General features: G+C 44.0%; 3 protein-coding genes and 1 pseudogene across 4 annotated transcripts; all 4 read left to right on the top strand.

Annotated features, from left to right (window-relative positions):
- The first annotated feature begins 1,491 nt into the window (after positions 1-1,491).
- Positions 1,492-9,359, top strand: LOC311113826 (tripartite motif-containing protein 16-like). Its single transcript, XM_084189122.1, has 6 exons — positions 1,492-2,121; positions 2,546-2,641; positions 7,547-7,780; positions 7,899-8,058; positions 8,184-8,243; positions 8,480-9,359. The coding sequence occupies exons 1-6, from the start codon at positions 1,525-1,527 to the stop codon at positions 8,992-8,994; spliced, it is 1,662 nt and encodes a 553-aa protein (XP_084045248.1). The 5' UTR covers positions 1,492-1,524; the 3' UTR covers positions 8,995-9,359.
- Positions 9,360-17,133: 7,774 nt separating this feature from the next.
- LOC311113835 lies at positions 17,134-48,110 on the top strand (annotated as a pseudogene). Its single transcript, XR_014615160.1, has 12 exons — positions 17,134-17,715; positions 18,126-18,223; positions 30,442-30,675; positions 30,760-30,919; positions 31,045-31,104; positions 31,341-31,852; positions 38,856-39,452; positions 39,875-39,970; positions 46,596-46,823; positions 46,971-47,103; positions 47,229-47,288; positions 47,520-48,110. The product of XR_014615160.1 is annotated as an uncharacterized misc_RNA (transcript).
- Positions 48,111-59,047: 10,937 nt separating this feature from the next.
- LOC311113834 (tripartite motif-containing protein 16-like) lies at positions 59,048-74,422 on the top strand (the record flags this gene model as incomplete). Its single annotated transcript, XM_084189129.1, has 6 exons — positions 59,048-59,629; positions 60,054-60,149; positions 72,944-73,177; positions 73,318-73,477; positions 73,603-73,662; positions 73,899-74,422. The coding sequence occupies 6 exons, from the start codon at positions 59,048-59,050 to the stop codon at positions 74,420-74,422; spliced, it is 1,656 nt and encodes a 551-aa protein (XP_084045255.1).
- Positions 74,423-91,816: 17,394 nt separating this feature from the next.
- Positions 91,817-100,931, top strand: LOC311113831 (tripartite motif-containing protein 16-like). Its single transcript, XM_084189126.1, has 6 exons — positions 91,817-92,459; positions 92,884-92,979; positions 99,305-99,538; positions 99,651-99,810; positions 99,936-99,995; positions 100,232-100,931. Exons 1-6 carry the CDS (start codon positions 91,863-91,865, stop codon positions 100,744-100,746), a joined length of 1,662 nt encoding a protein of 553 aa, XP_084045252.1. The 5' UTR covers positions 91,817-91,862; the 3' UTR covers positions 100,747-100,931.
- Positions 100,932-117,465: the final 16,534 nt, after the last annotated feature.

Genomic DNA, 117,465 nt, shown 5'->3' with positions numbered 1-117,465 from the left:
TCTAGAAGACATAGACATATCATTACATACAGTACAGAACACCATATAGAAGACATAGACATATCATTACATACAGTACAGAACACCATATAGAAGACATAGACATATCATTACATACAGTATAGAACACCATCTAGAAGACATAGACATATCATTACATACAGTATAGAACACCATATAGAAGACATATACATATCATTACATACAGTATAGAACACCATCTAGAAGACATAGACATATCATTACATACAGTATAGAACACCATCTAGAAGACATAGACATATCATTACATACAGTATAGAACACCATATAGAAGACATAGACATATCATTACATAGAGTATAGAACACCATCTAGAAGACATAGACATATCATTACATACAGTATAGAACACCATCTAGAAGACATAGACATATCATTACATACAGTATAGAACACCATCTAGAAGACATAGACATATCATTACATACAGTATAGAACACCATATAGAAGACATAGACATATCATTACATACAGTATAGAACACCATCTAGAAGACATAGACATATCATTACATACAGTATAGAACACCATCTAGAAGACATAGACATATCATTACATACAGTATATAACACCATATAGAAGACATAGACATATCATTACATAGAGTATATCATAGATGACATGTATAAATCCTTCCTTTATATTTCCTGTAACACTTTCCATTACAGTAGCCTTATTACTGGCTAGGGTTACTGCTGCTAGTACAGTGTGAGAATGAGGCATCACAGTACTTTTACACCACTGTACTAACAGAATAATTACACACCAATAAACACACTGTAATGTAAAGTGTTACATCATTCTCAATGATCAGTCAATACATACGGTATTCATTTCAGCTACTGTACATTGTATCCATTTCAAGTCCCCCTCCCCCATTGTAGCTAATTATCTATAACACATTGTACAGTTTTACAACCACGTATTAGTTATTATGGATGGTTATAGTTAGTGTCATAGCACATAAGTTTAAGGCATTACACAATTCATTAAAAGCATTATACATATGTACTTCATAGAAACTGTTACCCTTTATATATTCTAACCACTCTATTTAATTTATTCCATATTAAGGGCCCTAACCTAGGAACACAAATCTTTGTCTCTATTAACATTGTGGAAAGTTCTCTCTCTCTCTCTCTCTCTCTGTCTCTCTCTCTCTCTCTCTCTCTCTCTCTCTCTCTCTCTCTCTCTCTCTCTCTCTCTCTCTCTCTCTGTCTCTCTCTCTCTCTCTCCTCTCTCTCTCTGTCTCTCTCTCTCTCTGTCTGTCTCTCTCTCTCTCTCTCTCTCTCTCTCTCTCTCTCTCTCTCTCTCTCTCTCTCTCTCTCTCTCTCTCTCTCTCTCTCTCTCCCTCTCCCTCCCTCTAACCCCACCCCTCTGGCAGAACCAGAAGTCCCTCCCCTCACAAACTCTCTTCTGTGGAGACGAAACTTATCTAATTCTCTGTGTCGTCTGTCTGTGTGAGAGTGAACAACCGTCCAAATGGCTCAGCAGGGAGTTCTGCTGGACCAGGACCAGTTCTGTTGTTCTGTCTGTCTGGATCTACTGAAGGAACCAGTCACCATCCCCTGTGGACACAGTTACTGTAGAAGCTGTATTGAGGACTGCTGGGATCAGGATGTTCTGAAAGGGGTCTATAGCTGTCCTCAGTGCAGACAGACCTTCACTCCAAGGCCTATTCTGAGGAAAAATAACATGTTGGCTGAAGTGGTGGAGAAATTGAAGAAGACAGGACTCCAGGCTGCTCCCCCTCCTGCTCTGTGCTATGCTGGACCTGGAGATGTGGCGTGTGATGTCTGCACTGGGACCAGAAAGCAGAAAGCCCTCATGTCCTGTCTGGTGTGTCTGGCCTCTTACTGTGAGACTCACCTCCAATCTCACTATGAATTTCCTGCTTTCAAGAAGCACAAGCTGGTCAAAGCCACCACACAACTACAGGAGAAGATCTGCTCTGATCATGACAAACTGCTGGAGGTTTACTGTCGTACCGATCAGCAGTGTATCTGTTATCTGTGTACAATGGATGAACATAAAGGCCATGATACAGTGTCAGCTGCAGCAGAGAGGACTGAGAAACAGGTAAGACCAGAACTACTTGTTGGTGACTTTCTGATAAACAAAGAATTAAATATACAGTAGGAACTAAGGCTGTTTGAATATGAGATCATACAAATTAAATTCAATCCACGGCAGAACAAATATGAACACAAAACTTGAGTATATTGGGTTTGCTCCAAATGTTTCACAATTTTCTAAAGTCATACAACATTATCATTCCGAATGCCCTTTTATGAGTCCAAAGTTCAGCCTCAACCCCTTGATACATGCACACCTACCATAAAAACTATAATCATTCACATAACAACATAATAATATAATTTCACACAGACACTTCCTCAACATATGAATCCCTATATTCTATGGGTCCTATGTCCCATTACTATACTATTGATCTACTGGACAAATAAAGCTTGATAGCTCATTGAAGAGTGATTCTCCACAGAGGCAGCTGGGGATGAGTCAGCAGAAGGTCCAGCAGAGATTCCAGGAGAGAGAGAAGGAGCTGAAGGAGCTCCAACAGGCTGTGGAGTCTCTCAAGGTGAGTATTGTTGACCAGAGGAGACACACCATTTCACTTCTCTCCTCCTGTCAGAGAGAGGGAGAGAGACAGGCCTCTATCTAATCCCACTGACTCCCCTGTTGGAAACAGGACCCCTTTCAGAGAACACACGGCTTAATGTAACTGACGGGATATGAACCCGGGTCTACTGCGGGAGAAACCAACATCTTGGGGGTTCGATCCCCGGGACCACCCATACGTAAAAATGTGTTCCTACATGACTGTAAGTGCTTTGGATAAAAGCGTCTGCTAAATGGCATATTATATATTATTATGTTACACCAAGAGGATATTCCTTACTGGGCCGACACTGATTTTAAAGTCACAAGTGGGGCTACCTCATCACATAACCATGAGTAACCATGAGTGACTCATGTCCGCTATACATTAACAGAGCTCGCTCTCTCTCACTCTCTCTCAATTAAATTAAATGGGCTTTATTGACATGGGAAACATGTTACATTACCAAAGCAGGTTAAATAAATAATAAACAAAAGTGAAATCAATGATCAGAAATTAATAGTAAATGTTACACTCACAAAAGTTTCGAAGTAATAGAGACATTTCAAATGTTATAATTCAAGTGAAAACAGAGTGAGCCATTCGCCAGACTTGTCAGGGTTGAGTGTAGAGGTAACGTGGAATCACACGCAGGACACACAGAGGTTCGAAACCTTTAGTGAAGTCCAAGGAAACAAGCCAACCACGGCAACAGGCCACAGGCGAACAATAACGCACACTGGTAAGTACCAAAAATAAAAGCGCACAAAGTGCAGGACTCTCTCTAACAAAACGAATAAAGAGAGAACAGAACAGCGAACTAATACAACACGTGACATCGAACAATTACACACAACACCTGACCAAACACAAGATAACTAAATAGGACGCATAATGAACACTAACAAGGAACAGGTGTAACAAACAGACAAAACCAATCAAACATAGAAACATAGAACGGTGGCAGCTAGTACTCCGGAGACGACGACCGCCGAAGCCTGCCCGAACAAGGAGAAGGAGCAGCCTCGGCCGAAACCGTGACAAGACTGAGTTCTGGAGGTGAAATGGAAATGAATGAGGGAGAGTTAAGTGATGTAGAAGGTGTGGTGATGAGCTCAGAACCAGAGCCTGGTATCAATGGACATGATAAAGAAGAATCTGGTGCAGTAGGAGTTACATTGTAGGAGAACGTGGATCCATTCCTTTTGGCAGATCCATTTGTGGTTTCAGGATGGGTGGGAAAGGAGTTGCGTGCAGTTGAATCAGTGAAGGTAACCTGTAGTGGACTTGTGATATTTGTTTGTGTTTCTTCTGACCAGAGGGAGTGGGCGCTCCGTGTCACGCAACTTGGGTCAAGATCTGTTTCTTGCTTTGCTCTTAGGAACAGGGCACCATTGAAAGGAGTGATTTCTGGGGTAGCGTTAAGTGTGGAGGTGGAGTAATTAAGGTTGAAGAAGTGTTTGTGATTCCCGCCGTTTGGTGCAACACAGACCCGGTGGTGAGCGTGGTGAAACAGAGGAGTCACTGTCAGTATTTTTGTGTTTTGAGTCTTTACCCGATAAAGTCATGGTCGGATATCAGTTATCCTGTTAGAGCTTTTGTGCCGAATCCACTGCACTGATTCAGGTGCAACGTTTATGATCATGTTGCAGCAGTTTGTAGGAGGGATATTCCAAGATGTGGGAAGTGTGCAGGAGGGCATGGGATAGAGGATTGTGTAGTTTTGGTGGATAAAGTTGTGTGTCAACTGATGGGATGCCCATGTTGCTGGGGATCGAAAGTGTCCGGTGCGAGAGAGGTAGGTTGAGGTGGCTAGAGTCAGAGTAGTACAGAAGGTGTCGTTTGCTGAGGCAGTGAAGAAAGTAGAGGAGGATGGGTCAAGGGTGAGAGATCCTGAGAGGATCCCTGTGAGTAGTAGATCTGTGCCAGCACAGAGGGATAGGCCAACGAGTGATATACAGTGGGGGAAGAAAGTATTTAGTCAGCCACCAATTGTGCAAGTTCTCCCACCTAAAAAGATGAGAGAGGCCTGTAATTTTCATCATAGGTACACATCAACTATGACAGACATCTTGCTTGTTTGTAGGTGACCAAATACTTATTTTCCACCATAATTTGCAAATAAATTCATTACAAATCCTACAATGTGATTTTTTGGCAAAAAAAATCTCATTTTGTCAGTCATAGTTGACGTGTACCTATGATGAAAATTACAGGCCTCTCTCATCTTTTTAAGCGGGAGAACTTGCACAATTGGTGGCTGACTAAATACTTTTTCCCCCCACTGTATGCTTTAGTAAAGTTAGCTTCTTAGCGTTCATAGCAATGGTTATCAACTGTACCGCAGAAATGGAACGTAAATCACAGAAAATGGATGTTGTGGTGGCAGCTGCAGAGAAGTATTTGGGCATACAAGATTAGACTTCAGAAGAGTTACAGGGTGTATTGAGTGGTGGTGTCCCGTCCTCCCAGACCGTTGGCATGGTACAGGATCAGATAGGGTCAAATTAGTGGAATGGGGTACTGGGTATTTAATGTGTAGGGTTAGTTGGAAGGGTGTTTTTTTTAAAAATTATTATAGTTTCCCCTTTTCCCATGTTGTATCACCAAGTAAAATGGATTTATATTATAGTCCAGTAGGGGCGGTAATGCAACATATTGGATACCAACCGCCGTTAAACTCCAAAGAAGAAGACATTTTATATTACGCTATGTACAGTGTTGTAACGATGACTCTGTCTCTCTCATTCCATCACTTTTGCAGTAGTTGGTTGTGTGGGTCTCTGGTTATGAATGGGGTGCTGACAGACAATCATTGATGGATATTTATAGAGCTCTGATCAGGACAACAATTGATTATGAGTGTATATTTTATGGAACAGCGGCAAAGACATAATCCAGTATATAGCTTTAAGAATATGTATTGGTGCATTTATATCAACATCTGTATGTGCCTTACTGGTGGAGGCAGGTGAGATGCCTTTGGATATACAGCGTAAAAAATGGTCATCATCTTATTGGGTTAGGTTGAGAGGCTGTGAGGTTGAGCATCCCACTGCTACTGTTCTATAAACTACTGTTCTTTACAGATCTGACACAGTTGCCACCTCAGATAATGAGCCTAGCAAGTGTCGTGAATGAGGTATGTAGTACCCACAGAAGGCCACAGGGAGGAGCAAGAGAGCTATAATCCTATTCATTTTTTTTGCTTTAAATACCCTAAACCTAACAATCAATCAATCAATCAAATGTGTTTATAAAGTCCTTTTTACATCAGCAGATGTCACAAAGTGCTATACAGAAACTCTAACCCTACTTATAACCTATTTTAGCTTTAACTCTTTTCACTTTGCTTTATATTAGTCATTTTATTATAGGTATTATTGCAAGGCAGAACACTTGATAAACAACACATTTGTTTTATTTTTTAAATGTGGTTTGAACTGGGTGTGACCTAGTAACCTCTATGTGAAAGTCCAGCAATTGGCATTTCATAGGTGGGGCAGGTTTGAGACTGATCTACAGAATTAATACGAAAAATACACTTTATTTCTCAGCTGCCTCACCAATGTCTTTACGTGAATTAATAACTTTTAATTGCTAAATGTTTCAAATAGATGGCTGCATAAGACCACAAACATCAGTTATAGGCTACAAGCATAACATAGCATGTAACCAAAGACCATCTCCTATGATTTTCTAAAAAGGTCACTCATTACTTTACAGTTAGCTATATATCTCGTATTAGGCCTGTGTTGCTTTTGGGAGAGCAACAAAATATTAACTCTAGCAGGTATTGAACCCCGGCCAAATAATCACTAGTCAGATGCACTAACCTCAACCCTAGTAAACATGCATTATGACATCATCTTAATATCTCATATATTCCAGCCCACCAATAAATCATGCAACCATCGCGGTTAGAAAATCTACCTCAACATGCCCCTCGCTTGTGCTAGAAGGCAGAGTGCTCGCTGCCGCTGACGGCACAAGCTTTTTGCGGGGCTTGTTGAGTTGGCTACTTGTTCGAGAAGGCAGAGTGGCTCTGTGCTGGTTGATGAATTTGACAATTAATTTACTAGAAAAATACATTTTTGTCGACCAGAGGTGACTGAATTGCTGCTGGAGAGAGTCATGGGGGAGGTCCAGGAGGCTCTGCCTGACCCAGTGAGGAGGGGGCTGGAGCAGCCTGAGGAGGGGCCACCACCGTTTCCACCACTGCAAGTGACAGCAGAGACTGGGGACTGGCAGGAGAGTCTGGAGGACTTACTGACTTTTAACACTCTGAGCCTGGGGGAGTTTGAGGAGGTGGGGGGTAAGGTGCTGTACACCCTCAGTGTCAAGGTTAGACACATCAGGAGCTTAGCGGGAGTGAAGGGGCATCAGTGGCAGGGGGTTGTGGGGGCTGAGAGCATGGCAGGGTATAGGTGGAGGGTGCTCTATAAGCTCCCAGTGCTGGAAAGGTCAGGGGTCCTCCAGTGGAGGGTATTACATGGAGCCCTGGACACCAATAGCTGGTTGGCTCGGGTTGACCTGGGAGTTGGGGAGGGGTGTCCGTTTTCTGCAATGACAGACTGTTCATCATGTTTTTTCTGTGTTGCCAGGGTAATGCCATTACTGTTGACGCCTTAGGTTTGAGTTTGAGTTGTACAAAATGATCAACAGTTTGGAGATGATTCAGGAGGTATGGGGGCTCAGGGGGGCTGGATGGACGGTTGGAATGTGGTGCTGGATGGTGTATTGTACTGTGGTGTTGGGTACTGGATAATGTGATTGTGTAGAGGTTGTGGTGTCACGCAATGTGCTTTTAGGGGTGGGGGTGTTAGTGTAATGAGGATGGCTCATTAAAGTAAGACAAGTCTCTCTCTCTCTCTCTCTTAACAGAGCTCTGCACAGGCAGCAGTGGTGGACAGTGATAAGATATTTACTGAGCTGATCCGCTCCATTGAGAGAAGGCGCTCTGAGGTGAAGGAGCTGATCAGAGCCCAAGAGAAGGCTCAAGTGAGTCAAGCTGAAGGACTCCTGGAGCAACTGGAGCAGGAGATAGCTGAGCTGAGGAAGAGAAGCACTGAGCTGGAGCAGCTCTCACACACAGAGGATCACATACATTTCCTCCAGGTAACTAAACTGCCTTGATACATGTGATATGAAATTAAAACTCTCAATCATTTGGTTCTGCTCCCTCTCACTCTCTCTCTCTCTCTCTCTCTCTCCCTCTCTCTCTCTCTCTCTCCAGAGTTATCAGTCTCTCTCCAGTACCAGTGTATCTTCAGACTTACCCAGCATCGTTGTCCGTCCTCTTCAGTACTTTGGAGATGTGAGTAAGACTGTGTCTGAACTGAGAGAGAAACTAGAAGATGTCCTTCAAGGAGAATGGACCAAGATCTCCACTACAGGTGTGTTGAAAATAATAAGAACATCAACTTTAGACCATTGAAAGTTCCCTACTAGTCATATACATGTGGAATATGGTGTGATGATAACATTCCCTCTCTCTGTGAATGTGTTTGTGTGTCTGTAGTGAATATAGTGGATGTTGTACTGCCTCCAGAGCCCAAGACCAGAGAACAGTTCTTACAATGTGAGTCTCTTTATTCTGAAGTAACTAACAGTCTCTTTTTACTGACACTCCTAACAATCCCTCTAGAAATATATAGCAATAGTAGATCTAATCAAAGACTGGGTATCTATCTGACTCCTCATATTTCTCTGATTTGATCTCTGCTGTGCTCTAATCAAAGACAGGGTAGATACAGTATCTGACTTCACTTATTGTTCTAACTCCCCTCATTGGTCTCTGCTCTGCTCTTCTCCCAGATTCCTGTCAGCTCACACTGGACCCAAACACAGCAGGCACACACCTCTTTCTGTCTGAAGGGAACAGAAAGGTGACACGTACAGGCCAAGACCAACACTATCCTGTTCATCCAGACAGATTCACAAACTACAGTATGGTTCTGTGTAGAGAGGGTCTGTCTGGACGCTGTTACTGGGAGGTGGAGTGGAGTGGGCTGTTTGTTTATACAGCAGTCTCATATAAAGACATCAGCAGAGCAGGGACAGATTGTGGATTTGGAGAGAATGACAAGTCCTGGAGTTTACACTACTATAGTGGTGGTTATTTGTTCAGACACAATAATGTTGAGACTAAAGGATCAGGCCCTCAGTCCTCCAGAGTAGGAGTGGACCTGGATCACAAGGCAGGTACTCTGTCCTTCTACAGTGTCTCTGACACAATGACCCTCCTCCACAGAGTCCAGACCACATTCACTCAGCCCCTCTATCCTGGGTTTTGGCTCAATAATGGTACTGCTGAGCTGGTTAAACTGTAGTAGGGTCCACATAGATACTAGTCACACTGGTGTAGTCTATAGCTGAGCTGGTTAAACTGTAGTAGGGTCCACATAGATACTAGTCATGCTGGTGTAGTCTATAGCTGAGCTGGTTAAACTGTAGTAGGGTCCACATAGATACTAGTCATGCTGGTGTAGTCTATAGCTGAGCTGGTTAAACTGTAGTAGGGTCAACATAGATACTAGTCATGCTGGTGTAGTCTATAGCTGAGCTGGTTAAACTGTAGTAGGGTCCACATAGATACTAGTCATGCTGGTGTAGTCTATAGCTGAGCTGGTTAAACTGTAGTAGGGTCCACATAGATACTAGTCATGCTGGTGGTGATGGTCCCCAGATATAATACTCTGTTTTTCTGTACAATAATTTTTGTCTGACTGATTTAATCTTCAGAGTTTAATTAAAACTTAATGTATTTTTATCAAATGCAATGTTTTAATTGGCTACATTTACATGAATCATGATGTTTGCTGTTAATGTATGTTGGTTGGCATTCAGAACCATTGAAATGTTTTCTCAATTGGTTCTCTGTCTCAATCTAATTTTCCTCAGTTGCATGGAACAGGTAGTATTACTTACTTGCTAATTGAACTATATGGGCCGGTTTCCCGGACACAGATTAAGCCTAGTCCTAGACTAAAAAGCATGTTCAATGGAGAAGTCCGGGAAACCGACCCTAAGTTTGGCATCTTTTATTCTCCCATACTGCTCAGTCAAGGAACATTAAACCTGTCCAACAGGTGGTGCTATTAACCAAACAATAAAAACAGCAGATATCTTGACTTGCCACTCAGTATATCAGTAATGTTCAGAATTGTACTTTAATATAATTGGAGATTGATGGTCTTTTTAATCCACTATCTAGAGTCAGGAACAGATGAAGTTAGGTCTGCTACTGTTCAGTTATTAAATATGATTCATGGTGATGGGAAATAAAAAATACATCTAGTAGTAGTTTTCCTTTGCTATTTATTCCAAGGTGTGTCTTTAACTTGTAAATGGATTATGTTGAAGCTGGCATGTGGTGTGGATGATAGAATAGAGTGAATAGAGGAGAGAAGAGAGGAGGAGAGGAGAACATAATATAGAAGACAGATAAGATAGAGAGAGAATTCATACCCAGGGGAGTTACTGACTCTGGCCCAAATGACACCCTGTTCCCTACGTAGTGCACTAGGCTACTTCTGACCAGATCTAAAGTAGTGCACTACATAGGGAATAGGGTGGAGATTGGAGATTTGCTCACTGGCATTAGAATATTAGACTATCATACTGCAATGTTAGTGGTTGCCTCATTAGAATATTAGAATATTATACTGTAATGTTAGTGGTTGCCTCGTTAGAATATTAGAACATCATACTGTAATGTTAGTGGTTGCCTCATTAGAATATCATACTGTAATGTTAGTGGTTGCCTCGTTAGAATATTAGAACATCATACTGTAATGTTAGTGGTTGCCTCATTAGAATATTAGAATATCATACCGTAATGTTAGTGGTTGCCTCATTAGAATATTAGAACATCATACTGTAATGTTAGTGGTTGCCTCATTAGAATATTAGAATATCATACTGTAATGTTAGTGGTTGCCTCATTAGAATATTAGAACATCATACTGTAATGTTAGTGGTTGCCTCATTAGAATATTAGAATATCATACTGTAATGTTAGTGGTTGCCTCATTAGAATATTAGAATATCATACTGTAATGTTAGTGGTTGCCTCATTAGAATATTAGAATATCATACTGTAATGTTAGTGGTTGCCTCGTTAGAATATTAGAACATCATACTGTAATGTTAGTGGTTGCCTCATTAGAATATCATACTGTAATGTTAGTGGTTGCCTCATTAGAATATTAGTTTTTTACAATCACTTTGGCACTAATTTCAGAACCTTGACGTCATTTTTCAAAAATCTAGACACAAAACTCACAACCAATGATCAAAATGCACATTTTTCAAAACTCTAACACATTTGTCAATTGCTTGGATACAATACACATAAAACTAAGATCATTTGTTCATTTAACAAAAATCACCTGTTCAATATGACACAACGTAACATCAAAGTACTACTAATTCAAAAGGCAATTCACACATTACATTTCAGATGAGTGTCTATTCATTTCATTACAATTATCCAACTATCAATTGATACAACTGCTCAAAATGATAAGTAACTGTTGCATTACTCTTAATGCATAGTTGTATGGAAACAGACAAACAATATTCCATGTTTAGATCATGAAAGTTTCAAAGTAACGAGATTCATTGTCACCAATTAGCGTGGAGCATGAACCAATTAGACTACATTATCTATGGATGTAATATTTAATCATCATTCTTTATCAGACACCGTTTCTATGGTCCCATGTACCACCTTTTCAGACTATTTACAGTATTGACATTACTGCACTGTATTGATGCAGGCCCTTGTAATTGCTTATCCAATTCTGCCAACTCGTTACTGATGATTGAGTTCACTTTGTGGAACGAGTATATAAAGAATTGATTGGGATCCACTTGCAACAACATAGTGATACGTACTGTAACATGGAGCCGGCAGGTGATCCAGGTCACAATAAAGGTCAAGCAGTGGTGGGAGGAAGACGTGTTGGTCAAAGGAATGGCAGGGGACAAGCACCACTTCTGAGAGGTGGTCGTGGGCCTCGTTTGAGAGGTGTGGGGGAACGTCGTAGAGGACAAGGCCACGGACCAAGACAGCGTTAGCAACCGTAAAGAGTGCAATGAAATCCGAGCAATAGTTGTAGACCATGTCATAAATCATGGCATGACAATGACTGAGGCGGCTACAATGATACAACCAAACCTCAGAAGGTCAACCGTGGCCTCAATAATCAGTCCTTTCCGCAATGAGAACCGGTAAGTCGTCAGCATGCACTAAACATTATGCTACTCTCAATTGTCAAATGACTAGGGGTGTAACGATTTGTTTTAACAACGATTCGATTCGTATCACGATTCGTGGTTGTCGATACGATTCAAGGACGATATTGGTTCATTTAGAACGATACGATCCGAAACGATTCAGTGACTTGAAATCGATTCAGTAACCTTTTAGCCAAAAATTCAACCAGTGTGACTGAAATAAATACCTGGTAACCAGTTGCATTTTAATGGCTGGCAATAGTCTTGATATTTTTAACAGTGTTTCATGCCTCCATGCAGACCATCTGGTATTATGAAACTTACCCATACCTACGTTGACAGCAGCCCCGTCTGTGCAACTTTGTTGTCCAGTCATCCAAGCCTGTGTCCTGGAAAAGTCTCACAAGTCCGTCTGTTATGGCCTGTGCGGTTCGGTCAGCACCCAATTCAATCAGTCCAATAAAGTCCGAAGTAAACTCTCCGTTGCTGGACACAATGTAAACTATTTCCTGCTCAGTTTTTGTGATGTCCTCAGATCCATCAAAAAGCATTCAGTAAAGGAACATCCTCAGAATAGGAAGACATGGGACGTGCGTGTTTAGCTTTATGGAAAGAGAAAAATATTAAACAGAGCTTGCCGCTGTTCTTCATTCAGCTTGTCTCGCTATCTGGCAAGTGGGCGACTGGACATTTATTCTCGGCTAGCTTTTAGCAATGGCTTGCGCCACATTCGTGTGCTCCTTGCTCTTTTCATGTTGGTCAAATAAAGGATGGTTGAAATTCTTTGAGCCTTTATAAAATGCACCTGTTTTGTCTGCTAGATGTGGATTTGAGCGGCAAATCTTGCACCACATTTCAGTGCGCTCATCGTTAGCTTCAAGCCACTGCACATCTTGGAGCCACTTTTCCGAAAAAAGTATTTTCTTCGGCTCTGGCTCCAGTTGGCGTTTCTTTGTAGGTGGCGAAACGCCAAAAAGGCTGCTTAATGTCTGTTGCTTTTTGGACATCCCTGACAGTAGTTGACAAGCAACATGTCATGTGTAAGGTTAGATGAGAAGATCGGTCAAGTACGCAAAGGCGCGTAGTAATTTGTCGCGCTTGCGTATCTGCGTACCAGTTATGTGCACCCCTGCATATAAAGTCTGACGTGCTTAAATCCAATGGGTTATTTCCTAGTATCGATACAATCGATTTATTACATTTTAAAACGATGTTAGATCAATATATGTTGTCCAAAAGGCCAACTCGCCGCGCACAGATCGATGTAGTTGAATCATATGAATATAAATCGATACATCGATGTAGTCGATGAATCGTTACACCCCTACAAATGACTGCATACCAATGTGTATCACAGAGTAGGTGATGTGACCAAGTGTCTCCTTACTGTAATGTTCCCTGTAGAATTGAGGCAGAGGCAAAATTCTGACTGACCAACAAGAGCAGGCTGTGGTCGATTTGGTTCGGGCCAGAAATGATATTCGCCTTACAGAAAATCGCCAGCATATCTTAGACAATGAAGATATGTTTAACAATGTGGAATCCATAAGTTTGCCGACCATTGCACGCATGCTGAAAAGGCACCAGGTGTCTTTAAAACAACTATACCATGTGCCTTTTGAAAGAAATGCAGACAGAGTGAAGCAAATGAGGACTGAGTATGTTCAGGTATGTTCAGTTTCAAGATGGCTGTTGTAATAAAATTCCATAATAATTCTACATTGTACAGTAATCAGTAAATCTCTTTCCAAAATGTATTTCTAGAGGGTGATGGAGCTGGATGCTGATGACAACCATCACAAATTCATATATTTGGATGAGGCAGGCTTTAACCTGGCCAAGACAAGGAGAAGAGGTCGGAATTTCATTGGCCAGCAGGCAACCATCCAAGTACCTGGACAACATGGGGCCAACGTTACCATGTGTGCGGCTATATCAGAAGATGGTGTGGTGGGACGCAGACCTCGTATTGGATCATATAATGAAGCTCTCCTTGTAACCTTCCTTGATGAGCTCGATCAGGTCTGTAGAGCTGATGGTGTGACCTATGTCATTGTGTGGGATAATGTCAGGTTCCACCATGCTCATATGGTGCAAGCATGGTTTCAGGCCCATGCACAATTTACCACCCTGTATTTACCCCCATACTCTCCTTTCCTTAACCCGATTGAGGAATTTCTCTCCACATGGAGATGGAAGGTTTATGATAGGCGCCCTCATGAACAAGTCACTCTTCTCCAGGCCATGGATGACGCATGCAATGACGTCACGGCAGACCAGTGTCAGGCCTGGATTCGCCATGCCCGAAGGTTTTTTCCAAGATGTTTGGCTAATGAAAACATCCACTGTGATATAGATGAGAACCTGTGGCCAAATCCACAAGACAGAGTTGATGAAAATGTAGAAGTACAGTAATCACTGCTATGTTTTGCTTTTTACAGTACAAGCAAGCAAGTTGAAGAACACTGCATTTGATGTTTTACAGTACTGTATTGTTTTTCATCAATATATTTCAGATTTTGTTCAATGATTCCACTGTGTCTGTAGTATTATCTCTATTACTGCAGTACTTTTACAGGGATGTATTTACATGTAGTACCATAATGAAACATGTATCACCTGTTCTGTACTACAATATTTAATGATTGTTCGTACAATGACACAGTGAAACTATCGGTTGCTTGTGTGTGGGTGATCTAAATTAACGTTTCATTGGTATTTCACAATACATTTGTTTTTTGAACAAATGATTGTGCAAGTGCAAGAGTTCTTTAAAGATATGAATGCACAATGCAATGTTTTGAACATTGGACAGCCTGTTACAAGTGATGACCGTTTTGAGTTTTGTGTCTAGAGTTTTGAAAAATGACGTCAAGGTTCTGAAATTAGTGCCAAAGTGATTGTAAAAAACTGTAACAGTCTTCCAATAGGGCTATGATCTGGTTCAATTCCCCTTTTTTAACATTATTGTAAGAAAATAAATCATTAGACATAGCACATTGTTTGTAGCCTGGTCCCAGATCTGTTAGTGGTCTTGCTAAACAGATGGCATGATAGCACATACAGACTGACACTCAGGCTTCAGACTTTTACTGTCTACCTGATCACCTCTTGGCTGTTGCAATCCTCTGGAAATGTGTCTCTTTTTCTCTTGATGTAAACTGTAGTACTGGCAAACCAGTCAAATCAGAAACTGGGATCATTGTTGATCCATTTATGATCAGATGAGAATAGTTAAATCACCCATGTACATGTATGAATCCAAACAATTCAGTTGTCTGAATCACTTACTGAATCAATGTGGTCTTTCAAAATAAAAGTCAAAATCATGACATTGGAATTGCTCTGTTATTGAATTGATTGACACAATGAATCAGCTATTTCCAGTCATCTATGTAGCAGTATATCCACAGGGGGAGGAAGTGCAGGGAGATGCCTCTGATATGACTGGGTGTCAGGTGGAAGGAGATCACAGAGCCTGGCACAGAGAAGAGAGGAAGACTGGGAAGAGAAAGAAACATTCATTTGGTTCAAACGTCTCTTGTCTGTCTCTAATACACCAGTAGGGGTCATCCTAACCCTAGCTTCCAGAGTTCACAATACTATCCTCCATGTTGGCAGTTGGTTCCAACACTCCACATTCTAACTTCATCTCAACTACATATGGTGTCCATTGACATTGTAAATCTCCAACCCAGTTTGTCTCTGTGTACGAACAGTGTAGCAGCAATAGGTGTGTCAGAAATACGTGCTGGCTCTCTGTCACTCACAGGCAGGGGTGACGAGGGCCTCAGCCAGCCCCAGTAGGATGTACTGGCGAGCCAGCTGGAAGCAGGCCATGGAGGACACCTGGAGCACCTTCCCTGACAGGGCCTGCTCCGTCAGAGGATAGCCCTTCCTGTGGACCTCAGACAGGCCCGCTACCAGGACAGACTGGGCCGCACACGCATGACCCAGCACTGAGAGAGGAGAGGAGGGAGGGGAGAGAAACAGAGAGAGAGGGAGAGATTAACATTGACTGGCTCATTGATGTGGATGGTATTTGTGTCTGTGTCTGTGTGTGTGTGTGTGTCTGTGTGTGTGTGTCGTGAATGTGTCTGTGTCTGTGTGTGTTTGTGCGTGTGTGTGTCTCTGTCTGTGTGTGTGTTTGTGTGTGTCTGTGTGTGTGTGCCGTGTGTGTGCTTACTGATGACTCTGTCGGGGGAGAAGGGTGTTGTGATCTCCACATGAATCTAGGTAGCCATAACCAAATCAGTTAGTCACTGAGAGACGATATATCAATACAGAGATGGGCAAAATATACTGTACATCAAAAATGGATCTTGTTAAAAATACAAGATACTCTAAAGATTAATGTATCAAACTAAAATACAAAATACTTTTGTAGTTGTATGTAGATAAAATACAAATACATACAGGTAAATACATTTGCTAGTACACACCTTCACTACAACAACATTCTCAGTGACGGAAGAAAACAGCTTTTACTTTCTATGACTGTGATATGAGATTGTTTATCTAAATTAGTTGAATGTACTGATGGTAAGTCTCTGGATATACTGTGATATGAGGTTGTTTATCTACCTTAATTGAATGTACTGATGGTAAGTCTCTCTGGATATGAGTCTCTGCTAAATGACTAAAATGTAAATGTAAAAATGAACAATTGCAAAGCACAATGGGTATTATTATTGGTCTTCTTTCAGGTGCAGAGCTCATTATTTTAATACCCAGCATGCTTTTCAAGTGTTATTTTTTCATGTATATTTAGTTCATTTAGCAGACGCTCTTATTACACCATAGTGCTATCAGACTTCTGATACTAATGCAGGGTGAGAGCGGTGCCACAAGATGTGCACCGCTATAAAAAATGGTATTGAAAAGTATTTAGTATTTTGAAAATACATTGGAGTGTAGTTCAGCCCAGCATAATTCAAATGACTAAATACTCAGAAGTAATTAAAATATGTATTTCAAATACATGTAACATAAATACTAACTATCTCTGCCTACTACCCAACACTCTGTCACACTTCCTTATCAAAGAAACCACACCCCCTCTACATACAGAGTACACAGTCAAGTAGGAAGCCCCTCCCTGTCCTCTGGTGTAGAGTTACATAAAACAGAAAGTCATCTTTGACACTGAACAGAAAGTAATCTTTAACACTGAACAGAAAGTAATCTTTGACACTGCCATTGCTTAACCTACAGGAGAGAGCACCAAAATGGCAGAGAATCAGGAACTGTTCTGTTGCTCCATCTGTCTGGATCTATTAAAGAATCCGGTGACTACTGCCTGTGGACACAGCTACTGTATGGGCTGTATTAAAGAAAGCTGGGATCAGGATGATCTGAAAGGTTTCTACAGCTGTCCCCAGTGCAGAAAGACCTTTACCCCAAGGCCTGTTCTGAAGAGAAACATCGTGCTGGCTGAAGTGGTGGAGAAACTGAAGAAGACAGGACTCCAGGCTGCTCCCCCTCCTGCTCTGTGCTATGCTGGACCTGGAGATGTGGCGTGTGATTTCTGCACTGGGACCAGAAAGCAGAAAGCCCTCATGTCCTGTCTGGCGTGTCTGGCCTCTTACTGTGAGACTCACCTCCAACCTCACTATGAATGTCCTGCTTTCAAGAAGCACAAGCTGGTCAAAGCCACCACACAACTACAGGAGAAGATCTGCTCTCATCATGACAAACTGCTGGAGGTTTACTGTCGTACCGATCAGCAGTGTATCTGTATGCTGTGTACAATGGATGAACATAAAGGCCATGATACAGTGTCATCTGCAGCAGAGAGGACTGAGAAACAGGTAAGACCAGAACTACTTGTTGGTGACTGTCTGATAAACAAATAATAATTACAGTAGGAACTAAGGCTGTTTGAATATGAGATCATTCAAATGAAATCAATCCACGGCAGAACAAATATGAACACAAACCTTGATTATATAGATGTGTTAACCCAGAGTCTCCAAATGTATCACCATTTTCTAAAGTCAAACACCATCATCATTCGTTATCAAACACCCAATCAGCTCCCCTGTTTTGTGCACTGTTAAAACTATAATCATTCACATAACAACTTAATAATATAATTTCACACAGACACTTCCTCAACATATTAATCCCTATCTTCTATGGGCCCTATGTCCCATTACTATAATATTGATCTTCTGGACAAATAAAGCTTGGTAGCTCATTGAAGAGTGATTCTCCACAGAGGCAGCTGAGGATGAGTCAGCAGAAAGTCCAGCAGAGATTCCAGGAGAGAGAGAGAGGGACCTGAAGGAGCTCCAACAGGCTGTGGAGTCTCTCAAGGTGAGTATTGTTGACCAGAGGAGACACACCATTTCACATCTCTCCTCCAGTCAGAGAGAGGGAGAGAGAGAGGGGCCCCTATCCAATCCCACTGACCCCACTGTTGGGAACAGGCTGTCTGGTCCCCTTTCAGAGAATATACTGCTTAATGTAACCGGCGGGATATGAACCCTGGTCTACTGAGGGAGAAAACAACATCTTGACCGTTACACCAAGAGGACATTCCCTATTGGGCTGAGGGCCGACACAGATTTTGAAGTCGAAGACTGACTCATGTCCCCTATACATTAACATTGAGCCCTCTCTCTCTCTCTCTCCCAATTCAAATCATTTCAAAGGGCTTTATTGGCATGGGAAACATATGTTTACATTGTCACAGCAAGTGAAATAGATAATAAACAAAAGTGAAATAAACCACCAGAAATTAACAGTAAACATTACACTCACAAAAGTTTTTTTTTTTTTTTCGTCATTTAGCAGACACTCTTATCCAGAGTGACTTACAGGAGCAATTAGGGTTAAGTGCCTTGCTCAAGGGCACATCGACAGATTTTTCACCTAGGCGGCTCGGGGATTAGAACCAGCGACCTTTCGGATACTGGTGCAACGCTCTTACCCACTAAGCTACCAGACGCCCGTTTCAAAGGAATAGAGACTTTCAAATCTTATAATTCAAGTGCAAACAGAGTGAGCCATTCGCCAGATCGAGTTCTGGAGGTGAAATGGAAATGAATGAGGGAGAGTTAAGTGAGGTAGAAGGTGTGGTGAAGAGCTCAGAACCAGAGCCTGGCATCAATGGACATGATAAAGAAGAATCTGGTGCAGTAGGAGTAAAATTTTTGGAGAAAGTGGATCCATACCTTTTGGCAGATCCATTTGTGGTTTCAGGGTGGGTGGGAAAGGAGTTGGGTGCAGTTGAATCAGTGAAGGTAACCTGTAGTGAACTTGTGATATTTGTTTGTGTTTCTTCTGACCAGAGGGAGTGGGCGCTCCGTGTCACTCAACTTGGGTCAAGATCTGTTTCTTGCTTTGCTCTTAGGAACAGGGCACCATTGAAAGGAGTGATTTCTGGGGTAATGTTAAGTGTGGAGGTGGAGCAATTGAAGATGAAGATTCCTGGTGTTTGTGATACCCGCCGTTTGGTGGGACGCAGACCCAGTGGTGAGCGTGGTGAAACAGAGGAGTCACTGTCAGTCCTATTGAGTTTTGAGTCTTTACCCAACAAAGTCATGGTAGGATATATCAGTTATCCTGTTAGAGTCATTGTGCCGAATCCACTGCGCTCTTTCAGGTTGTAGATCTGTGCCAGCACAGAGGGATAGGTCAACGAGTGGTATATGCTTCAGTAAAGTTAGCTTCTTGCCGTTCATAGCAATGGTTATCAACTGTACAGCAGAAATTGAATGTAAATCACAGAAAATAGATGTTGTGGTGGCAGCTGCAGAGAACTATTTGGGCATACAAGATTTGACTTCAGAAGAGTTACAGGGTGTGTTGAGTGGTGGTGTCCCGTCCTCCCAGGCCGTTGGCATGGTGCAGGAGCAGATGGGGTCAAAGTAGTGGAATGGAGTAGTGGGTATTTAATGAGTGTAGGGTTAGTTGGAAGGGTGTTTTTTGTATTATTATAATTTCCCCTTTTCCCATTTTGTGTTACAAAGTATAATGGATATATATTATAGTCCAGTTGGGGGCGGTAATGCAACATATTGGATGCCAACCGCCGTTAAACTCCAAAGAAGAAGAACCGTTACATTATGTCTATAGACAAGTTTACGCGCTGTATCACGGGTGGCGCCATAACTCTACACAAATGCATTTCATTTCCGCCGGAAGTTGTTTACACCACGTCTGCCGGTGTAAACACAGCGATGTCGACGCTAGCTTGGGAACACGGTTCTACTACTTTGACTAGAGATGGCGTTACTCTCCTCCACCCGAATTCAGTGCAGAACTGGGAGGATAACATGACGACGTGGCCCAACATAACATACAGCAAGATTTGCTCCTACTTCGTGCAATCCATGGCAATAGATGGAAAAGCAATGGACAATCTGAAAGCCTCCGAGGCATATCAATATCTGCACAGCAACAAAGTCGGTTGTGTCATGTCATACAAACATGATCGTTTTGTTTATCTGAAAGCAAATGTAGAGCCTAGCCAGTGTTTGAACAATGCATGGCTTAATGCTTGGGTGCTGGTAACTGAAGCTGGAGAAGTCAAAACTGCGGGATGTACGTGTGTTGCTGGACCAGGGAGATCTTGTTCCCACTCAGCTGCGATCCTGTGGAAGGTAATTATTTGACCATTGTAGCCTAGGCCTATGTCTTCTTTTCAAAACGCTATAAATCCATAAATTTGTTATTTAAAAAAAAAACTATTTTGTGTTTTAATTTTCGTGTTTGCATTTATGAGGAAAAAAAATGTTAGGCCTACGACAGTTCTCCATTACGGACGTGAGCGCTCTGAAAGCGGCACTAAAGACTTTCAAACTTTCACAGACACCTCAAAACAGAAAGAACAAAGCCTTTAAAGCGAATTTTGTTTTTGTATTAATTGTATCTTAATTTTAATAAATGTTTCATTAACCAAATTCCTGGATTTAATAAATAAAAAATAAATATAGCAGACAGACAATAGATAATGACAACATAAGGCTCCGGCCTGAACTGGAGCTTATGCATGAACCGAACACTTGTTTATGAATAAACAATTAAAATGTCTCATTGCAATATTTTACATATTCATAATCATTACTTTTGCTGGTTCTTTGAGACAGCTTTTAGGTGCCGTTTAGATAAGTGCGCTCATAATTGAATTGAATTATGATAATAACGCATTTTCTTCATATTCGTGTTACATCATATGACATGTGTGCAGTGAACCCATTATAATATCTATGCACTGTTTTTACTATATCTCTCTAGGTAGAAAATGCTGTGAGACAGGGGAAAACCGGGCGTGCCTGCACAGACGGACAAAACCAGTGGAATGCTGGGTCTAAAAGAAATGCTGGTCAGAGGAAGATGAAGTATGTCCGCTTCAAACGACACAACAGGAAGGATCTCTACCAGCCGCCACCAACTTCACCGCCATCCTCTACCACTCCAGAACCGGCACAGGAGGTGACACTCTTTAGGACTCATGAAGAGTGGAGGAAGAACGCACTTGCCTCACCAATGGCAGCACTTTTCAATTGCCCTGGGAATAGCCTCCTGCAGCTCTGCTTTAATGCTAATACCTCCTCCATCACCGAGCCAACACCATGTCCACACCTCCATCTCCTACACCATGAAGAGCACCACACACCACTGGCTTGTGTAAAATGCAGAACCTTCTATGATGAATACATTAACATGTCCACAGCCCAGCTTGAGGAGATTGAGAAGGCTACAAAAGCACAGAGCAAAGAACAGGTCTGGCATGATGCGCGGAGAGTGCGCATCACAGCGAGCACAGCTAGAAAGGTGCCCATTCGCTCAACCACGGCGCCTGACAAGTTTTTGTCAGAACACTTACACCCATCCTTCCGTGGCAATGCCGCAACCCGTCAAGGAGCGGAGGGGGAGGAACTTGCAAGGGACTATTTGGAAACTCTGGGCAACAGCATTGAAACCAAAGGCTTAGTGGTGTGCGAAAAGGAACCGTGGCTTGCAGCATCTCCCGATGGAGTGATAAACAACGACATTCTGTTGGAGATCAAATCACCTGTGATGGGAAACAAGTCACTTGCAGAATTTTTGGCAACAAAGAACTGCGAAATCACAACTGTGGCAAACGGAGATAGGGTAGATTACCATATTGCCTGCAATGGTCCAAAAGGCTACTACATGCAGGTACAAATTGGGATGCACTGCACAGGGCTTCAGCACTCCAGGTTGGTAATCTGGAACAAAACTGAGCACCTAGAAATCGAAGTACCCTACGACCAAGGCTTTGTCCAGGGGCATATCATAAGGCTGCGCACATTCTACTTTGCCCACATGCTCCCGAAAATTGTTGATGATTTTGTTGAGGGAAGGTTACAGTTCTGCAGTAAATATCTCAGCATTTTAAAACCAAAATAAACTGCCTTATTTAGGTCATGCCCACAGGAGCCAACAGATGTCCATTGTTTACATGATCTCTTTATGCTGTGCAATATATCAGTGTGCCTACTGTTTGAGTGAAAATAAAGTTTGATGTAATTTCAAACCTTAGAGTAAGCTCATACTGTACATAAATAACACTCGATTAATTAATTGTTTTGAGGAAACTAAACAAATGGCTTCAACAAGAAAGATTGCGTGTTTAATCTCAACAGGTATTAAAAAGTAAAATACAAAAGCAGCCCACACAATTACATCACTATGAAAATATTCATATATAATATTTAAAAATACAATGCACGCAGTATTTGTTGTGTTTATCTGTATTTAATGAACAACATGGCTGGGTGTTGGTAGACAGGAACACAGGGCAAGATTCTAAACCTCACTGATCAGTGGACTCTTCAGGTTAACTAGGCCAGCACAGATGGTTAAGATGTTGTCCAGTTTCAGTGCCATGCTGATGGGAACATTCTGGGATAAAATCTTAAACACCTTCAGTCTCTGGATTGCTCTTTCCACATGTATGCGGACATTGGCTACCCATTGGGTCTGGGCATCTCGAAATTTTGGTGTAGCAGGCTCGGCCTCACAGACAGGCTGACAGGTTTCTGGAGCATCTAAAAAGGGGAAGAGAAAACATGGATGGAGCAAAATTAATGCAGGCATAGAGTCCTCTCACTACAAACATCACAATGGAAAAATGTGTACTACAACATTGCACTCACACGCACACACACAATCATCATCACAACAGCCTGCCACCTTGCATTGTATTTATGATGTAGACTAAGGCACACGCAGGCAGGCACACACACACACAATTAATGATGTAGCTATCGTGGGCTTTGTTTGTCCCATCTCCAAAACAATCAACTGCCTTAGCAAAATACCGGTAGCAATGTTAATGTATGACAACTTCTTCATAATTAACAGTATTGTCAGCTTCATAGCTAAAGTTGCTGAACTTACCCTCAGATTCAAGTCTGCGTTTCTTTATCTGGGAGGAGGCAGTGGTCCGCTGGGTGAGTTGACGCCTATTTGGCTGGGGAGGGCGATTGTATCCCAACCACAACTCTGGGAAAGGATTATCCTTGGTAGGTTTTTGGTCAACAAAGTGATAGGAACAAACAAAAACGTTGAGGGGTGGTTTCTTTAGATTCAATGCCTTCAGCCAGGTCCTTGATTCCGAGTCGGTATCAGGCTTGCGAAAAAATTTAAACAATGGAGCGTATGGACATTGCCTCTTTGTAGCTGGTTTGTGGTCGTAGCACTCTCTATCTAACCACTCGTTCAGGTGCTTTCTCGAGTTTTTGCAACCAACTACCGCACACGTCGTTCCCGAACCACTTTTCTTCATGTTGTAATTGTAATTTTTATATCCTCTTTGTCACTGCGATATCAGTGCTTTGTCGGCACAACGGAGCTAGCTAGCAAAACAAACCCAGCCCGGCAGAACGGAACTGGATTGCATCGACGGGAGGAGTTCAGGAAGTAGAGCGGAAACGGCTCAAAAACTTGTCTATATACAGTATTGTAACGATGTTCATGTCTCTCTCATTCATTAACTTTCATGGTAGTTGGTTGTGTGTGTCTCTGGTTATGAATAGGGTGCTGACAGACAATTGTTGATGGATATTTATAGAGCTCTGATCAGGACGACAATTGATTACGGGTGTGTAGTTTATGGAACAGAGGTAAAGACTTGAATTCAGATGCTGGACAAAATCCAGTATATAGATTTTAGGATATGTATTGGTGCATTTAAATCAACATCTGTATGTGCCTTACTGGTGGAGCGAGGTGCCTTTGGATATACAGTGTAAAAAATGGTCATTATCTTATTGGGTTGAAAGGCTGTGAGGTTGAGCATCCCACTGCTACTGTTCTAGATGACTGTTGGGAATATACTAGTAGACAAGGCAGTGGTTTTGGTTGGACAGTTGGAAAGCTTGCTGATGAGAGTGGTTTGAGGGAGTTGGAGGTTGGCCCTTCTGTGGTGATAGGGGATGTTCCTCCATGGTTACTCCCAGACCCTGTTGTTGATCTAACTTTTGGTAGAGAAAAGGAAAGATTGGTCAGAAGTCAGTGATATAGAGAAACTGGTTGACAATTACATTGGTAGAGGTTTTTATACTTTTTTACTGCTTTTCACAGATGGATCCAAGGACCCAGATAGTGGGCTCACAGGAGCAGGCGTTTACGTTCCTGAATTTGATGTGCAGATATGTAGAAGACTAACATATGAACTGTCAGTATACTCAGTTGAACTGTTGCCGATAATAGTTGCCCTCCAGTGGGTGGAGGACGTACAACCTGTTAGAATTATAGTATGTTCAGATTCTCTGTCTGTTTTGAATAGTTTATCATCTGGTAAATCTAATAGGAGTGACCTGCTATTGGAGGATGAGCCATTTTGATAGATGTGTGGCAGAAGAGATGGTACTCTGAGCACAAGGGCCGGTATTTATATAAATAGTTTACAGTTTTACAGAAAGGTCGATGGACCAAGATTCAAAGGTCAGATTAGGAAGGAAGAGGTGGTGTTTACTCAATTGCACTTAGGACATAAGTTAGTAGGGCTCTTCTTTATTTTATCAGAAGTACTGAGTTAGGTAGGAGGATTTAGAAATGTTGGAAACCGTGATTGACCATACACTCCAGCACAGTAGGTGGCGGCATGCACCTTTAACGTTGGTTTGTGAACCGCCATTATATCATAGAAGAAGAAGTTGGTTGTGTGAGAGATTTGTGGTTCGTGAGGAGGGCTACTATTCTTTTTTCTTTTGGTTCTTGCGTATTTTCTGAATTTATTTTCTCATGGTGGAGGGTTTGTTTATTGGTTTCCACTGTTTATCGTTTAGAGTTGAGGGGGGAGTAGGGGTAGTTTGTTAGGGCGGCGTGATGGGCTCAACCGAGTGGAGAAAAAACGCTGTCGCTTCGGGTGCGTTCCAGAGAAAGGTGTGGAGGAAGTTTTGCTCATGGTCGGCGAACAGGTTAGAGCGGAACATCTGCACTCTGCATCCAGAATGAACAAGGCGGTGGTTGTGTTAATGAAAAAGGTTTGTCTTGTTGCTAGTGGGATTTTTGTGAGGGGTGTGTTGGTGCCGATTTCGCCTCTTTCGGTAAGAGTTGTGGTGGCTAATCTGCCTCCGTTTATTACTTACGAACAGACCGCAAGTAGTTGGTTCGTTTTGGTAAATTTGCAAGTGGTTTTCGTGTTCTCTCGGCTGGGTGCCAAGCGGAATCCGTTAAACATGTCTCTTTTCGTAGACAAGTGTTTGTTTCTTAACAAACTTCAAGGTTACACAGGGGAGTGGTGGAACACAGGGTTTGCTAGCACAGATAGCTTTCGGTGGTTCTAGTGTGGGGATCATCAGTTATAGGCTACAAGCAGCAATATGATTGATAGGTAGGACAGGTATTGATCCCCGGCCAAATAATCCCTACTCAGATGCGCTAACCTCAACCCTAGTAAACATGCATTTTAAAAAACTTCTATATAAAATTATCATATTGGGAGTAAATAGCCTCTGAATAGAAAAGAAAAAACACTGCATCTTCCAGCCCACCAATGAATTACATAATGCAACCGTCGCGGTTAGCATATTTACCTCAACATGCCCCTCGCTTGCGTGAGAAGGCAGAGTGCTCGATGCTGGTTGATGAATTTGACAATTAATGTACTAGGAAAATACGTTTTTGTCGACCAGAGGTGACTGAATTAATGTTCAGGTTTATTGATAATCATTATAGTAATGAAGTATAATTTCAAAATTTGACCATAAAAACAGGTAATAATAAACATGACTCATCATTATATCACTTCACAGTAATGTGTTTTCAGTCCTTCCTCTTGCGTTAGCAGTGTGGAAAGGGACAGTAAAAAGATCAGGCAGGAGTTTTCCTGTGAGGTGGAGTGGTGGTGTATCCAGGGAGAGAACTAAACTAATCTTCTGAAATGTCATTCATGGTCTTATGCTGCCATATATTGGAATTATTAAGCAACTGCAGTAGTACTGAATAAAGAGTTTTTCCTTACTAATCCTTACTGAAGTAGTGATTACTCAGAATTGCAAAATAAATGGCGGGGGTACCAGGAGGGAGGAGAGTACTTAAAAAAAAAACATTTTTGTCATTTAGTAGATGCTCTTATCCAGAGCGACTTACAGTTAGTGAGTGCATACATTTTCATACTGTCCCCCCATGGGAAACGAACCCACAACCCTGTTGTTGCAAGCGCCATGCTCTACCAACTGAGCTACACGGTAGTAGTGCATGGCCAAGTGGTGGTGCGCAGGCCATGGAGAAAGCGGTGGTGGGGAGGGTTGCAGCTGGGCTACATGAGCTGAGGCAGGTTTCTGTAGTAACAGAGACTCCGGTGGGCGAAGGCTTGGTGGGCTCATCCCAGGAAATATTGCCTGTCATTGGGGAAGAGGCAATGATCAGGGGGGAAGTGCAGGGGGGCAGAGACTGGGGAGGAGGAGGACGGTACCGTGCCAATGGTGGAGGAAGAGGAAAAGGGGGGAGGTGAGTCTGCGGGAGCTGAGGACAAGGCGGTCTCGTTTTCAGACAGCTCATTGGATCCAGAGCTGACAGCCAGTCAGGCTGAGGGCCCAGTATATACGGTGAGAGAACTTTCTAGGTTCCTGATGGAGACTAAAGGGGAAAAAGAAGGTTCTGCTGGAGTCTTATTTGATTGATCCTGGAAGGTTTGTAAGGTCAGTACAACACGTGATGAAGAATGAGGGGTTTAGTGTCCTCTCACCCAGGAAGCGGTATAGGCTGAGAAAATGGGTCATGGGTTCTTAAGGGCATGTCTTAAGAATCTGCTTAAATTGATGTTTTTTTCTGGAATGGCGGCTTTATGGGCTTCTCTACTGGTTTCTGATTGTGGTGATTTCCCTCCCACCTCTTATGGAGATTTCACGGTTAGACTTCCTTAACATGAACGGTGACAGAGACTGGGGGAATATGTCAAACAAAAACATTTAAATGCCATGGCAGAAATCTTAGTGCAGGGGTAGCAAAAGAGGTGTGTAAGGGTAGGTTGTTAGTGGTTAGAGCCAAAATCAGTGACCTTGTCTTTGCTTTCCAAAATGTGTCTGCACCTAGTACAGGGCTCAGTTCTCTGTTTCACCAGGACCCAGGCAGGTGTCCTATTGGAAATTCCATGTAAAGCTCTTCCAAGATGTCACTTTTTGGCTTTTGGGAGAGGTGGGGACAGCAGAAGGGGGAGTTTGAGTCTCTCAGTCAGTGGTGGGACATAGGGAAAGCCCAGATTCTGGTTCTGTCAGCAGTATACAGGTGTTTCCTCTTCAGAGGCCAGGAGAGTACTGGGGGAGCTTGAGTGGTTCATAAGTGAGGTGGAGGCTGAGCTGGTGGGGCAAGGTAGGGTGGGGCTACAAGATAATCTATCTGAACTACTCAGGGACCTAGGGACTTTCATTTCAGATGAAAGCAAAAGTAAGAGCTAGAAGTAAGAGCTAGATTTTCCATGTTGAGAGAGATGGATGCTCCCAGCTCTTTTGGGTTGGAGAAACAGAGTGGGGAAACCAAGAAAATCCATTGTTTACGTTGGTCTGATGGGCATGTAACTTCTGTTGTGGGGGAGATGAGGGAGCCTGATGGGTGGGTAACTTCTGTTGTGGGGAGATGAGGGAACCTGATGGGTGGGTAGCTTCTGTTGTGGGGAGATGAGGGAGCCTGATGGGTGGGTAACTTCTGTTGTTGGGAGATGAGGGAGTCTGATGGGTGGGTAACTTCTGTTGTGGGGAGATGAGGCCGCGGCTGTGGAGTTGTACTCTGATTTATAGAGGGCAGAACTCTGTGATCCTGGGTGTTCTCAGGTTCTGCTCACAGACCTTTCCAAACTCTCTCTGTCACAGAGAATTGACATTTCCCTGGCCTTTCACAAACTCTCAGCTGCCGTCTCTCAGACGGTCTGCCTATGATTTTTTTTTTAAAGGGAATTATTGGACAGGACGTGTGTTGCGTGAGTGCGTCGGGGTGGGGGAGCTGTCGCTAAGCTGTAGACGGGAGGCTTTGACTCTCCTGCCCAAAAAAGGGGATTTGAGCAACATAAAGAACTGGAGGCCTGTGGCATTGCTCTGTGTGGACTATAAGATGGACGGGTAACTGTGTATCAGGACACCTAATCACAGACAATCTGTTCATAATCAGGAGAAAGCCTTTTGCTAGGGTGTACCATGAATATCAGTTCAATGTGTTGTTTTGGTTGTGGGGAGAATTGTGTGGCCTGTGTTCATATGTTGTACGCTGGGGCTTCATGTATGGTCAAGGTGTGGGGAGGGCTCAGTAGGCCAGTCTGGGTAGGGAGGGGCATTCACCAGGGACAGTTCAATCGTTCTGACTCAAAGCGGTGCAGAGGCTACTGTACCGTACGGAGGTGGGCTGGAGGGAACCAGCATGTGCTCTGTTGAGGAGGGCTGGTGGTTTGGGGCTGAATCAGCAGCTCTTCATTAACATTTAACATTTAAGTAATTTAGCAGACGCTCTTATCCAGAGCGACTTACAAATTGGTGCATTCAACTTAGGATAGCCAGTGGGACAACTACATCTCGATCACAATAAGTACATTTCTTTAAACAAGTCAGTGCTAGCAGGTGAAATAAGTCAGGTGTTAGTTTAGACAAAAGACAGTGGTAGTAAAGGGGGGGTAGAAGGATAACTATTATACTATTGCAGGTATTCCTTAAAGAGGTGGGGTTTCAAGTGTCTCCGGAAGGTGGTCAGTGACTCCGCTGTCCTGGCGTCGTGGGGGAGCTTGTTCCACCATTGGGGTGCCAGAGCAGCGAATAGCTTTGACTGGGCTGAGCGGGAACTGTGCTTGTGTAGAGGTAGGGGGGCTAGCAGGCCAGAGGTGGATGAACGTAGTGCCCTCGTTTGGGTGTAGGGTCTGATCAGAGCCTGAAGGTAAGGAGGTGCCGTTCCCCTCACAGCTCCGTTGGCAAGCACCATGGTTTTGTATTAGATGCGAGCTTCAACTGGAAGCCTGTGGAGTGTGCGGAGGAGCGGGGTGACTTGAGAGAACTTGGGAAGGTTGAACACCAGACGGGCTGCAGCGTTCTGGATAAGTTGCAGGGGTTTAATGGCACAGGCAGGGAGCACAGCCAACAGCAAGTTGCAGTAATCCATACGGTAGATGACAAGTGCCTGGATTAGGACCTGTGCCGCTTTCTGTGTAAGGTAGGGTCGTACTCTGACTAGCAGACCTGCGGCTGCCGGGGGATGGAAAACCCCCCAAGAGTCGGCACAGCAGGCGGGACTAACGTCTCTTAGGCTGCTGGAGAGAGTCATGGGGGAGGTCCAGGAGGCTCTGCCTGACCCAGTGAGGAGGGGGCTGGAGCAGCCTGAGGAGGGGCCACCACCGTTTCCACCACTGCAAGTGACAGCAGAGACTGGGGACTGGCAGGAGAGTCCGGAGGACTTACTGACTTTTAACACTCTGAGCCTGGGGGAGTTTGAGGAGGTGGGGGGTAAGGTGCTGTACACCCTCAGTGTCAAGGTTAGACACATCAGGAGCTTAGCGGGAGTGAAGGGGCATCAGTGGCAGGGGGTTGTGGGGGCTGAGAGCATGGCAGGGTATAGGTGGAGGGTGCTCTATAAGCTCCCAGTGCTGGAAAGGTCAGGGGTCCTCCAGTGGAGGGTATTACATGGAGCCCTGGACACCAATAGCTGGTTGGCTCGGGTTGACCTGGGAGTTGGGGAGGGGTGTCCGTTTTCTGCAATGACAGACTGTTCATCATGTTTTTTCTGTGTTGCCAGGGTAATGCCATTACTGTTGACGCCTTAGGGTTGAGTTTGAGTTGTACAAAATGATCAACAGTGTGGAGATGTTTCAGGAGGTATGGGGGCTCAGGGGGGCTGTCTGTACGGCTGGAGAGGAGGGGTTGGATGGACGGTTGGAATGTGGTGCTGGATGGTGTATTGTACTGTGGTGTTGGGTACTGGATAATGTGATTGTGTGGAGGTTGTGGTGGCACACAATGTGCTTTTAGGAGGGGGGGTGTTAGTGTAATGAGGATGGCTCATTAAAGTAAGACAAGTCAGTCTCTCTCTCTCTCTCGCTCTCTCTCTCTCTCTCTCTCTCTCTCTCTCTCTCTTAACAGCGCTCTGCACAGGCAGCAGTGGAGGACAGTGATAAGATCTTTACCGAGCTGATCCGCTCCATTGGGAGAAGGCGCTCTGAGGTGAAGGAGCTGATCAGAGCCCAAGAGAAGGCTCAAGTGAGTCAAGCTGAAGGACTCCTGGAGCAACTGGAGCAGGAGATAGCTGAGCTGAGGAAGAGAAGCACTGAGCTGGAGCAGCTCTCACACACAGAGGATCACATCCATTTCCTCCAGGTAACTCAACTGCCTTGTTACATGTAATATGAAACTAAAACTCTCAATCATTTGGTTCTGCTCTCTCGCTCTCTCTGTGTCCAGAGTTATCAGTCACTCTCCAGTACCAGTTTATCTTCAGACTTACCCAGCATCGTTGTCTGTCCTCTTCAGTACTTTGGAGATGTGAGTAAGACTGTGTCTGAACTGAGAGAGAAACTAGAAGACGTCCTTAAAGGAGAATGGACCAAGATCTCCACTACAGGTGTGTTGAAAATAATAAGAACATCAACTTTAGACCATTGAAAGTTCCCTACTAGTCATATACATATGGAATATGATATGATGATAACATTCCCTCTCTCTGTGAATGTGTTTGTGTGTCTGTAGTGAATATAGTGGATGTTGTACTGCCTCCAGAGTCCAAGACCAGAGAACAGTTCTTACAATGTGAGTCTCTTTATTCTGAAGTAACTAACAGTCTCTTTTTACTGACACTCCTAACAATCCCTCTAGAAATATATAGCAATAGTAGATCTAATCAAAGACTGGGTATCTATCTGACTCCTCATATTTCTCTGATTTGATCTCTGCTGTGCTCTAATCAAAGACAGGGTAGATACAGTATCTGACTTAACTTATTGTTCTAACTCCCCTCATTGGTCTCTGCTCTGTTCTTCTCCCAGATTCCTGTCAGCTCACACTGGACCCAAACACAGCAGGCACACGCCTCTCTCTGTCTGAAGGGAACAGAAAGGTGACCTATACAGGCAAAGTCCAACCATATCCTGTTCATCCAGACAGATTCACCAACTACAGTATGGTTCTGTGTAGAGAGGGTCTGTCTGGACGCTGTTACTGGGAGGTGGAGTGGAGTGGGGACTGGGTTTATACAGCAGTCTCATATAAAGACATCAGCAGAACAGAGAGAGGTGGTGGATTTGGACACAATGACAAGTCCTGGAGTTTAGAGTGCTCTAGTGGTGGTTATTGTTTCAGACACAATAATGTTAAGACTAAAGTATCAGGCCCTCAGTCCTCCAGAGTAGGAGTGTACCTGGATCACAAGGCAGGTACTCTTTCCTTCTACAGTGTCTCTGACACAATGACCCTCCTCCACAGAGTCCAGACCACATTCACTCATCCCCTCTATCCTGGGTTTCGTTTAGATTGTTTTTTATCTGGTGCTGCTGAGCTGGTTAAACTGTAATAGGGTCCACATAGATACTAGTCATGTTGGTGTAGTCTATAGCTGAGCTGGTTAAACTGTAGTAGGGTCCACATAGATACTAGTCATTCTGGTGTAGTCTATAGCTGAGCTGGTTAAACTGTAGTAGGGTCCACATAGACACTAGTCATGCTGGTGGTGAGAGTCCCCAGATGTGATGATTCATTCTGCTCTGTTTTTATGTACAATGATTTGATTGATTTGATCTTCAGAAGATGTTATGAATTACAATTCAATGCATTCATATTATTTGTAAGTGCAACGTTTTAATCTTATACATTTACATTAATCATGATGTATGCTGTTAATGTATGTTGGTTGTCATTCAGAACCATTGAAATGTTTTCTCAATTGGTTCTCTGTCTCAATGTCATTTTCCTCAGTATCATGGAACAGGTAGTGTTACTTACTTGCTAATTGAACTATATGGGCCGGTTTCCCGGACACAGATGAAGCCTAGTCCTAGACTAAAAAGCATGTTCAATGGAGATGTCCGGGAAACTGGCCCTAAGTTTAAAATATTTTATTCTCCCATACTGCTCAGTCAAGCAACATTAAACCTGTCCAGCAGGTGATGCTATTAACCAAACAATAAAAACCATTAGATATCTTGACTTGCCAGTCAGTATATCAGTAATGTTCAGAATTGTACATGTTTTCTCCCTGTCATTAGAAAATGACAATATGGTAATGACTTTAGTCGTTTCCTCCCCCTTTGTTTTTATTGGTTGTGTGTTATGTGTGTTGTTGTGTTAGGTTTTTCCCCTGTGTTCCTAATGGAAAACCCATTAACAATGAATCACAAACAAATTATATTCCTGTTGTGTTTAGACAACTTCATGGCTGACATCCCCCAGTTCTGTTAAGACCCATTGAACTGGGTCACATTCTAAATGGTCACTTGTATTGATAGTCCATACTGGGGTTAACCATACTGGAGGGTTTCTTTCTGCACACATATTCCCTCATCTCCAGAATTGTACCTGATGCTCTCTCTCTCTCTCTCTCTCTCTCTCTCTCTCTCTCTCTCTCTCTCTCTCTCTCTCTCTCTCTCTCTCTCTCTCTCTCTCTCTCTCTCTCTCTCTCTCTCTCTCTCTCTCTCTCTCTCTCTCTCTCTCTCTCTCTCTCTCTCTCTCTCTCTCTCTCTCTCTCTCTCTCTCTCTCTCTCTCTCTCTCTCTCTCTCTCTCTCTCTCTCTCTCTCTCTCTCTCTCTCTCTCTCTCTCTCTCTACTCAACACCTTTCAGTGCCTGTATTGGTAGTCCATACTGGGCTTTACTATGGTTCTACATACAGTACCTGTATTGATAGTCCATACTGGGCTTTACTATGGTTCTACATACAGTACCTGTATTGATAGTCCATACTGGGCTTTACTATGGTTCTACATACAGTACCTGTATTGATAGTCCATACTGGGCTTTACTATGGTTCTACATACAGTACCTGTATTGATAGTCCATACTGGGCTTTACTATGGTTCTACATACAGTACCTGTATTGATAGTCCATGCTGGGCTTTACTATGGTTCTACATACAGTAGCTGTATTGATAGTCCATACTGGGCTTTACTATGGCTCTACATTTTTGTTAGTTTTTCTTTCTCTATAAACTCCAACGCGAAAGGTACTGTTTACTTTAATTTTCATAATGTCAGTACGATGTACAGTATCTCACAAAAGTGAGTACACCCCTCACATTTTTGTAAATATTTGAGTACATCTTTTCATGTGACAACACTGAAGAAATGACACTTTGCTACAATGTAAAGTAGTGAGTGTACAGCTTGTATAACAGTGTAAATTTGCTGTTCCTTCAAAATAACACAACACACAGCCATTAATGTCTAAACCGCTGGCAACAAAAGTGAGTACACCGCTAAGTGAAAATGTCCAAATTGGGCCCAAAGTGTCAATATTTTGTGTGGCCACCATCATTTCCCAGCACTGCCTTAACCCTCTTGGGCATGGAGTTCACCAGAGCTTCACAGGTTGCCACTGGAGTCCTCTTCCACTCCTCCATGATGACATCACGGAGCTGGTGGATGTTAGAGAACTTGCACTCCTCCACCTTCCGTTTGAGGATGCCCCACAGATGCTCAATAGGGTTTAGGTCTGGAGACATGCTTGGCCAGTCCATCACCTTTACCCTCAGCTTCTTTAGCAAGGCAGTGGTCGTCTTGGAGGTGTGTTTGGGGTAGTTATCATGTTGGAATACTGCCCCAAGCCCAGTCGCCGAAGAGAGGGGATCATGCTCTGCTTCAGTATGTCATAGTACATGTTGGCATTCATGGTTCCCTCAATGAACTGTAGCTGCCCAGTGCCGGCAGCACTCATGCAGCCCCAGACCATGACACTCCCACCACCATGCTTGACTGTATGCAAGACACACTTGTCTTTGTACTCCTCACCTGGTTGCCGCCACACATGCTCCCTAAAGGTAGGGAGCTTGGGCCCGGAAAAGACTGGAGGGTTGAAACTAGCAAAGGAGTGGGTGGAATGTACAGTAACATGTTCTGCCTCCGACGTAAAAAAGCAACAAAGAGCCCTCAGAAAAAAGGGTTTTGAACATGCCCAAACCAAGGCCCAAAAAATTAGAAATTACCAGGCTCTTCACAAGCACTTCACCACAGCAGCTGAGGATGTCTCCCGCGACGGCGTGACCATCACAGCTGTAGTGGCCTTGCCATGGGGATATCCTTGCATACGTTTGTTAACAATCTAGGTCCTATGTGTGATGCACTTCAACAACTATCTGAATTTTCACTCGAGCTCCAAAAGAGAGTGAGGGTGTTATTACTGCACATTGGGCAGTCACAAGGGAAGTGAGGGTGTTATTACTGCACACAGGGCAGTCACCAGGGAAGTGAAGGTGTAATTACTGCACACAGGGCAGTCACCAGGGAGGTGAGGGTGTTATTACTGCACACAGGGCAGTCACCAGGGAAGTGATGGTGTTATTACTGCACACAGGGCACTCACCAGGGAAGTGAGGGTGTTATTCCTGCACACAGGGCAGTCACCAGGGAAGTGAAGGTGTAATTACTGCACACAGGGCAGTCACCAGGGAAGTGATGGTGTTATTACTGCACACAGGGCAGTCACCAGGGAAGTGAGGGTGTTATTACTGCACACAGGGCAGTCACCAGTGGACAATACAGGATACAGCCAGTTCATAGAGGAGCTGAAGGTGCTTTATGCGCAATACTGGCCAGAGGATTCAGGAGCACTGTATGGAGAAACAGAGATAGAATCTCTCTGCCAGAGGTTTGGCATTGACAGTCCACGTACGGTCATACGGGCCTACAGGCAGTACAGGGACACTGATGGTAATGATAAAGGAGACTTTCCAGATGGACTTAAAGAGATGTTGATGGAGGTCAGCACCATCCCCATCTCCAGATGGACTTGAAGAGATGTTGATGGAGGTCAGCACCATCCCCATCTCCAGATGGACTTAAAGAGATGTTGATGGTGGTCAGCACCATCCCCATCTCCAGATGGACTTAAAGAGATGTTGATGGAGGTCAGCACCATCCCCATCTCCAGATGGACTTAAAGAGATGTTGATGGTGGTCAGCACCATCCTCATCTCCAGTGCAGAAGGCCAGCTGGGATTTTCTCAAATGAATCTGATTTGCACCTCAACCCGCGCCTCTCTGCATACCTCCACCATATCAGGGCTACTCTTTCTGAACCTTGTTGGCCCACCCCTGACCAAATTCATCCCAGTCCCCTATGTGAGGTCATGGATTGCTAAACGACCCAGATGTGTCACAGACACCAGGAGCAAAACAAGAGATAGGGAGGAGAAGACGCACCAGGAAATGGCCGTGTTGTGGGAGGTTCTGGAAAACTTTACTAACTTGTTCTGTACTGTGAAGTTAATCTGAATATGCGCTTCATATTATCAGATAGGCAGGAGGCCTATATACTATAATATGTGTTCTGCTGTAGCATACATTAATTTATTTTATTTGAAGTATATTCTGATACCAAATCAAATGTTTGTCCTACAGTGATGTCTTGAAAAGTATATGAAATGTGTGTCTTGTAAGCCCCACCTCTGAGTATATGAAATGTGAGTCTTGTAAGCCCCACCTCTGAGTATATGAAATGTGAGTCTTGTAAGCCCCACCTCTGAGTATGTGTTCATATGCATATGGAGGGTGTTCTGCAGTTACACCTAAAAATGTTGCTGTACATTGATGTCTTGAAAATTAGGCTGTAAGAAATTCAGACTTGTAAGCCCCACAGCTACACTAGAGTATGTGGGTATAGTATTTGTTCTTGACGGTGGCTGTGTGAGAAGCACGCCTGTATCTCTCACATAACTAGAATGACTGTGATGAGTGTGGTGGAAGGAGGCAGGCGCAGGAGGGTAACCACCGAATACAGAGTTTATTCCTTTGTTGACACACAAATGCGCTCCAATAACGATCAACGAAACAGGCACAGGGCAAACTAACATCCCTGGCAAATACACTGTAACGGAATCCAATAATACATAGGCACAGGGGGGAAATCTACCCTGGCAACACAATGTTATGAGTAGCTCCACCGAGCTACACAACTCTCACAATTAACAATTCCCCACAAGGACAAGGGGATAATAATAATAATAATAATAATAATATGCCATTTAGCAGACGCTTTTATCCAAAGCGACTTACAGTCGTGCGTGCATACATTTTTGTGTATGGGTGGTCCCGGGGATCGAACCCACTACCTTGGCGTTACAAGCGCCGTGCTCTACCAGCTGAGCTACAGAGGACACTTATACACTGACTAATTAGGGGATAGGAACCAGGTGTGTGTGATTGACAAGACAATTGTGATGATGATTGGGGCAGCAGTGGTTAGTAAGCCGGTGATGACGAACGCCGAAGCCTGCCCGAACAAGGAGGAGAGGCAGCATCGGCCTAAGTCGTGACAATGACATTCACTTTCTACGATCTCTCTCCCTCTCTGCTCTGATAAACTGAGTTTAAATGTATTTGGCTAAGGTGTATGTAAACTTCCGACTTCAAATGTAACTAGAATGAGATTCACTTTCTATGATCTCTCTCCCTCTCTGCTCTGATAGACAGGAGCCTGAACTCTCATCTCTCAAGCGTTGCACTTCATCATTTATTTAGACTCTATGCTGGAGGCCACCAAAATATTTGATCAACTTCCAAATATTGTTCTACAAAAGAGAGAGAGAGATAGGCTTTTGGCACGAGTGCATCGGCCATCATCAGTGAGGGAGCTGTGCATCATTGGGTGAGTCAGTGAAACTGGAAAGCATTTTTAGGACTATAATTTCCTCCTCATATTGTAGCCTACAATATGTGTCTCCACACACCTAGGCCTCGGCTATTGATGGATTCAAGACAAGGTCGTTTTTATTGATCTGTGATTCTCAGGTTGTCAGTGTAGCCTGCCATTTCCATCATTTGTGTGGTATTAACAAATACTCTACCAAAGTCTCGTCATGTAAAATGACATAGAATTGCATGAAATGCGTTTATAAAAGGCCAACATTTTCTCGGCCATTATGCTACTAAAAATGTCCCCCATGTGTACAACTTCTGTAAGTGCCTCTACTCTACTGCTCTTTGCCACTACGCAAATGTGATGATATGAATGCAATGCTTTATTATAAAGGATATATATATTTTTATGTATTCCAGTACCTCAGATCCCCCAGGTCACCACCCTCTCGTGCTCACTGTTTGTAAAATAAGGTGCAGGACGGCAGATTAATTCCCTTCAGTGATATTACTTGCTGACACGTTTTGGAGAAAGCTTCTTCGTCAAAGCACTATTGTAAACAGGGTTAGAATGTTACAAATACACATTGACATTGAAAGGGAAGCATGATTATAGATTCATATTTTAAATCCTCAGAATTCTTACACTATAGAACACCATCTAGAAGACATAGACATATCATTACATACAGTATAGAACACCATCTAGAAGACATAGACATATCATTACATACAGTATAGAACACCATCTAGAAGACATAGACATATCATTACATACAGTATAGAACACCATCTAGAAGACATAGACATATCATTACATACAGTATAGAACACCATATAGAAGACATAGACATATCATTACATACAGTATAGAACACCATCTAGAAGACATAGACATATCATTACATACAGTATAGAACACCATCTAGAAGACATAGACATATCATTACATACAGTATAGAACACCATATAGAAGACATAGACATATCATTACATATAGTATATCATAGATGACATGTATAAATCCTTCCTTTATATTTCCTGTAACACTTTCCATTACTGTAGCCTTATTACTGGCTAGGGTTACTGCTGCTAGTACAGTGTAAGAATGAGGCATCACTGTACTTTTACACCACTGTACTAACAGGAATAATTACACACCAATAAACACACTGTAATGTAAAGTGTTACATATTTCTCAATGATCTGTCAATACATACGGTTTTCATTTCAGCTACAGTACATTGTATCCATTTCAAGTCCCCCCTCCCCCATTGTAGATAATTATCTATAACACATTGTAGAGTTTTACAACCACGTATTAGTTATTATGGATGGTTATAGTTAGTGTCATAGCACATAAGTTTAAGGCATTACACAATTCATTAAAAGCATTATACATATGTACTTCATAGAAACTGTTACCCTTTATATATTCTAACCACTCTATTTAATTTATTCCATATTAAGGGCACTAACCTAGGAACACAAATCTTTGTCTCTATTAACATTGTGGAAAGTTCTCTCTCTCTCTCTCTCTCTCTCTCTCTCTCTCTCTCTCTCTCTCTCTCTCTCTCTCTCTCTCTCCTCTCTCTCCCTCTAACCCCACCCCTCTGGCAGAACCAGGAAGTCCCTCCCCTCCACAAACTCTCTTCTGTGGAAACGAAACTTATCTGATTCTCTGTGTCGTCTGTCTGTGTGAGAGTGAACAACCATCCAAATGGCTCAGCAGGGAGTTTTGGTGGACCAGGACCAGTTCTGTTGTTCTGTCTGTCTGGATCTACTGAAGGAACCGGTCACCATCCCCTGTGGACACAGCTACTGTAGAAGCTGTATTGAGGGCTGCTGGGATCAGGATGTTCTGAAAGGGGTCTATAGCTGTCCTCAGTGCAGAGAGACCTTCACTCCAAGGCCTAATCTGAGGAAAAATAACATGTTGGCTGAAGTGGTGGAGAAACTGAAGAAGACAGGACTCCAGGCTGCTCCCCCTCCTGCTCTGTGCTATGCTGGACCTGGAGATGTGACGTGTGATTTCTGCACTGGGACCAGAAAGCAGAAAGCCCATATGTCCTGTCTGGTGTGTCTGGCCTCTTACTGTGAGACTCACCTCCAACCTCACTATGAATCTCCTGCTTTCAAGAAGCACAAGCTGGTCAAAGCCACCGCACAACTACAGGAGAAGATCTGCTCTGATCATGACAAACTGCTGGAGGTTTACTGTCGTACCGATCAGCAGTGTATCTGTTATCTGTGTACAATGGAGAAACATACAGGCCATTATACAGTGTCAGCTGCAGCAGAGAGGACTGAGAAACAGGTAAGACCAGAACTACTTGTTGGTGACTGTCTGATAAACAAATAATAATTACAGTAGGAACTAAGGCTGTTTGAATATGAGATCATTCAAATGAAATCAATCCAAGGCAGAACAAATATGAACACAAACCTGGAGTATATTGGGTTTGATCCAAATGTATCACCATTTTCTAAAGTCAAACACTATTATCATTCTGAATGCCCTTTTATAAGTCCAAAGTTCAGCCTTAACCCTTTGATACGTGTACGCCTACCATAAAAACTATAATCTTTCACATAGCAAGATAAACAAATATAATATTGGAAAGTGACTTCCTCAAGATTATATACCTTCCTCTCTATGTGCCTTATGTCACATTACTATACTATTGATCTAGTGGACAAATAAAGCTTGATAGCTCATTGAAGAGTGATTCTCCACAGAGGCAGCTGGGGATGAGTCAGCAGAAGGTCCAGCAGAGATTCCAGGAGAGAGAGAAGGAGCTGAAGGAGCTCCAACAGGCTGTGGAGTCTCTCAAGGTGAGTATTGTTGACCAGAGGAGACACACCATTTCACTTCTCTCCTCCAGTCAGAGAGAGAGAGAGGGAGAGAGACAGGCCTCTATCTAATCCCACTGACCCCACTGTTGGAAACAGGACCCCTTTCAGAGAACACACGGCTTAATGTAACTGACGGGATATGAACCCGGGTCTACTGTGGGAGAAACCAACATCTTGGGGGTTCGATCCCCGGGACCACCCATACGTAAAAATGTGTGCACACATGACTGTAAGTCGCTTTGGATAAAAGCGTCTGCTAAATGGCATATCATATATTATTATGTTACACCAAGAGGAGATTCCCTACTGGGCCGAGACTGATTTTAAAGTCACAAGTGGGCTACCTCATCACATGACCATGAGTAACCATGAGTGACCTATGTCCGCCATACATTAACAGAGCTCTCTCTCTCTCACTCTCTCTCAATTCAATTAAATGGGCTTTATTGACATGGGAAACATGTTACATTACCAAAGCAGGTTAAATAAATAATAAACGAAAGTGAAATCAATGATCAGAAATTAACAGTAAACGTTACACTCACAAAATGTTCAAAGGAATAGAGACTTTCAAATGTTATAATTCAAGTGCAAACAGAGTGAGCCATTCGCCAGACTGAGTTCTGGAGGTGAAATGGAAATGAATGAGGGAGAGTTAAGTGAGGTAGAAGGTGTGGTGAAGAGCTCAGAACCAGAGCCTGGCATCAATGGACATGATAAAGAAGAATCTGGTGCAGTAGGAGTTACATTTTTGGGAGAAAGTGGATCCATACCTTTTGGTAGATCCATTTGTGGTTTCAGGGTGGGTGGGAAAGGAGTTGGGTGCAGTTGAATCAGTGAAGGTAACCTGTAGTGGACTTGTGATATTTGTTTGTGTTTCTTCTGATCAGAGGGAGTGGGCGCTCCGTGTCACGCAACTTGGGTCAAGATCTGTTTCTTGCTTTGCTCTTAGGGCACCATTGAAATGAGTGATTTCTGGGGTAGCGTTAAGTGTGGAGGTGGAGCAATTAAGGTTGAAGATTCCTGGTGTTTGTGATTCCCGCCGTTTGGTGCAACACAGACCCGGTGGTGAGCGTGGTGAAACATAGGAGTCACTGTCAGTACTTTTGAGTTTTGAGTCTTTACCTGATAAAGTCATGTTAGGATATATCAGTTATCCTGTTAGAGCTTTTGTTGTGAATCCACTGCTCTGTTTCAGGTGCAACGTTTATGGTCATGTTGCAGCAGTTTGTGGGAGGGAGATTCCAAGATGTGGGAAGTGTGCAGGAGGGCATGGGATAGAGGTTTGTGTAGTTTCGGTGGATAAAGTTGTGTGTCAACTGATGGGATGCCCATGTTGCTGGGGATTGGAAGTGTCCGGTGCGAGAGAGGCAGGTTGAGGTGGCTAGAGTCAGAGTAGTGGAGAAGGTGTCGTATGCTGAGGCAGTGAAGAAAGTAGAGGAGGATGGGTCAAGGGTGAGAGATCCTGAGAGGATCCCTGTAAGTAGTAGATCTGTGCCAGCACAGAGGGATAGGCCAACGAGTGATATATGCTTCAGTAAAGATAGCTTCTTAGCGTTCATAGCAATGGTTATCAACTGTACCGCAGAAATGGAACTTAAATCACAGAAAATAGATGTTGTGGTGGCAGCTGCAGAGAAGTATTTGGGCATACAAGATTAGACTTCAGAAGAGTTACAGGGTGTGTTGAGTGGTGGTGTCCCATCCTCCCAGGCCGTTGGCATGGTGCAGGATCAGATAGGGTCAAAGTAGTGGAATGGGGTAATGGGTATTTATGTGTAGGGTTAGTTGGAAGGGTGTTTTTTTAAAATGATTATAGTTTCCCCTTTTCCCATGTTGTATCACCAAGTAAAATGGATTTATATTATAGTCCAGTAGGGGCGGTAATGCAACATATTGGATACCAACCGCCGTTAAACTCCAAAGAAGAAGAAATGTTATATTACGCTATGTACAGTGTGGTAACGATGACTCTGTCTCGCTCATTCCATCACTTTTGCAGTAGTTGGTTGTGTGGGGTGCTGACAGACAATAATTGATGGATATTTATAGAGCTCTGATCAGGAAGACAATTGATTATGAGTGTATATTTTATGGTACAGCGGCAAAGACAGAATCCAGTATATAGCTTTAAGGATATGTATTGGTGCATTTAAATCAACATCTGTATGTGCCTTACTAGTGTAGGCAGGCGAGATGCCTTTGGATATACAGCGTAAAAATTGTCATTATCTTATTGGGTTGAAAGGCTGTGAGGTTGAGCATCCCACTGCTACTGTTCTAGATGACTGTTGGGAATATACTAGTAGACAAGGCAGTGGTTTTGGTTGGACAGTTGGAAAGCTTGCTGATGAGAGTGGTTTGAGGGAGTTGGAGGTTGGCCCTTCTGTGGTGATAGGGGATGTTCCTCCATGGTTACTCCCAGATCCTGTTGTTGATCTAACCTTGGTAGAGAAAAGGAAAGATTGGTCAGAAGTCAGTGATATAGTGAAACTGGTTGACAATTACATTGGTAGAAGTTTTTATGCTTTTTTACCGCTTTTCACAGATGGATCCAAGGACCCAGATAGTGGGCGCACAGGAGCAGGCGTTTACGTTCCTGAATTTGATGTGAAGATATGTAGAAGACTAACAGATGAACTGTCAGTATACTCAGTTGAACTGTTGGCGATAATAGTTGCCCTCCAGTGGGTGGAGGACGTACAACCTGTTAGAATTATAGTATGGTCAGATTATCTGTCTGTATTGAATAGTTTATCATCTGGTAAATCTAATAGGAGTGATCTACTATTGGAGGTATTAATGTTATTATGGAGAATTGAGAGAATGGGTGTAGTAGTGAGATTCTGCTAAGTCCCAGCACATTCGGGTGTGGAAGGGAATGAAATTGTAGACCAGTTAGCTAAAAGAGCTTTGAAACGAGATATAATTGATATTAATGTTCCACTGGGTAGAGGTGAGGCCAAATGTAAGATCAGAGCCATTTTGATAGATGTGTGGCAGAAGAGATGGTACTCTGAGCACAAGGGCTGGCATTTATATGAATAGTTTACAGTTTTACAGAAAGGTCGATGGACCAAAATTCAAAAGTCAGATTAGGAAGGAAGAGGTGGTGTTTACTCGATTGCGCTTAGGACATTGTACATTGATCTCGTCATTACATCTGGTTGGCAAGCATGTGTATGATTTGTGTCTGGAGGGTACGGTCGATGAAACGGTGGAGCATGTGTTGTTATATTGTTGTAAGTATGTTGAAGAGAGGGAAAGATTGAAGTGTAGGGTCATTGAGGTTGGACGGGGTTGGGGGGGTTGGAAGGGATTTTGGGGATGGGGGAGGGTCTATTAGAAGTTAGTAGGGCTCTTCTTTATTTTCTCAGAAGTACTGAGTTAGGTAGGAGGATGTAGAAATGTTGGAAACCGTGATTGACCACACACTCCAGCACGGTAGGTGGCGGCATGCACATTTAACGTTGGTTTGTGGACCGCCATTATATCATAGAAGAAGAAGTTGGTTGTGTGAGAGTTTTGTGGTTCGTGAGGAGGGCTACTATTCTTTTTTCTTTTGGTTCTTGCGTATTTTCTGAATTTATTTTCTCATGGTGGAGGGTTTGTTTATTGGTTTCCACTGTTTATCGTTTAGAGTTGAGGGGTGAGTAGGGTTAGTTTGTTAGGGCGGCGTGATGGCCTCAACCGAGTGGAGAAAAAACGCTGTCGCTTCGGGTGCGTTCCGGAGAAAGGTGTGGAGGAAGTTTTGCTCATGGTCGGCGAACAGGTTGGAGCGGAACATCTGCACTCTGCATCCAGAATGAACAAGGCGGTGGTTGTGTTAATGAAAAATGTTTGTGTTGTTGTGAGTGGGATTGTTGTGAGGGGTGTGTTGTGTTGGTGCAGATTTCGCCTCTTTCGACAAGAGTTGTGGTGGCTAATCTGCCTCCATTTATTACTTACGAACAGACCGCAAGTAGTTGGTAAGTTTAGGTAAATTTGCAAGTGGTTTTCGTGTGCTCTCGGCTGGGTGCCAAGCGGAATCCGTTAAACATGTTGTCTCTTTTCGTAGTCAAGTGTTTGTTTCTTAACAAACTTCAAGGTTACGCAGGGGAGGGGTGGAACGCAGGGTTTGCTAGCACAGATAGTTTTGTGTGTTTCTAGTGTGGGGATGTAGGACATAATGCTAGTGCAGACAAGCACGACCAGCCGGCAGCGGGGGCTAGGACTTTTATATATAAATCTGGTAGCTCTCAAAAGAGCCTTTGTTTTGCTGAGCAGTTCGTTTTCAGGAGTGTGCTGCAGGAGTGTGCTGCCTGCCTGTCTTCAGAGGAGTCTGTCTGGGAATAATGTAAATTAAATAAGTTATTGCCAAGCTTTCACAGAGGCCTAGTTTACATTTACATGTGAGTCATTTAGCAGACGCTCTTATTCAGAACGACTAGGGTTAAGTGCCTAAATCTGTCGATGTACAAGGGTACAGATTTCTCACCTAGTTGGCTCGGGGATTCGAACCAGACACCTTTCGGTTACTGCCCAACGCTCTTAACCGCTAGATTACAAACCACAAAATGTTAAACACAAAAAGGCAAATGGTAGTAGATAAAGGGTAAACTGGTTAAATAAATAACTGCTCTAAGCCGGGCTACATGCTCTTATCCAGAGCGACTTACAGTTAGTGAGTGCATACATGAAAAAAAAACGAAAGCGGTGGTGGGGAGGGTTGCAGCTGGGCTACATGAGCTTAGGCAGGTTTCTGTAGTAACAGAGACTCCGGTGGGCGAAGGCTTGGTGGGCTCATTCCAGGAAATATTGCCTGTCATTGGGGAAGAGGCACTGATCAGGGGGGATGTGCAGGGGGGCAGAGACTGGGGAGGAGGAGGACAGTACCTTGCCAATGGAGGAGGAGGATGAGGGGGGAGGTGAGTCTGCGGGAGCGGAGGACAAGTCGGTTTCGTTTTCAGACGGCTCATTGGATCCAGAGCTGACAGCCAGTCAGGCTGAGGGCCCAGTATATACGGTGAGAGAACTTTCTAGGTTCCTGATGGAGACTAAAGGGGAAAAAGAAGGTTCTGCTGGAGTCATATTTGATTGATCCTGGAAGGTTTGTAAGGTCAGTACAACACGTGATGAAGAATGAGGGGTTTAGTGTCCTCTCACCCAGGAAGCGGTATAGGCTGAGAAAATGGGTCATGGGTTCTTAAGGGCATGTCTTCAGAATCTGCTTAAATTGATGTTTTTTCTGGCATGGCGGCTTTATGGGCTTCTCTACTGGTTTCTGATTGTGGTGATTTCCCTCCCACCTCTTATGGAGATTTCACAGTTAGACTTCCTTAACATGAACGGCGGCAGAGACTGGGGGAATATGTCAAACCAAAACATTTAAACGTGACTTTTTTAGCAAGAGACACACAGTGATGTGATTAATTAAGGGTATTTGGGGTCTGGTGGAAAGGGGGCGCAGGTGTTGAGCCATGGCACAAATCTTAGTGCAGGGGTAGCAAAAGAGGTGTGTAAGGGTAGGTTGTTAGTGGTTAGAGCCAAAATCAGTGACCTTGTCTTTGCTTTCCAAAAGGTGTCTGCACCTAGTACAGGGCTCAGTTCTCTGTTTCACCAGGGCCCAGGCAGGTGTCCTATTGGAAATTCAATGTAAAGCTCTTCCAAGATGTCACTTTTTGCTCAAGCTTCCAAGGCTTTTGGGAGAGGTGGGGACAGCAGAAGGGGGAGTAACTTCTGTTGTGGGGGAGATGAGGGAGCCTGATGGGTGGGTAACTTCTGTTGTGGGGGAGATGAGGGAGCCTGATGGGTGGGTAACTTCTGTTGTGGGGAGATGAGGGAGCCTGATGGGTGGGTAACTTCTGTTGTGGGGGAGATGAGGGAGCCTGATGAGTGGGTCACTTCTGTTATGGGGGAGATGAGGGAGCCTGATGGGTGGGTAACTTCTGTTGTGGGGGAGATGAGGGAGCCTGATGGGTGGGTAACTTCTGTTGCGGGGAGATGAGGGAATCTGCTGGGCGGGTAAGGAGGGACAGGGCACCTCTGCAGCTTCCAGGGGGGTTGCAGTGGGGCCTTGAGTGGCTCAAGATGCTTGGGGTGTATCTGGGCTCGGAGGGGTGGGGTTCGGAAGAACTGGGAAGGAGTGTCACAAGCGGTGGTGTCGAGGCTGACGAAGTGGAGGTGGCTCATCTCCCAAGTGTCATACAGAGGGAGGGTGCTGATCATCAACAACTTGGTGGCATACTCTCTGTGGCATAAATTGGCCATTTCTGCAATGACAGACTGTTCATCATGTTTTTTCTGTGTTGCCAGGGTAATGCCATTACTGTTGACGCCTTAGGGTTGAGTTTTTGAGTTGTACAAAATGATCAACAGTGTGGAGATGTTTCAGGGGGTATGGGGGCTCAGGGGGGCTGTCTGTACGGCTGGAGAGGAGGGGTTGGATGGACGGTTGGAATGTGGTGCTGGATGGTGTATTGTACTGTGGTGTTGGGTACTGGATAATGTGATTGTGTGGAGGTTGTGGTGTCACGCAATGTGCTTTTAGGGGTGGGGGTGTTAGTGTAATGAGGATGGCTCATTAAAGTACAACAAGTCTCTCTCTCTCTCTCTCTCTTAACAGAGCTCTGCACAGGCAGCAGTGGTGGACAGTGATAAGATCTTTACTGAGCTGATCCGCTCCATTGAGAGAAGGCGCTCTGAGGTGAAGGAGCTGATCAGAGCCCAAGAGAAGGCTCAAGTGAGTCAAGCTGAAGGACTCCTGGAGCAACTGGAGCAGGAGATAGCTGAGCTGAGGAAGAGAAGCACTGAGCTGGAGCAGCTCTCACACACAGAGGATCACATCCATTTCCTCCAGGTAACTCAGCTGCCTTGATACATGTGATATGAAATTAAAACTCTCAATCATTTGGTTCTGCTCCCTCTCACTCTCTCTCTCTCTCTCTCTCTCCCTCTTTCTCTCTCTCTCCAGAGTTATCAGTCTCTCTCCAGTACCAGTGTATCTTCAGACTTACCCAGCATCGTTGTCCGTCCTCTTCAGTACTTTGGAGATGTGAGTAAGACTGTGTCTGAACTGAGAGAGAAACTAGAAGACGTCCTTAAAGGAGAATGGACCAAGATCTCCACTACAGGTGTGTTGAAAATAATAAGAACATCAACTTTAGACCATTGAAAGTTCCCTACTAGTCATATACATGTGGAATATGGTATGATGATAACATTCCCTCTCTCTGTGAATGTGTTTGTGTGTCTGTAGTGAATATAGTGGATGTTGTACTGCCTCCAGAGCCCAAGACCAGAGAACAATTCTTACAATGTGAGTCTCTTTATTCTGAAGTAACTAACAGTCTCTTTTTACTGACACTCCTAACAATCCCTCTACAAATATATAGCAATAGTAGATCTAATCAAAGACTGGGTATGTATCTGACTCCTCATATTTCTCTGATTTGATCTCTGCTGTGCTCTAATCAAAGACAGGGTAGATACAGTATCTGACTTAACTTATTGTTCTAACTCCCCTCATTGGTCTCTGCTCTTCTCCCAGATTCCTGTCAGCTCACACTGGACCCAAACACAGCAGGCACACGCCTCTCTCTGTCTGAAGGGAACAGAAAGGTGACACGTACACGCCAAGTCCAACCATATCCTCACCATCCAGACAGATTCACAAACACCTACCAGGTTCTGTGTAGAGAGGGTCTGTCTGGACGCTGTTACTGGGAGGTGGAGTGGAGTGGGGGGTTTGTTATTACAGCAGTCTCATATAAAGACATCAGCAGAACAGAGACAGATGGTGGATTTGGAAAGAATGACAAGTCCTGGAGTTTAGTGTGTTATAGTGATTGTTATTTGTTCATACACAATGATGTTGAGACTGAAGTATCAGGCCCTCGGTCCTCCAGAGTAGGAGTGTACCTGGATCACAAGGCAGGTACTCTGTCCTTCTACAGTGTCTCTGACACAATGACGCTCCTCCACAGAGTCCAGACCACATTCACTCAGCCCCTCTATCCTGGGTTTTGGCTCTATAATAGTACTGCTGAGCTGGTTAAACTGTAGTAGGGTCCACATAGATACTAGTCATGCTGGTGTAGTCTATAGCTGAGCTGGTTAAACTGTGGTAGGGTCCACATAGATACTAGTTATGCTGGTGTAGTCTATAGCTGAGCTGGTTAAACTGTAGTAGGGTCCACATAGATACTAGTCATGCTGGTGTAGTCTATAGCTGAGCTGGTTAAACTGTAGTAGGGTCCACATAGATACTAGTCATGCTGGTGTAGTCTATAGCTGAGCTGGTTAAACTGTAGTAGGGTCCACATAGATACTAGTCATGCTGGTGTAGTCTATAGCTGAGCTAGTTAAACTGTAGTAGGGTCCACATAGATACTAGTCATGCTGGTGGTGATGGTCCCCAGATGTGATGATTCATTCTGCTCTGTTTTTATGTACAATGATTTGATTGATTGTACGTTGCTTTGGATAAAAGCGTCTGCTAAATGGCATTTATTTATTTATCTTCAGAAGATGTTATGAATTACAATTCAATCCATTCGTATTATTTGTAAGTGCAACGTTTTAATCTTTACATTTACATTAATCATGATGTATGCTGTTAATGTATGTTGGTTGTCATTCAGAACCATTGAAATGTTTTCTCAATTGGTTTTCTGTCTCAATGTAATTCTCCTCAGTATCATGGAACAGGTAGTGTTACTTACTTGCTAATTGAGCTATATGGGCCGGTTTCCCGGACACAGATGAAGCCTAGTCCTAGACTAAAAAGCATGTTCAATGGAGATGTCCGGGAAACCGGCCCTAAGTTTGGCATCTTTTATTCTCCCATACTGCTCAGTCAAGCAACATTAAACCTGTCCAGCAGGTGGTGCTAATAACGAAACAATAAAAACCCAGCAGATATCTTGACTTGCCACTCAGTATATCAGTAATGTTCAGAATTGTACTTTAATATCATTGGAGATTGATGGTCTTTTTAATCCACTACCCAGAGTCAGGAACAGATGAAGTTAGGTCTGCTACTGTTCAGTTATTAAATATGATTCATGGTGATGGGAAATAAAAAATACATCTAGTAGTAGGGGATGTAGCTCAGTTGATAGAGCATGGCGTTTGCAACGCCAGGGTTGTGGGTTCGATTCCCACGGGGGGCCAGTATAAAAAAAATATGTATTCACTAACTGTAAGTCGCTCTGGATAAGAGCGTCTGCTAAATGACTAAAATGTAATGTAAATGTAGTAGTTTTCCTTTGCTATTTATTCCAAGGTGTGTCTTTAACTTGTAAATGGATTGTGCTGAAGCTGGCATGTGGTGTGGATGATAGAATAGAGTGAATAGAGGAAAGAAGAGAGGAGGAGAGGAGGACATAATATAGAAGACAGATAAGATAGAGAGAGAATTCATACCCAGGGAGTTACTGACTCTGGCCCAAATGACACCCTGTTCCCTACGTAGTGCACTAGGCTACTTCTGACCAGATCTGAAGTAGTGCACTACATAGGGAATAGGGTGGAGATTGGAGATTTGCTCACTGTCATTAGAATGAAGATTTCCATACAGGAGTTACTGTCTCTGTCCCAAATCTCTCCCTGTTCCCTGCATAGTGCACTAGGCTTCTTCTGACCAGATCTAAAGTAGTCTTCTATATTTTACATGTTTTCTCCCTGTCATTAGAAAATGACAATATGGTAATGACTTTAGTGGTTTCCTCCCCCTTTGTTTTTATTGGTTGTGTGTTATGTGTGTTGTTGTGTTAGGTTTTCCCCCTGTGTTCCTAATGGAAAATCCATTAACAATGAATCAGAAACAAATTATATTCCAGTTTTGTTTAGACAACTTCATGGCTGACATCCCCCAGTTCTGTTAAGACCCATTGAACTGGGTCACATTCTAAATGGTCACTTGTATTGATAGTCCATACTGGGCCTAACTGTGGTTAACCATACTTCGCCCAAATATCATACTGTAATGTTAGTGGTTGCCTCATTAGAATATCATAATGTAATGTTAGTGGTTGCCTTGTTAAAATATTAGAATATCATACTGTAGTATTATTGGTTGCCTCATTAGAATATCATACTGTAGTATTATTGGTTGCCTCATTAGAATATCATACTGGAATGTTAGTGGTTGCCTCATTAGAATATCATACTGTAATGTTAGTGGTTACATCATTAGAATATCATACTGGAATGTTAGTGGTTGCCTCATTAAAATATCATACTGTAATGTTAGTGGTTGCCTCGTTAGAATATTCGAAAATCATACTGTAATGTTTGTGGTTGCCTCGTTAGAATATCATTGTAATGTTAGTGGTTGCCTCGTTAGAATATCATACTGTAATGTTAATGGTTGCCTCATTAGAATATCGTTATATTAGAATATCATACTGTAATATTATTGGTTGCCTCATTAGATTATCATACTGTAATGTTAGTGGTTGCCTCGTTAGAATATTATACTGTGATGTTAGTGGTTGCCTCATTAGAAATCATACTGTAATGTTAGTGGTTGCCTCATTAGAATATCATACTGTAATGTTAGTGGTTGCCTCATTAGAATATTAGAATATCATACTGTAGTATTATTGGTTGCCTCATTAGATTATCATACTGTAATGTTAGTGGTTACATCATTAGAATATCATACTGTAATTATAGTGGTTGCCTCATTAGAATATCATACTATAATGTTAGTGGTTGCCTCATTAGAATATCATACTGTAATGTTAGTGGTTACATCATTATTATATCATACTGGAATGTTAGTGGTTGCCTCATTAGAATATCATACTCTAATGTTAGTGGTTGCCTCATTAGAATATCATAATGTAATGTTAGTGGTTGCCTCGTTAGAATATTAGAAAATCACACTGTAATGTTAGTGGTTGCCTCATTAGAATATTTTAATGTAATGTTAGTGGTTGCCTCGTTAGAATATCATACTGTAATGTTAGTGGTTGCCTCATTAGAATATCGTTATATTAGAATATCATACTGTAGTATTATTGGTTTCCTCATTAGATTATCATACTGTAATGTTAGTGGTTGCCTCGTTAGAATATTATACTGTAATGTTAGTGGTTGCCTCATTAGAATATCATACTGTAATGTTAGTGGTTGCCTCATTAGAATATTAGAATATCATACTGTAGTATTATTTGTTGCCTCATTAGATTATCATACTGTAATGTTAGTGGTTACATCATTAGAATATCATACTGTAATGTTAGTGGTTGCCTCATTAGAATATCATACTCTAATGTTAGTGGTTACGTCATTAGAATATCATACTGTAATGTTAGTGGTTGCCTCATTAGAATATCATACTGTAATGTTAGTGGTTGCCTCATTAGAATATCATACTGTAATGTTAGTGGTTACATCATTAGACTATCATACTGTAATGTTAGTGGTTGCCTCATTATAATATCATACTGTAATGTTAGTGGTTGCCTCATTAGAATATCATACTGCAATGTTAGTGGTTGCCTTATTAGAATATCATACTGTAATGTTAGTGGTTGCCTCATTAGAATTTCATACTGTAATGTTACAGTGAGGGAAAAAAGTATTTGATCCCCTGCTGATTTTGTACGTTTGCAAACTGACAAAGAAATGATCAGTCTATAATTTTAATGGTATGTTTATTTGAACAGTGAGAGACAGAATAACAACAAAAAAATCCAGAAAAACACATTTAAAAAATGTTATAAATTGATTTGCATTTTAATGAGGGAAATAAGTATTTGACCCCTCTGCAAAACATTACTTAGTACTTGTGGCAAAACCCTTGTTGGCAATCACAGAGGTCAGACGTTTCTTGTAGTTGGCCACCAGTTTTGCACACATCTCAGGAGGGATTTTGTCCCACTCCTCTTTGCAGATCTTCTCCAAGTCATTAAGGTTTCGAGGCTGACGTTTGGCAACTCGAACCTTCAGCTCCCTCCACAGATTTTCTATGGGATTCAGGTCTGGAGACTGGGTAGGCCACTCCAGGACCTTAATGTGGTTCTTCTTGAGCCACTCCTTTGTTGCCTTGGCCTTGTGTTTTGGGTCATTGTCATGCTGGAATACCCATCCACGACCCATTTTCAATGCCCTGGCTGAGGGAAGGAGGTTCTCACCCAAGATTTGACGGTACATGGCCCCGTCCATCGTCCCTTTGATGCGGTGAAGTTGTCCTGTCCCCTTAGCAGAAAAACACCCCCAAAGCATAATGTTTCCACCTCATGTTTGACGGTGGGGATGGTGTTATTGGGGTCATAGGCAGCATTCCTCCTCCTCCAAACTCGGCGAGTTGAGTTGATGCCAAAGAGCTCCATTTTGGTCTCATATGACCACAACACTTTCACCCAGTTCTCCTCTGAATCATTCAGATGTTCATTGGCAAACTTCAGACGGGCATGTATATGTGCTTTCTTGAGCAGGGGGACCTTGCAGGCGCTGCAGGATTTCAATCCTTCACGGCGTAGTGTGTTCCCAATAGTTTTCTTGGTGACTATGGTCCCAGCTGCCTTGAGATCATTGACAAGATCCTCCCGTGTAGTTCTGGGCTGATTCCTCACCGTTCTCATGATCATTGCAACTCCACGAGGTGAGATCTTGCATGGAGCCCTAGGCCGAGGGAGATTGACAGTTCTTTTGTGTTTCTTCCATTTGCAAAAATTCGCACCAACTGTTGTCACCTTCTCACCAAGCTGCTTGGCGATGGACTTGTAGCCCATTCCAGCCTTGTGTAGGTCTACAATCTTGTCCCTGACATCCTTGGAGAGCTCTTTGGTCTTGGCCATGGTGGAGAGTTTGGAATCTGATTGATTGTTTGCTTCTGTGGACAGGTATATTTTATACAGGTAACAAGATGAGATTAGGAGCACTCCTTTTAAGGGTGTGCTCCTAATCTCAGCTCGTTACCTGTATAAAAGACACATGGGAGCCAGAAATCCATCTGATTGAGAGGGGATCAAATACTTTTTTCCCTCACTGTAGTGGTTGCGTCCCCCCTTTTTCTTCTGTTGTGTTTTCCCTCAGTGTTCCTTATTGAAAATCTATTAACAATTCATCTGTCCAAAAAATCATATTACGGTTTTGTTTTAATCACTTTGGTACTATTTTCACAAGCAGGTGGTACATTTTCACAACTCTTAGTATAAAACTCCAAACTGGTCACGCTTGTAAGGCAGCCAGTCTTTCATTCAAAACCTGTCATTGTGCATTCATTTGGATTGGAAACATCTCTCACCACACAACCATTGATTCAAAATATAAATGTAATGAGAGCATTGGTTTAATCACCAAAACAACTTAAAACTACTCAATTGAAAAGATATCATTAACTACCAGTTAATCCAATAGCAATCACTGCAAGATAATTGTTTCAAATAACCCTTAGAAGTGCTGAAAGTAATATGCTACAGTACTGTAGATTACAGTTTACATTAGGCAATACACTTACATTATCCAACAAAATTGACAATGTATCATTTCCATGATATCTATTCAATGTGTAATCAAAGGTGTGATCAATGATGACATCCTCTACAGTCATTCATGGGGAAAAAATGTTATTTTTCTGATATAATTGCGACATATAGTACTGTCTGTAATTAGATGTAAGACATTAAATGAAACATTTAATGAAAATAAAATAATGTTTAGCACGTATTAATTTGCATCAAGCCTATCTAGAGCATTTGGCCATAAATTCTCATCCACATCAGTAAATGTCCTCATTGTTCATGCACCGCTGGAGAAACCTTTCGGCATGTTGAATCAAAGCTTGACATTGGTCTGCATTGATGTCATCACATGCCTCATCCATGGCAAGAAGGAGGGTGGCGATCGTACACCTTCCACCTCCATGATAAAAAAATAATTTAAGGTTGAGGAAGGAGAGTATTGGGGCTGGTATAGGGTCACAAATCAGGGAGGGACCCTGAAACCAAGCCTGAACCACCTCTGAATGGTGGAACCTGACATTGTCCCACACAATGACATAGGTGACCCCTTCACCTTGACAGGCCTGCTCAATTTCATTGAGAAACACAATGAGGTGTGCAGCGTGGTAGGATCCAAGTAATGGTCTACGTCCTACCACACCATCTTCAGAGATAGCTGCTGCACTTGGAAATGTTTCTCCCACGTTGTCCAGGCACTTGGACGGACGCCCGTTGGCAGATGAGGTTCCGCCCACGGCGCCAAGTTTTGGCCAGGTTGAATCCACTTCATCAACAAAGATATACTAGTGATGGTTCACAGCAGCATCAAGCACCATCACCCTCTAAAAATATATTTTGGTTAGTTCTTTTTACAGTGTAGTTCCATTATGATATTGTGAAGTAGCATGTTCATTAATAGCAACAGTAATACAGTGTATTTATATAGTGCTGTACCTGAACATACTCGGCCCACAGTTGTTTCTCTCAGAAGGCACCAGGTAAATGTGTTTCATAGATACCTGGTGCCTCTTCAAAAGGCAGGTGATTGTTGGTAGGCTGATGGATGCCACATTGGCAAAGGTGTCATCATTCTCCTCAATGGCCTGCTTTATTTCAGACAGACGTATGTCATTCCTGGCTATCACCATTTCCACCACTGCCCACTCCTGCTGGTCGGTCAGCACACGACCACCACCATGGGGTCTTCTGTCAATTCTGAGGGTAGAACATAGTATACTGTAAATAGATCATACTGGAAGAATACTGGAACAAGTTATGTGAATTTACATGCATTACAACATGTAATTTATTGTAAATGTAATGGTAAAGCATAGTGCATATCCTTCATCCTTACCGGTTTTCTTGGAGAAAATGTTCTCATGATCTTATTGACAGTTGATCTTTTCAGATTGGGGTGAACTAATCTGACAGCCTCTGCCATGATAAGGCCTCTGTTTACCACATGGTCAACAACGATGGCCCAGACTTCATTAGACAAAAGAGTTCCCTGCCGTCTGTCTCCCTCTCTGATGTCCACCTCTTTGACGGGACCCATGTCCACGTCTTTGACCTCTCTGACCTCTTTAATGGGGCCCATGCCCTCCTCTCTGATTGGCCCCTTGTCCACAAGCTCTTTGATTTCTTCCTCTCCCTTGCTGTCTATCCTGCTCCATGTTGAAAGAAATGTTCATAAACATCCTTTTATATGGTGACCAATTGTGGTTCCCACTATGTGGAATCAATTAGCAATAATGAGTAGTCATTATGTATGGTTATATGTATCATACATGTAATCTAGATGGTTATACTTTACAAACACATTTTATTTCTCTGTAGTTCTCAAAATCCTTATATAGTAGACAAACCAGTTTAAAATCTATAGTTTTACCAAACGGTTAAGTGATTAACCATTAAGCGCAGTTAGATTAAGTGATGGTCAAATGTATTTAAACAAATGAGAAGAGAGTCATATGAAAAGTATTGTGAGCATTGCATTGTGAAAGGCATTTACTTTATATGAAAGGTATTTCTAGATGAATCACTGATTAGGTTTGGTGAAAATGTTTCTGTGTGGTTTTGTGTTTTGTACTTAGTCAATTGAAAATGTGCTTCAAGTTTTGAAGAAAAAAGTAACAGCCTTTTTGACGATCTGTGATGAGTTTTGTTCTAAGAGTTGTGAAATTTTACCACACACTTGTGAAAATAGTACCAAGACAACACTGGGGAACAGGTTGTCTGGAATCCAGTAACAGTGGAAATTGACCCCCTCCTCTCTCTCTGTGAGTTATCAGTGCTCTGTACAGGCAGAAGTTAGTAAGTATGAGACAATCTTTACTGAACTGATCGGGTCCATTGAGAGAATACTCACTGAGGTGAAAAGGTTGATTAGAGGCCAGGAGAAGACTGCAGTGAGACGGGTTAAAGGACTCCTGGAGCAACTGGAGCAGGAGATAGCTGAGCTGAGGAAGAGAAGCACTGAGCTGGAGCAGCTCTCACACACAGAGGATCACATCCATTTCCTCCAGGTAAATAAACTGCCTTGTTACATGTGATATGAAGTTGCATTTTTTAATAGTGACAGAATTCGAAATGTCTCCTTAGCTGAAGACCAAAGAAGAGTTGTCCCTCTGTAAGTGATATTCAAACACCCTCTCAAAGACAACATACATGTTCTTTCTTTTACTTATTGGGTTTTGTTCTTCATCAGTCAGACGTCCTCCAGCTGACATTGGATCTGAATACAGCTCATCCAGAACTCAGCCTTTCTGAGGGAAACTGGAAGGTGACAGCCACTGATAAAGCTCAGCCCTATCCTGACTACTGGAGACAGCTGCTGTGTAGAGAGGGCTTGTCTGGAGTCTGCTACTGGGAGGTAGAGTGGAGCGGTGGATGGGTTGAAATAGTAGTGTCATATAGAGGGATCATCAGGAAAGGAAAGGTCCCAGAGTCTACATTTCTAGGTAACAGTCAGTCCTGGACTTTAGAGTGCTATCCCCCCCCATTGTAGGTTTTGGCCCAATGCTAATAAAACAGAAATATCTGTCCCCTGGTCCTCCAGAGTAGGAGTGTACCTGGATCACAAGGCAGGAACTCTGTCCTTCTACAGCGTCTCTGACACAATGACCCTCCTCCACAGAGTCCAGACCACATTCACTCAGCCCCTCTATCCTGGGTTTGGGATTGGTACAAAATCATATCTCAATAATTACCAGTAGACACAAATGATTTCAACCATTTCAGACATATTGATGGAGAGCTTCTGGGTTATTAACAGTATTCCAGTAGGCCTATGATCTGGTTCAATTCTCCTTTTTTAACGTTATTGTAAAAAATATATATATAATAATTAGACATAGCACATTCTTTGTAGCCTGGTCCCAGATCTGTTAGTGGTCTTGCTAAACAGATGGCATGATAGCACATACAGACTGACACTCAGGCTTCAGACTTTTACTGTCTACCTGATCACCTCTTGGCTGTTGCAATCCTCTGTAAATGTGTCTCTTTTTCTCTTGATGTAAACTGTAGAACTGGCAAACCAGTCAAATCAGAAACTGGGATCACTGTTGATCCATTTATGATCAGATGAGAATTTTTAAATCACCCATGTACATGTATGAATACAAACAATTCTGTATTCTGAATCAATGTGATCTTTCAAAATAAAACTCATCATCATGACATTGGAATTGCTCTGTTATTGAATTGATTGACACAATGAATCAGCTATTTCCAGTCATCTATGTAGCAGTATATCCACAGGGGGAGGAAGTGCAGGGAGATGCCTCTGATATGACTGGGTGTCAGGTGGAAGGAGATCACAGAGCCTGGAACAGAGAAGAGAGGAAGACTGGGAAGAGAAAGAAGCATTCATTTGGTTCAAACGTCTCTTGTCTGTCTCTAATACACCAGTAGGGGGCATCCTAACCCTAGCTTCCAGAGTTCAGAATACTATCCTCCATGTTGGCAGTTGGTTCCAACACTCCACATTCTAACTTCATCCCAACTACATATGGTGTCCATTGACATTGTAAATCTCCAACCCAGTTTGTCTCTGTGTACGAACAGTGTAGCAGCAATAGGTGTGTCAGAAATACACGTTGGCTCTCTGTCACTCACAGTCTGTCTCTCTCTGTGTGTGTGTGTGTGTGTGTGTGTGTGTGTGTGTGTGTGTGTGTGTGTGTGTGTGTGTGTGTGTGTGTGTGTGTGTATGTGCTTACTGATGACTCTGGCGGGGGAGAAGGGTGTTTTCTCCATGGACAGGTAGCAGGAGGTGACACACTCCATGAGAGGGGCCAGCAGCAGCAAAGGTAGGATGCTGATGACGTTCATGGCACCGATGGGCAGGAGGAAGCTGTTCAGGTGCAGGTTAGAGGTCATGGTCTGAATGTCGTAACCTGATGGAATCTGTGGGAGAGGTCAGGGTAACAACAGATTCTAGGACAACATTATGGAGCATAAATAAGCATGAATATATTTACTTGTTTTACCCCCAACATCTGAAAATAATGTATTTTCACTTTCCACTGAAATTAAACAACGACCTGAAAATGTTCTAAAAATCAATGAATGAATGGATACCATTTTTATGTTTAAATTGAGTTTTTAAGTGATTGCCCAGTGATTATGCTCTGAGGAGAGCTAGGTATTTTATTTTGACTTTTCAATGCCTTTTGAAAGTGATTTGTGAAACATTAATTTTTTATAGAAACTCCAGGACATTTTCCTGTTTAAACCGGTCCTTTGGCACCAGTGTCCTGGTCATGCCCTGAAAACACCCTGCAGACAGAGTATTCTACTACCAGGGAAGGGATAAAACTACAAAATACAATTACAAAATACAGATACAAAATACCATAAAGACCAATGTATCAAAATAAACTACTAAATACTTATATTAATGTAGTTAATTAAATGTAACGTATTTAATTTTAAATACAAAAATACATTTCCAAGTAGCCGGCCCTGGGTATTATTATTGGCCTTGTTTTTGGGGCGGAGCTCATTAGAATAATACTCAGCATGCTTTGCAATGATACATTTTTACATTTACATTTTTGTCATTTAACAGATGCTCTTATCCAGAGCGACTTTCAATTAGTACATCTTAAGATAGCTAGGTGAGACAACAATATATTACAATCGTTCAAGTACATTTTCCCTCAACAAAGTATTTATCTACATTTATATTTAGTTCATTTAGCAGACGTTCTTATCACACCATAGTGCTATCAGACTTCTGATACCAATGCAGGGTGAAAGGTGGGCCACAACATGTGAATCGCTATTTAAAAAATGGTATAGAGAAGTATTTAGTATTTTGAAAATAAAAAATAAAAAATAAAAAATGCATTGGAGTGTAGTTCAGCCCAGTGTAATTCAAATGACAAAATACTCAGATGTAATTAAAATATGAATTTCAAGTAACATAAATACTAACCATCTCTGCCTACTACCCAACACTCTGTCACACTTCCTTATCAAAGAAACCACACACCCTCTACATACAGAGTACACAGTCAAGTAGGAAGCCCCTCCCTGTCCTCTGGTGTAGAGTTCCATGAAACCGAAAGTAATCTTTGACACTGCCATTGCTTAACCTACGGGAGAGAGCACCAAAATGGCAGTTAATCAGGGACTGTTCTGTTGCTCCATCTGTCTGGATCTACTGAAGGATCCGGTGACTACTGCCTGTGGACACAGCTACTGTATGGGCTGTATTAAAGAAAGCTGGGATCAGGATCATCTGAAAGGTTTCTACAGCTGTCCCCAGTGCAGACAGACCTTTAACCCAAGGCCTGTTCTGAAGAGAAACATCGTGCTGGCTGAAGTGGTGGAGAAACTGAAGAAGACAGGACTCCAGGCTGCTCCCCCTCCTGCTCTGTGCTATGCTGGACCTGGAGATGTGGTGTGTGATGTCTGCACTGGGACCAGAAAGCAGAAAGCCCTCATGTCCTGTCTGGCGTGTGTGGCCTCTTACTGTGAGACACACCTCCAACCTCACTATGAATCTCCTGCTTTCAAGAAGCACAAGCTGGTCAAAGCCACCGCACAACTACAGGAGAAGATCTGCTCTCATCATGACAAACTGCTGGAGGTTTACTGTCGTACCGATCAGCAGTGTATCTGTCTGCTGTGTGTGATGGATGAACATAAAGGCCATGAAACAGTGTCAGCTGCAGCAGAGAGGACTGAGAAACAGGTAAGACCAGAACTACTTGTTGGTGACTGTCTGATAAACAAATAATTAAAGATACAGTAGGAACTAAGGATGTTTGAATATGAGATCATTCAAATGAAATCAATCCACGGCAGAACAAATATGAACACAAACCTTGAGTATATTAGGTTTGCTCCCAATGTATCACCATTTTCTGAACTCAAACACTATTATCATTCCGAATGCCCTTTTAAGAGTTCAAAGTTCAGCCTCAACCCCTTGATACATGTACACCTACCATAAAAACTATAATCATTAACATAGCAACATAGAAAATGTCATATGGTAAAGGGACTTCCTCAAGATTTTAGACCTTCCTCTCTATGTGCCCTATGTCCCATTACTATACTATTGATCTACTGGACAAATAAAGCTTGGTAGCTCATTGAAGAGTGATTCTCCACAGAGGCAGCTGGGGATGAGTCAGCAGAAGTTCCAGCAGAGATTCCAGGAGAGAGAGAAGGAGCTGAAGGAGCTCAAACAGGCTGTGGAGTCTCTCAAGGTGAGTATTGTTGACCAGAGGAGACACACCATTTCACTTCTCTCCTCCAGTCAGAGAGAGAGAGAGAGACAGAGAGAGGGAGAGGGGACTCTCCAATCCCACTTACCTCACTGTTGGGAACATGCTGTCTGGACTCTGTTCAGAGAATAGACTGCTTAATGTAACCGACGGGATATGAACCAGGTCTACCGCGGGAGAAAGCAACAGCTTAACCGTTACACCAAGAGGACATTCCCTATTGGGCTGAGGGCCGACACTGATTTTGAAATCGCAGGCGGGGCTACTTCATCACATAACCATGAGTAACCATGACTGACTCATGTCCCCTATACATTAACATGGAGCCCTCTCTCTCTCTCTCTCTCAATTCAAATAAATTCAAATGGCTTTATTGGCATGGGAAACACATGTTTACATTGCCAAAGCAAGTGAAATAGATAATAAACTAGTACTACAGCGCCGGAGAAGATGGCTGCCATTTTACAGCCCTCTAACCAATTGTACTATTATGTGTGTTTTTCCGCGTTATTTGTAATTTATTTTGTACATAATGTTTCTGCCATCGTCTCTTATAACCAAAAAGAGCTTCTGGATATCAGGACAGTGATTACTCACCTCGTATTGGACGAAGATTTTTTTCTTCAACGAGGCGGCCGCGAAGGATATCATACAGACACCCGACAAGGCCCAAATCCCCGTCATTCGCGTGAGGAAGAGACGGAGATATCGTGGACGTAGATCGGGGTGCCTTGTAAGGATCCGACGGCGAGCGAGTAAACTGCCTCTTCCATCAATCATGTTAGCCAACGTTCAATCATTTGAAAATAAATTGGATGACTTAAGATTACGGTTATCCTACCAACGGGACATTAAAAACGGTAATATCTTATGTTTCACCGAGTCGTGGCTGAATGACAACAATGATAATATTCAGCTAGCGGGCTATATGCTACATCGGCAGGATAGAACGGCTGACTCCGGTAATAATAATAATAATAATATGCCATTTAGCAGACGCTTTTATCCAAAGCGATTTACAGTCATGCGTGCATACATTTTTTTGTGTATGGGTGGTCCCGGGGATTGAACCCACTACCTTGGCGTTACAAGCGCCGTGCTCTACCAGTTGAGCTACAGAGGACCACAGTAAGACAAGGGGTGGCAGTCTGTGTATATTTGTAAACAACAGCTGGTGCACAAAATCAAATACTAAGGAAGTCTCAAGGTTTTGCTCGCCTGAGGTAGAGTATCTTATGATAAGCTGTAGACCACACTATTTACCAAGAGAGTTTTCATCTATATTTTACATAGCTGTCTATTTACCACCACAAACCAATGCTGGCATTAAGATTGCACTGAATGAGTTGTACAAGGCCATAAATCAACAGGAAAACGCTCATCCAGATGCAGCGCTCCTAGTGGCCGGGGACTTTAATGCAGGGAAACTTAAATCCGTTCTACCTAATTTCTACCAGCATGTTAAATGTGCAACCAGAGGAAAAAAAACTCTAGACTGGAACATGTTCCGGGATTCTTCAGACAGCATTGAGGAGTACACCACATCAGTCACTGGCTTCATCAATAAGTGCATCGATGATGTCGTCCCCACAGTGACCGTACGTACATACCCCAACCAGAAGCCATGGATTACAGGAAACATCCGCACTGAGCTAAAGGGTAGAGCTGCCGCTTTCAAGGAACGGGACTCTAACCCGGACGCTTATAAGAAATCCCGCTATGACCTCCGACGAACCATCAAACAGGCAAAGAGTCAATACAGGACTAAGATTGAATCGTACTACACTGGCTCTGACGCTCGTCGGATGTGGCAGGGCTTGAAAACTATTACAGACTACAAAGGGAAGCACAGCCGCGAGCTGCCCAGTGACACAAGCCTACCAGACGAGCTAAACCACTTCTATGCTCGCTTCGAGGCAAGCATGCATGAGAGCACCAGCTGTTCCGGATGACTATGTGATCACGCTCTCCGTAGCCGATGTGAGTAAGACTTTTAAGCAGGTCAACATTCACAAGGCCGCAGGGCCAGACGGATTACCAGGACGTGTACTCCGAGCATGTGCTGACCAACTGGCAAGTGTTTTCACTGACATTTTCAACATGTCCCTGACTGAGTCTGTAATACCAACATGTTTCAAGCAGACCACCATAGTCCCCGTGCCCAAGGACTCTAAGATAACCTGCCTAAATGACTACCGACCCGTAGCACTGATGTCTGTAGCCATGAAGTGCTTTGAAAGGCTGGTCATGGCTCACATCAACAGCATTATCCCAGAAACCCTAGACCCACTCCAATTTGCATACCGCCCCAACAGATCCACAGATGATGCAATCTCTATTGCACTCCACACTGCCCTTTCCCACCTGGACAAGAGGAACAACTACGTGAGAATGCTATTCATTGACTACAGCTCAGCATTCAACACCATAGTGCCCTCTAAGCTCATCACTAAGCTAAGGATCCTGGGACTAAACACCTCCCTCTGCAACTGGATCCTGGACTTCCTGACGGGCCGCCCCCAGGTGGAAAGGGTAGGTAACAACACATCTGCCACACTGATCCTCAACACGGGGGCCCCTCAGGGGTGCGTGCTCAGTCCCCTCCTGTACTCTCTGTTCACCCATGACTGCATGGCCAGGCACGACTCCAACACCATCATTAAGTTTGGCGACGACACAACAGTGGTAGGCCTGATCACCGACAACTATGAGACAGCCTATAGGGAGGAGGTCAGAGATCTGGCCGTGTGGTGCCAGGACAACAACCTCTCCCTCAACGTGACCAAGACAAAGGAGATGATTGTGGACTACAGGGAAAAAAAAGAGGACTGAGCACGCCCCCATTCTCATCGACGGGGCTGTAGTGGAACAGGTTGAGAGCTTCAAGTTCCTTGGTGTCCACATCACCAACGAACTATCATGGTCCAAACACACCGAGACAGTCGTGAAGAGGGCACGACAAAGCCTATTCCCCCTCAGGAGACTGAAAAGATTTGGCATGGGTCCTCAGATCCTGAACAAATTCTACAGCTGCACCATCGAGAGCATCCTGACTGGTTGCATCACCGCCTGGTATGGCAACTGCTTGGCCTCCGACCGCAAGGCACTACAGAGGGTAGTGCGTACGGCCCAGTACATCACTGGGGCAAAGCTTCCTGCCATCCAGGACCTCTATACCAGGCGGTGTCAGAGGAAGGCCCTCAAAAATGTCAAAGACTCCAGCCACCCTAGTCATAGACTGTTCTCTCTGCTACCGCACGGCAAGCGGTACCGTAGTGCCAAGTCTAGGTCCAAAAGACTTCTCAACAGCTTCTACCCCCAAGCCATAAGACTCCTGAACAGCTAATCATGGCTACCCGGACTATTTGCACTGCCCCCCCACCCCATCCTTTTTACGCTGCTGCTACTCTGTTAATTATTTATGCATAGTCACTTTAACTCTACCCACATGTACATATTACCTCAACTACCTCAACTAGCCAGTGCCCCCGCACATTGACTCTGCAACGGTACCCCCCTGTATATATAGCCTCCCTACTGTCACTTTATTTTACTTCTGCTATTTTTTTTCTCAACACTTTTTTTTGTTGTTGTTTTATTTTTACTTTTTTTGTTAAAAATAAATGCACTGTTGGTTAAGGGCTGTATGTAAGCATTTCACTGTAATGTATGCACCTGTTGTATTCGGCGCATGTGACCAATACAATTTTATATTATTTGATAAACAAAAGTGAAATAAACATTCAGAAATGAACAGTAAACATTGCACTCACAAAATGTTCAAAGGAATAGAGACATTTCACATGTTATAATTCAAGTGCAAACAGAGTGACCATTCGCCAGACTGAGTTCTGGAGGTGAAATGGAAATTAATGAGGGAAAGTTAAGTGAGGTAGAAGGTGTGGTGATGAGCTCAAAACCAGAGCCTGGCATCAATGGACATGATAAAGAAGAATATGGTGCAGTAGGAGTTACATTGTTGTAGAAAGTGGATCCATACCTTTTGGCAGATCCATTTGTGGTTTAAGGTTGGTGGGAAAGGAGTTGCGTGCAGTTGAATCAGTGAAGGTAACCTGTAGTGGACTTGTGATATTTGTTTGTGTTTCTTCTGACCAGAGAGAGTGGGCGCTCCGTGTCACGCAACTTGGGTCAAGATCTGTTTCTTGCTTTGCTCTTAGGAACAGGACACCATTGAAAGGAGTGATTTCTGGGGTAGCGTTAAGTGTAGAAGTGGAGCAATTAAGGTTGAAGACTGCTGGTGTTTGTGATTCCCGCCGTTGCGAATCCACTGCACTGATTCAGGTGCAACGTTTATGATCATGTTGCAGCAGTTTGTAGGAGGGAGATTCCAAGATGTGGGATGTGTGCAGGAGGGCATGGGATAGAAGATTGTGTAGTTTCGGTGGATAAAGTTGTGTGTGTCAACTGTTGGGATGCCCATGTTGCTGGGGATCGGAAGTGTCCGGTGCGAGAGAGGCAGGTTGAGGTGGCTAGAGTCAGAGTAGTGCAGAAGGTGTCGTATGCTGAGGCAGTGAAGAAAGTAGAGGAGGATGGGTCAAGGGTGAGAGATCCTGAGAGGATCCCTGTGAGTAGTAGATCTGTGCCAGCACAGAGGGATAGGCCAACGAGTGATATATGCTTTAGTAATGATAGCTTCTTAGCGCTCATAGCAATGGTTATCAACTGTACCGCAGAAATGGAAAGTAAATCACAGAAAATAGATGTTGTGGTGGCAGCTGCAGAGAAGTATTTGGGCATACAAGATTAGACTTCAGAAGAGTTACAGGGTGTGTTGAGTGGTGGTGTCCCGTCCTCCCAGGCCGTTGGCATGGTGCAGGAGCAGATAGGGTCAAAGTAGTGGAATGGGGTAGTAGGTATTTAATGAGTGTAGGGTTAGTTGGAAGGGTGATTTTTTGTATTATTATAATTTCCCCTTTTCACATTTTGTATCACAAAGTATAATGGATTTATATTATAGTCCAGTTGGGGGCGGTAATGCAACACATTGGATGCCAACCGCCGTTAATCTCCAAAGAAGAAGAACTATTATATTAAGGCTATGTACAGTGTTGTAACGATGTCTCTGTCTCTCTCATTCATTAACTTTCGCGGTAGTTGGTTGTGTGGGTCTCTGGTTATGAATAGGGTGCTGACAGACAATTGTTGATGGATATTTATAGAGCTCTGATCAGGACGACAACTGATTACTGGTGTACAGTTTATGGAACAGAGGTAAAGACTTGGCTTCATAAGCTGGACAGAATCCAGTATATAGCTTTAAGGATATGTATTGGTGCATTTAAATCAACATATGTATGTGCCTTACTGGTGGAGGCAGGTGAGATGCCTTTGGATATACAGCGTCAAAAATTGTCATTATCTTATTGGGTTGAAAGGCTGTGAGGTTGAGCATCCCACTGCTACTGTTCTAGATGACTGTTGGGAATATACTAGTAGACAAGGCAGTGGTTTTGGTTGGACAGTTGGAAAGCTTGCTGATGAGAGTGGTTTGAGGGAGTTGGAGGTTGGCCCTTCTGTGGTGATAGGGGATGTTCCTCCATGGTTACTCCCAGATCCTGTTGTTGATCTAACCTTGGTAGAGAAAAGGAAAGATTGGTCAGAAGTCAGTGATATAGTGAAACTGGTTGACAATTACATTGGTAGAAGTTTTTATGCTTTTTTAATGCTTTTCACAGACGGATCCAAGGACCCAGATAGTGGGCTCACAGGAGCAGGCGTTTACGTTCCTGAATTTGATGTGCAGATATGTAGAAGACTAACAGATGAACTGTCAGTATACTCAGTTGAACTGTTGGTGATAATAGTTACCCTCCAGTGGGTGGAGGACGTACAACCTGTTAGAATTATAGTATGATCAGATTCTCTGTCTGTATTGAATAGTTTATCATCTGGTAAATCTAATAGGAGTGACCTGCTATTGGAGGTATTCATGTTAATTTGGAGAATTGAGAGAATGGGTGTAGTAGTGAGATTCTGCTGGGTCCCAGCACATTCGGGTGTGGAAGGGAATGAAATTGTAGACCAGTTAGCTAAAAGAGCTTTGAAACTAGATATAATGTATATTAATGTTCCACTGGGTAGAGGTGAGGCCAAATGTAAGATCAGAGCCATTTTGATAGATGTGTGGCAGAAGAGATGGTACTCTGAGCACAAGGGCCGGCATTTATATGAATCGTTTACAGTTTTACAGAAAGGTCGATGGACCAAGATTCAAAGGTCAGATTAGGAAGGAAGAGGTGGGGTTTACTCGATTGCGCTTAGGACATTGTACATTGATCTCGTCATTACATCTGGTTAGCAAGCATGGGAATGATTTGTGTCTGGAAGGTATGGTTGATGAAATGGTGGAGCATGTGTTGTTATATTGTTGTAAGTATGTTGAAGAGAGGGAAAGATTGAAGTGTAGGGTCATTGAGGTTGGGGGGGTTTGGAAGGGATTTTGGGGATGGGGGAGGGTCTATTAGAAGTTAGTAGGGCTCTTCTTTATTTTCTCAGAAGTACTGAGTTAGGTAGGAGGATTTAGAAATGTTGGAAACCGTGATTGACCACACACTCCAGCACAGTAGGTGGCGGCATGCACCTTTAACGTTGGTTTGTGGACCGCCATTATATCATAGAAGAAGAAGTTGCTTGTGTGAGAGTTTTGTGGTTCGTGAGGAGGGCTACTATTCTTTTTTCTTTTGGTTCTTGCGTATTTTCTGAATTTATTTTCTCATGGTGGAGGGTTTGTTTATTGGTTTCCACTGTTTATCGTTTAGAGTTGAGGGGGGAGTAGGGGTAGTTTGTTAGCGCGGCGTGATGGCCTCAACCGAGTGGAGAAGAAACGCTGTCGCTTCGGGTGCGTTCCGGAGAAAGGTGTGGAGGAAGTTTTGCTCATGGTCGGCGAACAGGTTGGAGCAGAACATCTGCACTCTGCATCCAGAATGAACAAGGCGGTGGTCGTGTTAATTAAAAAGGTTTGTCTTGTTGTGAGTGGGATTTTTGTGAGGGGTGTGTTGGTGCAGATTTCGCCTCTTTCGATAAGAGTTGTGGTGGCTAATCTGCCTCCGTTTATTACGTACGAACCGACCGCAAGTAGTTGGTTCATTTTGGTAAATTTGCAAGTGGGATTTTTGTGAGGGGTGTGTCGCCTCTTTCGACAAGAGTTGTGGTTCTAATCTGCCTCCGTTTATTACTTACGAACAGACTGCAAGTAGTTGGTTAGTTTTGGTAAATTTAAAAAATAAAGTGGTTTTCGTGTGCTCTCGGCTGGGTGCCAAGCGGAATCCGATAAAAATGTTGTCTCTTTTCGTAGACAACTTCAAGGTTACGCAGGGGAGGGGTGGAACGCAGGGTTTGCTAGCACAGATAGTTGTCAGTGTTTCTAGTGTGGGGATGTAGGACATAATGCTAGTGCAGACAAGCGCGACCAGCCGGCAGCGGGGGCTAGGACTAGGCTGGACACAATACATTTTTAACACCTTTTTCTGATAAAACTACTTAAATACATCCGCCATGGAGCCCAGTTTCATAATATTACCATATGTCCCAGATGCTTGCCGTAGGTTAGAAATAATAGGGCATGTATCACCCTGCCAGCTCCTATTAGTTGTATTGAGCTCTGTGGCACCAACTCGCCTAATGAAAGTTATATTCCCAGCCCATTGTTCTGCGTCATAATGCCAGCTTCACTATTGTTGGTAATGAGACCAGCCTGTATTAACATTGTAGCTTTACCTCAGGTAACTTATTATTAACAAGGTTATGACTACTTGGTGAGCAAACTCACTGTTCACCTGGGTACACATTGTGGTGACCCACAGTGCTACATATGGTTGGCGCATAGCAATCAAACAATTAACATTTTCTGGTTACGGTTAATCATATTTTCTTTCAGAAAAAGGTGTATAACCTAAACAAAACGCATATCCGTCCTCTTTTTCAAGATGTGGCCGATTTAAACAGCCAAAATACATTTTTTCAATTAAGAAATAACCTTTTAATTTTTTTTTACATTTATTGTTTCTATATTACTGCTGGGTAATTTGATATGTGTCGACATCTGTAAGTTCATAGGCATTGAATTGAGCGAATGCTGCGCAGGTTCACTGAGTTGTAAACTAAATGGATAGGTGTAGCTCATTGATTTATAGATCTGACACAGTTGCTACCTCAGATAATGAGCCTAGCAAGTGTCGTGAATGAGGTATATAGTACCCACAGAAGGCCTCAGGGAGGAGCAAGAGAGCTATAAACCTATTCATTTTTTTGCTTTAAATACCCTAAACCTAACAATCAATCAATCAAATGTTTATAAAGTCCTTTTTACATCAGCAGATGTCACAAAGTGCTATACAGAAACTCAAACCCTACTTATAACCTATTTTAGCCTTAACTCTAACCCCTAACCCTAATTCTAGGGTAGGGTAGCCTAGAATACGTTTAGAAACTATTTTAGTAATATTTTTATGTTAGTAAATACCATTATAGTACTAAATAGCATTTATTGTTATTTTTTAAATAAAACCTATGTAACCTTTATTATTCATTTTATTATATGTATTATTGCAAGGCAGAACACTTGATGAACAACACATTTGTTTTATTTTTTAAATGTGGTTTGAACAGGGTGTGACCTAGTAACCTCTATGTGAAAGTCCAGCAATTGGCATGTCATAGGTGGGACAGGTTTGAGACTGATCTACAGAATTTATAAGAAAAATACACTTTATTTCTCAGCTACCTCACCAATGTCTTTACGTTAATTAATAACTTTTAATTGCTAAATATTTCCAATAGATGGCTGCATAAAACCACAAAGCATCAGTTATAGGCTACAAGCATAAAATAGCATGCAACCAAAGACTATGTCCTTTGATTTTCTAAAAAGGTCACTCATTACTTTACAGTTAGCTATATATCTCGTATTAGGCCTGTGTTGCTTTTGGGAGAGCAACAAAATATTAACTCCAGCAGGTATTGAACACTGGCCAAATAATCACTAGTCAGATGCGCTAACCTCAACCCTAGTAAACATGCATTATATAAAAACGTTCTTAATATCTGATATTGGGAGTAAACAGTCTCGGAATAGAAAAGACAAAACACTGCATCTTCCAGCCCGCCAATCAATTACGTCATGCAACCCTCGTGGTTAGCAAATCTACCTCAACATACCCCTCGCTTGTGCGAGAAGGCTTATTGATAATCGTTATAGTACAGAGTGCTCGCTGTCGCTGACGGCTCAAGCTTTTGTCGGGGCTTGTTGATTTGGCTACTTGTTCGAGAAGGCAGAGTGGCTCGATGCTGGTTGATTAATTTGACAATGAATGTACTAGAAAAATACGTTTTTGTCAAGCAGAGGTGACTGAATTAATGTTCAGGCTTATTGATAATCGTTATAGTAATGAAGTATAATTTCAAAACATGACCATAAAAACAGGTAATAATAAACATGAATCATCATTATATTACTTCACAGTAATGTGTTTTCAGTCCTTCCTCTTGAGTTAGCGGTGTGGAAAGGGACAGAAAAAAGCTCAGGCAGGAGGAGTTTTCCTGTGAGGGGGAGTGGTGGTGTATCCAGGGAGAGAACTAAACTAATCTTCTGAAATGTCATTCATGGTCTTATGCTGCCATCTATTGGAATTATTAAGCAACTGCAGTAGTACTGAATAAACTGTATGTCCTTACTAAGTGTATATCTTTACTAAAGTAGTAATTACTTAGAATTGCAGAATATATGGAGGGGGTACCAGGAGGGAGGAGAGTAGAGCAGGGTCAAGTGGTGGTGGTACCAGGAGGGAGGAGAGTAGAGCAGGGTCAAGTGGTGGTGGTACCAGGAAGGAGGAGAGTAGAGCAGGGTCAAGTGGTGGTGGTACCAGGAAGGAGGAGAGTAGAGCAGGGTAAAGTGGTGGTGGTACCAGGAAGGAGGAGAGTAGAGCAGGGTCAAGTGGTGGTGGTACCAGGAATTAGGAGAGTAGAGCAGGGTCAAGTGGTGGTGGTACCAGGAGGGAGGAGAGTAGAGCAGGGTCAAGTGGTGGTGGTACCAGGAGGGAGGAGAGTAGAGCAGGGTCAAGTGGTGGTGGTACCAGGAAGGAGGAGAGTAGAGCAGGGTCAAGTGGTGGTGGTACCAGGAGGGAGGAGAGTAGAGCAGGGTCAAGTGGTGGTGGTACCAGGAGGGAGGAGAGTAGAGCAGGGTCAAGTGGTGGTGGTACCAGGAGGGAGGAGAGTAGAGCCGGGTCAATTGGTGGTGGTACCAGGAGGGAGGAGAGTAGAGCAGGGTCAAGTGGTGGTGGTACCAGGAGGGAGGAGAGTAGAGCAGGGTCAAGTGGTGGTGGTACCAGGAAGGAGGAGAGTAGAGCAGGGTCAAGTGGTGGTGTGCAGGCCGTGGAGAAAACAGTGGTGGGGAGGGTTGCAGCTGGGCTACATGAGCAGAGGCAGGTTTCTGTAGTAACAGAGACTCCGGTGGGCGAAGGCTTGGTGGGCTCATCCCAGGAAATATTGCCTGTCATTGGGGAAGAGGCACTGATCATGGGGGAAGTGCAGGGGGCCAGAGACTGGGGAGGAGGAGGACAGTACCGTGCCAATGGTGGAGGAGGAGGAAGAGGGGGGAGGTGAGTCTGCGGGAGCGGAGGACAAGGCGGTCTCGTTTTCAGACGGCTCATTGGATCCAGAGCTGACAGCCAGTCAGGCTGAGGGCCCAGTATATACGGTGAGAGAACTTTCTAGGTTCCTGATGGAGACTAAAGGGGAAAAAGAAGGTTCTGCTGGAGTCTTATTTGATTGATCCTGGAAGGTTTGTAAGGTCACTACAACACGTGATGAAGAATGAGGGGTTTAGTGTCCTCTCACCCAGGAAGCGGTATAGGCTGAGAAAATGGGTCATGGGTTCTTAAGGGCATGTCTTCAGAATCTGCTTAAATGGATGGTTTTTTCTGGCATGGCGGCTTTATGGGCTTCTCTACTGGTTTCTGATTGTGATGATTTCCCTCCCACCTCTTATGGAGATTTCACGGTTAGACTTCCTTAACATGAACGGCGGCAGAGACTGGGGGAATATGTCAAACCAAAACATTTAAACGTGATTTTTTTGCAAGAGACACACAGTGATGTGATTAATTAAGTGTATCGGGGGTCTGGTGTAAGGGGGCGCAGGTGCTGAGCCATGGCACAAATCTTAGTGCAGGGGTAGCAAAAGAGGTGTGTAAGGGTAGGTTGTTAGTGGTTAGAGCCAAAATCAATGACCTTGTCTTTGATTTCCCAAATGTGTCTGCACCTAGTAGAGGGCTCAGTTCTCTGTTTCACCAGGGCCCAGGCAGGTGTCCTATTGGAAAGTCCATGTAAAGCTCTTCCAAGATGTCACTTTTTGCTCAAGCTTCCAAGGCTTTTGGGAGAGGTGGGGACAGCAGAAGGGGGAGTAACTTCTGTTGTGGGGGAGATGAGGGAGCCTGATGGGTGGGTAACTTCTGTTGTGGGGGAGATGAGGGAGCCTGATGGGTGGGTAACTTCTGTTGTGGGGGGAGATGAGGGAGCCTGATGGGTGGGTAACTTCTGTTGTGGGGGAGATGCGGCTGTGGAGTTGTACTCTGATTTATAGAGGGCAGAACTCTGTGATCCTGGGTGTTCTCAGGTTCTGCTCACAGACCTTTCCAAACTCTCTCTGTCACAGATAAATCAAATAGACATGTCCCTGGCCTTTCACAAACTCTCAGCTGCTGTCTCTCAGACGGTCTGCCTGTGGATTTTTATAAAAAGTTCTGGGGAATTATTTTACAGGACGTGTGTTGTGTGAGTGCGTCGGGGTGGGGGAGCTGTCGCTAAGCTGTAGATGGGAGGCTTTGACTCTCCTGCCCAAACAAGTAGATTTGAGCGACTTAAAGAACTGGAGGCCTGTGGCATTGCTCTGTTTGGACTATAAGGTCTTTACCAAGGTCCTCGTTAACAGACTGAAGTCCCACCTGGACTCTATTGTACACAAGGACCAAACGTACTGTGTACCAGGACGCTCAAACACAGACAATCTGTTCATAATCAGGAGAAAGCCTTTGATAGGGTGGACCATGAATATCTGTTCAATGTGTTGTTTTTGTTGTGGGGAGAATGCCATGCTCTCACCCCCCCCCCCCGGCGTTCTGCTTGTGGATCTGCAGCGCAAGTTAGTAAACATTTTATGGTCAGGGTGGCAGCGTTCTGACTCCCTCATTGTCAAGGTTAGACACATCAGGAGCTTAGCGGGAGTGAAGGGGCATCAGTGGCAGGGGGTTGTGGGGGCTGAGAGCATGGCAGGGTATAGGTGGAGGGTGCTCTATAAGCCCAGTGCTGGAAAGGTCAGGGGTCCTCCAGTGGAGGGTATAACATGGAGCCCTGGACACCAATAGCTGGTTGGCTCGGGTTGACCTGGGAGTTGGGGAGGGGTGTCCGTTTTCTGCAATGACAGACTGTTCATCATGTTTTTTCTGTGTTGCCAGGGTAATGCCATTACTGTTGACGCCTTAGGGTTGAGTTTGAGTTGTACAAAATGATCAACAGTGTGGAGATGTTTCAGGAGGTATGGGGGCTCAGGGGGGCTGTCTGTACGGCTGGAGAGGAGGGGTTGGATGGACGGTTGGAATGTGGTGCTGGATGGTGTATTGTACTGTGGTGTTGGGTACTGGATAATGTGATTGTGTAGAGGTTGTGGTGTCACGCAATGTGCTTTTAGGGGTGGGGGTGTTAGTGTAATGAGGATGGCTCATTAAAGTAAGACAAGTCAGTCTCTCTCTCTCTCTTAACAGAGCTCTGCACAGGCAGCAGTGGAGGACAGTGATAAGATCTTTACCGAGCTGATCCGCTCCATTGAGAGAAGGCGCTCTGAGGTGAAGGAGCTGATCAGAGCCCAGGAGAAGGCTCAAGTGAGTCAAGCTGAAGGACTCCTGGAGCAACTGGAGCAGGAGATAGCTGAGCTGAGGAAGAGAAGCACTGAGCTGGAGCAGCTCTCACACACAGAGGATCACATCCATTTCCTCCAGGTAACTCAACTGCCTTGATACATGTGATATGAAACTAAAACTCAATGTGAAACTCTCAATCATTTGGTTCTGTTCTCTCGCTCTCTCTCGCTCTCTCTCGCTCTCTCTCGCTCTCTCTCGCTCTCTCTCTCTCTCTCTAGAGTTATCAGTCTCTCTCCGGTACCAGTGTATCTTCAGACTTACCCAGCATCGTTGTCCGTCCTCTTCAGTACTTTGGAGATGTGAGTAAGACTGTGTCTGAACTGAGAGAGAAACTAGAAGACGTCCTTAAAGGAGAATGGACCAAGATCTCCACTACAGGTGTGTTGAAAATAATAAGAACATCAACTTTAGACCATTGAAAGTTCCCTACTAGTCATATACATGTGGAATATGGTATGATGATAACATTCCCTCTCTCTGTGAATGTGTTTGTGTGATTGTAGTGAATATAGTGGATGTTGTACTGCCTCCAGCGCCCAAGACCAGAGAACAGTTCTTACAATGTGAGTCTCTTTATTCTGAAGTAACTAACAGTCTCTTTTTACTGACACTCCTAACAATCCCTCTAGAAATATATAGCAATAGTAGATCTAATCAAAGACTGGGTATCTATCTGACTCCTCATATTTCTCTGATTTGATCTCTGCTGTGCTCTAATCAAAGACAGGGTAGATACAGTATCTGACTTAACTTATTGTTCTAACTCCCCTCATTGGTCTCTGCTCTGCTCTTCTCCCAGATTCCTGTCAGCTCACACTGGACCCAAACACAGCAGGCACACTCCTCTCTCTGTCTAAAAGGAACAGAAAAGTGACACGTACAGACCAAGACGAACCATATCCTGTTCATCCAGACAGATTTACAAACAACTTGATGGTTCTGTGTAGAGAGGGTCTGTCTGGACGCTGTTACTGGGAGGTGGAGTGGAGTGGGTGGTGTGTTATTACAGCAGTCTCATATAAAGACATCAGCAGAACAGGGACAGATGGTGGATTTGGACACAATGACAAGTCCTGGAGTTTACACTACTATGGTGGTGGTTATTGTTTCAGACACAATAATGTTAGGACTAAAGTATCAGGCCCTCAGTCCTCCAGAGTAGGAGTGTACCTGGATCACAAGGCAGGTACTCAGTCCTTCTACAGTGTCTCTGACACAATGACCCTCCTCCACAGAGTCCAGACCACATTCACTCAGCCCCTCTATCCTGGGTTTGGGATTGATAGTCTTTTACCTGGTACTGCTGAGCTGGTTAAACTGTAGTAGGGGCCCACTTAATGAATACAAATTATATTTTCTTATATTTGTTCAAATGTAATGTTTTAATCTTGTACATCAACATTCTATCCTGGGTTTTATCTCCGTAATAGTGCTGCTTTTAACCTTTATTTAACTAGGCAAGTCAGTTAAGAACAAATTCTTATTTACAATGACGGCCTAGTGTCACAAGAACTGATGTGGATGTGGTGGAGGAGTCAGGCGCAGGACACAGAGACTTCGTCCAACAGACTTTACTAGTCAAAAGTGCAAAAATACAATACACGGCCTCGAAAACAAACAGAGGCGAGCGATTACGCAATCCATGCGTAAAAACACCAAACAAAACAAACAGAGCGAAAACACGCAGCTCCTATCGACAGGCAGACAATAACACACAACACAAGACTAACCAAACGAGAAACTTATAGGAAACATAATTAACCAAACAGGAAACAGGTGTACACAATCAGACAAAACCAAAAAGACATCGAAAACATCAAACGGTGACAGCTAATACTCCGGGGACGACGACCGCCGAAACCTGCGCGAACAAGGAGGAGGAGCAGCCTCGGCCGAAACCATGACAGTACCCCCCCCCCTTGACGCGCGGCTCCAGCCGTGCGCCGTCCCCGGCCTCGGGGACGACCAGGAGGACGCGGAGCAGGGCGCGTAGGGTGTCCACGGTGGAACTCCGTCAGGAGAGACGGGTCTAGGATGTCTCTCCTCAGCACCCAGCACCGTTCCTCCGGACCGTACCCCTCCCACTCCACGAGATATTGGAGACCCCCCATCCGACGTCTCGAATCCAAGATGGACCGAACAGTGTACGCCGGAGCCCACTCGATGTCCAGTGGGGGCGGAGGAGTCTCCCTGATCTCATCGTCCTGGAGTGGACCAGCTACCACCGGCCTGAGAAGAGACACATGGAACGAGGGGTTAATATTCTTATAATCAATAGGCAGTTGTAACCTGTAACACACCTCGTTCAATCTTCTCAGGACTTTAAAAGGCCCCACAAACCGCCGACCCAGTTTCCGGCAGGGCAGGCGGAGGGGCAGGTTTCTGGTAGAGAGCCAGACTCGATCACCAGGTGCGTACACCGGCCCCTCACTGCGGTGGAGATCGGCGCTCGCTTTCTGACGACGGATGGCCCGCTGCAGGTGGACGTGTGCAGCGTTCCACGTCTCCTCCGAGCGCCGCACCCACTCATTCACCGCAGGAGCCTCGATCTGGCTCTGCTGCCACGGTGCCAGAACCGGCTGGTAACCTAACACACATTGGAAAGGGGTTAGATTGGTTGAGGAGTGGCGGAGAGAGTTCTGGGCCATCTCTGCCCAGGGGACATACCTCGCCCACTCCTCCGGCCGGCCCTGGCAATACGATCTAAGAAACCTACCCATATCCTGGTTCACACGTTCCACCTGCCCATTAATCTCCGGGTGGTAACCCGAGGTCAGGCTCACTGAGACCCCCAAACGCTCCATAAACGCCCTCCAGACTCTGGAGGTAAACTGGGGACCTCGATCAGACACTATATCCTCGGGTACCCCGTAGTGCCGGAACACGTGGGTGAATAGTGCTTCGGCGGTCTGTAGGGCAGTAGGAAGACCCGGCATTGGGAGCAGACGACAGGCCTTAGAGAACCGATCCACAACGACCAGTATAGTAGTATTCTCCTGTGAAGGGGGAAGGTCTGTGACGAAATCCACCGAGAGGTGAGACCATGGTCGTTGTGGAACGGGCAGGGGTTGTAACTTACCCCTGGGCAGGTGTCTAGGCGCCTTACACTGGGCGCACACCGAACAGGAGGAGACATAAACCCTCACATCCCTTGCTAACGTTGGCCACCAGTACTTAGCGCTAAGGCAGTGCACATTCCGGCCAATACCCGGATGTCCAGAGGAGGGTGACGTGTGAGCCCAATATATCAGTCGATCCCGAACCTCGAGCGGAACGTACGTCCGACCCACCGGGCACTGTGGAGGACTAGGGTCGGTACGCAACGCCCGCTCGATCTCAGCATCGACCTCCCACACTACCGGTGCCACCAGACAAGACTCCGGCAGTATGGGGGTGGGCTCAACGGACCTCTCCTCCATGTCATACCGCCGAGACAGTGCGTCTGCCTTACCGTTCTGGCACCCAGGGATGTACGTGATCTTAAATACGAACCGGGCTAAAAACATGTTCCACCGCGCCTGGTGAGGGTTCAATCTCCTAGCTGCCCGGATGTACTCCAGGTTACGGTGGTCAGTCAAAATGAGAAAAGGGTGTTGAGCCCCCTCAAGCCAATGCCTCCACGCCTTTAGGGCCTGTACCACGGCTAACAGCTCCCTGTCCCCTACGTCATAATTTCGCTCCGCCGGGCTGAGCTTTTTGGAGTAAAAAGCACAGGGGCGGAGTTTAGGTGGCGTGCCAGACCGTTGCGAAAGTACGGCCCCAATACCGGCCTCTGACGCGTTAACCTCCACCTGAAATGGTAAAGCGGGATCCGGATGCGCCAGCACCGGAGCCGAAGTAAACAGGTCCTTCAGTCTCCCAAAAGCCCTGTCCGCCTCGACTGACCACTGCAAACGCACCGGACCTCCCTTCAACAGAGACGTTATGGGAGCTGCCACCTTTCCAAAACCCCGGATAAACCTCCGGTAGTAATTTGCAAACCCCAAAAACCGCTGCACCTCTTTAACAGTAGTTGGAGTTTGCCAATTACGCACGGCCGACACTCGGTCAACCTCCATCTTCACCCCTGACGCAGACAACTGATAACCCAAAAAGGAGACAGACTCCTGGAAAAACAGACATTTCTCTGCCTTGACATACAGGTCGTGCTCCAACAGCCTCCTCAACACTCGGCGCACCAGGTCTACATGCTCGGCTCGGGTAGAAGAGTACACAAGAATGTCATCAATGTACACAACCACACCCTGCCCCTGCATGTCCCTGAAGATCTCATCTACGAAGGATTGGAAGACTGAAGGAGCGTTCATCAACCCGTATGGCATGACGAGATACTCGTAATGACCTGAGGTGGTACTAAATGCTGTCTTCCATTCGTCGCCCTCTCTAATGCACACCAAGTTGTATGCGCTCCTGAGATCTAGTTTTGTGAAGAAACGCGCCCCGTGCAGTGACTCCGTCATAGTCGCAATCAGCGGGAGTGGATAACTGTATTTCACCATGATCTGATTGAGACTACGGTAATCAATGCACGGGCGCAAACCTCCATCCTTCTTCTTCACAAAAAAGAAGCTTGAGGACGCAGGGGAAGTGGAAGGCCGTATTTATCCCTGTCTCAGAGATTCGGCTATGTACGTTTCCATAGCTCTCTTCTCCTCTTGAGACAGAGGATACACATGGCTCCGTGGAAGCGCTGCTCCTGCCTGGAGGTATATCGCACAATCTCCCTGCCTATGAGGAGGCAACCGCCTTCGCCCTCGATTTACTGAACACTATTGCCAAATCCTCATATTCAGGGGGAATGTGCAGCGCGGGCACCTGGTTTGGACTCTCCACCGAGGTCGCCCCCACGGAAACACCTAGACATCGCCCCACACACTGAGCAGACCACTCCTTAAGAGCCCTCTGTTGCCACGAAATAGACGGATTATGGGTAATCAACCAGGGAAGCCCCAACACCACCGGATACGCAGGAGAGTCAATCAGATATAGCTGAATAGTTTCCTCATGACCCCCCTGCGTCCTCATCCTAAGTGGCGCCGTGACTTCCCTAATCAACCCCGATCCCAGGGGACGGCTGTCTAACGCATGGACTGGGAAGGGGGGTTCGACAGGAAGAAGGGGAATTCCTAGTTTCAAACAAAAATGTCGATCAACAAAATTCCCAGCTGCGCCTGAATCGACTACCGCCTTATGCTGGGAATGAGGTGCAACCTGTGGAAAACGTACAGGTAAACAGACGTGCACAACAGAGAGCTCTGGGTAATTGGGACGCCTACACACCTGGAATGACTCCCCAGTGCGTAACCTGTCGTCCTCTCCCCTAGGAGACTCTCCCCAGCACCTGGCCGCAGTGTGCCCTCCACGGCCACAGTTGGTGCAGGGGACAGCCCCCCTCGGGCTCCTCCTCCTCCTCTCTCTAGAGCCAGCACCTCGAGCTCCATAGGGCTCGGCTCGGAGGTGCTGGAGGGTGGAATGGACGACCCCCACTCGGAACGTCCGCGGGCTGCCAGCAGGGTGTCAAGCCGGATGGACATGTCCACCAGCTGGTCGAAGGTGAGGTGGGCATCCCTGCAGGCCAACTCTCGACGGACGTCCTCCAGTAGACTACAACGGTAGTGGTCGATGAGGGCCCGCTCATTCCACCCTGCATCCGCCGCTAGAGTCCGGAACTCCAGGGCGAACTCCTGTGCACTCCTCCTCCCCTGTCGGAGGTGGAACAGACGCTCCCCCGCCGCCTTCCCCTCAGGTGGATGGTCGAACACTGCCCGGAAGCGGCGGGAGAACTCCGCGTAGGTGATGGTGGCGGCGTCTAGGGGGAGCGACCCAGGGATGTGTGTGCTTTGGGGATCTTTAACAGAATGTGACTGGTAGAACGGGTATTGTATGTGGAGGATGAGGGCTGCAGTAGGTATCTCAGATAGGTTGGAGTGAGGCCTAAGAGGGTTTTATAAATAAGCATCAACCAGTGGGTCTTGCGACGGGTATACAGAGATTACCAGTTTACAGAGGAGTATAGAGGACAATGATGTGTCCTATAAGGAGCATTAGTGGCAAATCTGATGGCCGAATGGTAAAGCACATCTAGCCGCTCGAGAGCACCCTTACATGCCGATCTATAAATTACGTCTCCGTAATCTAGCATGGGTAGGATGGTCATCTGAATCAGGGTTAGTTTGGGAGCTGGGGTGAAAGAGGAGCGATTACGATAGCTCTAAACCCTCAGAGGTAGTAATCACACCGGTGGGGAGAGGGGCATTCTTCTTACCAAACCACATGACATTTGTTTTGGAGGTGTTCAGAACAAGGTTAAGGGCAGAGAACTTGTTGGACACTAAGAAAGCTTTGTTGTAGAGCGTTTAACACAGAATCCAGGGAGGGGCCAGCTGAGTATAACACTGTATCATCTGCATATAAATGGATGAGAGAGCTTCCTACTGCCAGTCAGTTCATTATTTACAAGTTTTTCCAACACTTTGGATAAACAGGGCAAAATAGAAATTGGCTATAACAGTTAGGATCAGCTTGATCTCCCCCTTTAAATAAAGGACGCATCGTGGCTGCCTTCCAAGCAATGGGAACCTCCCCAGAGAGGAGAGACAGGTTAACCTCCACGGGTTCGGTGTTCCGTATACGGGACGGTTGAGCTAACGTGTGCTAATGTGATTAGCATGACTGTTGTAAGTAACTGCAAACTTTCCAGGACATAGACATGTCTTATATGGGCAGAAATATTAAATTATTGTTAATCTAACTGCACTGTCCAATTTACAGTAGCTATTACAGTGAAAAAATACCACGCTATTCTTTGAGGGCACAACAACAACAAACTTATCATGGCAACTGGTTTGATACATTCACCTCTGAAGGTAAATAATGTACTTACATTCAGTAATCTTGCTCTGATTTGTCATCCTAAGGGTCCCAGAGATAAAATGTAGCATTGTTTTGTTTGATAAAATAAATTTGTATATTCAAATGTAGGAACTGGGTTCTACAGTTTCAACCCCTGCTGTCTCGGGCTCCACACCCACCCCGGCCATCTAGACGTGTGAAAGTTAGTGTATAAGCTAATAATCCATCATGTATGACATTCCTGGGAGTGTGTAAACGTACATTTTGTATTACCATATCATTTTTGTATGTTCACTATAGTTATGTACTTGAAAATGTATCAATTGACCAATTCGGCACATTTGGGCAGACTTGATACAAAACAGTCCAGTATTGCAATGCGTCACTGGATCAATCTGAAACTTTGCACACACACTGCTTCCATCTAGTGGCCAGAATCTAAATTGCGCCTAAACTGCATTATTATATTGTGGCCTTTCTCTTGCATTTCAAAGATGATAAAAATACATTACAAATAACAGAAACGCATGTTTTTTTGTTTGTATTATCTTTTACAAGATCTAATGTGTTATATTCTCCTACATTATTTTCACATTTCCACAAACTTCAAAGTGTTTCCTTTCAAATGGTATCAAGAATATGCATATCCTTGCTTCAGGTCCTGAGCTACAGGCAGTTAGGTTTAGGTATTTCATTTTAGGCGAAAATTGGGAAAAAAAGTGTCCGATCCTTAAGAGGTTAAAAAGGTCAGATATAGGCTTGGCGATGATAGGGGCTGCAACCTTAAAGAAGAAATGATCTAAATCGTCTGACCCAGATGGTTTTTTGGGGTCAAGTTTAAGGAGCTCCTTTAGCACCTCAGACTCAGTGACCGTCTGCTGGGAGAAACTTTGTAGTGGGACAGGGGAAAAAGAGGGAGGAGCATCGGGGTTAGTCGCATTAGAAGGGGTGGGAGATGAGGAAATGTTGGATGGGCAATGAGGCATGGCTGAGTCAAATAGGAATCCTGACTTAATGAAGTGGTGATTTAAAGAGCTCAGCCATGTGCTCCTTGTCAGTAACAACCACACCATCAACATTAAGGGACATGGGCAGCTGTGAGGAGGAGGGTTTATTCTCCAGGTCTTTAATCGTTTTCCAGAACTTCTTGAGGTTAGACCCACAGAGAGAGAACTGCTCCTTAAAGTAATTAACTTTGGCCTTCCGGATAGCCTGAGTGTACTTATTTCTCAATGGCCTGAACGAGAGCCAGTCAGCCTGAGTATGCGTGTGCCAAGGCTTTCACCAAATGAAATTCTTGAGGTGGAGTAACTCTGCCAGATCAGGGGCTGAACCTGTTTTTAATTCTTATTTTCTTTATGGGGTCGTGTTTGTTAATAATACCACTGAAAATATCAAAAAAGAAGGTCCAAGCATCTTCGACTGAGGTGATCAAGCTGATTCTATACCCATTTACAGAGGCCAGGTCATGAAGGAAGGCTTGCTCATTAAATTATTTTAGCAAGTGACAGGACAGGTCATTTCACTGAGCAGCCATTACGAACACAGGCTGTAAAACAGTGATCACTAAGGTTATTACAGAAAACACCAGACTGATACCTATCAGGATTATTTGTGAGGATGACATCAAGGAGAGTAGCCTTTTATGGGTGTTTGGAGTCATACCTTGTGGGATTGGTAATAATCTGGGAAAGATTTAGGGAGTCCCATTGCTTTAGAACTTGGTCAGGTGGTTTAAGCATGTCCCAGTTTAGGTCACCTAGCAGGACAAATGAATTCAGACTTAGTGTAAGGGGCCAGGAGAGAGCTTAGGGCAGGCAGGTTACAGGCCGGTGTTGATCAAATCAAATCAAATGTTATTTGTCACCTACACGTGTTTAGCAGATGTTATAGCGGGTGTAGCGAAATGCTTGTGCTTCTAGCTCCGACAGTGCAGTAATATCTAACAATTTCACAACATATACCCAATACACACAAAACTAGTAAGGAATGGGATTTAAGAATATATACATATATGGACAAGCAATGACAGAGCGGTATTGACTAAGATACAGCAGAATGTTATAGAATAGAATGCAGTATATACATATATGAGTAGTGCAAGATATGTAAACATTATTCAAGTGACTAGTGTTCCATTTCTTAAAGTGGCCAGTGATTTCAATAGGCAGCAGCAGCCTCTAATGTGCTAGTGAAGGCTATTTAACAGTGTGATAGCCTTGAGATAGAAGCTGTTTTTCATTCTCTCGGTCCCAGCTTTGATGCACCTGTACTGACCTCGCCTTCTGGATGGTAGCGGGGTGAACAGGCAGTGGCTCGGGTGGTTGATGACCTTGATAATCTTTTTGGCCTTCCTGTGACATCAGGTGCTGTAGGTGTCTTGTAGGGCGGGTAGTTTGCCCCCGGTAATGCGTTCGGCAGAACACACCACCCTCTGGAGAGCCCTGCGGTTGTGGGCGGTGCAGTTGCCGTACCAGGCGGTGATACAGCCCAACAGGATGCTCTCAATTGTGCATCTGTAAAAGTTTGTGAGGGTTTTAGGTGCTAAGACAAATTTCTTCAGCCTCCTGAGGTTGAAGAGGCTCTGTTGCGCCTTCTTCACCACACTGTCTGCGTGGGTGGACCATTTCAGTTTGTCGGTGATGTGTATGCCAAGGAACTTGAAGCTATCCACCTTCTCCACTGCGGTCCCGTCGATGTGGATAGGGGGGTGCACCCTCTGCTGTATCCTGAAGTCCACGATCATCTCCTTTGTTTTGTTGATGTTGAGTGAGAGGTTATTTTCCTGGTATGATAACACCCAGCAACAGTCAACAAAGAGCTATTTGAAAGTTTAATGCTTAAAACCACCAAATCAAATTGTTTGGGGATAGACTTGGTGGAGACAACCGAGTACTGAAGGTGTTCCTTGGTAAAGATTGCCACTCCACCACCTTTGGAAGATCTGTCTTGCTGAAAAAGGTTATAACCAGAAAGGTTAACATCAGTGTTGAGAACACTCTTTCTTAACCACGTCTCAGTAATGACCAACACATCTGGATTGGAGCTGTGAACCCACACTTTCAATTGATCCATTTTAGGTAATAAGCTTCTAGTGGATTGGTGCTTCAAGAGTCTGTGTAACCAATAGAGAGTCAGAGTCCCGAGTGTGGGAACAAACATAGTCTGTCCCACGGTTGGGTAAACAAGCAAGTTCATAGTCCACAAAGCACGCAGGAGTCATGAGGCAAATAGCATAAAGCACAATAAAAAAATATAACGACTTGGGGCTAGACATTGTAAGTTCAAAGAGTCACCCGCCCCAACAAGATAACCTGAGAAAGTAGCTCTCTATGAGTCCAGTAGGCTATAAAAGTATGAGATCAAATAAATAAATAGTAGGTCTATACTAGTTAATTTAAGTGTTTCTGAGTAATCTCACATAGTAAGCTTTACAAGTTAATTAGCCTACATAAAATTCAGATCAGTCCAAAGTCTGCGGTGTGTGTGTTAAGTGTGTGTGTGCTGGAGGTGAGCGAAAGCTCGGGAGAGAGGGGGGAGTGTGGCGGGGGTACCTTTACCAGACAGGGGGAGACAGGCACCGGCAGACGGTGAACAGATCGCCAGGTGGGATCCAAGCAGCAGTGCAACGGCAGTAGGTGTCACACCCGCTTGGGAGAAGATTTTTCAGGAGGCTGAGTAGGAGAGGAGGCATTCAACGTTACCCGACAGGTGCGTGGTGGAGCAGATACAAATCTCAGAAGCGAAAAGCTTGTTTAAAATTGGCTTGAGTTTTGATATTCGCCATACATTCGGGCCATCAAACATCAATATCTCGTATGACTGGTATATGTGAACTCCCTCTACCCTATGCCAACACCAATCTGATGCTTTTACATTTGAGAGGAGTAGTGAAGGAATGATACACTTCAGGAGGAAGGAGAGATTATTGGGACACACCCATGGAGTGATGATAGAGGGATGTGAAAGAGGAGAGAGGTAATGGTTGGACTTGACTTATTTATTCTCTCATTACTGACTTATTCTGTCTCACTAGCATAATTGCAGTACACACAATAATCACATTTTCAGATTTATTCTTGCAATAAAGAAAACCTGTATTATAAGTCTCCATAAAATGTACAGTTCATTCCATAGGTTAACATGGGAAATGCTCACTTCCTCCCATAAGAGTCATTGAAGCGTTGGATGAGATAGGCCCCTGCCTTCACCAGGTGATTTTTGTTGGACCCGTCACAACAGGTGATGAGGGCCTCATCCTCCAGCTGCACAAAGAAAGCCAGGGACTGCCTTGTGCTCCAGTCTCCAGCAGGGGGCAGCAAAACCCTATGGACCTGAAAGGGAAAGTGAGGAGTAAAAACCTAAGGTGAATTTACATTGATGTTTCCATAGAGACATGAGTCGTATTCACTAGGCACCAAACTGAAGAAAATTAACTGAAACAGGGAGGGACTAACTTTTCATTTTCTGTTGCAAACTGAATACGACCCAGGATTCAAAAAATATTTGAAATCTTACAAATACTTTTAGCATTTGCTTTAGTCTTCCAGGTGGGCGGGATTGTTTGTACTTTTAGGACTTTTCTATTGGTTCCATTACAACAGGCAAACTCAATCAAGCATTGCTTATTAAGTATTCCTAATTGTTTTAAATAGTGCTTGAACACAGGCATGTTTCCACATGCAATAAGCCTGTAACATCTTGTATGATCTTATGAGGTAACAGTGTGTCAAATGGAAGGGCAAGTCTCACCACTGAGAGGAAAACATCACTGGTCCACCTCTGCATCAGGTCAGCTATGTTGATCAGTACTGTCCCAGGGATGCTGGGAGCAGAGATGAACTCCCCTGACCTGTTACCCACCTATGGAGTTGTCATTTTAATATCAGTTTAACCCCATTACTGCTATAACACACATAAGCCATGTTAATAGAATGAAATGGATCCAGGTTCCATTTATTCTACAATAGATTTACTGCCTGTGGAACACTTCTCAAAAGTGCTCTTAAATCAAGATGACTGCAGGTCTCAATCCCAAACGAATGGGGGAAGAATTAATGAAATGGCCACCCGGACTATTTACATTGATCCCCCCCCCCCTGCTGCTACTTGCTGTTTATCTATGCATAGTCACTTTGTACCCCCACACATTGACTGGCAGAGCTACTCCACCTCAAGAATGACCCCCTGTATATTGCCTCATTATTGTTATGTCATTTTATTGTGTTACTTTTTGATTTGATTTGTTTTTTAAATTTAGTTTATTTTGTAAATATTTTCTTAACTCTATTTCTTGAACAGCATTGTTGGTTAAGGGTTTGTAAGTAAGCATTTCACTGTAAGGTCTACACCTGTTGTATTCGGTGCATGTGACAAATGTAATTACATTTTATTTTATTTTATTTGAAAATGGCACCATCTAGAAAGATGGCATTTAGAGGTATGGAGAAACAAGATTCACACAACAGAGCTGACCACAACTGGACTGTACTGCCTGGGATATTTTCTTTACACATTGTCCATTCAAGGATGGTTCCAGAACTTGACTTGACTCAGCTCTGTAGCGTTAGCCAGCCCAGTTTGGCCCTGCTTGACTCAGCTCTGTAGTGTTAGCCAGCCCAGTTTGGCCCTGCTTGGCTTGACTCAGCTCTGTAGCGTTAGCCAGCCCAGTTTGGCCCTGCTTGGCTTGACTCAGCTCTGTAGCGTTAGCCAGCCCAGTTTGGCCCTGCTTGGCTTGACTCAGCTCTTTAGTGTTAGCCAGCCCAGTTTGGCCCTGCTTGACTTAGCTCTGTAGTGTTAGCCAGCCCAGTTTGGCCCTGCTTGACTCAGCTCTGTAGCGTTAGCCAGCCCAGTTTGGCCCTGCTTGACTCAGCTCTGTAGTGTTAGCCAGCCCAGTTTGGCCCTGCTTGACTCAGCTCTGTAGTGTTAGCCAGCCCAGTTTGGCCCTGCTTGACTCAGCTCTGTAGTGTTAGCCAGCCCAGTTTGGCACTGCTTGACTCAGCTCTGTAGTGTTAGCCAGCCCAGTTTGGCCCTGCTTGACTCAGCTCTGTAGTGTTAGCCAGCCCAGTTTGGCCCTGCTTGACTCAGCTCTGTAGTGAGAAACAGGCATCAGTGTGTTGGAGGGGATCAGTCTGATCAAGGAGAGGCGCAGAATCACTGATCTGGACCACTTAGTGAGTCAATATTTGAAATGCAAGTGGATTTGTAGATTAGTGAGTCTGTGCAGTTGACCGCAATGGATTTGATCTAAAACATGCACAATGTCATGAAGACCACTGCTACTCCATAGAATGAAACCATCCCCTATGAGGACTAATGACCAACTCTGAAACTCCCCACACTATGCTGTACTGACAGCATCATCATCACACTAGCATTAATGTTCACACTCTGGGGCTCATTTGTCCACATTTAAACTGGTCTTGGCCTCCTTACAGGTTGGACACATGGGTCTAGAGGTCTCTAGTGGTTGAGTCTTGGTCTGGGTCTCACTGGTTCTGTTCCAATCAGTCTTGTCTCCATCTATGGTACATTCAGTACCAATACACCAACGTCATACACTCCAGACCTGGGTTCCAGTGCTTAATTTGAGCCGGATCTGGCACCTCTCAGATTTGACCTCATTTGTTCCAGCACCTATTTGCCCGGCTCCAGTACCTCACGCATTATTTATACAATTTGTTCACTGTTTGCACTGTAAACATTTAAATCAAGTTGCCTCCTGGTTATTTATCCAGCCTCCCAGAAAAACCATCATGTAAAAGCACGGTGATCCTTCTGTGGAGTCATCCTAATCCTTCCCCACTGATTTCAGACCTGCTCTCTTATTTCTACATATGTCCATCCACCGACGAAGTGCCCGGAGCAGGTGCAATTTGGATGGAGGCTCAGCTCAAGACCAAACAAACGTATAACCCCTGGCTTGTCAAGCAACATTCAAAGCTTATAATTGTAATAGCCAGTTATAATTGTAATGGCTTAGCAGATATTAACAAAAGAAGAACAATATTTACATGGCTCAAAGAGAAGGAATATAATATCTATTGTTTACAGGAAACCCATTCAACAATTCTAGATGAAGTTGGGTGGAAAAAGGACTGGGGGGCGAAATATACTTCTCCCATGGGCTAAGAAACTCAAAATGGGTGATGATATTAATTAACAGTAATTTCGATCCGAATGTGCAAATTGTTCAAACAGATACGCAAGGTAGATAGATTATTTTAAATATGTTATTGGACCATAAACAAATATGGCTCATTAACCTTTACGGACAAAATAATGATGATCTGAGGATGCCTCCCGCGACGGCGTGACCCGTCAGAGCTATAGTGGCCTTGCCATGCGGAAATCCTCGCATGCGTTTGTTAACAATCTAGGTCTTAGTTGTTGAAGTGCATCACACATATCTGAATTGTCACTCGAGCTCCAAAAGAGAGACACACAGGGCAGTCACCAGGGAAGTGAGGGTGTTATTACTGCACACAGGGCAGTCACCAGGGAAGTGATGGTGTTATTACTGCACACAGGGCAGTCACCAGGGAAGTGATGGTGTTATTACTGCACACAGGGCAGTCACCAGGGAAGTGAGGGTGTTATTACTGCACACTGGGCAGTCACCAGGGAAGTGAGGGTGTTATTACTGCACACAGGGCAGTCACCAGGGAAGTGAGGGTGTTATTACTGCACACAGGGCAGTCACCAGGGAAGTGAGGGTGTTCAGTGCCATGGCAGAGCAGCCAGGCCGACACACAACTCAGCCAGAAAGGGATTCAGGAGAACTCTTTCCAAGGAGTCAAACTGAATGGTGGAAGACCCAGCGACAGTCCTTAATCAGAGGGAGTTTTTCGAGAGCTTGGCGAGGAACATGGAGGCTAGAAGGTTCTCTCAAGGAGGAGGGGCGGTGGACAATACAGGATACAGCCAGTTCATAGAGGAGCTGAAGGTGCTTTATGCTCAATACTGGCCAGAGGATGCAGGAGCACTGTATGGAGAAACAGTGATAGAATCTCTCTGCCAGAGGTTTGGCATTGACAGTCCACGTACGGTCATACGGGCCTACAGGCAGTACAGGGACACTGATGGTAATGATAAAGGAGACTTTCCAGATGGACTTAAAGAGATGTTGATGGAGGTCAGCACCATCCCCATCTCCAGATGGACTTAAAGATATGTTGATGGTGGTCAGCACCATCCCCATCTCCAGATGGACTTAAAGAGATGTTGATGGAGGTCAGCACCATCCCCATCTCCAGATGGACTTAAAGAGATGTTGATGGTGGTCAGCACCATCCTCATCTCCAGTGCAGAAGGCCAGCTGGGATTTTCTCAAATTAATCTGATTTGCACCTCAACCCGCGCCTCTCTGCATACCTCCACCATATCAGGGCTACTCTTTCTGAACCTTGTTGGCCCACCCCTGACCAAATTCAACCCAGTCCCCTATCTGAGGTCATGGATTGCTAAAGGACCCAGATGTGTCACAGACACCAGGAGCAAAACAAGAGATAGGGAGGAGAAGACGCACCAGGAAATGGCCGTGTTGTGGGAGGTCCTGGAAAACTTTACAAACTTGTTCTGTACTGTGAAGTTAATCTGAATATGTGCTTCATATTATCAGATAGGCAGGAGGCCTATATACTATAATATGTGTTCTGCTGTAGCATACATTGATTTATTTTATTTGAAGTATATTCTGATATAAAATCAAATATTTGTCCTACAGTGATGTCTTGAAAGGTATATGAAATGTGAATATTGTAAGCCCCACCTCTGAGTATATGAAATGTGAGTCTTGTAAGCCCCACCGCTGAGTATATGAAATGTGAGTCTTGTAAGCCCCACCTCTGAGTATATGAAATGTGAGTCTTGTAAGCCCCACCTCTGATTATGTGTTCATATGCATATGGAGGGTGTTCTGCAGTGACACCTAAAAATGTTGCTGTACATTGATGTCTTGAAAATTAGGCTGTAAGAAATTCAGACTTGTAAGCCCCACAGCTACACTAGAGTATGTGGGCATAGTATATGTTGGAGACGGTGGCTGTGTGAGAAGCACGCCTGTATCTCTCACGTAACTAGAATGAGATTCACTTTCTATGATCTCACCGAATATAGAGTTTATTCCTTTGTTGACACACAAATGCGCTCCAATAGCGATCAACGAAACAGGCACAGGGCAAACTAACATCCCTGGCAAATACACTGTAACGGAATCCAATAATACATAGGCACAGGAGGGAAATCTACCCTGGCAACACAATGTTATGAGTAGCTCCACCGAGCTACACTACTCTCACAATTAACAATCCCCCACAAGGACAAGGGGGTAGAGGGAACACTATTACACTGACTAATTAGGGGATAGGAACCAGGTGTGTGTGATTGACAAGACAAGACAATTGTGATGATGATTGGGGCAGCAGTGGTTAGTAAGCCGGTGACGACGAACGCCGAAGACTGCCCGAACAAGGAGGAGAGGCAGCATCTGCCGAAGTCGTGACAATGACATTCACTTTCTACGATCTCTCTCCCTCTCTGCTCTGATAAACTGAGTTTAAATGTATATGGCTAAGGTGTATGTAAACTTCCGACTTCAAATGTAACTAGAATGAGATTCACTTTCTGTGATCTCTCTCCCTCTCTGCTCTGATAAACTGAGTTTAAATGTATTTGGCTAAGGTGTATGTAAACTTCCGACTTCAAATGTAACTAGAATGAGATTCACTTTCTATGATCTCTCTCCCTCTCTGCTCTGATAGACAGGAGCCTGAACTCTCATCTCTCAAGCGTTGCACTTCATCATTTATTTAGACTCTATGCTGGAGGCCACCAAAATATTTGATCAACTTCCAAATATTGTTTTACAAAAGAGAGAGAGAGAGGTAGGCTTTTGGCACGAGTGCATCGGCCATCAACAGTGAGCTGTGCATCATTGGGTGAGTCAGTGAAACTGGAAAGCATTTTTAGGACTATAATTTCCTCCTCATATTGTAGCCTACAATATGTGTCTCCACACACCCAGGCCTAGGCTATTGATGGATTCAAGACAAGGTCGTTTTTATTGATCTCGGATTCTCAGTTTGTCAGTGTAGCCTGCCATTTCGATCATTTGTGTGGTATTAACCAATACTCTACCAAAGTCTCGTCATGTAAAATGACATAGAATTGCATGAAATATGTTTATAAAAGGCCAACATTTTCTCGGCCATTATGCTACTAAAAATGTCCCCCATGTGTACAACTTCTGGAAGTGCCTCTACTCTACTGCTCTATGCCACTACGCAAATGTGATGATATGAATGCAATGCTTTATTATAAAGGATATATATATTTTATGCATTCCAGTACCTCAGATCCCCCAGGTCACCACCCTCTCGTGCTCACTGTTTGTAAAATAAGGTGCAGGACGGCAGATTAATTCCCTTCAGTGATATTACTTGCTGACACGTTTTGGAGAAAGCTTCTTCGTCAAAGCACTATTGTAAACAGGGTTAGAATGTTACAAATACACATTGACATTGAAAGGGAAGCATGATTATAGATTAATATTTTAAAGACATAGACATATCATTACATACAGTATAGAACACCATCTAGAAGACATAGACATAAATTACATAGAATATAGAACACCATATAGAAGACATAGACATATCAATACATACAGTATAGAACACCATATAGAAGACATAGACATATCATTACATACAGTATAGAACACCATCTAGAAGACATAGACATATCATTACATACAGTATAGAACACCATCTAGAAGACATAGACATATCATTACATACAGTATATAACACCATATAGAAGACATATACATATCATTACATATCATTACATACAGTATAGAACACCATCTAGAAGACATAGACATATCATTACATAGATTATAGAACACCATATAGAAGACATAGACATATCATTACATAGAGTATAGAACACCATATAGAAGACATAGACATATCATTACATACAGTATAGAACACCATATAGAAGACATAGACATATCATTACATACAGTATAGAACACCATCTAGAAGACATAGACATATCATTACATACAGTATATCAGATGACATGTATAAATCCTTCCTTTATATTTCCTGTAACACTTTCCATTACAGTAGCCTTATTACTGGCTAGGGTTACTGCTGCTAGTACAGTGTAAGAATGAGGCATCACAGTACTTTTACACCACTGTACTAACAGGAATAATTACACACCGATAAACACACTGTAATGTAAAGTGTTACATCATTCCCAATGATCAGTCAATACATACTGTATTCATTTCAGCTACAGTACATTGTATCCATTTCAAGTCCCCCCTCCCCCATTGTAGCTAATTATCTATAACACATTGTACAGTTTTACAACCACGTATTAGTTATTATGGATGGTTATAGTTAGTGTCATAGCACATAAGTTTAAGGCATTACACAATTCATTAAAAGCATTATACATATGTACTTCATAGAAACTGTTACCCTTTATATATTCTAACCACTCTATTTAATTTATTCCATATTAAGAGCCCTAACCTAGGAACACAAATCTTTGTCTCTATTAACATTGTGGAAAGTTCTCTCTCTCTCTCTCTCTCTCTCTCTCTCTCTCTCTCTCTCTCTCTCTCTCTCTCTCTCTCTCTCTCTCTCTCTCTCTCTCTCTCTCTCTCTCTCTCTCTCTCTCTCTCTCTCTCTCTCTCTCTCTCTCTCTCTCTCTCTCTCTCTCTCTCTCTCTCTTCTCTCTCTCCCTCTCTCTCTCTCTCTCTCTCTCCCTCTAACCCCACCCCTCTGGCAGAACCAGGAAGTCCCTCCCCTCCACAAACTCTCTTCTGTGGAGACGAAACTTATCTGATTCTCTGTGTCGTCTGTCTGTGTGAGAGTGAACAACCGTCCAAATGGCTCAGCAGGGAGTTCTGCTGGACCAGGACCAGTTCTGTTGTTCTGTCTGTCTGGATCTACTGAAGGAACCAGTCACCATCCCCTGTGGACACAGTTACTGTAGAAGCTGTATTGAGGACTGCTGGGATCAGGATGTTCTGAAAGGGGTCTATAGCTGTCCTCAGTGCAGACAGACCTTCACTCCAAGGCCTACTCTGAGGAAAAATAACATGTTGGCTGAAGTGGTGGAGAAACTGAAGAAGACAGGACTCCAGGCTGCTCCCCCTCCTGCTCTGTGCTATGCTGGACCTGGAGATGTGGCGTGTGATGTCTGCACTGGGACCAGAAAGCAGAAAGCCCTCATGTCCTGTCTGGTGTGTCTGGCCTCTTACTGTGAGACTCACCTCCAATCTCACTATGAATTTCCTGCTTTCAAGAAGCACAAGCTGGTCAAAGCCACCACACAACTACAGGATAAGATCTGCTCTGATCATGACAAACTGCTGGAGGTTTACTGTCGTACCGATCAGCAGTGTATCTGTTATCAGTGTACAATGGATGAACATAAAGGCCATGATACAGTGTCAGCTGCAGCAGAGAGGACTGAGAAACAAGTAAGACCAGAACTACTTGTTGGTGACTTTCTGATAAACAAAGAATTAAAGATACAGTAGGAACTAAAGCTCTTTGAATATGAGATCATACAAATGAAATTCAATCCACGGCAGAACAAATATGAACACAAACCTTGAGTATATTGGGTTTGATCCAAATGTTTCACAATTTTCAAAAGTCATACAACATTATCATTCCGAATGCCCTTTTATGAGTCCAAAGTTCAGCCTCAACCCCTTGATACATGCACGCCTACCATAAAAACTATAATCATTCACATAGCAACATAATAATATAATTTCACACAGACACTTCCTCAACATATGAATCCCTATCTTCTATGGGTCCTATGTCCCATTACTATACTATTGATCTACTGGACAAATAAAGCTTGATAGCTCATTGAAGAGTGATTCTCCACAGAGGCAGCTGGGGATGAGTCAGCAGAAGGTCCAGCAGAGATTCCAGGAGAGAGAGAAGGAGCTGAAGGAGCTCCAACAGGCTGTGGAGTCTCTCAAGGTGAGTATTGTTGACCAGAGGAGACACACCATTTCACTTCTCTCCTCCTGTCAGAGAGAGGGAGAGAGACAGGCCTCTATCTAATCCCACTGACCCCCCTGTTGGAAACAGGACCCCTTTCAGAGAACACACGGCTTAATGTAACTGACGGGATATGAACCCGGGTCTACTGCGGGAGAAACCAACATCTTGGGGGTTCGATCCCCGGGACCACCCATACGTAAAAATGTGTTCATACATGACTGTAAGTCGCTTTGGATAAAAGCGTCTGCTAAATGGCATATTATATATTATTATGTTACACCAAGAGGATATTCCTTACTGGGCCGACACTGATTTTAAAGTCACACGTGGGGCTACCTCATCACATAACCATGCGTAACCATGAGTGACTCATGTCCGCTATACATTAACAGAGCTCGCTCTCTCTCACTCTCTCTCAATTCAATTAAATGGGCTTTATTGACATGGGAAACATGTTACATTACCAAAGCAGGTTAAATAAATAATAAACAAAAGTGAAATCAATGATCAGAAATTAACAGTAAATGTTACACTCACAAACGTTTCGAAGTAATAGAGACATTTCAAATGTTATAATTCAAGTGAAAACAGAGTGAGCCATTCGCCAGACTTGTCAGGGTTGAGTGTAGAGGTAACGTGGAATCACACGCAGGACACACAGAGGTTCGAAACAGATGTCTTTAGTGAAGTCCAAGGAAACAAGCCAACCACGGCAACAGGCCACAGGCGAACAATAACGCACACTGGTAAGTACCAAAAATAAAAGCGCACAAAGTGCGGGACTCTCTCTAACAAAACGAATACAGAGAGAACAGAACAGCGAACTAATACAACACGTGACATCGAACAATTACACACAACACCTGACCAAACACAAGAGAACTAAATAGGATGCATAATGAACACTAACAAGGAACAGGTGTAACAAACAGACAAAACCAATCAAACATAGAAACATAGAACGGTGGCAGCTAGTACTCCGGAGACGACGACCGCCGAAGCCTGCCCGAACAAGGAGAAGGAGCAGCCTCGGCCGAAACCGTGACAAGACTGAGTTCTGGAGGTGAAATGGAAATTAATGAGGGAGAGTTAAGTGGGGTAGAAGGTGTGGTGATGAGCTCAGAACCAGAGCCTGGTATCAATGGACATGATAAAGAAGAATCTGGTGCAGTAGGAGTTACATTGTAGGAGAACGTGGATCCATTCCTTTTGGCAGATCCATTTGTAGTTTCAGGGTGGGTGGGAAAGGAGTTGCGTGCAGTTGAATCAGTGAAGGTAACCTGTAGTGGACTTGTGATATTTGTTTGTGTTTCTTCTGACCAGAGGGAGTGGGCGCTCCGTGTCATGCAACTTGGGTCAAGATCTGTTTCTTGCTTTGCTCTTAGGAACAGGGCACCATTGAAAGGAGTGATTTCTGGGGTAGCGTTAAGTGTGGAGGTGGAGTAATTAAGGTTGAAGAAGTGTTTGTTATTCCCGCCGTTTGGTGCAACACAGACCCGGTGGTGAGCGTGGTGAAACAGAGGAGTCACTGTCAGTCCTTTTGAGTTTTGAGTCTTTACCCGATAAAGTCACGGTAGGATATCAGTTATCCTGTTAGAGCTTTTGTGCCGAATCCACTGCACTGATTCAGGTGCAACGTTTATGATCATGTTGCAGCAGTTTGTAGGAGGGAGATTCCAAGATGTGGGAAGTGTGCAGGAGGGCTTGGGATAGAGGATTGTGTAGTTTCGGTGGATAAAGTTGTGTGTCAACTGGTGGGATGCCCATGTTGCTGGGGATCGGAAGTGTCCGGTGCGAGAGAGGCAGGTTGAGGTGGCTAGAGTCAGAGTAGTACAGAAGGTGTCGTATGCTGAGGCAGTGAAGAAAGTAGAGGAGGATGGGTCAAGGGTGAGAGATCCTGAGAGGATCCCTGTGAGTAGTAGATCTGTGCCAGCACAGAGGGTTAGGCCAACGAGTGATATATGCTTTAGTAATGTTAGCTTCTTAGCGTTCATAGCAATGGTTATCAACTGTACCGCAGAAATGGAACGTAAATCACAGAAAATGGATGTTGTGGTGGCAGCTGCAGAGAAGTATTTGGCCGTATAATATTTGACTTCAGAAGAGTTACAGGGTGTGTTGAGTGGTGGTGTCCCGTCCTCCCAGGCCGTTGGCATGGTGCAGGATCAGATAGGGTCAAATTAGTGGAATGGGGTACTGGGTATTTAATGTGTAGGGTTAGTTGGAAGGGTGTTTTTTAAAATTATTATAGTTTCCCCTTTTCCCATGTTGTATCACCAAGTAAAATGAATTTATATTATAGTCCAGTAGGGGCGGTAATGCAACATATTGGATACCAACCGCCGTTAAACTCCAAAGAAGAAGAAATATTATATTACGCTATGTACAGTGTTGTAACGATGACGCTGTCTCTCTCATTCCATCACTTTTGCAGTAGTTGGTTGTGTGGGTCTCTGGTTATGAATGGGGTACTGACAGATAATCGTTGATGGATATTTATAGAGCTCTGATCAGGACGACAATTGAGTATGAGTGTATATTTTATGGAACAGCGGCAAAGACATAATCCAGTTTATAGCTTTAAGGATATGTATTGGTGCATTTATATCAACATCTGTATGTGCCTTACTGGTGGAGGCAGGTGAGATGCCTTTGGAAATACAGCGTAAAAAATGGTCATCATCTTATTGGGTTAGGTTGAGAGGCTGTGAGGTTGAGCATCCCACTGCTACTGTTCTATAAACTACTGTTCTTTATAGATCTGACACAGTTGCTACATCAGATAATGAGCCTAGCAAGTGTCGTGAATGAGGTACAGTGGGGAAAAAAAGTATTTAGTCAGCCACCAATTGTGCAAGTTCTCCCACTTAAAAAGATGAGAGAGGCCTGTAATTTTCATCATAGGTACACGTCAACTATGACAGACAAATTGAGATTTTTTTTCTCCAGAAAATCACATTGTAGGATTTGTAATGAATTTATTTTCAAATTATGGTAGAAAATAAGTATTTGGTCACCTACAAACAAGCAAGATTTCTGGCTCTCACAGACCTGTAACTTCTTCTTTAAGAGGCTCCTCTGTCCTCCACTCGTTACCTGTATTAATGGCACCTGTTTGAACTTGTTATCAGTATAAAAGACACCTGTCCACAACCTCAAATAGTCACACTCCAAACTCCACTATGGCCAAGACCAAAGAGCTGTCAAAGGACACCAGATACAAAATTGTAGACCTGCACCAGGCTGGGAAGACTGAATCTGCAATAGGTAAGCAGCTTGGTTTGAAGAAATCAACTGTGGGAGCAATTATTAGGAAATGGAAGACATACAAGACCACTGATAATCTCCCTCGATCTGGGGCTCCACGCAATATCTCACCCCGTGGGGTCAAAATGATCACAAGAACGGTGAGCAAAAATCCCAGAACCACACGGGGGGACCTACTGAATGACCTGCAGCGAGCTGGGACCAAAGTAACAAAGCCTACCATCAGTAACACACTACGCCGCCAGGGACTCAAATCCTGCAGTGCGAGACGTGTCCCCCTGCTTAAGCCTGTACATGTCCAGGCCTGTCTGAAGTTTGCTATAGTGCATTTGGATGATCCAGAAGAGGATTGGGAGAATGTCATATGGTCAGATGAAACCAAAATATTACTTTTTGGTAAAAACTCAACTTGTCTTGTTTGGAGGGCAAAGAATGCTGAGTTGCATCCAAAGAACACCATACCTACTGTGAAGCATGGGGGTGGAAACATCATGCTTTGGGGCTGTTTTTCTGCAAAGGGACCAGGACGACTGATCCGTGTAAAGGAAAGAATGAATGGGGCCATGTATCGTGAGATTTTGAGTGAAAACCTCCTTCCATCAGCAAGGGTATTGAAGATGAAATGTGGCTGGGTCTTTCAGCATGACAATGATCCCAAACACACCGCCTGGGCAACGAAGGAGTGGCTTCGTAAGAAGCATTTCAAGGTCCTGGAGTGGCCTAGCCAGTCTACAGATCTCAACCCCATAGAAAATCTTTGGAGGGAGTTGAAAGTATGTGTTGCCCAGTGACAGCCCCAAAACATCACTGCTCTAGAGGAGATCTGCATGGAGGAATGGGCCAAAATACCAGCAACAGTGTGTGAAAACCTTGTGAAGACTTTTGACCTGTGTCATTGCCAACAAAGGGTATATAAGAAAGTATTGAGAAACTTTTGTTATTGACCAAATACTTATTGTCCACCATAATTTGCAAATAAATTCATTAAAAATCCTACAATGTGATTTTCTGGATTTTTCTTTCTCATTTTGTCTGTCATAGTTGACGTGTACCTATGATGAAAATGACAGGCCTCTCTCATCTTTTTAAGTGGGAGATCTTGCACAATTGGTGGCTGACTAAATACTTTTTTCCCCACTGTATGTAGTACCCACAGAAGGCCACAGGGAGGAGCAAAGGAGCTATAAACCTATTCATTTTTTTTGCTTTAAAAATACCCTAAACCTAACAATCAATCAATCAAATGTTTATAAAGTCCTTTTTACATCAGCAGATGTCACAAAGTGCTATACAGAAACTCTGACCCTACTTATAACCTATTTTAGCCTTAACTCTAACCCCTAACCCTAATTCTAGGGGAGGGTAGCCTAGAACACGTTTAGAAACTATTTTAGTAATAATTTTATGTTATTAAATAACATTATAGTACTAAATAGCATTTATTGTTATTTTTTAAATAAAACCTATTTAACTTTTATTAGTCATTTTATTATATGTATTATTGCAAGGCAGAACACTTGATAAACAACACATTTGTTTTATTTTTTAAATGTGGTTTGAACTGGGTGTGACCTAGTAACCTCTATGTGAAAGTCCAGCAATTGGCATGTCATAGGTGGGGCAGGTTTGAGACTGATCTCAAGAATTAATACGAAAAATACACTTTATTTCTCAGCTGCCTCACCAATGTCTTAACGTGAATTAATAACTTTTAATTGCTAAATGTTTCCAATAGATGGCAGCATAAGACCACAAAGCATCAGTTATAGGCTACAAGCATAAAATAGCATGCAACCAAATACTATCTCCTATGATTTTCTAAAAAGGTCACTCATTACTTTACAGTTAGCTATATATCTCGTATTAGGCCTGTGTTGTTTTTGGGAGAGCTACAAAATATTAACTCTAGCAGGTATTGAACACCGGCCAAATAATCACTAGTCAGATGCGCTAACCTCAACCCTAGTAAACATGCATTATGACATCATCTTAATATCTCATATATTCCAGCCCACCAATAAATCATGCAACCATCGCGGTTAGAAAATGTACCTCAACATGCCCCTCGCTTGTGCTAGAAGGCAGAGTGCTCACTGCCGCTGACGGCTCAAGCTTTTTGCGGGGCTTGTTGAGTTGGCTACTTGTTCGAGAAGGCAGAGTGGCTCTGTGCTGGTTGATGAATTTGACAATTAATTTACTAGAAAAATACATTTTTGTCGACCAGAGGTGACTGAATTGCTGCTGGAGAAAGTCATGGGGGAGGTCCAGGAGGCTCTGCCTGACCCAGTGAGGAGGGGGCTGGAGCAGCCTGAGGAGGGGCCACCACCGTTTCCACCACTGCAAGTGACAGCAGAGACTGGGGACTGGCAGGAGAGTCCGGAGGACTTACTGACTTTTAACACTCTGAGCCTGGGGGAGTTTGAGGAGGTGGGGGGTAAGGTGCTGTACACCCTCAGTGTCAAGGTTAGACACATCAGGAGCTTAGCGGGAGTGAAGGGGAATCAGTGGCAGGGGGTTGTGGTGGCTGAGAGCATGGCAGGGTATAGGTGGAGGGTGCTCTATAAGCTCCCAGTGCTGGAAAGGTCAGGGGTCCTCCAGTGGAGGGTATTACATGGAGCCCTGGACACCAATAGCTGGTTGGCTCGGGTTGACCTGGGAGTTGGGGAGGGGTGTCCGTTTTCTGCAATGACAGACTGTTCATCATGTTTTTTCTGTGTTGCCAGGGTAATGCCATTACTGTTGACGCCTTAGGGTTGAGTTTGAGTTGTACAAAATGATCAACAGTGTGGAGATGGTCAGGAGGTATGGGGGCTCATGGGGGCTGTCTGTACGGCTGGAGAGGAGGGGTTGGATGGACGGTTGGAATGTGGTGCTGGATGGTGTATTGTACTGTGGTGTTGGGTACTGGATAATGTGATTGTGTAGAGGTTGTGGTGTCACGCAATGTGCTTTTAGGGGTGGGGGTGTTAGTGTAATGAGAATGGCTCATTAAAGTAAGACAAGTCTCTCTCTCTCTCTCTCTCTCTCTTAACAGAGCTCTGCACAGGCAGCAGTGGTGGACAGTGATAAGATCTTTACTGAGCTGATCCGCTCCATTGAGAGAAGGCGCTCTGAGGTGAAGGAGCTGATCAGAACCCAAGAGAAGGCTCAAGTGAGTCAAGCTGAAGGACTCCTGGAGCAACTGGAGCAGGAGATAGCTGAGCTGAGGAAGAGAAGCACTGAGATGGAGCAGCTCACACACACAGAGGATCACATACATTTCCTCCAGGTAACTAAACTGCCTTGATACATGTGATATGAAATTAAAACTCTCAATCATTTGGTTGTGCTCCCTCTCACTCTCTCTCTCTCCCTCTCTCCCTCTCTCTCTCTCTCTCCAGAGTTATCAGTCTCTCTCCAGTACCAGTGTATCTTCAGACTTACCCAGCATCGTTGTCCGTCCTCTTCAGTACTTTGGAGATGTGAGTAAGATTGTGTCTGAACTGAGAGAGAAACTAGAAGACGTCCTTCAAGGAGAATGGACCAAGATCTCCACTACAGGTGTGTTGAAAATAATAAGAACATCAACTTTAGACCATTGAAAGTTCCCTACTAGTCATATACATGTGGAACATGGTGTGATGATAACATTCCCTCTCTCTGTGAATGTGTTTGTGTGTCTGTAGTGAATATAGTGGATGTTGTATTGCCTCCAGAGCCCAAGACCAGAGAACAGTTCTTACAATGTGAGTCTGTTTATTCTGAAGTAACTAACAGTCTCTTTTTACTGACACTCCTAACAATCCCTCTAGAAATATATAGCAATAGTAGATCTAATCAAAGACTGGGTATCTATCTGACTCCTCATATTTCTCTGATTTGATCTCTGCTGTGCTCTAATCAAAGACAGGGTAGATACAGTATCTGACTTCACTTATTTTTCTAACTCCCCTCATTGGTCTCTGCTCTGCTCTTCTCCCAGATTCCTGTCAGCTCACACTGGACCCAAACACAGCAGGCACACACCTCTTTCTGTCTGAAGGGAACAGAAAGGTGACACGTACTGGCCAAGTCCAACACTATCCTGTTCATCCAGACAGATTCACAAACTACAGTATGGTTCTGTGTAGAGAGGGTCTGTCTGGACGCTGTTACTGGGAGGTGGAGTGGAGTGGGCTGTTTGTTTATACAGCAGTCTCATATAAAGACATCAGCAGAACAGGGACAGATTGTGGATTTGGAGAGAATGACAAGTCCTGGAGTTTACACTACTATAGTGGTGGTTATTTGTTCAGACACAATAATGTTGAGACTAAAGTATCAGGCCCTCAGTCCTCCAGAGTAGGAGTGGACCTGGATCACAAGGCAGGTACTCTGTCCTTCTACAGTGTCTCTGACACAATGACCCTCCTCCACAGAGTCCAGACCACATTCACTCAGCCCCTCTATCCTGGGTTTTGGATCAATAATGGTACTGCTGAGCTGGTTAAACTGTAGTAGGGTCCACATAGATAATAGTCACACTGGTGTAGTCTATAGCTGAGCTGGTTAAACTGTAGTAGGGTCCACATAGATACTAGTCATGCTGGTGTAGTCTATAGCTGAGCTGGATAAACTGTAGTAGGGTCCACATAGATACTAGTCATGCTGGTGTAGTCTATAGCTGAGCTGGTTAAACTTTAGTAGGGTCAACATAGATACTAGTCATGCTGGTGTAGTCTATAGCTGAGCTGGTTAAACTGTAGTAGGGTCCACATAGATACTAGTCATGCTGTTGGTGATGGTCCCCAGATATAATACTCTGTTTTTCTGTACAATTATTTTTGTCTGACTGATTTAATCTTCAGAGTTTAATTAAAACTTAACGTATTTTTATCAAATGCAATGTTTTAATTGACTACATTTACATTAATCATGATGTTTGCTGTTAATGTATGTTGGTTGGCATTCAGAACCATTGATATGTTTTCTCAATTGGTTCTCTGTCTCAATGTCATTTTCCTCAGTATCATGGAACAGGTAGTGTTACTTACTTGCTAATTGAACTATATGGGCCGGTTTCCCGGACACAGATTAAGCCTAGTCCTAGACTACAAAGCATGTTCAATGGAGATGTCCGGGAAACCGGCCCTAAATTTGGCATCTTTTATTCTCCCATACTGCTCAGTCAATCAAACATTAAACCTGTCCAGCAGGTGGTGCTATTAACCAAACAATAAAAACAGCAGATATCTTGATTTGATGCTCAGTATATCAGTAATGTTCAGAATTGTACTTTAATATCATTGGAGATTGATGGTCTTTTTAATCCACTACCCAGAGTCAGGAACAGATGAAGTTAGGTCTGCTACTGTTCAGTTATTAAATATGATTCATGGTGATGGGAAATAAAAAAATACATCTAGTAGTAGTTTTCTTTTGCTATTTATTCCAAGGTGTGTCTTTAACTTGTAAATGGATTGTGTTGAAGCTGGCATGTGGTGTGGATGATAGAATAGAGTGAATAGAGGAGAGAAGAGAGGAGGAGAGGAGAACATAATATAGAAGACAGATAAGATAGAGAGATAATTCATACCCAGGGGAGTTACTGACTCTGGCCCAAATGACACCCTGTTCCCTACGTAGTGCACTAGGCTACTTCTGACCAGATCTAAAGTAGTGCACTACATAGGGAATAGGGTGGAGATTGGAGATTTGTGTGTCTTTAACCTGTAAATGTGTGGAAGCTGGCTAGTGGTGTGTCTTTAACTAGTAAATGTGTGGAAGCTGGCTAGTGGTGTGTCTTTAACTTGTAAATGTGTGGAAGCTGGCTAGTAGTGTGTCTTTAACTAGTAAATGTGTGGAAGCTGGCTAGTGGTGTGTCTTTAACTTGTAAATGTGTGGAAGCTGGCTAGTGGTGTGTCTTTAACTAGTAAATGTGTGGAAGCTGGCTAGTGGTGTGTCTTTAACTTGTAAATGTGTGGAAGCTGGCTAGTGATGTGGGTGATAGAATAGAATGAATAGGGAGGATGGGAGGGGAAATGGGCAGATATATAAGACAGATGAGGGAGAGAGAGATTTCCATACAGGAGTTACTGACTCTGTCCCAAATCTCTCCCTGTTCCCTACATAGTGCACTAGGCTTCTTTTGACCAGATCTAAAGTAGTCTTCTAGATTTTACATGTTTTCTCCCTGTCATTAGAAAATGACAATATGGTAATGACTTTAGTGGTTTCCTCCCCCTTTGTGTTTTTATTGGTTGTGTGTTATGTGTGTTGTTGTGTTAGGTTTTCCCCCTGTGTTCCTAATGGAAAATCCATTAACAATGAATCAGAAACAAATTATGTTCCAGTTGTGTTTAGACAACTTCATGGCTGACATCCCCCAGAACTTTACCTGATGTTTTCTCTCTCTCTCAAACCATCCCCATCCCCTCTCTAGCAATCAAGGAGGGAAACTTCAATGAAATGTACATAGTTCTCCTTGAACCCAGAGTATGACTACTGTTTTTCTCTGAACAAAGTTTCAGCCACTTGATTGCTAGAGTGTTGGATGGAATTGTCTGTCTGTCATTACTTCAAGTTCCTGTTACCTCTACTTTGTCTTCAGTTCCTACCTCACAGCTAAATGGCATATTATTATTATATATATTTTTCATACTGGCCCCCATGGGAATCGAAACCACAACCCTGGCATTGCAAACACCATGCTCTACCAACTGAGCTACATCCCTGCCGGCCATTCCCTCCCCTATCCTGGACCAATTGTGCGCCGCCCGGTCGCTGACGGCTACGACAGAGCCTGGATTTGAACCAAGATCTCTAGTGGCACAGCTATCACTGTGATGCAGTGCCTTAGAACACTGCCCCACTCGGGAGACTATAGAAAGCAGCCAACCTCAATATGGTTTCATTCCTGTAGTTATCAGGACACATGGGGTGTGGAACTATTATCTCCTTTCTAAGTTTGAACTTGTCCACTTCCCTTCATGGTTTTAAAAGGAAATGACTGGTATATGTAAACTCCCTCTACCCCATGCCAACACCAATCCAATGCTGTACAATTAATTCCATAGCTTAACATGGGAAATGCTCACTGCCTCCCATAAGAGTCATTGAAGCGTTGGATGAGATAGGCCCCTGCCTTCACCTGGGGATATTTGTTGGACCCGTCACAACAGGTGAGGAGGGCCTCATCCTCCAGCTGCACAAAGAAAGCCAGGGACTGCCTTGTGCTCCAGTCTCCAGCAGGGGGCAGCAAAACCCTATAGACCTGAAAGGGAAGGTGAGGAGTAAAAACCTAAGGTGAATTTACATTGATGTTTCCATAGAGACGAGTCATATTCACTAGGCACCAAACGGAAGATAATTAGCTGAAAGTCATCATTAACACTGTACTGAGTGTAGCCTATGGATATAATATATTATCATATAATATAATACAATGATCTTTGACATCATTCAGTAATTGAGTCATGTAGGGGATGGATGATCTTGGACATCGTTCAGTAATTGAGTCATGTAGGGGATGGATGATCTTTGACATCGTTCAGTAATTGAGTCATGTAGGGGATGGAAGATCTTGGACATCGTTCAGTAATTGAGTCATGTAGGGGATGGATGATCTTTGACATCGTTCAGTAATTGAGTCATGTAGGGGATGGATGATCTTGGACATCGTTCAGTAATTGAGTCATGTAGGGGATGGATGATCTTTGACATCGTTCAGTAATTGAGTCATGTAGGGGATGGATGATCTTCGACATCGTTCAGTTCTTGCTCTGACGGGTCTGAGTTTGTGTGAGGGGCGTGTTTTTCTTTCAGAGTTTGTGATGATTGGTTGTGGTAGGAAGTTCCTGTTGTCAGACTGGAGGAGATGATGGTCAAACTGGAGGCAGACTGTTGGGTTCTTCTCTCAATCAGGGGTCAGAGGTTGAGGGTTCAGTGTGCTGATGCATAGCTGCTGTATCATGTGTGACTTTATACATCTCAATTTGATTGAAATTACAGCTTATATACTCAGTGAATGCATCTGAATAGATAAGGCCTGACAAAATACTAACTCTATATGCTGTGGTCTACATCCTGGGGTTTACCCAGGACATCCTCCAGTATTACTACCATCACCACAGCAGCTAGATAACTGTGGTCTACATCCTGGGGTTTACCCAGGACATCCTCCAGTATTACTACCATCACCACAGCAGCTAGATAACTGTGGTCTACATCCTGGGTATCCTGCCTATGCAAAGTACTCTGGTCAGATGAGACTAAAATTGAGCTTTTTGGCCATGAAGGAAAACACAATGTCTGGCGCAAACCCAACACCTCTCATCACCCCGAGAACACCATCCGTTTTTCATCGGCAGGGACTGGGAAACTGGTCAGAATTGAAGTAATGATGGCGCTAAATACAGGGAAATTCTTGAGGGAAACCTGTTTCAGTCTTCCAGAGATTTGAGACTAGGACGGGGGTTCACCTTCCAGCAGGAAAATGACCCTAAGCATACTGCTAAAGCAACACTTGAGTGGTTTAAGGGAAAGCATTTAAATGTCTTGGAATGGCCTAGTCAAAGCCCAGACCTCAATCCAATTGAGAATCTGTGGTATGACTTAAAGATTGCTGTACACCAGCGGAACCCATCTAACTTGAAGGAGCTGGAGCAGTTTTGCCTTGAAGAATGGGCAAAAATCCCAATGGCTAGATGTGCCAAATTTATAGAGACATACCCTAGGAAACTTGCAGCTGTAATTGCTGCAAAAGGTGGCTCTACAAAGTATTGACTTTGGGGGGGTGAATAGTTATGCACGCTCAAGTGTTGTGTTTATTTGTCTTATTTCTTGTTTGTTTCACAAAAAAAATGATTTTGCATCTTCAAAGTGGTAGGCATGTTGTGTAAATCAAATGATACAAACCCACAAAAAATCAATTTTAATTCCAGGTTGTAAGGCAACAAAATAGGAAAAATGCCAAGGGGGTTGAACACTTTCGCAAGCCACTGTATAGCATGTGTCAAAGAAGTCAAGTTGGGAATCACTATGTCAAATTCTGCAAACATCTTTAATCCATCATGTGACACCTGTCCTTGTTCTCATCACATAAAGGGCTGTGAAAACAATGAACACAATATATTTTGGGATGTAAACCAGAAATATGAATCACTGATGATCCATACTGTTCTGATCTAATGAGATGGATGTAGGGTCTTCTGGGCCTTTCCCAGTCATGGAGGACAGAAACATGCAGCTGTGCCCCTCACTGAAGACCACTACTGAATTGGGGGTAGGGAGGATATTGTGTCAGTAAATACATTTATGACAGGTTAGGGTTAGGCATGATATTCCATGTCAGACTCAAACGTTACTAGTTCTAGTGAGGGAGAACTATCATAGTTTTAGTAAGTGAGCCAGTTGTTTTGCTATTCCACTACATGTCATCCTGATGGGTGGTGCTGGGAGCCAATGACATGTGTGTTCCTCAGGCAGCAGCAGGTGTCTTCTACAGGGCTGGGTAGGGCGGTCTGGCTGGGAGCCTCTTCTATAGGGGCTGGGTTGGGCGGTCTGGCTGGGAGCCTCTTCTATAGGGGCTGGGTAGGGCGGTCTGGCTGGGAGCCTCTTCTATAGGGGCTGGGTAGGGCGGTCTGGCTGGGAGCCTCTTCTACAGGGCTGGGTAGGGTGGTCTGGCTGGGAGCCTCTTCTACAGGGGCTGGGTAGGGTGATCTGGCTGGGAGCCTCTTCTACAGGGGCTGGGTAGGGTGATCTGGCTGGGAGCCTCTTCTACAGGGCTGGGTAGGGTGGTCTGGCTGGGAGCCTCTTCTATAGGGGCTGGGTAGGGTGATCTGGCTGGGAGCCTCTTCTACAGGGCTGGGTAGGGTGGTCTGGCTGGGAGCCTCCTGACTGGTCCCCAACTGGAGACGCTTCGTGACGGACCACCACTGTGGCATTAAGCGCTTGCTGCAGGACCAAACACATTTCCATCAGAGACTTACGCATTTATAAATCATTCATTAACCATTAATAAACAAATTATAAACCCTTTATAAACCTCTTGTAAAGAGACCCTTATTGTAAAAGGCCATTTTGCACCATAAAGCTCCCAAAATGTTCCATGAAGGTATAACAGCTGATAGCAGCATAGGACAGTAAGAGTAACCCACCCTCCATTTGCTCTTGGCAAAGTTCTTCTTGATCTGGGCGCTGACAGACTCATGGATGTTCTCATCCAGGGCTGTGTCTCCATCAATCCTGAGGGAGGGAGAGACATGAGGGCCGGGCTCTGTTGGGGGCACAACAATATGTACCAGAAGGTGTGTGTGTGTATGCGTGTGCATGCACTGTACCAGGACTGCTGAAGAGCCTGGTCACATGTGTAGTTACATATCGTGATATTCTTTTTCATATCAATTATATATATCACATCGTGTCAGTTTGACAATATCGCAATATTATATTTGTGCTAGTTGGCTGTACCTGAACCAAAACTCCATTATTTTTTCTTCATAGTTTGTCCTCCATCTTTTTAAACAGGGAGCCAATTTGTTTTCAGCACTTGTATTTCCATGACTGATCAAAACTTGTTTTCTCATGTCTCTCTCTTGTCCCTTTGCAGCAAACATATGGTGAGCAATATGTTTGGAACATCGAATCACAATAAAAATGAGAGAATGAGAATCGCAAAACATATCATATCGGTACCTAAGTATCTGTCACGCGTGCTGTAGGTGGGTGTAGTGGTGGAATCAAACGCAGGACACCGAAGTATAGTCCAACAGACTTTAGTAAATCTCCAACAAGGAAAAATACGAGAACACTTGCCCGAAGGCGAATATTTTGCACGAAGGCGAACAAAACAAAAGCGCACTACAACAGGTGCGTAAACACTCCACGCAGTGGAGGGAAACTCAACCGAGCGAAATAGCGAAAATAAGCCCTACACACGACAGACCAAAAACAATAACACACAACACAACGAGAACTAAATAGGACACTAATGACACTAAATGAAAACAGGTGTGACAACAATCAGACAAAAGCAAACGAACATGAAACATACAACGGTGGCAGCTAGTATTCCGGAGACAACGAACGCCGAAGCCTGCCCGAACAAGGGAGAGAGGCAGCCTCGGCCGAAACCGTGACATTATCGTGATAATATCGCATCATGAAGTCCCTGGCAATTCCCAGCCCTAACCAGGAGTGGACAATCTTAGGCCCATTTATGACTAGTCCATAATGTAATAACTGACAATAATGTAATAGCTTTTCCATTTCTAATGTAATAACCAGTCCCCTGGCCCCTAGCGATAGACAGAGAAAGAAAGAGAGAGAGAGAGAGAAAGAGAGATAGCGTGATGGAGACAGATAGAAGGGGTAGTACCCATGACTCTATGGTCCACACCAGTCTCCTGGCCAGCATCACAGTGAGGTGATAGTCCATCAGACGGAAGTTCTGCAGAGACATGAGACAACATAAACACACTGAAGGAATGAGTGTGTGTGTGCTCAGCAGAGAGGTAGAGACAGCAGGATGACTATAGGGTTACCACCACACAGTCCTGTATATATTAATGTACTGTGTGTCTGTACTACAACCCACCAGAGAGGTAGAGACAGCAGGATGACTATAGGGTTACCACCACACACTCCTGTATATATTAATGTACTGTGTGTCTGTACTACAACCCACCAGAGAGGTAGAGACAGCAGGATGACTATAGGGTCCTTTAGATGTTGATGTACAGGTTCCGCTGTGATGAGGGCTGAGAGAGACACACAGTTACTGCTCCTAGACAGAGGGGACTACAGGTAGTGGGTTAGCGTGTGTTACTGCTCCTAGACAGAGGGGACTACAGGTAGTGGGTTAGCGTGTGTTACTGCTCCTAGACAGAGGGGACTACAGGTAGTGGGTTAGCGTGTGTTACTGCTCCTAGACAGAGGGGACTACAGGTAGTGGGTTAGCGTGTGTTACTGCTCCTAGACAGAGGGGACTACAGGTAGTGGGTTAGCGTGTGTTACTGCTCCTAGACAGAGGGGACTACAGGTAGTGGGTTAGCGTGTGTTACTGCTCCTAGACAGAGGGGACTACAGGTAGTGGGTTAGCATGTGTTACTGCTCCTAGACAGAGGGGACTACAGGTAGTGGGTTAGCGTGTGTTACTGCTCCTAGACAGACGGGACTACAGGTAGTGGGTTAGCGTGTGTTACTGCTCCTAGACAGAGGGGACTACAGGTAGTGGGTCGGCTTGTGTTACTGCTCCTAGACAGAGGGGACTACAGGTAGTGGGTTAGTGTGTGTTACTGCTCCTAGACAGACGGGACTACAGGTACATGTTTATTAAAATGATAAACACACGATGCAATATCAAATGCGTATTTCCCCTGTTTAACACATTAAATATGGGCCATTACCCATCTATCGGGCTATCTGTAGCTAGCTAACGTTAGCTAACCAAGCTAGCTAGCTAGCTGATCGTTTTGTGAACAGAACTCGTGAGCATCGCTTTCAGAATTGCTTTTTTTTTTAATTTATAAAATATATTATTTGTTGCAAACTGACTAAGTAGATATCTATTCAGCTATCTATCTATACCCATTTCTGATGATCCATTGATCTCATCCATGATGTCTTGAGGGCTGTGTCGCAAGCTAAATGCAAAAATATTTAAACAAATCCTTAGGACCAATGAGAGTAGAGCTACTGAGTTCAGATGTAACACACACATGTCCATATATGGCATTGCGTTGGCAGCCATATTGGATTTTCTTTCTGGTGATGTCCCTGGAACTGGGATCAGAATGAGAATGAATGCAACATCTGCGACCTGGCCAAGATAAAGCAAAGCAGTGCGATAAAAAAAACAACAACACAGAGTTACATATGGGATAAACAAAACTACAGTCAAAAACACAATAGAAAATCTATAAACAGTGTGGGCAAATGTAGTAAGTTATGGAGTTAAGGCAATAAATAGGCCATAGTGCAAAATAATTACAATTTAGTATTAACACTGGAGAGATAGATGTGCAAAAGATGATGTGCAAATAGAGATACTGGGGTGCAAATTAGCAAAATAAATATCAATATGGGGATGAGGTAGTTGGGTGGGCTGTGTACAGGTGCAGTGATCGGTAAGCTGCTCTGACAACTGATGCTTAAAGTTAGTGAGGGAGATAAGAGTCTCCAGCTTCAGAGATTTTTGCAGTTCGTTCCAGTCATTGGCAGCAGAGAACTGGAATGAATGGCGGCCAGAGGTGTTGGCTTTGGGGATGACCAGTGAGATATACCTGCTGGAGCGCATATTACGGGTGGGTGTTGCTATGGTGACCAATGAGCTAAGATAAGGCGGGGATTTGCCTAGCAGTGATTTATAGATGACCTGGAGCCAGTGGGTTTGGCGACGAATATGTAGTGAGGGCCAGCCAACGAGAGCGTACAGGTCACAATGGTGCGTAGTATATGGGGCTTTGGTGACAAAACAGATGGCACTGTGATAGACTACATCCAATTTGCTGAGTAGAGTGTTGGAGGCTATTTGGTCTATGACTAGGGTGGCTTGAGTCTTTGACAATTTCTAGGGCCTTCCTCAGACACTCCCTGGTATAGAGGTCCCGAATGGCAGGAAGCTTGGCCCCAGTGATGTACTGGGCCGTGCACACTACCCTCTGTAGTGCCTTGCGGTCAGAGGCCGAGTAGTTGCCATACCAGGCGGTGATGCAACCAGTCAGGATGCTCTTGATGGTGCAGCTGTAGAACATTTTGAGGATCTGAGGACCCATGCCAAATCTTTTCAGTCTCCTGATGGGGAATAGGTTTTGTCGTGGCCTCTTCACGACTGTCTTTGTGTGTTTGGACCATGATAGTTCGTTGGTGATGTGGACACCAAGGAACTTGAAGCTCTCAACCTGTTCCACTACAGCCCCATCGATGAGAATGTGCTCAGTCCTCTTTTTTTTCCTGTAGTCCACAATCATCTCCTTTGTCTTGATCATGTTGAGGGAGAGGTTGTTATCCTGGCACCACACGAACAGGTCTCTGACCTCCTCCCTATAGGCTGTCTCATCGTTGTCGGTGATCAGGCCTGCCACTGTTGTGTCGTCGGCAAACTTAATGATGGTGTTGGAGTCGTGCCTGGCCATGCAGTTATGGGTGAACAGGGAGTACAGGAGGGGACTGAGCACGCACCCCTGAGGGCCCCCTGTGTTGAGGATCAGCATGGCAGACGTGTTGTTACCTACCCTTACCAGCTGGGGGCGGCCAGGAAGTCCAGGATCCAGTTGCAGAGGGAGGTGTTTAGTCCCAGGAACCTTAGCTTAGTGATAAGCTTTGAGGGCACTATGGTGTTGAACGCTGAGCTGTAGTCAATGAATAGCATTCTCACGTAGGTGTTCCTCTTGTCCAGGTGGGAAAGGGCAGTGTGGAGTGCAATAGAGATTGCATCATCTGTGGATCTGTTGGGGTGGTATGCAAATTGGAGTGGGTCTAGGGTTTCTGGGATAATGGTGTTGATGTGAGCCATGACCAGCCTTTCAAAGCATTTCATGGCTACAGACGTGAGTGCTACGGGTTGATAGTCATTCAGGCAGGTCATCTTAGTGTTCTTGGGCACAGGGACTATAGTGGTCTGCTTGAAACATGTTGGTATTATAGACTCAGTCAGGGACATGTTGAAAATGTCAGTGAAGACACTTGCCAGTTGGTTAGCACATGCTCGGAGTACTCGTCCTGGTAATCCGTCTGGCCCTGCGGCCTTGTGAATGTTGACCTGCTTAAAAGTCTTACTCACATCGGCCAAGGAGAGCGTGATCACATAGTCATCCGGAGCAGTTGGAGGCTACGGAAGGAGGGTTGTATGTCACGGGTTACAAAGCCAGAACCCAGAAGCAGACCAGGACAAGGTGAGTAGAATCGAAGGTGAGTATTTATTAAACAGATTCAAAAGCGATGCTGAATAATCCAGGGAACAGAGCGGGCGGCGGAGATGAGTTGGTGGAGGTGCAATGGCAGGTCCAATAATGGCTCGGCAGCCGCCGACCACCAGGCAGGGGTTGGGTGAAGGTTCCGGGTGAGTGACTGCAGATAGAACAAAACGGAGGTAAGTACACAGCAAGCCAACAAGGTGCAAAACAACAAAACTAACGCTAGAAGCTCCAAGGCTGATACACTGACAAACATACTGTTCATGGCTAACGATCCGGCAGGGAATGGATGTCAGGTCAGAGCTTATGAAGGTGATGATCAGGACCAGGTGTGCAGATCGCTGATGAGATGCAGGTGCGGTTAATCGGGAGATCTCCCGCCTAGCAACGTCGCCCGGCAACCAGGCAGGGAGCGTTCAAGAACCCTCAGGAAACTGGATATTCCGAGCGGAAAAATGGCAACACAGGCAGGAACCGACTCAGGATGCAGGGTTCATGACATTGTATGGCATTGAAGCTCGTTTGGAGGTTTGTTAACACAGTGTCCAATGAAGGGCCAGATGTATACAAAATGGTGTCGTCTGCGTAGAGGTGGATAGGAGCGTCACCAGCAGCAAGAGCGACATCATTGATATACAAAGAGAATAGAGTCGGCCCGAGAATTGAACCCTGTGGCACCCCCACAGAGACTGCCCGAGGTCCAGACAACAGGCCCTCCGATTTGACACATTGAACTCTTTTTGAGAAGTAGTTGGTGAACCAGGCGAGGCAGTCATTTGAGAAACCAAGGCTTTAATTGAACTACAAAATTGCCTGATTATACAGGCACAGCTCATATTTTACATTTCAAATCATACTTTACATGCTTGTACACTTATGACATTAATTTACCTTCATAGTCCTGGACTTCCTGACGGGCCGCCCCAAGGTGGTGAAGGTAGGCAACAACACCTCTGTGGCATTTTGTATCGGAGGCCACGTGACCACTTAGGGGACGAGCAGCCCGCGCAGAGGAGTGGGAGAGCCGGAGATCTCATCTCAATGCACGATACTTGTATGGCGCCGGTTAACTTCAATAAAGAACAGTTCTTTTCTTGAGTATTTCTTAGACAAGAAGATGGTACTAGGAGTGAAATAACTCGCCTTTGACTCATCCATCATCGAGTTTTGGTCGAAAATGCTGAACGGCGCATACACATATATCAACTAGCTAGCTAACTTGACTAACGTTAGCTAACTAGCCACTGGGCTAATGAGACTGAGGTAAAAATAACCACGCCGGAGCTAATGGAGCGTGCAGTGCATGTAGCTAGTCGTTTTGCAGTGCTAGCTGGCTAACGACATGGAGCAGCTAAAGCCTCCAACAAAACTGAAACTGAACGGCAACGTTGAAGAGCAATGGAAGCGGTTCAAGCAGCGTTTCACCCTCTATCTGACGGCGATAGGAGTGGCTGGAAAAGACGACGCACAGAAGGTCGCACTGTTTCTCACAGTCTAGGACACCATTGATGTCTACAACAGCTTTCAGCTAATGGATGAAGAGCAAGCAGATTATGAACTGGTGTTAGCCAAATTTCTGTCTTTTTGTACTCCCATAAGAAACGAGGTATGTTTTAATAATATAATAATAATAATAATAATTTCAACAGTAGATGTCAGAATGAAACAGAGACTTGAGGAATTTATTATGGACATCAAACTGAAATGTCAGTTGTGTAATTTCGGTCAAATTGCAGACTCGCTGATACGAGAGAGAATTGTCATGGGGGTGAGAGACAAGCTAGAGGGGTGACTCAGAGTAGCATACGGTCAATGGACAGTGGTGGTCTTAGTGAAACAGTATGCAAAGTGAAGTATTTTAGCAAAGGAAGAGCTATGGCTAACTTCAAAGGACAGCAGCACACTTCAGGGAACCAGCGCTCCTGCAGCAGCTGTGGAGGAGAGCAGAGACCTTGCCAGTGCCCAGCATATAGAAAAGAGTGTTACAACTGTGGCATGAAGAACCCCTTCTCACTCAAATGCAGGCAGCGGAGACAACAAAATACAGTACACTGTGTCAACGAGGACCAGGACAACAGTGGTGACAACGAGTACAATGATGGGTCTTTTGGTGACCTCTTTGTGGGAACAGTCGCACTTGCAGGACCAGACGAGGACTGCTACCTACAAGATGAATGGAACTGATATTGTGTTCAAACTTGACACTGGAGCACAGGTCAACATCATTCCAGAGACTGAATTGTTACGGTTACAGGTAAAACCAGTGGTCTTCAGGGACATGCAGGTTGGTGCTGGAGGTAGATGATGAATCTCACAAGGTTCCGTTTGTCATAGTAAAGGGAGAAACAACACCCATCATTGGGTTAAAGTCATGTAACTTACTGGGTCTAGTGAAATGGGTTCATATGGTGAAATGACTAATGTTGAGGATGCATGTGCTGATGTTTTTCAGGGAATAGGAAAACTCAAGGTGCAGTACAAAATGGAGTTAGATCAGCCAAATAGACCAGTGATCCATGCACCTAGAAAGGTACCGTTATCACTAAGAGACTAGCTAAAAGCAGAGCTGCTGAGGCTAGAGTCCTTAGATATCCTAGACAAAGTAGAAGAGCCTACTGAATGGGTCCACTCACTAGTAATAGTTGAGAAGGAAGACGGCTCGCTCAGACTGTGTATGGATCCAAAAGAGCTAAACAAGCATGTAAAAAGGGAACACTTTCAGCTGCCTACCAGAGGGGAGATATTCAGGGACGTAGCAGGGGCTAAATACCTCTCAAAGCTAGACGCCTCTTCAGGGTTTTGGCATATCAGTCTAGACAAGGAGAGTACAAGGCTTTGTACTTTCAATACTCCTTTTGGTAGCTAGTCATTTAAAAGGCTCCCGTTTGGTCTCACTTCAGCACCAGAAGTCTTTCATAGGACAGTCGAACAGATATCTTGAGAGTGTGTCAGGCACCACAGTGTCCATTGATGATGTGCTAATATGGGCTCAGACTCTTGAAGAGCACAACACCAGTTGAAAGCAGCACTTGATCTAGCCAGAGATAATGGGCTAAAGCTAAACGCAGACAAATGGGAATTCAGAAAGACAGAAATAACCTTCTTGGGTGAAAAACTAACATGTGAAAGTGTTCAGATAGACCAGAGCAAAGTGACAGCCATCAAGAACATGCCACTTCCTACAGATCAAGAGAGCGTACAAAGGTTCTTAGGGCTGGTTAACTATGTTGGCTAATTTGTACCTAATCTGGCAACTCACACTAGTCAGATGAGAAGTCTACTGTGTAAAACTACAGGTTGGTGTTGGAACAGTAATCATCAGAAAGAGTTTTGAGGAGCTCAAGGCAATGATCATGCATGCTCCAGTACTTTGGTTCTCAAAAAAAAAGCTCAAAACCTAAATCTCAGCAGATGCCTCTAAAGCAGGTGAAGGTGCAGTGTTGTTACAGCAGTATGGCACTAGATGGCGCCCAGTTGCATATGCCTCCAGGGCTCTGACAACTTCTGAATGTAACTATGCTCAGATTGAGAAAGAGGCATTGGCACTGTCATATGCATGTGAGAAATGCAGTGTGTTTATCTGTGGTAAAACAGTGTGGGCTGAAACAGATCATCAACCTTAAGTTACTATTGTAAAGAAGGGTCTAACACACACACCACCAAGGGAACAGAGACTGTTTCTAAAACTTCAGAAATATGACTTGCAACTCGAGTACAGGCCAGAGAAAGAATTGTTAGTGGCAGACACATTGTCCAGAGCTTTTGACAACTCAGAACCAAACCAGATATAGGAGCAGGATGTAAACCTTATCAGAAAGAGTTGCCCAGTCTCAAATGAAATGTGGACAGTTATTTCACGTGCTACTGCAGAAGATGAGTGTTTGCAAAAGGTGATTCAAGCCATAACATGCAGGTAGTCTGTATAAGCTATACCATACCCTTATGGTCAATACAGGGATGAGCTATCTGGACTTGATGGAATTCTGTTTAAGGGTTCAAGAATTGTGATACCAAGTGTGTTACAGAAAAACATTCTGATCAAAATACACAAGGACCATCTAGGGATGGAAAAGTCAAAACGAGGTGCTAAAGCAGTGTTATTCTGGCCCAAGATGAATGCTGATATAGAGCAGACACTTACAGCCTGTGAAACATGCCAGAAATACAGGTCAAAACAGCAAAGAGCCGATGTTGGTTGAGGAAAAAAGGTATTGAGACCATGGGGCAAAGTAGGAATAGACACTGGCTGGAATGCGGTTTTAACCAATCAGCATTCAGGATTAGACCCACCCGTTGTATAATGATGGACTATTACTCTCATTACCCAGAGAGCTTTGCTGAAGGACACTACTGCTAGTCAGGTGATAACTCACATTAAGTCATTCTTTGCTCGTCATGGGGTCGCAGAGGTAGTCCATACGGACAACGGTTCAGCTGTTCAGCTTTCAGTGATTTTGCTAAACTGTACGGGTTCAAGCATGTCACATCCAGCCCACTATACCCACAGTCTAATGGGTTAGTCGAGAACGGTGCCAAAACAGTGAAACTACTGCTTGAGAAAGCTCTCGACTCAGACAGATCCATATCTAGCTTTGTTAAACTACAGGGCTACTACACTGTATATTATATGTATTTCTGTTGTATTTTTGACTTTGTTTTGTTTTACCCCATATGTAACTCTGTGTTGTTGTTTTTATCGCACTGCTTTGCTTTATCTTGGCCAGGTCGCAGTTGTAAATGAGAACTTGTTCTCAACTTGTTTACCTGGTTAAATAAAGGTGAAATAAAAATAAAATAAATAAAATACTCCACAAAAAAATGGTCTGTCCCCTGCAGAGCTGTTGTTCAACAGGAAACTCAAAACTAGGTTGCCAGTACTCCTAGAAACAGAGAAGCATGACAAGGTGATTCTTAACCAACGGAGAGAAAAGACTGAACAGAAAAGGTACTATGACAAAGGGTCGAAGGTGCTCAGTGCACTCAGTCCAAATGATAGGGTGAAAATGCATGATGGGAAAACATGGAGCGCTGAGGCCCGTGTGGTGAAAACAGTGGCAACCAGGTCACATGATCTAATGACACCTGAGGGAGTTACATACAGGAGAAACAGGAGACACTTGTTACATGTACCTGAGTGTGAGCAAATCATCAACGACCTCAGCCACCCGAGCCACGGCCTGTTCACCCCGCTACCATCCAGAAGGCAAGGTCAGTACAGGCGCATCAAAGCTGGGACCGAGAGACTGAAAAATACCTTCTATCTCAAGGCCATCAGACTGTTAAATAGTCACCACTAGCTAGCCCCCGCCCAGTAACCTGCCCTGAACTTTAGTCACTGTCACTAGACGGCTACCATCCGGTTACTCTACCCTGCACCTTAGAGGCTGCTGCCCTATGTACAGTGAGGGAAAAAAGTATTTGATCCCCTGCTGATTTTGTACGTTTTCCCACTGACAAAGACATGATCAGTCTATAATTTTAATGGTAGGTTTATTTGAACAGGGAGAGACCAGGTTTGGACACATCTCAGGAGGGATTTTGTCCCACTCCTCTTTGCAGATCTTCTCCAAGTCATTAAGGTTTCGAGGCTGACGTTTGGCAACTCGAACCTTCAGCAATGACAATGACCCAAAACACACGGCCAAGGCAACAAAGGAGTGGCTCAAGAAGAAGCACATTAAGGTCCTGGAGTGGCCTAGCCAGTCTCCAGACCTTCATCCCATAGAAAATCTGTGGAGGGAGCTGAAGGTTCGAGTTGCCAAACGTCAGCCTCGAAACCTTAATGATTTGGAGAAGATCTGCAAAGAGGAGTGGAACAAAATCCCTCCTGAGATGTATGCAAACCTGATGGCCAACTTCAAGAAACGTCTGACCTCTGTGATTGCCAACAAGGGTTTTGCCACCAAGTACTAAGTCATGTTTTGCAGAGGGGTCAAATACTTATTTCCCTCATTAAAATGCAAATCAATTTATAACATTTTTGACATGCGTTTTTCTGGATTTTTTTGTTGTTATTCTGTCTCTCACTGTTCAAATAAACCTACCATTAAAATTATAGACTGACCATGTCTTTGTCAGTGGGCAAATGTACAAAATCAGCAGGGGATCAAATACTTTTTTCCCTCATTGTATGTATACTGTATATAAATATAGATTTATACTCCGGACTCCAACATTGCTCGTCCTAATCTTTTTATATTTCTTGATTCCATTCCTTTACTTTTTAGATTAGTGTGTATTGTTGTGTATTGTAACTTATTAATGCACTGTTGGAGCCAGGAACACAAGCATTTCGCTACACCTGCAATAACATCTGCTAGAT

Source organism: Coregonus lavaretus, assembly GCF_964263955.1.
Source record: "Coregonus lavaretus genome assembly, contig: HAP1_SCAFFOLD_502, whole genome shotgun sequence".
Taxonomy (NCBI): domain Eukaryota; kingdom Metazoa; phylum Chordata; class Actinopteri; order Salmoniformes; family Salmonidae; genus Coregonus; species Coregonus lavaretus.
The sequence above is the reverse complement of the archived record's forward strand: the minus strand, read 5'-3'. Positions and strand labels throughout refer to the sequence as shown.

What these genes read in the sequence shown, in the direction of transcription:
- LOC311113826 (XM_084189122.1), top strand. Translation starts at nt 1,525, where the DNA reads ATGGCTCAGCAGGGAGTTCTGCTGGACCAGGACCAGTTCTGTTGTTCT. An exon ending in CAGAGAGGACTGAGAAACAG is followed by an intron (nt 2,122 to 2,545) that starts GTAAGACCAGAA and finishes GATTCTCCACAG; the next exon opens with AGGCAGCTGGGGATGAGTCA. An exon ending in GACCAAGATCTCCACTACAG is followed by an intron (nt 8,059 to 8,183) that starts GTGTGTTGAAAA and finishes GTGTGTCTGTAG; the next exon opens with TGAATATAGTGGATGTTGTA.
- LOC311113831 (XM_084189126.1), top strand. Translation starts at nt 91,863, where the DNA reads ATGGCTCAGCAGGGAGTTCTGCTGGACCAGGACCAGTTCTGTTGTTCT. An exon ending in CAGAGAGGACTGAGAAACAA is followed by an intron (nt 92,460 to 92,883) that starts GTAAGACCAGAA and finishes GATTCTCCACAG; the next exon opens with AGGCAGCTGGGGATGAGTCA. An exon ending in GACCAAGATCTCCACTACAG is followed by an intron (nt 99,811 to 99,935) that starts GTGTGTTGAAAA and finishes GTGTGTCTGTAG; the next exon opens with TGAATATAGTGGATGTTGTA.